This window comes from Sabethes cyaneus, chromosome 1 (assembly GCF_943734655.1).
Source record: "Sabethes cyaneus chromosome 1, idSabCyanKW18_F2, whole genome shotgun sequence".
In the NCBI taxonomy this organism is placed as follows: Eukaryota; Metazoa; Arthropoda; class Insecta; order Diptera; family Culicidae; genus Sabethes; species Sabethes cyaneus.
The window spans coordinates 21,549,423-21,671,318 of NC_071353.1; the positions used below are offsets into that span (position 1 = coordinate 21,549,423).

At 40.1% G+C, this 121,896-nt stretch overlaps 12 protein-coding genes and 9 non-coding genes across 22 annotated transcripts; 15 read left to right on the forward strand and 6 right to left on the reverse strand.

Moving 5' to 3' along the window:
- Positions 1–4,664: 4,664 nt before the first annotated feature.
- Positions 4,665–36,494, reverse strand: LOC128745470 (rootletin). The gene is given in 12 exon segments (XM_053842545.1): positions 4,665–4,933; positions 4,989–5,611; positions 5,678–7,473; positions 7,547–7,732; positions 7,787–8,657; positions 9,376–10,057; positions 11,396–11,547; positions 11,622–12,314; positions 12,382–12,591; positions 16,639–16,804; positions 16,879–17,516; positions 35,910–36,494. Coding segments are annotated over 12 exon segments (6,684 nt in total). The 3' UTR covers positions 4,665–4,851.
- Positions 9,243–9,314, forward strand: Trnag-ucc (transfer RNA glycine (anticodon UCC)). Its single transcript has one exon. It is a non-coding gene; the product is annotated as a tRNA-Gly (tRNA).
- Trnah-gug (transfer RNA histidin (anticodon GUG)) lies at positions 10,138–10,209 on the forward strand. The gene has a single exon. It is a non-coding gene; the product is annotated as a tRNA-His (tRNA).
- Positions 11,086–11,158, forward strand: Trnar-ucg (transfer RNA arginine (anticodon UCG)). Its single transcript has one exon. It is a non-coding gene; the product is annotated as a tRNA-Arg (tRNA).
- Positions 18,157–18,263, reverse strand: LOC128733230 (U6 spliceosomal RNA). The gene has a single exon (XR_008411905.1). It is a non-coding gene; the product is annotated as a U6 spliceosomal RNA (small nuclear RNA).
- Positions 36,495–44,981: 8,487 nt separating the features above from the next.
- LOC128733553 (uncharacterized) lies at positions 44,982–47,332 on the forward strand. Its single transcript, XM_053827212.1, has one exon. It carries the CDS (start codon positions 45,135–45,137, stop codon positions 46,911–46,913), a length of 1,779 nt encoding a protein of 592 aa, XP_053683187.1. The 5' UTR covers positions 44,982–45,134; the 3' UTR covers positions 46,914–47,332.
- A 6,976-nt stretch (positions 47,333–54,308) lies between these two features.
- Positions 54,309–54,380, forward strand: Trnaq-cug (transfer RNA glutamine (anticodon CUG)). The gene has a single exon. It is a non-coding gene; the product is annotated as a tRNA-Gln (tRNA).
- Positions 54,381–54,649: 269 nt separating this feature from the next.
- Positions 54,650–56,219, forward strand: LOC128733568 (zinc finger protein with KRAB and SCAN domains 5-like). The gene is made up of 2 exons (XM_053827237.1): positions 54,650–54,869; positions 54,957–56,219. The coding sequence occupies exons 1-2, from the start codon at positions 54,844–54,846 to the stop codon at positions 56,005–56,007; spliced, it is 1,077 nt and encodes a 358-aa protein (XP_053683212.1). The 5' UTR covers positions 54,650–54,843; the 3' UTR covers positions 56,008–56,219.
- Positions 56,220–57,423: 1,204 nt separating this feature from the next.
- LOC128733561 (glutamyl-tRNA(Gln) amidotransferase subunit B, mitochondrial) lies at positions 57,424–63,110 on the forward strand. The gene is made up of 5 exons (XM_053827224.1): positions 57,424–57,538; positions 57,593–58,030; positions 58,095–58,243; positions 62,149–62,567; positions 62,625–63,110. Exons 1-5 carry the CDS (start codon positions 57,453–57,455, stop codon positions 63,108–63,110), a joined length of 1,578 nt encoding a protein of 525 aa, XP_053683199.1. The 5' UTR covers positions 57,424–57,452.
- Trnag-ucc (transfer RNA glycine (anticodon UCC)) lies at positions 58,378–58,449 on the forward strand. Its single transcript has one exon. It is a non-coding gene; the product is annotated as a tRNA-Gly (tRNA).
- On the forward strand, positions 61,742–61,813 carry Trnag-ucc (transfer RNA glycine (anticodon UCC)). The gene has a single exon. It is a non-coding gene; the product is annotated as a tRNA-Gly (tRNA).
- On the forward strand, positions 62,003–62,074 carry Trnah-gug (transfer RNA histidin (anticodon GUG)). The gene has a single exon. It is a non-coding gene; the product is annotated as a tRNA-His (tRNA).
- A 176-nt stretch (positions 63,111–63,286) lies between the features above and the next one.
- Positions 63,287–63,358, forward strand: Trnah-gug (transfer RNA histidin (anticodon GUG)). The gene has a single exon. It is a non-coding gene; the product is annotated as a tRNA-His (tRNA).
- Positions 63,359–63,550: 192 nt separating this feature from the next.
- Positions 63,551–64,612, forward strand: LOC128732589 (uncharacterized). Its single transcript, XM_053825871.1, has 2 exons — positions 63,551–63,653; positions 63,720–64,612. Exons 1-2 carry the CDS (start codon positions 63,646–63,648, stop codon positions 64,603–64,605), a joined length of 894 nt encoding a protein of 297 aa, XP_053681846.1. The 5' UTR covers positions 63,551–63,645; the 3' UTR covers positions 64,606–64,612.
- A 193-nt stretch (positions 64,613–64,805) lies between these two features.
- On the reverse strand, positions 64,806–65,938 carry LOC128745471 (zinc finger protein 32-like). Its single transcript, XM_053842547.1, has 2 exons — positions 65,916–65,938; positions 64,806–65,847 (listed from the first exon to the last, which is right to left on the reverse strand). Exons 1-2 carry the CDS (start codon positions 65,936–65,938, stop codon positions 64,881–64,883), a joined length of 990 nt encoding a protein of 329 aa, XP_053698522.1. The 3' UTR covers positions 64,806–64,880.
- A 5,210-nt stretch (positions 65,939–71,148) lies between these two features.
- LOC128740163 (dipeptidyl peptidase 3-like) lies at positions 71,149–74,076 on the forward strand. The gene is made up of 4 exons (XM_053835692.1): positions 71,149–71,354; positions 71,434–71,586; positions 72,025–72,919; positions 72,977–74,076. Exons 1-4 carry the CDS (start codon positions 71,235–71,237, stop codon positions 73,978–73,980), a joined length of 2,172 nt encoding a protein of 723 aa, XP_053691667.1. The 5' UTR covers positions 71,149–71,234; the 3' UTR covers positions 73,981–74,076.
- Positions 74,077–77,234: 3,158 nt separating this feature from the next.
- On the forward strand, positions 77,235–79,918 carry LOC128732610 (dipeptidyl peptidase 3-like). 2 transcript variants are annotated; one of them, XM_053825906.1, is made up of 5 exons: positions 77,235–77,363; positions 77,451–77,594; positions 77,672–77,824; positions 77,915–78,809; positions 78,871–79,918. In XM_053825906.1, exons 2-5 carry the CDS (start codon positions 77,475–77,477, stop codon positions 79,866–79,868), a joined length of 2,166 nt encoding a protein of 721 aa, XP_053681881.1. In that variant the 5' UTR covers positions 77,235–77,363; positions 77,451–77,474; the 3' UTR covers positions 79,869–79,918. The 2 variants fall into 2 exon arrangements, with proteins under 2 accessions (XP_053681881.1, XP_053681871.1); XM_053825896.1 differs by having other exon boundaries at positions 77,235–77,594.
- Positions 79,919–80,467: 549 nt separating this feature from the next.
- Positions 80,468–81,307, forward strand: LOC128745472 (uncharacterized). Its single transcript, XM_053842548.1, has 3 exons — positions 80,468–80,666; positions 80,729–80,869; positions 80,929–81,307. The coding sequence occupies exons 1-3, from the start codon at positions 80,512–80,514 to the stop codon at positions 81,305–81,307; spliced, it is 675 nt and encodes a 224-aa protein (XP_053698523.1). The 5' UTR covers positions 80,468–80,511.
- LOC128733210 (beta-galactosidase-like) lies at positions 81,304–100,044 on the reverse strand. The gene is made up of 9 exons (XM_053826908.1): positions 99,938–100,044; positions 90,262–90,348; positions 90,036–90,193; positions 89,755–89,969; positions 89,528–89,692; positions 88,939–89,043; positions 82,301–82,647; positions 81,970–82,248; positions 81,304–81,912 (listed from the first exon to the last, which is right to left on the reverse strand). The coding sequence occupies exons 2-9, from the start codon at positions 90,337–90,339 to the stop codon at positions 81,361–81,363; spliced, it is 1,899 nt and encodes a 632-aa protein (XP_053682883.1). The 5' UTR covers positions 90,340–90,348; positions 99,938–100,044; the 3' UTR covers positions 81,304–81,360.
- A 4,997-nt stretch (positions 100,045–105,041) lies between these two features.
- Positions 105,042–107,784, reverse strand: LOC128743583 (beta-galactosidase-like). Its single transcript, XM_053840186.1, has 9 exons — positions 107,548–107,784; positions 107,320–107,477; positions 107,034–107,248; positions 106,742–106,906; positions 106,576–106,686; positions 106,371–106,521; positions 106,074–106,309; positions 105,773–106,014; positions 105,042–105,720 (listed from the first exon to the last, which is right to left on the reverse strand). The coding sequence occupies exons 1-9, from the start codon at positions 107,638–107,640 to the stop codon at positions 105,145–105,147; spliced, it is 1,947 nt and encodes a 648-aa protein (XP_053696161.1). The 5' UTR covers positions 107,641–107,784; the 3' UTR covers positions 105,042–105,144.
- A 4,265-nt stretch (positions 107,785–112,049) lies between these two features.
- LOC128745473 (beta-galactosidase-like) lies at positions 112,050–120,789 on the reverse strand. Its single transcript, XM_053842549.1, has 7 exons — positions 120,682–120,789; positions 113,888–114,202; positions 113,136–113,828; positions 112,794–113,069; positions 112,604–112,735; positions 112,298–112,549; positions 112,050–112,238 (listed from the first exon to the last, which is right to left on the reverse strand). Exons 1-7 carry the CDS (start codon positions 120,787–120,789, stop codon positions 112,050–112,052), a joined length of 1,965 nt encoding a protein of 654 aa, XP_053698524.1.
- Positions 120,790–121,896: the final 1,107 nt, after the last annotated feature.

A 121,896-nucleotide genomic window follows, 5' to 3' on the forward strand; every position in this document is an offset into this window, starting at 1 on the left:
AGTCCATTGCATGGACGCATCTTTATTTCTTAAAAAAAGAGTATCTCAAAAAGTGAAAATGTCACAGATCTGTTTTTTGATATCGTATGTAAACAACTAGCTTGCCATTGAAAGTATAATGAAAAAATAAAAAACGAACATATTGAATGTTTTAAGTAACTGTGAGAGCCTCCTACAAAAAATGTTTTTTCAATCATACAAAACTTCGAATGGAATTTTATTGTTTTTTTTCTGAAAAGCTCATTAAAATAGCTTTTATTTGGTAATAAAATTATTAAAATCGGTTCAATGGTTCAAGAGGTTAGAATTTTTAAGGAAACAAAGGTGACAATCATAGTTCCTAGCGGAGACGGGTTGTGCCCGTTAGCGTTACGCTATAGAAAAATCTCACAAAGGATCATTATGAAATGTTGAATGAAGTTACTTTTCGTATTTGACTTCAGTATTATTATACCTATTCTGTATATAATAACATACCGCAGATGCCATATAGTAAACTATAAAATACAAAGAAATATTCTCTGTTATGCATAAATGCATGAAATCTTCCAAAATTTCATGCCGCATGGTTGAAATGACAATTTAAAAAAAAGGTAGATAAAACCGGGTCAAAATGGTAGACAAAATCGGGGGTACCTAAAATCGGGTGTAGATTAAACCAGGTGTAGATATAATCGGAATACCACTGTACTTCTTTTCAAAAAATCATATCTTGAAAACTATTTGTTCAAAATGACGTCAAAGGGAAAGTTGTAGTAAATTAAATGAATTTTCAGAAAAAAATTACATTAAAAGCAAAAACTGTGCAAAATCTTCATAAAAATCATAAAATATCAATTATCTCAAAGCCATCCGTCATCCCCTTCGATTCGACTAAATTTTTTTAAAGATAGCTAAAATCTGCTGAGGAGCTGTTTCGGATTTATTTTAAATTTTGAAGTTATACACATTTTTCGAAAAAAAAATTTTTCCGGATGACATTTTTTCTAATTTTCGAAAAACTGACAGCGTTAAAAATATGTACAGTGTGTAAACAATACACTTTAAACTACTTCAAGAGAAAATACCCAATGGGTAATTTTCTACAGTCTTTCTTCCGTGATGCTATTTGATGTGGGAAGCCTTTTGTATCGACCTTTTCACGTGCCTAATGGCGGCCAGTTAAAGCCCTATCGACCTTTTCGCGTGCGTAATGGCGGCTAGTGGGTACAACTTTCGGAGAACTAACGTTCTCCGCCTTTGGCAACTTTATTCACGTCGAGTTGATATTTCCAGCCTTAATTGTTGTTGTAGAACTTTCAAGCATACGTGAGTGGAGTTCCCAAAAGCAAATAAACATTGTCGAAAACTGTACCCACTAGCCGCCATTAAGCGTGCGAAAAGGTGGATAAAGATATACTTTTATCGACCTTTTCGCGTGCCTAATGGCGGCTGGTTAAATCCCTATAAAGATATACATTTATAGGGCTTCACGGCTAGTGGGCACAACTTTCGGAAAAAATAACATGCTTTTGGCAACTCTGCTCACGTCAAGTTGACTTTTTCCCCCTTGTAAAACTGTCAAGCGTACGTTAGCAAAGTTGCCAAAAGCATTTAAATGTTTTCCAAAAGTTGTGCCCACCGGCCGCCATTAAGCACGCGAAAAGGTGGATAGGGCTTTACGGCTAGTGGGTACAACTATCGGAAAAAGTAGCATGCTTTTGGCAAATCCGCTCACGTCAAGTTGACATTTTCTCTCTTGATTGTTATTGTAAAACTGTCAAGCGTACGTTTGCAAAGTTGCCAAAAGCATTTAAATATTTTCCAAAAGTTGTGCCCACTAGCCGCCATTAACCCTCTAACGGGTAAGGCCGTCTGTAGACGGCCTTCGCTTTTGGAGCTCCAGAGCCGCATACGAAATTTGTTTTGAATTGACAATATGCAAAATGTGTTCAGAACAGATTTCTTGACATTTTGATATTAATATCACAACATTCTGACTATGCATTCGAAAGTTATCATTTTTCAAAATCTAAAATTCCGAAAAATTTCGAAATTAATTAATGCGCAAATATTTCCTTTTTTACTTTTGATGAAAAAGAACATCTACAACAAAATGACTGTCCTAAAAACTTTTCTATGAGTAAATTTCATGCATTATATCAATTTTGTAATGTATTTGAATTGAAAAAATATCTGGGTAGAGCGTTGGACATGAAAAACGAAATAGAGAAATTGGACTTTTTCTAACCTGGCGCTCCTCAAGATAATTATTTTTGCATGAAATTCAGAATGTAAGGTTCTTTTGAGTATACTTTCATGGTAAAACAGTCATTAACTTGATCGCATCGTTTTTACGATGTTGCCCGTTAGAGGGTTAAGCACACGAAAAGGTGAATAGTATAGAAAGGGAAAAAGATGAAAAACCGAACGGAGAAAAATTGGGACTCAGGAAAAGGGCGACAAAACGGGACAGAAAAAAAGAAATAAAACGGAGAAAGAGGAGCGGACAGATAAAAGGGAAAACGAGAGTGAAAATTAAAGAAAACGAGACAATAACGGGCATTCGAAACAGAAAACAAGAGATAGAAAAAGAGCTAATAGAGTAAACGAGATATATGGAACACAAAATTGGACAGAAAAAGAAGAAAGACGGACCAAAGAAAAAAGGTAAAACGGAAGGTAAAAAAGAAAGCCAAAGTTTCCTCTTCGAAAAAGTGAACTTAAAACAATAAACGTGACAGAAAAGACGGCATCACATAGGCGAAAAATGGAACAATTGAATACGAAAAACCAGAAAAAATGGAAATAAGAGTCTAACTCGTAACTAATTTCACGAAAACTGGAAACGTAAAAGAAAGAAAGAGTAGAGAAAAGACGGTAAATGGAAAAGAAAACAAAAGAACAAATAAAAACATAAGAAAAATGAGACAGGAAACGAAGAAAACGGTGCAATGAAACAGGAAACGTGGTTAAGAAAAAAAGAAAAATGAGAGCAAAAACGGGAGAAAAGTGAGCGCAAAACCTAAGAAAACGGGCTAGAAGTGGAGAAAAATCTAAAAAAAAAGTGAAAAATCTGGAAGAGGAAAAAAGGAACAGAAAAGAGGTGAAACCTGGGAGAGAATAAGACGAGAAATGTCAATTCTAATTTCAAGTGAATCTTCGTATCTAATTTCGTGTTCATATCAGGTTTGAAGCAAAACTTGAAGTTCAAATTAGTTTAAAGGCAAATTTAAACTCTTATTTAAAGTCCAATATCAAGAAAATATTAAATTCTAATTTTAATCAAATTCAAATTTAATACCAATTTCTAGTTCAATATGAAGTAAAGCTTCAAACCCAAATTAGTCCACATTCATGTCTAATTTGATGTCCTATACGTCAAGTCCGATTTCAAGACCAATTCAAGTCTTATTTCTAGTCCACTTTCCATGTTGATTTTAAATCCCACTGCACCCGAAAGTCCGGAGTTTTCAACCTAACCGGCCGGTATTGTTGAGATAAGTAATTAAGATAACAAGTAGATTTGCTATTCTACGATTACTCCGGTTTTGTTTAGGTATGGGCACGCTAGTAGTGGCAAACATTGACGACGACGAACTAGAAATGGTAGATGAGTTCGCGTATTTGGTATCGCTGGAGACCGCGCACAAAAACACTAGTACCTAGTATAACCCAACAAATTACCCATTAATGGTTTGATTAATGCGTGTATTGAATCATTTCTTTTCATGTATGATAATAATATATGGTAATATATGATTATTTACTACACGTTACTGATGTTCACTATGATTACAGTTCTATAGAAAGATTGTACTCGTGCTGATGATTGATTCAAATAATTTTCAACAGTAAAGTTTTATTACAGAGAACAAACATCCAAGCTACGCAACCCGTCCTGTAGAAATTTCTTTAAAAGTGTAGATTCAAATGATTTTATCCACTTTAGTTTGGCGGTACCCCCAAACTAGACGATATAATCCGGAACAAACCGGATAAACTAGCTCCATAACTTGGATGCCTGTTTTCTGAGGCTTTGTGCAAACATTCTAGGAACATGTTTTTGCATTTCTGGTATCGACCCTTGAATTGTCTTGCTCACCTCCATCTGAAATTGTGACTTACTAAACTTTAGTTATTACCAATTCAGCTGATACGGCTGCTCTGTATTGATTTTTTCTCCTCAGGTTTATATACGAAATTAAACAAATCACTCAGCAATTGATTGTTACTGTTGAGTTCTCGATGCTTTGGGATGACTTGTTCTGATGCAATAACGGCAATAAACCCATACCAGGCAGGCTCAGTACCCTAAGTTATTCGGTATAAGTAGAGCTTGTGCGCGCAATCAGACGTCTACACGTGTTTGATTATAGCAATAAAAATATAATTTCAAATATTGTTCCGATCAATCCTTAGTTATATTCTTTGTAGTATAAAGAATAGGATGACCATTGAAATGAGCTCGATACTTTACGTTATAGATTATTATAATGTAATTGTGGTTAAACTGTATGAATAGATTCCACAGTGGAATTCAAGAATACTACCGTTAATACGCTACAAATCTTCTTTTCAAAACAAGAAAAGAAGACTAGTGAGTTGATTTGTATAACTGATTGGTTGAATGGTCGATCTGACGCCATATTTCAGGTCCAGCAAAATTCCGTTACTTTGCTTTTACTAATTTCGTTTTAACACTGACTGGCAATTTTAAACCTACGAATACACTTGATACAATTATCGAACGATAGTTCATCTGGAACTGCTTAATAATACACTGGTTAAAATGGCTGTTTTCTTTGGTATAAGGCAGTGATCTGACTCAAAATACTATTATGGTCTGCAACAGTTACTTGGCATAATAGTTCAACGATAAGTAGGGCTTAAAGCACAATCGTAGTCACGAGAAGTGGTCGGCGGCAAGCTTAACGATACGGCACTGTCCAATCTACCAAGAATTAAAGAGTGAAAGACAAGTTCCATAATTCACGACTGTAACTTACCTTCTTGCCTCGCTCTCCAACAGACTAGAATCGATCGGATCCTGAGCAACATTTCTCAAGGAATCGCCTAATGTTTGACGCAGCTGTTGCATCTCTCTGCCGGCCCGAGAGCTTCTTAGAATGTACATCTGCCTTCGCTTGGCCTCCTGTGCCAGCTGCTCGCGCAACATTGAGATTTGATTTTCCAAACGCAACACCTGCTGCCGGTGAGACTGCTCCCTAGCGTCCAACAACCGTTCCGCTTGAATTTGTGCACTCCGATAACGTTCGACATCGCCGCCGGCTCCTCCACATCCGCTTGATTTTATCGGTGATTCAAGCATCTTTGTCTTAGCCCTAGCCAGTTCGGCTTCTTTCTCCGCTAGTAACGTTTCCAATCGTCGAACTTTGATGCGTAATTCACGGCTTTCCTGTTCGATCTGATTGTGATCAAGACCGCAGCTATATTTTAAAGCCGTCGTTGAACCGGCAAAGCTACCCGACTCCAGTCTATTGGAATCAAATTCCCCACGGTCACTCTTTTCAGACCGATCGTACTGTACGTGACCGGAAAATTTACTGCCCTTTTCCAAACCACGCTTCTCGTTTTCCAGATGGCGAACTTTCTCGTGCAAAGCCTCGACCTAAAAAATAAAAATAAATCATTGTGACTAGCGGCAGACAAACAACGAATAATTGACCAAACTTGCCTTATTCCTCAGCTCTGTACGATCCCGCTGGGAATTGACCAGCTGTCGAGCAAGATCCTGATCGCCACCAGCTGTCGCACCGAACTGCTCCGAATTTTCCTGGTTCCATTTCGCTAATCTCAATTGCGATTCTAGGGCTGACTTCTGAACCTCGCACTCAGCCATCTGCTCTTGCAAACGCTGGGTCTGATCTTGAATGGCTTGCTGGTTGCGTCTCAGTTCATTGATCGTATGCTGCGAAGCGTCCAAACGTTCCGACAGAACTCTGCGCTCATTTTCGCTGTTTGTGAGTGACTTTTGCAATTGTTTGAGCTTATCCTGTCCGAGTGCAAATGTGTGCCCTTGATCGGCTGTGTGACGATGCAAACCAGAGATTTCACCTCTTAGCTCCGTTTCCGTTATAGCTGCAGCCTGTAAACGTTCTTTCAGTTGATCAACGGTGCTTTTAAGTGCTGCACAACGATCTTCCAGTTGCGTTGATGTTCGCTGATAGTTCTCTAGACGCTCCTGTTGGTTTCTTATGGTGCAATCCTTCTCTTGTAGTGCCATTTGTAGGCGTTGAATATCTCCTTCCAGAGCCACTCGTTGCAAATCGAGCTTGGATGCACGACCATCAGTTCGCGTAAGTTCATCCTGCAAGTGTCGCTTATCGGACTCTATGCGACACGCATGCTGTTTGCATTTTTCCAAACGCTCCTCCAGCTGTCCTTTCTCTTCGGTCGTACTTGCTAGTGATTGTTCTAAATGAACAACCTTCTCGCGGGTGACATTTAATTCGTCACTTTTTTGACGCAATGTTTCCTCGGTAGAATGAAGCATACTGATTTTCTGTGCCAATTTTGCTTCTAGATTCGTCTTGTCCTCGTTAATGGCTCGGTTGTGCTGCTGAAGTTTGCAAATTTTTCCCTCTAAACGCATCTGATTGTCGCATCCTTCCTGTAACTGTTTCTTAGACGAACACAGTTGCACTTTAAAATCATCTCGTTCACGTTCAATTTGGGCTACCTGCTGCATCAAAGTGCGTACCCCTTTACGGACCATTTCGGGATCAACATCTATGATTGCATTATCTCCCGATAAACTACGAGTTTCGTGGTGGTGATGATGGTGGAATTCGTCCCGTTCACTTCGGCCACGTGCTGGACTATACCTTCTGGATGGACTCAACAGTCGATAGGGCAAACTTACCGATCCATCCATCTGTATACCGGCGATGCGGCGCAAAGTATGACCGATGGAACTTAACTTATTATCCGTTTCCTTTTTGATAGCTTCCAACTGAACCAACTGCTCGTCTAATGCCCGTACTCTACCCTCAGACCCGCCAAGTCTTGCCTTTAGCTCCTGAATCTGTTGTGTAGCATCCGCTAGGCAAACCTCCAAGTTGTGTTTCTGATCTTCCAGTCGTTTTTCACGTCCTCTGCCATCTTCGATTCTAGCGCAAAGCTCCTGCTCACGCTGATGGAATCGATGCTCGTCCTGGTTAGCTTTGCATCTAACTCGGCCCAACTCTTGACGAGTGGCACACAGTGAACCTTCCAAATCGGACAACTGTTTTTTGATCTGATGCAATTCCTGTAGAATGCGTTCCTTTTCTTCCGTTTCATTCGCTAATCTCGCTTGAAGCTCTTTTTCGGCTGCATCGTTTTGGTTCGTTTGTGACTGGAATTTCTGAATGCTGCTCTGGGCTGTCGATAGTTCCTGATTCATCTTGGACATGTTATTTTCCGTTTCCTTTAGGATGGTCTGCAGTCGAACCTTTTCCTGTTCCAGCATGTTCCGGGTTTCCTCAAGAGCTATAGTTGACAAAACAAAACACAAATTATTTTTATTCTTTTTGGTAGAAACTGTAAATTCTTGAAATGTTACCGGCAATCTTCTGTAGGGCGTCATCCATCGAACGAGCTTGCTCACGACGCTGTCCTTCGACACGTTTTACATGGTCCCTCAGCTCCTTATTACTGTTGGCATATTTGTCACGTTCGATGTTGCTGTCAGCCAGTGTTCTGCGTGTATCTGTTAGTTCTTTTCTTGTGGCGTCAATACAATTTTCCGCTGAAATAAAACACGTTAGATATCCGTTGAAAAGCGAATTCAAATGCTACAAACCTTCCTTCAACTTTCGCTGAGTGTCTTGCAACTGTAAATGGACGGCATCGCAGCGGTCTTCCGCCAATCTTACTTGAACCTTGAGTTCTTCGATCTCCTTCATTGCAGCATCTTTCTCTTCTCTCAGCGAGCCCTGCATTACTTCTAGACGATTTAGTTCTTCTTCGGATCTGATGCGAGCTTCCTCCATTTTGGCACGCATTTTCGAAACTTCGTCCCGCAAGCAGCCAATAGTGGTTCGATCCTTTTCCTGGCGAGCCATCATCTCTCTCTTTAATCGATCACTGTTATCTAACTCCAGTTTGAGTTCTCGCGTTACTCCGTCCAATTTTTCCATAACGGCCTGTTTATCACGATGTGCAATTAATAGGGCCTGCTGTTTTTCGTTCTCCGCCCGAAGAATTGTTTCTTCATGCTGCTGATTCAACGCTTCCAGATGCATTTGGAGTGTTTCGAACTGCTCTTTAAGCGCTTGAATTTCCGTGTCCTTTGAGCCTTGCAATGCCTGCAACGCTTGATTCATTCGTTTTTCCAAAGAACTGCGAATGATTTCCTTTTCCTCGTTTAGTTTTTTAATATTTTCTTCCCCAAAAGTACGCAAATTGGACAATTTTTGTAAGAATTCTGCTTCCTGATTGGCAGCTGCATTGGTTAGCTGAATTTTGATGTCCTGAGCACGTCGTTCCGTATTTTCTAGATCCTTGTTCAGGCGAGCTATGAGCGACTTGTGGGATTCTTGTTTGATCAACAGGTCCTGATTTTCGCGCTCAAGAGCATCCTTGCGGGCTTCGGCTTCCTCTAGCGAAGTGTTAGTATCAAACAGAACTGCTTCCAAAGAGTCTTTCTCGCTACGTAGGGATGCTAGTTGCTCCTATTGAAACGATAATAGAAGTTCCATAATTATAATCAAGTTAGGCGTATGTTACCCATGAATTAACAAGAATATTCATTTAGTTTCAATTCAATTCAATTCATTTATTGTCCGATAGCGTAAGGCAAGCCTTTTTTAAATCTACTATCTCCGATCTTACTATATCAGTATTGTACAGTTTTCTATTATTATATCTACTACTAATAAACTAATTTGTATTTGTATGTAATAAACTAATGTCGGTTCCAATAATCTAGAGAGCCCCTCTTAAGCCCCTCATTTAGTTTGCATATGCAAAAAGTAAAATTTCTTCATTTTCAGCACTGGTGCAGCACATTGATTTTTCAAGAACATCTTTATTTTTAATTTCCAGGCACCTGACATCTTTGCAACCGCATAGTGAAATTTTAATGAATATCTGACCAGTAATTTTCAGTTCTAAATGTGAATTTATGTTAATAAGTGCCAAATGCTAAGTTTATTTAAGAAATTTCTAATTTTTAGTTTCATGATTTGGTTCAGTGTATTGCTTAGCATTAGCGCAACACTGGAAAATAAATTACTTTTGGCAACAAAATGATCACAGCGTCGGTGGTGTAATGGTCAGCATAGTTGCCTTCCAAGCAGTTGATCCGGGTTCGATTCCCGGCCGACGCAGGATTTTTTTTAAATCTTCGATCGAATTTTCAATCGATCAAGAACATATATTTTAATTTACCTGCAATCTCTGAAGTTCCTTCTCGTGGCTTTCAATTGTAACCGACTTTTCTTCACTCTCTTTTACCAGGTCCTCTAAGCCTCGATTTAATCTTGCATTCATCTCGTTGGCTTGCTCCAACCGCTGCCTTAGTCGCATCACTTCCTCGCCAATGGTCTCCTTTTTCCGAGAAATGGTGGCTAGCTGATTGCTTATATCATTTCTTTCTCTACCAATGCAACTTAGCTCCTGTTCTATCTTGTCCTTTTCCATTTCCAAACATTTCAAACGCTCACTGATTGTCAATTTTTCTGAATCAAGATCCAATCGGGCCTGTTCGGCTGATATCAATTCCTTTTTCAAAGTTGCTAAATCCACTGTTTGATCAGATACCTGGGTTTTCAGTTTGCCTCGTTCGTCTTCCAACTGAACAATATTTTCTCTAAGCTGTTTAATTTCCATTTCTAAATGCTCGTTAGATGAGCCTTTTTTCTCCAAGCTAATTTGAAGCCCATCACGCTCGTTAACAGTTCGGTCAAATTCAAATTCTAACTCCAGCTTTTGTTTCTCAATTAGGTTAAGCAATCCCTCCGATTCAATTCGTTGCTGTTCAAGCAAATCACGCGCCAGGTAGAGTTTGTTCAATTCCTCCCTTAGAGTAATGGTTTCCTCACGAAGACGGCTGGAACGCTCTTCCTCAGCCCTAAAGAATAGAAAACAAAATAGAGAACGTAAGTTACTTTATAAATAGCTTTAGCAAAAAGGCAACACCGTGTTCCGATAGCCGTGATCGTCTAGTGGTTAGGACCCTACGTTGTGGCCGTAGTAACCCAGGTTCGAATCCTGGTCACGGCAGTGATTGAAAAGTCGCTGTCACGGATGGGACTGATTTTTTTCTGTTTTTGATTCGAATATTATGCAAATTAAATAGCATGATATATTTTCCTTCTGCATTTTCCATCTTATACGAACTATTGGATTAGAGTTGGAAATGTAGATTAGAAAATGAATAAAACCTTTTTTGATAGTACGAATTACTGTAAAATTATCTTTTCTTATTAATTTTTAGTTTAGGTAAGTTTAATTTTCGTTTTCGAGCCGCTCAACACAACAATAAATATTGTACCAGAAATAAGACAACAAAATTATGAAATGAAAATAAAAAAGAATCTAATAATATTTTGATGCATCAAATACAAGAGATATGAAAAGAATATTTGCAACTGTTCAAAAGCCAATGAAAAACTTATCTGCAGGCAATACTTTGCAAAATTTTGCACATTCCTTGAGACTCTACGCATATCTTGCCAGATTTGTTAATAAATACGAATAAAATCTATAAATCTGAGCATATATGAGGCTAAGACGCTCAATAACAAAAGAAAATATTTCATTTTTATCAAACTCTGCTTGCAGCTTCCAAAATCCTGCATTAGTAAGGAAATCAGTACATTTTTGACGTAGGACTGCGTCTTACGGCAAGTTTTGAAATTGGATGTCATTCCAAAAAATCGAAAAATGCGAGCGTCACGAAAAATGAAAGATTTCGAGCGCTAATAGCTCAGCGGTTTCCCGATCGATTCTTATTTGTGCGGCACTATGCTATGCAAAGCATTACAAATGTTCACGCCATGACCGTTTACCTCAATTCTATACTTCCTCAAGTTTCCGTCTCGTCCATCGCTTACATGCTGTAGCTAAAAAATAGCTCTAAACAACAAATTTCCGTCTGACCGTGTGGCCTAATGGAGAAGGCGTCGGACTTCGGATCCGAAGATTGCAGGTTCGAGTCCTGTCACGGTCGATTGCGATACTTTTTTTACCATTTTTGTTTACATACTACTTCTATAACAATACGGAAATAAAATCAAACAAAAGCATATTGCAGCCGATGTTTCACACAATCTGTTTCACAGTGAACAAACGTCAACGAAATAAAAAAATAAACTGTGAATAATTATATTGAAATTAAAAAATTATAGTTATTAACTAATCAGTTTTTTTTACAGATAAATTAATATATCAATTATCAATGACTTACCGAAGGTTCATTTCCTGAATGTCTTTATCCTTTTGAACACGTGCAAGTTCACTTTCTACCATCTTTTTCTCATCCTCCAGGGAGTCGTACATTTTTTGCAATTTGCTATTGACATGTTGTAATTTTTCGTAATCCGTATTGAGACTGTCAACCTAAAACCAACATGGGTAAACATGGATAAATCAGTGCCTATTGTTCCTAACTTAGTCAACGCAAAATTCTTTACAATTGAATTCAGTTCAGCTTTGCCTCTCTCGACGGAGTGCTTATCAGTGCGTAGTCCATCTAGCGTCTTTTGTAAACTATCCCGCTCCTTGTATAATTCCGCCAGCTGGTGGTTGGCAGAGTCCAGCTTCTCGGTTAACTCCGATACCTTGCCGGTCAGTACTTCGCGAGTGTGTTCACAATTTTCTAGCTGTTTTTTGCTGGCCGTCAGTGCATCGTTGTTGGATTGCAGCTTAACTTGCAAATCATGAATGGACAATTGGTACTTGTGCAGTGCCGCTTGTACAGCCGAAATGGTTCCCTCAGTAAACGCTTGGGACGTTCGAATGGCACCACGTTTCGGTGACCTGGGTGGAGCCGGAAGTCCACCTGGCTGCGACAGATGAAGATGGTGCACCGAAGTGTCCGTTTCGGCGGTCGCTGTTGATTCGGCATCCTGTACCACTGCATGGGCAATTTCACGTAAAGCACTCTGCAAGCGTTCCAATTCATCATTTAAACGCTGTGTCAATCCAACCTGACCCTCTGCTTGGGCGTTGCGTTCTTCGAGTAGTTTGAGATCCTGCAACATCTGTTGCAGTCGTTGATCTCGTTGGGCAATTTCCTGTCTAGCGTTTTCGTGCTGCAGTTTCAGCTCACCCAACTGAGATTTCAGGTCGATGTTTTCCCGTTCAATGTGCATCTGCTGAGCTTCCTGGAAAGCAGGAGAAAATGGTTTAATTTCTTTGAAGGATGGCTACAGGAAATTGCTGATTTCGAACCTCGATTTTCGACGTCTGCTTTATATTCACCGAGACTCCACTGCAGGAACCGACCACTTCGCGTCCGGTTCCGGTTAGCTCCAGCTGCATTCGTCCCAGTTCCATCTTAGTGGTCGCAGACATTTCCTTGAACATACGCTTCACGTTGACTACTTCGCGCCACATTTTAAGCAGTCTGGTGTGTTCGTTGTTGTAATAGTCGTTAAAGGCCTAATCACATAGAAAAAGAAAATACATGTTTTTCCAAGAAAATAAAAATGAAAAGAGGGCTTTAAACTTCTATCAGGTCTGAAAAAACCCAAGCCCCAAGGTAAGCACTAGAAAAATCCTAATCCTACGCATTATTTTACTTCCATTTAGCTAGCGATTGACGCGTAGCGCGAGAGGCTCTTTTGTAAATCAGGATCAGACCAATTATGCCGGCTGTTATTTCGTAACAAGGTATAATTGGAGGTAACCGACTTCAGCTATTGAGGCGGCTGAAGAAACCCACTCATCACGCCCTGATATTGAACCTAAAGTGGAAAGATATCGAACCGTTCGTCGTTACTAGCAACCGTTCTGTTCATAGAGCGATTGCCAGTTGCTTGTTTATGCTTTCGTTACACAGTGCAGTGCAGGCAGACACATAAATACTATCGAGCTTTCCGATGGTAATACAGTCTATTTCGCCTTTGGGCTATTTATAGAGTTGAGTCTTGAGTTGAGTTTAGAGACCTTCACGGGGATGTATTATATATATTTATATTTGATATAAAACCGCATTTTGACGTAGGACTACGTCTTACGGCAAGTTTTGAGATAGGGTGTCATTCCAAAAAATCGAAAAATGCGAGCGTCACGAAAAATGAAAGGTTTTGAGCGCTAATAGCTCAGCGGTTTTCCTATCGATTTTCAATATTCTTACATCGGAAAATCTTATAAGAATTGACCCAAATGAAGAAAAGTATGGATTCTTGATGTTGAACTATTGAAAAATTGGAAATAATGAACCTATGTTTTACCAGAATTCTCGCTTCGTGATTGGTTGGAAGATTCTTTGCGATGATCTAAACCTATACTAATTTGATATCTGTGCTTGGGAAGTAAGCCAAAACAAGTGACCAAATTCGCCCATTTCAACAAAATTTCTTAACACCGCGGTTAAACCTAGACCATTTTGATGTCCTTGCTTGGGAAGTACGCCAGGAAGAGTGACAAAGCCCCCTCGTGTCAATGAATTTCTTACGAACGCGATTACACCTAGTCCAATTTGATGTCTGTGTTAAGAAAGTGTGCCAGAAAAAATGACACAAGTTCGTCGTCCCAACAAATCGCAAATTCTTTACTGCGAGATGATTAAACCTCGGCGAATTTGATATCTGTGTTGGAAAACTGTGCTACAGCTGTAGTGTTCGGTTATAATACGACTCTGTATGAAGGTGAAATTAGTCATCATCGATTCTGCCAATTTCAAAAGCAGTTTTTTTGTTTGAAAAATCAGAGGGGTTGTGTACAAGACACGACCGCATATATAGGTGACGCAGGACTACGTAAGTCTCTTTGTAGTGATAGTAGCATGTATTCATGCTTGTAATCATTCGATTCTTCATGTATACATGCTATATGCAACATATATACAAGCTACATGCGTTGTATGCAACATTTATCAAAGTAGTAACATTGCATACGTTCAATTCTCAAAAGATTGTGTATTTGAAAACAATTTAACAAAATCAAGAACCGCATGCTTACCGACCGTTTCATTAGAAGTGTATTGAAAAGATGTGCTGTTGATAAAATAGGATTGAATTGGTAAAATCCCTTCAACGTGGGGAACCATGGGTAATAAAAACAATCTTTAATTTCAGTAAGATAGCAGGAAAGCAATAGTTTGTGTTCTTGATTTTGTTAAATTGTTTTCAAATGCACACTCTTTTGAGAATTGAACGTATGCAATATTACTAATTTGGTAAATGTTACATACAACGCATATAGCATGTATACATGAAGAATCGAATGATTACAAGCATGAATACATGCTACTATCACTACAAAGAGACTTACGTAGTCCTGCGTCACCTATATATGCGGTCGTGTCTTGTACACAACCCCTCTGATTTTTTAAAATTAAGTATGTACTCATTATAGAATAAATTGAAATAGTTGATTGCTTCGAGGCAAATTAAGGCCGTATGCGGGTGAATTGCGTCCAAATTATAGAGCACTGCACCAGACCTTGTAACCTCACTTTTCTGACAGCACTTGGTGCTTTGTTTACAAGTTGTTAGTAATTAAAATCAACCTGCGTTTTTGTTTGTAAAGTATTAGTTCTTTTTATCAGTAATAACACGACTCCAAAAGTGATCGGTCAGCTTTCCGCCTGCGCTAATTTCTTGCAGTCGGACAGCAAGAATCAAGAAGCGGTACGAAGAAAAAATTAGCGCTATCAGTTACGTTGTCCCGTACAACGCGCAATTGACCACGGAAGATTTCCCGTGTACAGTGACTGCAGAACACTGTCTCTGTATCGTTGTCTATTTAGTTAGCCACGTGTTCCCTGCATCAGGAGAAAGCTTCCGGAAAGTCAAGAGCTTCCAAGCCTACCAAAAATTTGCGACAGGGTTTGTTTTTGCGGTCGAAGGAGCTACTCTAAACGGCTCGCATGTAGTCAAAGGAAAGGTAAAATTATGGAACATATTTTGGATCTCATTAAAATAATATGTATTTGAATGTGCGGAGAGATTGAATCTTCCGCGAGTACCGACTTGGGAATCCAAACGGAGCTATACAGTCTGCGTACTGCGGTTGTGTTGCTGGTTTAACAGAATCGTATTCACACGTCCTCACGTTGCTGTTTAATCTCGCAAATCTGCATATTATGGTGTCCACATACAAGGTAAAGAGTAGATTTTTTGTCAAATGTAAATTGGAATAATTTTTCCTTATTATGTTGTACTGATATAAACACAAAGTTACCAGAATGGAGGATCTTATTGTAAATAGTAACAGAGAATTTTTTTGACATTTTTGGACAATTCAGATGGATCAGATGCAGCAGTGTTTTAAGAGTTTTGCTGTGGAAGCTGCTCGGATAACATACAGAATAATTTTTCTCGACAGAATAATATACTATTGCAAAACTTATTCGACCCGAGTCTAGAAGAAGGAAGTCTTGGCAATATTTATGACACCATTTTGAACTTGTCCTCAACAATAACAATAAACGCTTCGGAAATTGAAGAAGTGAATGCCAGCAAACAACTTCCGATTTATGGATATGGGCTCGTACAAGCCGCATAATAGCTTCCATCGTGTAGGAGTGCATGTAAGCATCTGTAAAAGAATTGCCTTCGAAAATTATCCTTTTGAGTAAAATTTGCTATCCCCGTTCTATGGCTTTTAATAGTGAAGCAACATATGGACGGATGACACGAAGAAACAGTTAAGCTGGCTTATACAGTGAAGTTAAATGATTCTGCTAAATCATTTCTTCTGTTAAATGATTGATATGTGCTTGGAAAGCATGCCAGAAATAGTGATAAAGCCCTCTTGTCTTAACAAAATTTGTTAGGATCGTTATAAACCGAGACCAATTTGATGTCTGTGTTAGGGAAGTGCGCCAGAAGAAGTGACAAGTCTTCTCATCCTATAACCAGATTTCTTGGTACCGCGATAAACCTATAAACCTCCAATTTCATGTCTTAAAAGTGAGCAGTTATAAAACACACAGTATCCACATACTGTAAAAATTGATTCTTGAAATACGACCAAGCAAAAGAAAGGAACGGTCGCTTAAAAATTTTCACTTTGAGGACATGGACATGTATTTACACTTTAACAAAATTGTTTGCTTTCAGTTAAGGACATCACGTTGGTCTAGCTTTAACCGAAAAATATAATCTCTGATCACTTTTACCTAAAATCTGTCGTCAAGGTCCTGGGAAGCAAAAGCTGTTTGTATGTGATTGGTTGATTGATTCGTTTTGGACAGTGATTGATATTTATGCTTATTGCTTATTCCAATAGTGACTTGCAAAATAGGATCTTTTTTTCGGTTCAATGCGAAAAAGATTTTTGATCAATCGGTGTGAAAAGATTGAAAATCTACCAGAAAATCGATAAGATACTAACGTATTTTTTAGAATGACACCGAACCTTGTCGTGAGACAAACAACAACAACAAACTTTCTTCAGCAATAGCTTCACTGCACTGTTCCACGAATATTTTAATGAGTATTTAAATTTAGGCAGCTCGGGTGTAAAGAATCAACGCACCTGCTCTTCCTCCTTCCATTCGTCCTCCTTGGCCAGTAGCTCATCCCTTAAGCTTTCCCAGTCCGTGGTAAGCTTCTGGAGATCATTGGTTAACGCTTCGTTGGATCGTTGGGACTCCTCCAGCTGCTGACGCAGGCAGGAGTTCTCGACCAGTAGTTTTTCGCAGCTGCAAAGCGTATCAAAACAATTTAAAAATGCCACCCACGTGCTGATAACATTTTTTCTTTATTGCAAACTCACCGCCGTCGTTCCTCATCGAGCTGATGTCGGATCTCATCGTGGCCACCTTCAGCGTATTTGCGACACGGTGATTGCGATCGGGATCTCGAGCGCGACCGTTCCCTAGCCACTGGACATGGTGGTAGACTCAGTGGAGCGTTTGAACCTGTGCCAGGGCAAGGGCCAACCGTTGCAGCAGTACACACTGACGATGATGGTGCACGGTGATGTCGGCCGGGAGATGCCTCCCGAGCAGTGTAAACTGGACAAACGCTTTGAGCTGGCGTTTGTTCTAGCTCTGTGCAGCGTTGTTTGTACTGCAGCACTTTGGCTTGCAGACGGCTAACAAGTGCAGCCTGATTGTTTTGAGCTTGTTTGTACGTCTCGATCCGGCGTCGGTAGTTACTCGCCTCTTCCTGCAAGCGGTGACGCAATTCATTGTTTTGCCTTATCAAGGAGCTGGTGTCCGGTGATGGCGGACTCAACATCCTAGATGATTGTGCAGCCCCTGCACTAGATGAATCCAGTCGTGACTTATTGAACGGGCGAGTAAACGGTTTTTTACGATCTCCGGAACCAGTTCCGATGCCGCCTCCACCGCCGCCACCTTCGCCAAGATGCCGAGATGCTATACTAGGTGCACAATCTTTGCCACCCAACTAGAAAAAAAGAGAGATTTCGAAAAGGTTATTTTGACTATTTTAAAGTATACTGTAATTAAATGAACCTTAAACGACACAACTTTCTTCATTACTATCAACATCAACCACAGAATAAACCAAAAAACATCCTCGTTATTCAATTCCATTCACAGAACTGACCAGCAGTCTGTCCGGTTACTCGGCAAGTCGTAGGAAACCACAACAAATCGTATCCGGTTTTTTGCCTATCCAAGGAGTTGAATGAATTCCAAAATCAATATTTTCCACTCTTTCTCTTGTTCAACTGACCACCACCGACGACGACGCGGTAGACGTATAGAAGCCACATTAATTGCCACCTGACCGACCGACCAGGTTACCCCTATAACGTTACACACGTGCTTTTTATCGAGTGTTCCAGGCACTCTTATTATATATGCCAGCCGTGACGTCATCGCCGTAATTAGCGGTCCCCTCTTAAATAAACAATTAGCATGCATGCACAATGCACAGCAAACGAAAGGGAAAGCCTGACCACAAAATGATAAAAATCTAGGTCTGAACACTTCCATCCACGCAGTTCCAACAGTTCCACACAATAATTTGGTCTAGATATTTTTTTTTACTTTTCCGGTAAGTCAGAAAAGTAAAATGACAAAAAAATGTGGAACGCTTCACGATTTTGCGTGTCATCCTTGCGCAGGGGCCATGCTAATCTTCTCTGTATCGTTCCAATTTTAGTATATGTCCAGCCGAAGCTAGGACGAGCGAAGAGTGCAGAACTTTCCTTATATAGAAGGTATGATAAATAATAGTTCTAGCGATGCATAAGGAGAAACCGAAACACATATTTTTACAGTGATGCCAATATTTTAGATTTTTTTTTGTTTTTCCCATTTTATTAGTAGAAATGCCTTTCATTAATGTTCATGGAAATTAATGAAGGTACTGATCTTTTTACAAAAAATTTACCTGATTGATTGCCCCTAAATTAAACAGAAGAAAAAGGAGTTTGATCCGCTCTTATGTTGTCGTACTTTTTCTAACCTTCTTTATTTTACTGCCAACAAACGGACTATTAAAATTATTCGTTGTTGCTCACAAGCTTTATGAAACCAAAGAAGCTTAATATCAGACTAGTGAAAAGAAACTATGATTGGCTTTAGAAACACTAAAGAACTTTATTTGTTTTAGCTTTTTTGTTTTGATTGAACTTGTTTGGTAACAAACAAATCCGTTTATTCTCAATTTTCATTCTACCTGAATTTAGAAAAATAAAGAACTAACAAGGCTAACCGGGCAGGTAAATTTCCCACATAACAAAAACGGTTAGACATTTATGTTGATACAGATTAAATAGGTTTTTCTGGATTGCAAAAGGTATACTTAGCTATGAGAATAAAAACCGTATAAAATTGTTATACCTAGTTTGTTCATTGGTTATAGTTTCTAGCGTAAAAATGCAAGCTCATGAGCTTCTAACCGATTTTTTCCTAGATGAGCTGAATTGAGTTGTTTATTTGCATGAAAACATAATATTTAGTCAGGGCTCAGTGATAACCAAACCAAATTGATTAGACACAGCCAATCAAAGAACAAAAAAAAAGGTTAATGCATGGATTCGGTACTAGCAGCCGCACTGTCGTCGTTGGGGTTGAGAAGCGTTAACCCTCTAACGGGCAACATCGTAAAAACGATGCTATCAATCCATTAACTATTTTTCCATGAAAGTACACTCAAAAGAAGCTTGTGTTCTAGAAGTCCTACTTCCCTTTTTCATTTTCCATGTCTAGTCTAACACATTACCTAAAAAAATTTCAATTCAGATTTATTTCAGAATTGAAATTAAGCATGTAAATTAATGACAGAAAAAATTTGTGGTCAATCATTTTTTTCTAGATGTTCTTTTTCTTCAAAAGTAAAAAAGCGAATATTCGCGCTTTAATTTTTTCAGAATTTTCCTGAATTCTTGATTTTGGAAAATGATAACTTTTGAACGCACATTTGTAATGATTTGTACGCATGTTACATGCACATTTGTAATGTTTAAACTGTGATTTCAAAGTCGATGAACAAGATTTTTCAAACCGGCTGAGCCGTCCCACTTCAAATTTTAACAGAAGTGTTTTCTTAGAATATATTCTGGAAATTAATCGAACACTTTTTCTCACAGATTAGTATCTTTAATGTAGTTATGGACAATTTAAGACCTGCCAAAAATCGATTGCCTTTCTTTGAGAAGCCGCAATTTTGTCAAAAAAGTGGAAGGCTGTTTTCAAGACTCAAACGCCTGTTTAGTGTATGACTCCGTAAAGTTGATGCAATAAAATGCTGGTGCAGATCACATAAAGCCTTTAGGTCATTCAGCAGTTTTTTGGTAATTGCCAAGCTTGTAATAAGTACTAGCGCCTTACAAAAATTAATTTCATTGTGCTTTGGACTCCTAAGAAACTGCAGCTGGTAGATAGCATCACCTTTTGCTTTATATGCGGGAAAGGGTTTCTGGTAGATTTAATAAGGAAGGATCCTGGGTTAAAAACTATTTTGCTAAGCGAAGTAATGAAATAATTTCAAGTCCCGTATTGTCCTTAAAAGGGCTGACTGATGATTCATAGAGCTTATTCTAAAACATTAATTTAGAGTAAGTGTACTTGGTAACAACCTTGGTAGCTTCAGAGACAACCAGCTTACCCAATTCATTAGATGACAGCAAACTAGTAGAGATCTAAAGCCCGTGAGAGGTAATCATGAAGCAGTTCTGGTAGTGAACCATACCGAAAAACCTAGCGCCAGTGAATTTGAGGATATCATTGATTAAACAGTCTATACTTACATTGATTAAACAGAATGTCTATTGAAAAACACTGCTCTAGCTCTCCTTATGGCGTGACTTATTCATTTGCCTTGCCCTTCTTGGTCAATCTGTCACTAACTGTTGGCGTCATTCTAACGATGCGATGGTGCAATTTACGTACAACATACTGCATAGAAACAGATGCAGGGGTCAAGTAGTCTTGGCTTCATTCAAACAAATTTTCAATGTCCCTCCTTTTTTCTAATTTCTTCCGTTTTATCAACGACGTGGCTAGAGAGTGTTGCATGTAGCAACTTAGCAACAAAATGATATGCTGGAAACTTTAGTGAATTTATAAAAATTGTTCAAATGTACGTGGAAATTCCAGGAGTTACTAGCAAAATGCAATTTTTTAATGAAGACTATACGAAAGGCACATCTTTTGTGGTTCGAAGGGTATACGAACCATAAAAATATATTCAGAATTGGCAGAGATATAAGCGTTCAAAATCTATCACTTTTTCGTGTCACGATTATCTTTGCTTTCGTAGTATGCCATCATATTAAAGTAAGACGTAGTCCTACGTCAAAAATATTTCACTGATTCCTTCAATCACAAGACAATATAGGGATTATATTACCGATTCCTTTTTGTTTTTTGATTTCCGAGGATTCAGTACATATACATAGATATCGTGCTCGCTCTAATACGCCTTATTTTCAAAGTATTCCAAGCAAAAGCGTACCCAGACGTACTACACAAAAGGTGGGGCACCGTCCGACTTTTCAGAAGAATGTTTTGGCCTGGAAAAACGGAGCAAACGTAGAATGGCGAGTCTATTATTACTTATCATAAAATTATCAGTCGATTAGGTTGAAAGCTCCGGACTTTCAGTTGCAATTGAGGTTTAAAATCAGAGTTGAAATTGAACTAGAAGTCAGACTTGGAACTGGACTAAAAATTAGAGGAGTTAAGTATTCAGACTTGACATTGAGCATTCAATTAGACTTGAATTTGGACTAGCTGTGGCTTGAAGATATACTTCAAATTAAACGGAAAATTGGACTTAAAATTGGATTTGAAATTGGACCTAAATTTGGAGTAATCTGGACAGGAAGTACCTGGCATTAGACATGAAATCGGACCAAAAACAAAATTTGAAGTATGTATTTGTTTTAATTTGCATTTTAAATTGGAATTGAATTAGACTTGGAATTGCATTTGAAATTAAAATTGGAAGTAAATTTGTACTTGAAATCGGACGTGAATTGGACTTAAGATTAGATTTAGAATTACATGTTAATTTAGATTTTAAATTGGAATTCAAATTGTACTTTAAATTGGGCCTCAAATCGGATATGCAATTGAACTTGACATGGTGGATTAAATCAGACTTGAATTTGGATTAATTTGATCTTGAAATTTTACTTCAAACTTAAAATTAAAATTGACATTTTTTGTTCTATTCGCTCACACGTCTTACATCTTTACTGTTTTGCCTGTTCTGTTTTCAGTATCCCAGTTATTTTATAGCTCTGTTTTTTCTTCATTTCTGTACCGTTTTCTTGGTTTGTGCTCTCACTTTCCATTAGTTTTTCCTCTTTTTCTCTCATTTTCGTTCCTCTTTTTTCTCATGCTTTTCATTTGTTCTTTTGATATTTTCTTCCCCATTTTCAATCTTTTCCCTTTTACTCTTTTTCGTTTCTAGTTTTCGTATTTTTCTAACTCTATTAATCTTTTTTCGTTCTCGTTTTTCATTCCCGGCTGTACCGTTTCCTTGGCTTTTTGATACCCTCTTTTCCCGTCTTTTCTATCTATTTATTCTGTTTTGGCTCCGATTTTTTCTCTTTCTTCGCCGGTTTTCCTTCTTTATCTTCCGTTTTAGTCTTTCCCTCTGTCGTTTTTGTTTTTTTCTGGTTTATTTTTTCTGTTTTCTTTTCTTCTTTTTCTATCCCATTTGCCTGTTTAGTGTTCTATCTTTCTTTTGTTAGTTTTTAGCTTTTTTAGACCCTTGCTATGCTTCTTTTTCCTTTTGGTTTCTCTTGATATCTGTTCCATCTTCTCGTTCGTATATCGTTTTCCCTCTTATTGTCGACCGTATTTCTCTATTTTTCTCTCTCGATTTTGGCTTTTTTGCACACTGTTTTCTCGTTCACTATTTCGTTCTTTCCGTCCCGTTTTTTCGCCCTTTTCAAAAGTATTGCGAAGTACGCGCTCGTTTAGTCTAATTTTCTCACACACGTGTGTTCGTTCTACACTGGTAGGAGCATCTCCTTTGGACTCTCGTTCTTGTTTTTTCATGCACTTTCACGAGTGTTTCGGTCATGGTCGTCGCTCTCATCCCACCAACCCAGCAGTTGATACCTCATCACACGCGAAGGCTCGCACACTCACCCGCGTATGTAAACGAGTGTATAAGATGAAGAAGAAACGAAGAAGTAAAGCAAAATCTGTATCCATACATCCTGGTATACCGCACGCACTGTTGGTAGCTCACGATGTACTGGCTTCGTGAGCGGGCTGTGCAGAAAGACGCTGCGAGGCTGTACGCTCGCGAGTGTGCAGCTGGTAGAATGTTAGCACACAGCGCCGGCGGTTGTTTTTCGTACGCTTGCGTCAGTGGCGTTCCCTCTCTTCTGTCGGGTACTCTTACCACTGCGTCCATTATTTTGAACTATTGTGGTATGCCCCGTTTATTTCTTTTACTGTACGCTTCAAGCTTACCTATTTATCAGTTATTGAGGAAGTGATAGGCTGGTACTGGTTTCTGCACCGTTTTTCGTATTTTTACCTTTTTTCTTTCGGTTTTCCTCGTTTTCAGGCCAGTTTTTCCTCTTTTCCTGTCTCAATACTGCAACCCCGTTGATAGACAATTGGACGTTCATTTGATTATCAACGAAGTAAGACAAAAGATACTGCACAGCTATTCAGGAAAATTGTCGATAACTAGTTCGACAAATACCACATATGCATTTTTTTTAAATTTTGCTTGGCTGTGACGGTACTGTCTAATAGAGAGGCCGATTAGATTAGGACTGATTTGCGAATACTGAGACGCAGGGCTGTCCTGCACAAAGTGCACCTATTTTGCTTTAACATTTTCGAAATTTGCTTGGTTAAGGTGTTACAGTTAAATAAGCAAAATAGGTGCACTGAGTGCAGGACAGCCTTGCCGAGACGGAATTGGTAACGCGTAGCCAAGAGCGATGGAAGTGAGGACGAATTCTTGACATGGCACGATTCACCATGGCTCAAAGGCTCTTTGTATTCTACTGCATTTGGTGAATTTATTATTATATTTATTATTAATGGGTTAAATACATCTCAAATTTACTATCAATAAGGATGCTTTTCAGCAACGGTTTCGATTCAACGGCACAAACCAGTAAAAAACAACTGATAGCTCCGGTGAGTTTTTTTTCCTTCTTTAAATTGCATATTCCTCTGTTGCCGTGAACGGATTACATTTGCAATTACGACCAACGATAATAAACTCGGTCAGGACCTCTCGAGCTTTGCACTTCGCTACTTGAGTGAGAGGCGTTTGAACCATGGCTGTTACTGAGAGGACGTGCACGTAGTCACCTTACTGCAGGTTTTTCCTTTGCATCAGAATACGCATGTAGCCCCGGTTCATAATCGGTTGAAAGCGAATTTTATACATATAGTGTAAATATTGCCGATTCGGTCGTAAACTCGTCCGTCAGCTCCTCTGGCGTGACACCAACCACGTACCGCAATCCTCTCGCACGTATAGGTACGTGGTCGTTTGCACGCAGCAGCGAGAAATTTTTCTAACCACCTTCCGACAGGAGCGGTGAATGTGGAAAATGCAAGATTTCAATCAGAACCGGAAGAAAACAGAGTGTTTGTCTGAAAAGTTTCTTTTCTAATGACTTTCCGGGTAAGGTAGACATCTCGGTTTGACACGTATAAATTGCACGATAATACGGAATTCATCTAGCAAGTTTTGCCTGACTCATAACGCATACGCAATACGTTATCCAAGCGGGTTCGAAAAGTTTCGAAAAATATCGTCGTGTATCGATAGATATCGTTAATTTTGATCTCTGAAAATAACATGCATAAATGTTATATTTCAAGTGACGCAATGATTTTATTCTTAAACTGAATTATTATTTGTGCAGTTTTTTACGAGTTTAGTGCAGTGACACAAACATAACTTATAAACAATCGCTTGATATCGATATTAGCTGCAAAGTAGCGTTGGATAATTCGGTTGAATGAGTATATTTAACATATTAATTTTGTTTTTTAATTACCTGAACCCTGCAGTACTTTGAATTAGCTTCAAAAAGCCAAAGTACGGAACAGACCCTATTAGCCTGATTTGAATGCCTTCTAGGAGTTTGTGGGTGTCGTTATCGAACCTGGGAAACATGCAACCCCCCGGCAGGCGGGTCGCTGTTGAACGAAGAACGAATAAAGCCAATCGATCCAGCGCTCGAATGCCGGATTGCATGCTGAAAATTGCTTCACTTTACTGGAAAAGTGTAAACACTGGTCAATCAACACGACGCATCCCTCCACAAATTCTCGGTCCGTGGAAATGGAATTGACTTTTATTAGTTGCCGATCTGCGGCTTTGAAAAGATTCGCGTGTTTGCGGCTGGTTGTATCGTTATAGTACATGGTGTATATACAGTTTTAAACATTCTGTCAGAACCTGCAAATTAAATTAGGTTTTAGCTGTCAAAAATGTTTTGCTACGGCATTTCAGTTTTTGACTCTACAACAGCAACAAGTTCTCGGCAATCGGTGCGCACTGAGGGTATGTCTGGGTGGAAATTATAGTTTTATTCTTTGAAATATAGCCGACTCGAAAGTTGATGAAATCACAGTCGGCAGCTAGGAGGAAGCGCCTACCAATCTTTAGTCACGTAATCAGAGCAGGCGGACCGCAGCGTCTGATGCCTGATTGCTGCATGGACGAGTGAATAATAATCAAGGTTGCAGTGACTGCGCTTCGGGCCAATCCTTATCAGTCCAAAAGTTCGCTGTGGAAGGTGTAAGGAGCCACTGGATGACGATGGGGGAGACACAACCGGATTCTATCGAAGGAGACGTCATAAATTAGCTACCATTTGATGAATTTATGAATCTGCTCAAGCCGACATTTTTAAACACATATTAAGGAAAATGTCTTCGTTTAACCTTTTTTCTGTTTTTAGCCCTTTTTTTGTTTTTAGTACTAGTGAACTAGTCTATTCAAAAAAATATTAAAAAAAAATAAAGAACGAAACGATTTTGTTTGCAGAAGCCTCCTTCCAATATCATAAATTGTATCGTTTTCGGAACCGGGAGCAAGAAACAACTCCTAGAAGGTTGCTTATCAACTAGGCGAATCCTTACCAGGAAATTGGCTAAAGAATAATTTGACAAGTTCGTTTCAAGAAACATTCATAAAAAACATTCGACGATAATCATACCCAACCTGGATTACGCTAATAGGCAACTCGCTTTGGATTTGGAAATGATATGACATGTCCTCTAATGGGGAACAGATATGATTTTCCCCTTTGGGAATTTGGGAATCTTTTTTGATTTGTTACGCAAATTATACAAGCCCACGGGGGCGGTGGAAAGAGGTCAGCTGAGAGTTTGCGTTTACTATCCTGCGCTGACAATGTGGTTACTGCAGGTCATGACGAACTGGCGGGTTTTCATTTACCCATTTTGAGCTTCACGAATGCCGTCGAAATGTGTCGCCGAAACACGTAGGTTTTGCGACTCAACAACAGGATCGCATGTCTTGTGTTAATAATCGATTATCGAAGAAGAATTCCATACTACGATTATGGGGGGTTCATCGTAAACCACAAGCTTTGCAGGCACGGAAGGTAAGTAAAGTACAGTAAGGTTTAGTTCAGAGTCGAGGCCTACAGTCGTTTCGCTAAAATTTATGGTTGCATTCATTTTCCCGGATATCAACCACATGCTTATGCGAGGAACGAAACGTGTAGTAAGTTTTATTATTTTTTAGCAACGCCGCTCGGTAACCAAGGTAGTGATTTATTTAGTTACGTCCCCCTTATCCAAACTCGCAAACTGACAACCAGCATGAGTGATGAACATCAATCAGGAAGAGTATCCGAATTTGTTGATCGAAGACAATTTCCTGTAATTTTCTGTAGACAACTCTAACATGGAATTAAAAAAAAATATTTTCAGTGGTTTTGGTTTTAAAGACGTAATATTTGGATGGACACCGGTCAATTAACCGCATTTTAGATCACTCCTCCACCGCATGCTTTGATAACGGATTCACACGGATTGGTTACGGTTTGCTGAAAATCATCGAGACGTAACAAAAATCATTATAGTTCCTTCATCAGTCAATGTTGTTCTGGTGCTATGTTGTTCTATTTAGATGTACATAACAAAAAAAAAAACAAGCAAAAATGCAGTGATTTTTTGAAAAGTTAGAAGTTTGCTTTGCATCTGAGAATATAAACAAACCCGCTGACCTGTTACAAGGCTATATATAGCCAGTGTTGATGATTTCTGGTGTCAGAATAATTCTAAACTTGAAAAAAACGGCAAGGTTGAAGTAAGATTTTGCTTTGCACTCATAATGCACATGAACAGGACGTGCACTAATCTCAGACGAGCCGAAAGGTAGAGGGCATTAGAGATTTCATAACTTTTGATTATAACTGGTTTTAAACGATGTTTTTTAGTTCATACAAGTGCAAGTGAAGAATGTACAAGGAAAATACTCAATAGGTTTATAAATCACTAAAAAACAGACCCGCAACAGACGTGATTGATATTTATCATAAAATTAGGTTTAAATGCTAGTAGCACAGAATGATAATATTTATGCAGTGTTTTGTATGTTAAATTATATCACAGACAAACAGACATAACATGCACTCTCCCATTAGTCGCACGTTGGCTGTAACAGTCATTTAAAGTTTTTGTTGATTGGGAATGTCTCCGTATTCGTCAAAGTGGCGTTTTTTAACGAAAGGAGGGGGATGCTCTATTGCTCCATAAAAATACTGCTGTAAGTTAATATTTGAAAATGTCGATCATAGATGGTGCTAGTGTTTAGGCAACACGATGGGGGTGATGACGGACGATGGATAAATAATGACCTTCATTATAATTTATAATACGTTCAAAGGTGAGTGGCTGTAGCTATTTCTGTCATTCGAGAATAAGGTATGGATTTCTAGCAAAAACCACTCAAAATTTGTGAAACTTTCACAAGAGTTGCTTGGTCTTGGAGAATTCATGTCTATTCATGGAACATCAGTTTTTTAATTGCTTGTAGGAATTACAGTTGCAAATTCTCTGAAAGTTAGCCAAAATTGAGAAATCGATTTTACCAATTCTAAAAATCTGGCACATTACTAGTTGTGAATATAATTTAGAATATTTACACAGTATTTTTACTACTAGAATCAAACAAGGAAGGGGCTATGATGATATTTACCCTCTGTACCCTGTATGAAAAATGGAAAATAACTTGTTGATCAGGATAAGTACAAATCTTTATTGGTCCGGGTCAATGGATGACAACTCTTTAAAGATAATATATTGCTGAAGTTCGTAAAATAATAGCACATCATATAGAAAACACATCGTCACGGGAAAAACAAACAAACAATCCGGTCCTCGAGGTTATTATGGCGGCAGAAGCACGTGCCGATCACGAGTTTGAGAAAATTTTCCTAGATTATAGTCAGCAAAGGCTACGAGTCCAACAAAATGATGTTTGAACTTTGAACGGCTAGAGCATTTCCGCCTAGAAATCGAGCACGGTAGACAGCGCAGCACAGCAACAAGGCGTTAGGTTGATAGTGAGCTCTGGGTGTGGCGTAAGTCTCCGTCCTTACTCAACTATCATATATAATTTGACATTAAATTTAATCTAGCATAATCTAGCAATTAAAATTTCCTTTGTATAAACAGGGTCAATAACGCCAGTATAATTTTAAAAGAATAACGGTACTCGATCGGTTCTTGTACCTTGAGTAGTATGCAAACATGTTCCTAATATGAAGCTAATGAGAAGATTAGCTAAATGAAACCAAGCGAAACGGTCGAAACGAAACACTGGTGAATCGTTGCATCATCTTCTGACTGATAATTTTTGTGCAATAGATAAGGTAATTCCGCGGGCGGTTTGACATGATTTTGCATAAAGGCTGTAAAAAAATGTTGACCTAGTTGACCGATCCTTTTCAAACTCTCAGACAATAAAATATTACCCATTAGTAAGCTTTTGGCTTACTTATTTCATTCAACTTCAATACAATAACGGTATGCTCGCACCTTACGCTTAACTCCACTAATAAGGTTCTGTACAACATCTGGAAGCAGCTTTTTACCTTTGTTATACTATAACAAAAGTTTAAAAATTGGTCGAAAAACACGAAATTGATCCGAGGCCCGGAGGGTCAAGTCACATATACCAATCGATAGGGTTCGATGATTTGAGCAATGTCTGTGTGTGTGTGTGTGTGTGTGTGTATGTATGTAATGATTTTTTCTATCGCCTGTTTCTCAGAGATGGCTGAACCGAATCGTTCGCTATTACTCTTGTTTGAAAGGTATTATTGCCTAGTAGATCACTATTGAGTTGTTTCGTGATACGACGTTTCGTTTAAAAGTTATAAGCAAAAATGTGAAAACTACGTGACACGGGTTTCTCCGGAACTACATGACCGATTTCAACGATCTTAGTATCAAATGAAAGCTCTTGTTAAAACTAAATTGTTCGGATTTTTTTTATTGAAAATAAACAATTAATTTAAAAGTTATGCTTAAAAAACTTGTTTTGACAAGGTAATAATTATCGCCTGTTTCTCAGAGATGGCCAAACCGATTTACGCGCTATTAGTTTCATTTGGCAGGTAATATAGCCGGATAGATCACTATTGAATGGTTTTCTGATTGGACGTTTAATTTAAAAGTTATGAGCAATCGAATACACCACACCAAAATTAACAATAATTTATAATGATTTTAACCAAGATAATTTACCTAATTTCAATTTTTTTAATATCAAACGAGAGGTTTTCACACTACGAATATATATGCAAAATTACATAAGAATTGGTTTTACCGGTCAAAAGATATTAACCCTCGAACACTCGCGCCAACTTTTATAACACGGTTACTTGCGCGCACAATAGCCCAAAACCAAAGAAAACGTGCGCACTAGAGTTTTGACTAGGAAAACTTGGTTTTAAGTTTATCGAACCTTTGGAAGAGTTTCTTAAAATTGAAAGCTCTATCGTTTGGTAGAATTTGAATTTTGATTAATCCCCCCAAAAGAGAAATAAAAAAATTATTTTCCTTCAGTTTCAATACAACACATTGATGTGTTCTGCAAAGTTATAGAGCATATTATTACAAGAAATTTTGCCGAATACAATAACTTTCTATCTCTGCAGCGTAGATAGAAAAATCTTATTTATTGTATATGAATTTGTAAAATCAATTTTGTAATTGTTGTATGACTTTTTCATGTAGTACAAAATTGTACAAATAGTAAAAATACACAACTGTGCTGAAAATACTTTGCTGGAACTTTGATTATAAAAAATACCCTAATTTTGACTCCGAATTACTCGACTACCAGCAGACGGATACATTGTAAACATTTTACATTTGCTAATAGTTTCGCTGCATACAGACACCATTTTTCCATATGAACAAAAGAGAACATTCCAGTTACGGCCAAATTCTGGTACACCTCACATACTGATTGCTTCGTTTCTGTGATGGCGGTTTATGCTGATCTATTTTCCCAACAATTTAAATTATTAATGCATTGAATAATTATGACATTTTGCTCATAATAAGTTTATTGAAAAATATACGTTAGGTAAACAACGATTTGTAACCTTATAACAATATGGGATTGGAAAACCTACACGTCTTGTACAAAATACAACAGCGTGAGTATTGACCAAACTCGTGACTTTTAGTCATGACCTTGAAATGCGGTCAGGCATATATAAATATTTATTTTGAAACGATGATTCTACAATTGATGAAGGGACGGTAAGGGAAAGTAATGAAGAAGGATTTTTTTTTCGGGAATGAAGGGGAAGGGTGGAAAGGAAGGGGGGGGGGGGGTAATAGGTAGCTATGGTTAACAAGTTGTCGCTGTGACTCCTATCTTTTGTCCAATGCTGGAAGGTGCATGGGTCGAACCAAGCTGTAATCAGAGATTATAACCGGATTTGAACCCACAACACCTGCCAGGGCGTGTCGCTCACTGGTACCCGTGTACCTTTGAACCACAGAGGCGCTGGACGGGAGCGTGAGTAACCGCAGGTTAATAAAAATTGATGAAAATTATTCAAGAAAACTCTATTGATTTCTATGGCATTACATTCTCTCTATAGAATGGCATTAGAGGAAATTATGTATAGTTCAAAAACCAATAAACTAGACCTTTACTAGGCAATGTTAAACAATAGGATTTCCTCTTACAACTTTCTTTTATTTGCACTTACTCAGATTAATAACAACTTACTTATCCTTACTTAGCAATTTCATGAAAAAACGATCTATCAAAATTTAAAAGTGTTACTGTTTTGTTCAAATTTTGTAAAGTTATTCAATTTTCAAAAATTTTATGTAAACCAACGCACTAGGCAACGTTAAACAATAGATGAATTATAACAAAGGTTCCTTTCACCACTAGGTGGATTAAATCGGGTTTTTTGTACGGAAAACCACTTTTTCTTCATGTATTCCTCCGATTTGACTTCCTTGAGATGCTTCGGTAGTGCCTGCTTCATATTAGTTCAATATTTTTCGATGGGCTTTAATTCCGGTGCGTCATGACCTTGGGTGCAAAAGTGACCCCGTTGGCCTCGTACTACTCCAGGACATCCTTTGAATAGTGGCACGAAGCTGGATCCGGCCAGAAGATTTTAAGGCTTAAGTGTTACATCAAAAGAGGAAGCAGACACTTCTGTAGACACTCCAAGTAGTCACGAACGGCGGACTTCGTTTGCCAAATCATGTATTTTTTGATAAACTTGGAAAGTTTCTGCTTCCTCCGGAACATCAAACTTGTGCTTGGTGGTGAAGAACAGTAGCCCCGGAAGCTACCGGAAGTCCGTCTTGACGTAAGTCTCATCATCCATGATGAAACAATGAGGCTTCGTGAGCAGCTGGGTGTACAGTCCTTGGCTCTCTAAACGAAAGACTTGGACAGATTCAACTTTTTGGACCGAAGCATTGGAATTCTGCTTAAACGCTTTCACGACACGCATTTCTCCTTCCGTTCGATGCACACAGTTTCGTAGTAACGTTTAGTCACACGACTCACCGTTGACTGCACGATTCCAAGTTGTTTTCCGATGTTCCGATGTGAGAGCTGAGCATTTTCCAGGTGCTTGCGCAAAATCAATTCGCGACGTTGCTTTTCGAGTGACCATTTTTTCCAATTTTCGAAAAACTGACAGCGATAAAAATACAGTGTGAACAATACACTCTAACCTACTTCTACTCAAATGTTCAAGACAAACTCCCCGAACTCCTTTCGATGAGAAAGAGGTAACTAATTTAATTATTTCTTCAACCGACCCAGACCCACTTCCATTCATTTCTTCACTAAGACAGGATGCAACTGAAATTTTAATTTATTGTCAAAATTTCAATCGCATGAAAAGTCCAGCAAAAATGAAAGAAATCTATAAAAATTTACAAAGTTCATTCTTTTGTATTATTCTGGCAACTGAAACAAGCTGAGACGCAAGCGTAAAAAGTGAAGAAATTTTCGGAAGTGCCTTTAACGTATTCAGAGACGACAGAAATTTTCTTGAGTCTCAAAAGAAGTCGGGTGGCGGGGTCCTCATAGCTTTGTCGTCTAATTTCAATTCTGAAATTATAATGACAACAAAATTTAAAGAATTTGAGCATGTCTGGGTGAAACACATGTATTTGCCTCAGTGTATTTTCCTCCAGACCATGCTCATAAATCGTCTTACGAAGCATTTTTACAAATTGCCGAACAAATCTTATCACAACTGCCTCCTGAGGTTAAAGTTCACATCTATGGAGACTTCAATCAACGCCATGCAGACTTCATTCCGGACTCTGAAAATGAATGTATCTTACTTCCAATCGCTGGGGAAAATGAAACCTTGCAGTTCATTTTTGACAAAACTGCTAATTTGGGTCTGAACCAAATTAATAAAATTAAAAACCAACAGAATTGCTATCTAGACTTTTTGTTCACAAACATTTACAAAGACTTCTGTGTGACTGAATCATTAAACCCACTTTGGAAAAATGAGGCATTTCACACAGCAATTGAATATTCTTTATTTATACACCAATACCAAAGACCCAACGATTGCGAATATGAAGAAGTTTTTGAATACGATAAAGCTAACTATGAAAGTATTAGAGGTAGATTAAACTGTGTTAATTGGCAACATATTCTCAAGAATGAAGAAAATGTCGACACTGCTGTAGACATATTTCATAAAATTTTAAATTTTGTTAGAAATAATGATACAGAACATACCGTCAAAGAAAAGAAGACGTCACAAAAATTCAAAAAGCCCAGTCTGGTATAACAGCCAAATTAAGAATCTAAAAAATCGCAAACAAAAAGCCCATAAAACTTATAAAAAACACGCCAATAGTGAAAATTTAGCAATATACTTGGACATATGCAATCAGCTTAATTTAGCAATCAGCAATGCATTTGAAGAGTACAACTCAAAAATTGAACTTCAAATAAAGTCCAGTCCTAAAAACTTCTTTAATTACGTGAAAACCAAACTAAAATCTGACAACTTTCCATCCATAATGCATCTTGATGAAAGTGTTGGGGATAACTCGGAAAAGATTTGTAATCTGTTTGCAAAATTTTTCCAAGAAATCTATACAACATTTTCTGAAGAAGATCGCGATCGCGACTATTTTGCATTCTATCCGGAATTTTCAGTGGACATATGTGTCAACCAACTTCATGCCCAGGACATTTTGCAGGCCTTAAAAAATTTAGATGCCTCAAAAGGCCCTGGACCCGACGGAATCCCTCCAGTTTTCATAAAAAATCTTGCAATGGAGTTTACAGCTCCTTTGTTTTGGCTTTTTAACTTATCACTGGAATCCGGAATCTTTCCAAAAATATGGAAAAGCTCTTTTCTAGTACCTGTCTTTAAATCAGGTAGGAAATCTGACGTACGTAATTATCGTGGTATTGCCATAATCTCTTGCATTCCAAAACTTTTCGAAGCAATTATTAATGAAAAATTATTCCTGCAAATTAAAAACAGAATTACAGAAATGCAACACGGTTTCTTCAAAGGATGCTCGACTACGACAAATTTACTGGAATTTATTGACTATTCATTGAATGCAATGGATAATGGAAACCATGTAGAAGCACTTTATACGGACTTTAGCAAAGCATTTGATCGCATTGACATACCAATGCTGCTTTTCAAATTGCAAAAAATTGGAATTCAACCAGGGCTCCTGAAATGGCTTGAATCGTATTTATCTAATCGCCAACAAATAATTAAATTTAACGGAAAGAACTCGAATCCAATTCAAGTCACTTCTGGGGTCCCTCAAGGCTCTCATTTGGGACCTCTTTTTTTCATTTTGTATGTAAACGACATTTCCTTCATTCTCAAGAAACTGAAAGTGCTAATATATGCCGATGACATGAAGCTCTTTTTGGAAGTAAAAAATGAAGAAGACATCAATGTATTCCAGAATGAAATACACATATTCTACACATGGTGTAAAAGAGCCTATTAGAACTCAATGTACAAAAATGCAATCTAATAACATTTACCAGAAAAAGAACTACACCAGAACTCTCAATCAGATTAGGAAATCAAACAGTAGAAAAATGTGAAAAAGTTAGGGATTTAGAAATTATCTTAGACTCCAAGCTAAATTTTATCGACCATTATAACGCAATAATACACAAGGCAAATAACATGCTAGGTTTCATTAAACGTTTTAGCTACAATTTTTTGGATCCATACACAATCAAAACATTATACATTACCTATGTAAGGTCAATACTGGAATACTGCAGCATTGTATGGTCACCGTTTTCCATCACGCACGAAGAGAGAATAGAATCAGTACAAAAACAATTTCTCTTATATGCCCTTCGTAAATTAGGTTGGACAACATTTCCTCTTCCATCATACGAAGCACGCTGCATGCTTATAAATATACAATCATTAAAAGAGCGTCGTAAACATGCAATGGTCTTATTTGTAAACGATATCGTTTCGCAGCATATTGACTCAGCAAAATTTTTATCAAAACTGTACTTTTATACACCTACTCGGCAACTTCGTAATCGAAATTTATTTGCCATAAGCCATTATCGCACAAATTATGCAAAATTCGGTCCATTAAATCGTATGATGGCCTCGTACAATCAATACTGCGAAACCATTGACTTTACAATGTCTCGGCATAGACTTAAACATCACTTTCAGTCAACACGTAATCGTAACGCGTAGCGAACGATACAAAAGAATAAGTACACTTTTTAATCTTCATTTAATTATAAGACTTTTATATGAGAAAATTGTATAAATTGTATATATTATACTAGTCTACATCGGTTGACGAAATAAATAAATAAAAAAAATATCCAATGGGTAAATTTCTATAGCGTTTTCTCTGTGATGCAATTTGATTGAGAGGGACACATTTTAAGCAATGTAAATGTTTTCAAGCAGGCAATTTTTCTAAATTACAATTTATTAAACTTGGGTCGCAGGATCCCCGAATTTCACAAGCTTTTGTATGCGGTTTGTATGAGTTTTGTATGAGTTACTAATATGATACGTGTCCGACGGCTATTCTAATAATCAAATATCAATTTAAATAATAATCACATTATCAAGAAGAATGAAATTGCTTTGAGTTCCGATTTGATCAAGTTGCTGTATTACAAGGAACAAGAGATTTCAGAATAAAACTGTAGACTGAATCGTTTCGGTATCTTTCAGCAGTTTTTCTTTATATTTCAAACAATAAGTGCATCGAAGACACCGACAAAACTTAATCCAAAATAGCACTTTTATGAGCGATTTTGCACTTTTGGTGGTAGATTTTTTTCTGCAATCAGCATTATAAAATTGTATGTGCACAAGTTTTAACACACATATTTTCAGGCATGAAATTAACATATTGATATTATCTTCTTTCTTTCATTACAAGTTCGTAAAACGTGAAAAATTAATAGAATTTTACCACCATAAGACCATAAGATATAAAAATAAAAATTTTGTTTTTTTAGTCCCTCAGTTGTACCGTTCTGGAGTAATCGAAAAAAAACAAACCGTGTAAAAAAAGACTTGAGTGTATACACATTGTCTAGAATAATCAAACTAAAATTGTATTTATCCTAAAAATTTGAGTCCCAAATTGAAAAAGTGTTTCATCAAATATTATACCTAGAAACCACGAGTTTTGCAATTGAAATTTCAGTGGCACTCATAAATCGCCTACGGTATCGCCCTCGGCTCTAATCCCAGAGAAAGTTCCACGAAGTCGACTGCCACAGACAGAACGATGAACAATAAAACACACTCTATTGAAACTATGCCCCTTCAGTGCTCATACTTACACGTGACATAATGGAAAAGTTGTTTTTAAACTTTTGAAAGTTTTCCAACAGATAAATCCGACACTTGACACAGAACTGCTCGTAGTAGTCACTACCACTCACTGGGGTTCGCCAATAGGTTCCTCTCGGTATCTTCGTAGGGGAAGGTTTTCGTCTGCTGTCACCAGTCAGGTAAAGTTTAACACTTCCGGGATCGTCACCACAACCACTCCAGGCGGCCGCACCGCTTACCGGATGTTCCGTCGTTCCCAAACGACCAATTTCGCTACAAAACCTGCACTACCGTTTCAGCTCTAAATCCTTGCTCATCCACACCAGTAGGTATTCCAACAAATGGCTACTATCGACCGCAACCGCTGCCACTATCCGCAAACAACCGTACGAACCAGTTGACGAACGACGAGGAACTGACCGACCCTTCGGGGGCTCGTCCCAATGGAAGTTGTTGCCGAAGATAATTTGTTTATCGTTCACCTTGGTAGCGCAGCACATTTCGCTAATTTCGATGTACACCGCCTGCACGTCACCAGTAGTAGTCGACATGCGCCGTTCCTGGGCGACAATGTGTTTCGCAGCAGGTTCCATGATCGCTGGGTACGGTTTTTACACCGTGCAAGGGATCAACGCTATGCTGGCAGCACGGATTGAATGAATGAGTTTCCGTGATATAGCACCGACGATATCTACCAATAATTTGTGATCGTTGTCATCGTCACGCTCATCAAAATTGATATCGTTTGGTTCACCTAGACTGGAGAATGTGGCCTCCTTGTTGCTGTCCAACAATGTTTTTCTTGAAAAACAGTTTTTCGCTCTGGCGCCTTTGAAAGATATTGTAGAGTTTTAAGTTTTATACAGAGTAAGTAGTGTTCTTTGTATAGTTGATCCACACATTTACTTATTTTTTAAGGAAACTTTTGGAAAACAACAAATAATGTGTATGAAATGTTAATATGTACAACAAACCATCAAATGCAATGCTCATTCGCCTTCTTGGAATCAATAGAACTTCTTAAAATCCTTCTTGCTGATGTTCTTTTCCTGTATCGTATAGTGTAGCCCATTGGTAAATTGAAAATAATTCAAGATGAACGGTAATTATTTTTAACAGGTCTGATGTTTATTGTATGAATAGTTTATGTAAGTACGGTTTTGATAAATGACACCAACTTAAATTTAGAAATGAGCATGGAGCAAGCTGGGACACCTGCGTCTATTTATCTATATGACATATGGGTTTCAACTTTCAAGTCAATCATAGATTGGATGTAGACGCGGACTTAAACCCAGAAATTGGATCTAAATACGGACTTAAACACTGAAAAGATTTGTTCCATCGGTAATAATCTTTTAAAAAGTTTGTTTGCAAACCTAGAAATAAACCCTCATTGAGTTTGTTGCGTACAGGATCATTTGAGAATCAGACCGTAGAAATGTCTCCACGCAAAGCAATCGTTGCTACATGAATTGCAGGCTGTTTCATATTGCTACGCAAACCAATTGCTGACGGGTTCGAAGTAGGCCATCATAGTGGATATAGATTCACTAATACCGCCATTCATAATCTGCCCATCCGAAGTGAATCGTGGTTGCAATAAGACAAATTAGATTCGCATATTACGATGAAATCTACATAACTTGGATACTCAGTGCGTAACCTATTTTTTTCAAGCATAGAAAGGTGAAGGCTATAGACTCTAGTCGGGTTAGAAACGTGCAGCGTGTTCATTATGGTTGTTTATTTAATATCTTCGATTTGTTTGCTTATTTTTTATGGTTTTATTCCGCACCACGCAGCTTACGCATAAAAAATCATAAACATACGAGCATTGTAGTGCACGTGCACTGTGCAAATAAACTTCTAAACAATGATTGCTACCCCTAGTCTACCCCTACCACTAGGGACTACTTACCATTGAAATAACGTGAGCTCCGGAGTGGACAAAAAGTGATTGGTTCGATGGGGAATGCCAACAAGTGATGGAGAAAAAAATGCTTGGAAAAATTATCTGAGTATTGCCACTAGGAGAGCTTGGCCAAATATCGACGAGCAAGGAAATAGTTGACCACCAGGAGGAGTAAAAAGCGCTAGAACTAGGACAGAAATCGTGAAAAATTAAAACTCGTAAGGGCTATAGGTACACCGAAACCAGGCTGACCCTATAAAGGCGAGGGAGGGAATCTAATCACAAACGAGCGCGAGGTGATGGACAGCAGAAAGCAGCTCTTCAATCAACACCTTAATGGCGAAGTTGTACATGGAGGCAGGACGGAAGTCAACCTAGGAATGTGCCCATGAAAGATAATAATGCCCCAGCATCTGCTCTCCAAAAAGTCAAATGAGAAATCGGGTTACAGAAGACCAACAACAAAGCCGCTGGTAAGGACCGCATATCCACAGTGCTTTATAAACATGGCCGGATTATTTCCATGATTTGGGAAAATGAGAAACCACCGGAGAAATGGATGAAGGGACGGAGTGGTTTGTCCCATCTATAACACGGGTGCAACTATCGCGGAATAACGCTGATAAACGCTACCAACAAGGTACCGTCGACCCCCGTTCGTTTGACCGTTTTTAATCTGAACATTTTTTAATTTGTACCCCGCTGGTTTGCACGACGTGCAAATTAAAAATGGTTCAAATGTCATTCCCAACATGGCATCATTTTCTTCCGCAGACAATGCACGTGAACACGATTTGTTTGTACTGATCTAGCGTGTTTAATCAGTTTCACATTTCGTTTCCCAATGATTATACGATAGAAATCCGATCGGAGAATAAAATATTCGCTGCTTGCAACTACTAACTAAATCAAACCACCAAAACAATAACAAAGAGCAGGACGGCCAGTTCATACAAGTTTCAGCATATTTAGGGCTGCTAGTTGTTCAAATTAAAAACTAACCTCGTTAGTTTGCATGAGGAATTGTTCAAACGAACTGTACTCTCTCAGTTCCTGTTACGCCGGCTGTCACCGATAGCACAGGGGTTCGTAGGGAATTACCAGGCGGGCTTTATGAGATAACCCCCCGGTTGGCTTCGAGGTGCGATGCTGGTCCAACAAGCCAGTCGTCGTATGTTCGAATCTCAGCTAGGCGGTGCTTGCTAGTCGGAGTCAGTAGGATTGTTGCGCTGTCCCCGTAATTTTCCTGTACTCTAACAGCCTGCTGCGAAGTCTGTCGATAAAGAAGGGTAATGTCTAAAGACGGTATAAGCCCATGGCTTTGCTTTTGCTTTATGAGGGCTTGCCCAAGGGCAGATCTTGCAAAAATGTCGGGAGTACAACGTGCCCTCGCATTACATCTTCATTGATTTCAAAGCAGCATACGATACAGTCGATCGAGACCAGCTATGGCAAATAATGCACGAACACGACTTTCCGGACAAACTGACGCGACTGATCAGAGCTTCATTGGATCGAGTGATGTGTTTCATGCGCAGCTCGGGAACATTCTTGAGTCCCTTTGAGACGCGGCAAGGAGTGAAGCAAGATGATGGGTTATCCTGCATGCTGTTCAACATCGCTTTTGAGAGGGTGATCCGACGAGCGGGGATCAAAACGAGAGGCACGGTTGACACCAAGGGCAGCCAACCCTAGGCTTTGCAGATGACTTGGATATCATTAGACCAGTAACTCTTATAGTGAGACCAGTAGTTCTTTATGAAATTGACACCATTATGCTGTTCACGGAGGACTTACGCGCCCTTGCCGTGTTCGAGTGGAAGGTATTGCGAATGTTTGGCGGAGTAAAAACTGAAAGCGGCGGAGGCGTATGAATCGCGAGTTCCAGGCACTGCTTGGAGAGATTCCCATTGTATATCTGGCGAAAATCGGTAAGCTGCGGTGGGCCGGAGAACAAGTGTTAACAAGTGTTGCCAATCATACAAAAAACTAAATGAAAAACATATATATGTTACTCTTGTTGACTTTTTCGGTGAGAAATAAGAACTAAAATGTTTTCAGCGGACGTTTCGACTAACTATGCTTCAGTAATTTACTACGCGTTGAACATCTATTCTCACCTTTATAACTGTTCCTAAAAATTTATAAAATTGAGAATAACCTCTTCTGGGTATAAAATGGAGAGAGTTACCTGGAAGGAGCGTCAAACATAGCTCTGGCTCTCTCAAGCTCCTAACTGGCGCCTCCACGCAGATTTAACTCAAATGATGACGGTCGATGGCCTTTCCCGGAAATGCTTCATGTACTTACTGAAGCAGCTAAGCTAGGAGGTGCGAACTAGAGCGCCTGTTCTCCAGATGAGGGGCGGCTCACACATCGTCTGTCTCGAAACGGGTGGCTGAACATGAAATGCTGTATCCCGCCAACTATACCTAAGATGGCAGACCGATCAGCGGGATGTAGGTTTCGCGACCCCGGTGAGGTAGTATACCGAAAACTCAATTATCACGAATAACGAAGAAAGAAATTCAGGACGGAACAATCGGTATAGGACACCTACTTTCCACGTTTGAATATTTGGAAACACACCTGGAGGCATCTAAATGGTGGACTCTAGCTCTGAGATCGATCATGTCTTGATTCACGGCAGACACTTTTCGGATGTCATCGATGTACGGTCTTTTCGGGGACCAAATATCGACTTTGACCACTATATCGTAGTAAGACTCGCGCAAGGCTGTCGAACATGGCGAAAGCTCGCACTGAGAGTACCCCAGGAAGCTTAACCAACGAATCGCAGAACAGCAGGTAGAAGGAGAAGATATAAATGGGCTGTGGAGAAACTTCCATAGTGCCATCGAAACAGATGCGAGAGAGGTGGTAGGCACGACGCGTGGAAGACAGCGTAACAGCTGGTTTGATGCCGAATGCCAGAGAGTGACAGATGAAAAGAAGCAGACCAGGAGTCGCATGCTCACTGCGGCAACGCGTCAAAACAGAGAGAGGTACCGAGAGACTAGAGCTGCGGAAAAAAGAATCCATCGTCTAAAGAAACGCGAGTACAAAGAGCACGTGCACGCCGGCGAAGAGCAGCGATACGCCAGCAACGACACACGGGGTTTCTATGCAACGGTGAGATGCAGGAATTTTTCCATGCCTGCGATGTGCAATGATAGTGCTGGCAGCCTGCTTACCGACAAAACGGCGGTAGAAGCCAGGTGGAAGGAGTACTTCCAAACACTGTTGAATAGAGAGGTAAACGCGGAGTAATCTGCTCAGGGGCAGGATAGGAATTGTAAGCGATGGCCAAGCTGTGGAGGCAACAACACAGGAGGAGGTTAAAAAGGCAATCAGTGAGCCATCAGAAAAACGGTAAGGCTGCTGAGAACGACGGTATACCGGCTGAACTTCTAAAAGCAGGGAGCGAGCGGCTGTACGAAGCAATCCACCGGATCATTGTCAGGATCTGGGAGGAAGAACAAATGCCGGAGGAGTGGTTGGATGGGCTCATTTGGCCAATTTTCAAAAAGGGACTGGAGTGTAAAAACTATCGAGGAATTACATTACTTAATTCTGCCTACAAGGTGCTTTCCCGTATCCTGTTCTGCAGACTGAGACCGTTAGCGGAGTCCTTCGTCGGCGAGTACCAAGCTGGTTTTCGTGAAAGTCGCTCCACGACGGATCAGATGTTTACCCTGCGTCAGTTGCTAGACAAGTTCCGCGAGTAGAACCTGCAGACACATCATTTGTTTGTGGACTTTAAAGCGGCGTACGATTCTGTTAAACGAACTGAGCTGTGGCAGATAATGCGAGAACATGGTTTTCCGACGAAACTAGATACGCTTATTCATGCGACGCTGGATGGATCCAAATCATACGTCAAAATAGCGGGTGAGACCTCAGCTGCTTTCGTGACGATTTTTTTCCATGTGTGGACTCATTACTGCGACCAGTATAGTTGATCTATTGTAATATCGCCCGGGTGTTTACTGTATGACCAGCACTGCATTAGCTAAAGGAAGCTGATCGGCGAGTGCTTGGGGTTTTTGAGCGTAAAATTCTGCGATCTATACTTGGTGGCAAAATGGAAAATGGAGTGTGGCGTAGACGCATGAATCACGAGCTGTACCAAGTATACAAATATGCTGATATAATGAAGGTAGTGCAAAGTGGCAGGCTGCGGTGGGTTGGGCACGTGGCCAGAATGCCCGATGAAAGAGTAGCCAAAACTATTTTCAGCAGAGAACCAGGAAGAGGCCGTAGACTCCGAGGCAGACCCCGCACTCGGTGGGTGTGTGCTGTCGAAGACGATGCACGTTCAGCTGATGTTCGTGGGGATTGGAGAACGGCAGCCTAGGATCGACGGTACTGGAGGACCATAATTCGTTCGGCGCAGGATCGGTAACGGACCGTTGCCACTAAAGTAAAGTAAAGTAAGTAATAAGCTCTTCATGATAACTGCCATAAAACCATGTTAATGCCCAGTGCCCTCACTTAACAAGGTTTTTAAAGCAATTTTTAGAATAATAATAATGCTTCTGTAGACCAGCAGCTGCCAGAAACTGGTGCAGCTCTTCGACAAAGCATTCAACAAAGCTATGGAGCTCATTGTACCAACTAGCCTAAATCAGCCAGCCTGCTTTGTTGACAAGAAAGTATGTGGCCATAGAAAGAAAAGTTCCAGACTTACTGTCAAATAAAAAATATCTGTATGAATAAATTGCCCAGCAAAAACACAGGGTTTCCTTAATAAACTCTATTTACTCTTCAGGACAGCAGGGAAAAATCTATTTGGACAGGGAATTACCGTTTCAAAAACATTACAAAACTAACAGATTTAATGCGGTTTGACAACAACCACAATAAGATTAGAGTGGTTTAATGAAAGATGTTGTATAGCCAGCAGGTTGGTTGTAGAAAGTGGTTTTATAGTGGTTGTTTTTTTTTGATTCTTTATTTCAGATTCTTTCAGCCTGCGGTTGCTATCTCACCAAAATAGTATAAAAACTTGAGATCACGAACCACCAAACAATGATCTAATAGGACGGATTCAATTATGGTTATTTCATGTTGGTTCCAGAGATAACATTTTAAATCTTCTAATTAAATTCTAAACAATAATATGCAGAACAAAAATAAACAACGAGTCTGCTAATTGGGAACGACGCTGCGATGCCAAACTAATCAGTGTTCGATCACGCAGCGAATTGTGTGAATGTTCGCAACGTTTTCGTTTGCAATCGGCGGCAAAGGATTAAATTGATTACGGCAAGCAATGTTTACTCGTCGCATAATATGCTCTCGGTGAAGGAACAGTGTCTGTATGACGCGCATTGGCTTCGGTACAGTTAAACTGATACCAAGCTGCGCGCGGTTAATGACCCGTTGGCAATATGGAACATGTTATGCTGGATGCTGTGCTTGAGTGACTAATTTGCGTTCATTCATGTAATCGCTCGCGCCAAAAGGATTAACCTGAACGGATGCATCCGAGCGATTTTTGCTCGGAAACTACAGCAAGATGTTTTACTCGGATGAGTGAAATACAATTCGATATTTTTCCGAATTCGTTGACTGAATCTTTATTAGCTAAATTAAGGTGTTTTTTTTATCAAGGAAATTGTTGAATATGTGAAATAATCAAAGCATACTGCTCTTGTTTTAGGTATAAAACAGGCATTTTTTATTATGAAATTCGTACTTACTCTAATTGGTCGGTGTTAAGTCAGACCGAACCAAGTAACAAAACTCTGATTTCGAGAAAAACGCGTTTAAAGTTTTCTGCTGATATGTAGTTTAAAGCTGTCAATCATTTCATATCTTGGTCCGGCCTGATTTAACACCGACCAATTGTCAACCTAAATATTACCAAAGAGTTTTCGCCTAATTTTATACTTTTATATACATGATTAAGATTAATTCCATATTTTTGAGTCGAAATGGTAATTCTGTAACTTTTGAATAAAACTTTGATGTTTCATTCGGATATTATTTTTTTTTAAAGAGCATAGCATTGCTAAAATATATAAATGCCTTCATTTGCCGCACCAATAGATGTAAGTATTAATGTGCACAACTCACAGTTTTTAGGCGAAATCTATAAATCAATGCCAATATGTCAAAATAAGCGATAAATATTGAATTTTTCGGTCATTATGCGGCATCATTACCAGAAAAATTTGTTTTCAAATGCATAAATACCACGCTCATAACGACTTGTTTGTGCACATTTGGTAATCAATGAACGGCAGTTTTTTTTCCTATTGTTTTTTTGTACACTACAAACGAATTCCTTTTTTTTATAGGCCTGGAAGTTTCGCCCCTGGTCGATAAGCAATGATGCCTGAAGAACTGTCTAAAAATATATTGACCTTTACGTCATTACGTAATCTATCCTTAGTTTTATGTTTACTTCGTACTTGAGCAAACAGCGCTGGTCCTGAATAAACAAAAGATTTCCTTCGTAATTATCAACGCCCCGCCTAGGTGAAACCAGTAAGAAACGTGGAAAATGCTGTTATTGTTGATAACAAATTCTATCCCGCTTGCTCCCTGTCAAACAAACGCCGGGTACAGTTTTCAAGTTCATGGCCATCCGAAAAATCACGAACAATGGTCGTGATCCGCTGCATTAGCAGCCCCACAAAATCGATAGCACTTAGTAATGGACAAATAAAAGCAAAATCTGATTCATCCAACAGGTTGGTTGCAAACAGAGACGCCCCAGCTATCCGCTGACATAGTTTGCTGCTCGAATTGGTACCTGGTCTGCATAATGATGCATGCTCTGCTACACTCCTGCAGGGTCAAGCTACTTCATCCTCCATCCGCAGGCGATAAGGAAAGGTCCAAAGTACGTGATAACGACGCCCTGCCTGCTCGCTACTTCTTACTCCTTCGCCTTACAGATAACCGCATCCTGCTAATATTGTTTTATTGTTCAATATTTTTACTGTTTGCCTCTTCCTCTAGCTCTAGCACTAGCCGGCGGTATCAACAGTGTGCAGCGGCGATTCATCCCTTCCAATGAAATCTTCTCGCCAATACGCCCTTATCACCGTCGACTTAATTTGGTTCCGAGATTTTAAATAGGCAGTAACGATCCGCAGCTCATTTAGTCTCCTTGAATCGATCACCGGACTACAAACTGTGGCGGGATTACAAAGGATTCCATCCAATTATTTCGGAATAGTTCATAATTCTGGAAAGAAAACTTGTGTTTCAACGGTGCGCAATAGGACTTCATTTTGTGATGTGTTGAAAAACATTTCGTTGAAAGTGAAAGTGCTAAAGACTCGAAATAATTCGAATTCGAAGAATGCCTTCCGCTAATAAGGACAAACTTTTCGGCCCTTGGAGCCGTAGTGACAGCAGTGGCAGTATGTTCCTGTCGAACAATAATAATGCGGATAATTTGATTAAAGCCTACGCAAGAACGGCTCCGACCAGTCCACGTTGGACTCCGGTTGGTTCACGGCATAATTCACCGCCCATGCCGAGTTCGCCGCTGTCGTCTTCACCACCCTCAACTTTACGAAGAAACTATTCCAGTACATTTATGCTGATTCCGGAGGATCGTGCAGTAGATCCAGTTTCAATTGATCCGATTCCACTGATCAACAACGGTCGTGATCGTCGAGAGGATTTCAGCAGCAAGTATCGCATTTCCAACGGGCGCGTTATCTTACGATTGATCCTCTGGTGGCCGCTACTACTGATTGCCATTGCTCAGCGAATTTTGGGATTTTTGATGCAACTTTCATGGCGACCGTTCTTGATCGCGGCCCCAGCCTTTTGGTTGTCCGCCTGCCTATGGATGTTCTGGAAGATTGTAGCCCTTCCTTTAGCTTTTCTCAAATGGGCCTTGGTTGCTTTGCACACGCCAGCTCACGAGCGAAATCGCAAAAAGCGCACCATTCTGATCAGCTGTGGAAGCACCATTCAAACATTACATTTGGCTAGAAATTTCTACAAGTCTGGAGCAAGAATCGTGGTTTTTGAATTCGAGGGTTTATTTGGATTGGCTAGGTTCTCGACGGCCGTCAGCAAATTCTATACGATCCAAAAACCCACTCCGGACACAGCAAATGAATATATCGCAGCACTCTGCGAAATCGTCGAAAAAGAACAACCCACCCATTACATTCCTGTTTGCGCAACAAGCGCCGCCCACTATGATGCTTTGGCAAAGCCCCATCTGGAGCTACGCGGCTGTTCCAGTTTCATTCCTGGTGCACAGGAGACATCCGTTCTGGATGACATACTGCAAGTAATGCAAAAGTGTGAATTCAATCAAATTACCATGCCACCCCATCAAGTCGTTGCTTCAAAGGAAGATCTACATCGTTTATACGACAATGGTTGGCTGTCCGGTTATCGAAATGTGATGATTGCCTCCGGATTCTTGGGAGTGTTGGAACGAGCAAAGTACGTTCTTCCAATGAATCGAAGAGATCTGAAACTCAATTACGAAATCAGCGATCTGCAAAAATGGGTTGTAGTTCGAGATGTGATCGGAGCACATTACGTAACTTGCACAACAGTCAAAGATTCTCAGGTTGTGGCAAATGTAACTTGTGCCATTCAGAGCGATACCAGAAGTCTTGTTCCAGAAAACAACGAACATATTGAAAACTGGCTGAAGGAATTCTTCCGAAAGATTCGACTGCAGCGTCCCCTGAATGGTCACATTAGCTTTCGATTGGCGAAGTGTGCTTCGAGCGGAGAAATTCTACCATTGGGAATTCGAGTCGGTGTGTCGCTGCCATACATTTGCTACACCGGAGTTCATTCGCGAGTAATTTGCAAACCATGCCCTCATTTCAACCGACAAAATTCCGGCCCTCTCGTGCAGGATGGTGGCCGCTATTGGATCCACGAAACGGTAATGAATGCCATCCGTCGTCCCAGCGTTGATGCCGTGCAACAATTGATCGGAACTGTGATCGACAAACGGGAAGCGTTGTTCGTCTACTGGGATCCTTTGCCGTACTGCGCCTACTATCACTTCCAGCTGCCATTCAACTCGGTGAAGAGCTTTCTGCACAAACGACAGAGGGCGCGAACGTTGCCACGTGCCGCTGCACCAGTGCAGTAAGTGGCACATCACGGCACGGTGCAGTGATTGCCAGAGTCGGTCAGAGTGCAACGCCAGCCGCTGATAATCGACTGCGGGCCGATTTTGTTGAGTTGTTTTAAGTTTTTTTTTCAATAGACATGGAGAGAGAAGTATCAGACTCGCGAAGATCAACATGTGTGCAAAGAATGACCGAGTGCGAACGAGCGTGAGAGTATCATAGGGTAGCCGTAGGATCCGGATTCTAATTAATAAATAATATTTTGATAGCATTTGCATACACATTTTAGCCATTATCAATTTGACTACTTAGAGTAGGGGAGATTTACATACATGTCGTTGTTGCTGGGCAACCGAATGGAAGTGTTTCTGAATGTTTGGTATATGTCGAAAGTAAACATATATAAAAAAGAGTACAAATTGTCGTTACCAAAACTGTACATACATGAATAATAAAAATCTATTTTAAATAAGCATTCGTCTTGTTTTTATAGCTGAAAGCCATGGTGTTAAGTCTTATCTGAGCAATCATTTTGTTACTTAAGAAGTCAGTGACTTTCACGCTGTTAGCCTGCTTGAGGGTTTCTGCTTCCTATAGGTCTTAAGTATTTAACCTTCCTTTGACACGATCGACATTTTACTTTGAGATCCACACGTTTTTGTCAGCATCAAGAACTAAGATCCACTTTTGCTAAGCACGATGTTTTTGACATGAAATAAATGTTTCGATGTAACGTAATAAATCAAACTACGCATTTAATTAGATATTTTAGACTATAATGGGCATATATGACTATATGTTTACATGAAAAAAAGAAATATCTAGGTTTTATAGAGATTTCTTCTTATTTCGTCAAAAGACGGCGCTAAGCGTTAAAGGGTTAAATTATAATACATTATCTGTGCGAACGTCTTGCTCTCCGAACACGGATAACAGTCAGACACACCTCTTGTTTACTGCAATTTCAATTGTACTTTTATTTAAGGAAAAAAGTGACAGGGTTTCCCCTGTCGTATTTCGTCTACGACTTGCAGGCTTCATCAGTGTCTAATTTACATTTACATTTATTATAGTCAAAGGGATTAGAAAACTATCATTAACTACTGATAGCTATCAATATAGATAGATCAAGATAGATAGATAGCAATAATATCACTAAATATCAGTAAGTGTTCGCAGTTATTGATGTTTACTGATACAGTCGTCCCGTTAGAAAAATTAGTTAGATTAAACTTATTGCTCTGTAGTTGCGTACGATAGAGGAGGATGACACAATATGTCGTCGTTGTCGTCATCAGCCTAGAGCCGAGGTGGCTCAGGCTGTTTCAAGCAGTCATCTTCATTCCACTCGATCTTGGGCCACTCGTCGCCAATTTCCCAGTCGTCTCAGTAGTCGCAAATCGCTTTCGCCTTGGTCGAACCATCTTGCACGTTGAGCCCCCGCGTTTCCGGTGCCGGTGGGGTTGTTGAAGAGCACTGTTTTCGTCGCTCTGTCCTCTGGCATCCTTACGGTGTTGTCCGACCTACCGTAGCCTACCGATTTTCATCAGATGTACGATGGAAATCTCTCCAAGCAGTGCAAATACCTCGTGATTCACACGCCTCCGCCCTCTCCGCTTTCAGTTTGTACTCTACCAAATATCGTCCGCAGTACCTTCCGTTCGAACACGGCTTCAAGTCTATAAAGAACTACTGACCTAATAAGGGTTAGTTATGTACATTGTCAGCTTCGTACGGCAGTGTATGATGCGTTGAATGGTAAAGTATGCCCGTTTGCTCGCTTGAATGCGTCGCTGGATCTCCTTACTAGTGTTGTTGGCCGCGGTAACCAGCGATCCCAAATACACGAACTCATCTACCACTTCTAGTTCGTCGCCGTCTAACGCGCCGAGGCACGCGTTTGTTTCCTAATCCTTTTCCTTTTATGTATTTGACATTCGATGGGTTTATATTTAACTCGTTTAGATGTCCGCTCGTTGGGTCATCGCTTTAAGAGCGATGTTGAACAGTATAGGGCTTTTGCTACACACACATGCAAGACATCTGTTGGGCACACATTGCAACTTTTCCTATTCGATGCAGCAAAAACGTGCTGGATAAAATTATCATTTTTTCTAAAATTATTCATCATTTTAAAGCAACTAATAGCTTAAGTATCCGACAAATGTTCCCTGAAATATATGCTGACTTTTGGTAACTAGGGTTTCGGTGAATTCGCGTTAAATCGGTGTCCCAAATATACTGTTTTTGCAGCAGTATACGGCATAGGCGGCATAGGCCAAGTTGAAAGTCACGGAATATAAAATTGGTTTTAGCATAATAAATTGCTCTCTTAGCCGAAAGCAACTGCTGGCTATTGATATTTGTTTAATTTTATCCCGCTAACTTAGGTTATAGTTACATTTTTGATCATTGCTACCGCGTCTTAGCTTATTTGTTGAAAATAATTTTTTTATTTAGTAAACAGATATATTACCTTGCCATATGTATGAAGCAATTTGTAATTTCTGTTTTAAATGAAGAAAATAAATCATTTAAAAAATTTTGCTCTTCCCAGCCCGTGTGTTTTATATGGAGCTGTCACTTTTGCCTGCCCAACAGATCTCCAATACATATGCACTCTGCAAACACCCTATGCTAAGATAAGTCGACACGTTGTCTCAATTTTCGCAGCTCCTCGAAGGGACTCACAATTGTGTCCCCCCGAGACGTAAAAGTCGTGGGCTTAAAACCGTCATTAGACATTACCCTTCTTTATCGACAGACTTCGCAGCCGGCTGTTTAGAGTACAGGAAAATTACGGGGCCAGTGTAACGATCCTACTGACTCTATCAAGCAAGCACCGTCTAGCCGAGATTCGAACATGCGACGACTGGCTTGTTAACCAGCATCGTACCTCGAAGCTAAGTAGGCGTCCCCGAGACGTGCGAAACACATCACTTGTTCCAATATAGTTCTGATAAGTCGCGTCAGTCCGAAAACTGCTGCTGATCTCGATCGACTGTATCATATGCTGCTTTGAAATCAATAAAGATGTGTTGCGTGGACACGTTGTACTGAAGCCAGCCTGATAAATTACAATGTAAACTTACAATGAATAACGCAGTTATATAGTAATATTACAAATTCCTATGTTTTGCAATCCCGTGATGGGTAAAATTACTGGTATTTACTGATAGTTATCAGTAACGTACTGGAAACTACTGATAGTTATCAGTAACGATTTTTAATGAGAGTTCCCATCCCTAGTCAACAGATAGAGTATAATCCTACTATCAACTATCTAATTAGAACATATATAAACTAGCCTAGCACAAACATCTTTTAAAACAACGCTTATTGTTTTCACAAGACACATTAAAATCAAACACTTCCTTGCATCTATTAAAAACCCGGCACCTACTAAGCACTGGTTCGTGTAACCTATAGTTAGTTCTTGAGTGCCGATTGACGAGAAAGGCATGCAAACGAAGATTACGTCTTCTAGTGTATATATCTTGGCGACTAAGCAATGCAGGACAATTGATATTTCCTTGAAGGAGATCGCCAACGAAACACGCCTTAGCCACATTGCGCCTTCCTTTCAGCGGTTCTAAATTAATCAGCTTGCAACGGCTTTCGTAACTCGGTAGGTTACGTGGGTCACGCCAGCGTAAGTGTTGCAAGGCAAACCTAATAAATTTCCGCTGAACTGCTTCAATTAAAAGCGAAACAGAAATCCTAGTTGCGAGGAAGCCCTGGATACTACGAAGGAAATGTGGTTCTTGAACGTTAGTTTCGAGTCTAGCAAGACTCCCAAGTCTTTAACAGTTTTTTCGTGCTTTAGGTGCGTCTCACGAAGGGCGTAATCGTGCAAATACATGTTACGTTTGCGACCGAAAGAGATGACTGAGCACTTGGACACATTTAGTGACATCCTGTTAATTCGGCACCATTCGTCAAAGTCTCCAGATCCTGTTGCAGGAGATGGGCGTTATTAGGGCTTTTTACTGTATAGAACATTTTCAAATCGTCAGCATGAGATAATCTCAAACATTTGAGGATCATATTCACGTCATGTTCATGTACAGCAGAAACAGGAACGATTCTTGCATTGCACGGATGATGGACGATGTATGGGCGATTAAATTGGTTGTCGTTGAGCGCTTTGGCATAAATCCATGCTGGTCAGGAGACATGCAGTGTGAGGAATCTGGAATAAAGTTTTCCAAAATTGAAATAATTTAGAGACAGCATTTAAGGCAGCAATACCACGGTAGTTAGCAAAGGTTTTTTTGCACCCCGTTTTGTGCACAGGGAAAATAAAGGAATCCTTCCACCACTCGGGGAAAATTCCCGTCGTCAATATCGAAAGCTTTAGCTAAGGGTAATGCAAGAGTATTTAGACAGCGCTTCAAGATTATGGAAGGAATGCCATTTGGGCCGCATCCAGTTATTTCGGAAGGCTTCAATTGCCAGGATTTGATGCAGGAGCGCACGGCCAAAAGGACTCCGCCGCCAGAGCTCTTGTTACTATTTAAGGTTGTCCGATCGTGCCGATAAACCGAGTACGTGTCGTCGAACAGTTGCTTTGATAGTGTGCCGATCTTCAGCCAAGTTTCCGTGAAAGCGGAGATATCGTAGCATGTGCATGAGCATGAGTTTTCTGGTAGTATAGAAGAATCAGGACGATGACAGGTCGAGCAACTTCGCGAGAAGATGCAGACTTATCGTGTATTTGTTTTCAAACGCATTCCACGGCGCCTCCTTCTGCAGCATCATCATTCAGGTGTTCTTCGAACAACTTTTTTCACGTGTCAACCGCTTCGCTTTGTGATCAGATTTTCTTCCTCGACCTGAATTTGTCAAGTTTTGCTTTTTACTCCTCACAATCGTGATCAACTGGTTTTTTGCTCATTCGAAAACAGACACTGATGATGCCTGCAAGTCGTAGGCAATTAGGTTTTCCCCTTTTTGTCAACCTCCCAGTGCTGATTCCCTTATGTTAGGGAACATGTGTGCCATGTTTGATATAGAACCGGCCAAGCATCGAAACTGGATACAAAAATAAAACGGTCATTCTACGGTTGGACAATAATGGCTGACATGTTTTAGTCCACACATTCCGAATAGCAATCGAAATAATAATTCGATTCGGGCAAACCCTCGGAAACTGAGGCTTGATATCAATATTAATCGCAATTTGCAGTCGGGTAGCCCGAGCGAAGGTTATCGACAAAGTGCACATTCTTAATCGAATGCGCCGGCAAAACGGTGGAAATTCGAAGAGAAGAAATTTGCTAGTAATGCAACCGAACCGCTGTAATTCCGAACAGACTGCCTCAAAATAATTAAGTACAAATATTGATTTTTTCAACCAATCGTTATATCCTATTCGATTGAATTTGCGAATAAAGTTATTCATCTTGAGGTTAGATTAAATTCTTCACACTTAAAAAAAAGTGCCGAAGAGATTTGGACAGCCGAGCGTTTGGTAAAATTTTTTATGATGCCAAACGTTAGTAAAGATCCGTAAACGTCGATTTGCAAAACTGAAATTTTTACCGAACGCTCGGCTGTCCAAATCTCGGCAAATTTTGCTGAGTTTTTTAAGTGTGTTCATTTCAAAGGCTTTCAGCCTGCGGCTGGTTCTCCTTCTTTAATCTTGCGCATAACAAACTGAATGCGTACGGTTTACTGGATTTTGAATGCATGTCCCAGTTAGCATGATGCGACGACTCTTGTTCGGTGTTGTTTTACAACTGACCCTGTCATTTGCAGTGAAAAACAAAAATGCTGAAAAATTTGCCTATGCTGCCCAGCCCAGCCATGGTACTTTTCTTGGTTACAATCGACCAAAATTTACTGCTGATATTTAGAGATTTAGTAAAACAATGAAACTTTTCTATCATTTTTTTCCTCTCAGATTCCTTGAAACGTCGGCTGCATTTTAAGCTAGTATAACATAGATTTAGAAACACAGCTGACGGTGTACAACAAAACGCTAATCAAACCAGTAGTCCTCTACGGATTTAAAACAGTAACAGTAACTTACGGAAGACATACGTGCACTTACCGCATTTGAATAAAAGCTATTGCGGACTATTTTTGGCGGAGTACAAACGGATACCGTAGAGTAGCGTAGACGTATCAACCACGAGTTGCAAGCACTACTTGGAGCGATTCCCATCGTACGCCTGGCGAAAGTTGGGAGACTACGGTGGGCCGGTCACCTCGCAAGGACGCCGGGCGAATGTGCAGTGAAATTTGTTCTCTTCACCGGCATCAGGAATTTAGGAGGGCCAACGTGCTAGGTGGCTCTTCCCAGCTTAAGCCGAATTGCGTGTGTCGAGACGTGCAACGAATTGACGACAAGTGGGCCAGGACCAAGTACAGGGACTCTCGGCCGGTAGAAATACATATAAAAAATTGGTTTAATTACCAAACAACAGTATGTTACATTTTCTTAGCCAGCAGTTCGTAGGTGTTATTATTATTCATATTTACATTTGTAATGTAAGGCAATGCCTTCGCCTTATTTGATAAAGTTCTAATGATATTTTTAACATGTAAAAACATCAATTTCATGTGACGGCGTTACTTCTTTGGTTTCACACCTCCAGCGGAGTGAAACTACTCATCAAATTTTCGTGTTTTTTCCTTGAATTGATTTGGTAAATTGGTTTGTTTAAGGTAAATTTGAAAAATTAACTTGAAGTTATTGAAAAAAATTAGTGATCCAGGTACCTTCTTAGGTACTAGAATTGAATGATGGATAGTAACAATTTCAGTCACGTTATGTTTAGTTACGAAAACAATTAGAGATGAAATGCGTAATGGCTGATTTTGTAAACAAATACGAACCAAGGGCGAGAATAAAATAAAAACAAATTTGTGTTTCTCAAGTTGTTTACAAAGATTACGTATTAAAATGGTTCCCTAAGTGGTAACCAATGTTCCAAACAAGGGATGGTCGGTAGTTAGCAAATAACGTGCCGATAGTCAGCAAATTACAAGTTACCGAACAGGTCTGTGACATGCAGAAAGGCAATGCATACAAAAATTGTATCTTTAACGTTTTGGATTTTCAAAAACAGTTTTTAAAAGATGATCACAAAAATTTGTGATTATATTCTAACAAAGAAACAAGTAAGAACAGTTTACTTTTTTGCCCCTTCACATTTCGAAAATTTTTGCTGAGGATGGGGGAGGATGGGAAGGGATGACAAACTTTTAGAGATATTTGTATAAGCATTATTTCACACATAACTATTTATTAGACAGGTACCTACACATAACTAGGTAGCCTTTTCGTTTCAGAACTCTCAATCTAAAAAATGTTTTGCATCTTATTCATCTCTGATAAAATTTCAGCATATCCATGCCACTAAAAAGTAGAAACAACGCACCAATTGTTTTCATCCCGTATCTCAACTGGTTCCATGGTGTAATGGTTAGCACTTTGGACTCTGAATCCAACGATCCGAGTTCAAATCTCGGTGGAACCTAAGTAACGATATTTTTTGCTTCTTTACTCCTTTTTTATATTTTAAACTGCTTGTCATTACTGTCATTACTGAAATGCCAAAGCTTCGTCTGAAAGAAGTCGATAAAGTAGATTGTACAAAGCTTTCTGGGCGAACGTTCAGCACCCAGCACGCACCGCTTCGCTTGCACACATATCTGTCATTTATTCGAGTTTTATGTTTTATGAAACAAACAATTTTGACAGTTCCGTTCGAAACCGACTGTGGTGGAGCTTTGTTTCGGTGTTTTGCGTAGACAAAAAGGAAAAAAAAGTCACACACGAAGACGATCGCTCAATTTGAGCTTCCCCGACCCCATTTTGGTTGTCAGTCCAATGTAAACAAACGGTAACCAGAAATAATTTTAAACTGCTCGGAAAATCGGAATTTCTCCCGCGGAAGTGGCTTTAGGTCCACTCTACTTGTCGGAAAACAGTACATCCTAATGGACCTCACAATTTACAGTGATGTGTAGGTGTTTTTTGCCCGCAAATAAGCAAGTAATTACAATGTAAAATATGCGTTTTTTTTGCTTTTTACTTTCCATATCGAGAACAGACCAAATGAAACGCCCGGGTCGTACTGTCGGTTTTGTTTTCGAGAAACGGAACTAGTTCCGATTTTCCATCCGGCAACACTAGAGCCGGTAAACCGGCAGCTTCTGGAGATAATCAGCGAATGTACGGATATTGAACTCACGGCGGAAAATGATTTCCCTTCTTCAGCCTGTCAGAATTGCCTACAAGTGTTACAGGAATTCTACCACTTTCGGCGACGCACGAAAGAATATGACCGGATTATCCGGGAGAAAGCATTACCGCGTATGGAACCGGAAGTGTTGATAGTCAAACAGGAACCGTTGGAAGATGATACATTGGAAAGTGTTCGGAGACAATTTCTTGCCGACCAGCAACTCCAACAACAACAACAACAGGAAGAGGAAGATACCATTCAAGAAGAACCGGAACCAGACGAAGCAGATGAAGAAGAACAGGAAATTGGTAGTAGCAGCAGCACATTAACTGCAGAGGAATCGCGTGAAGAGGAATTCCAGCATCCTAGCCTTAGTGCCATTTTCAAAGTACGCACCACATCCGGTTCAAGTGGCTCGAAGGCTACGTTGGGCAATAGCTTGGAGGATAATCGATGCATGGTATGCGGTGAAAAGTTTTCCTCTCGGGAAGCATGGATCAACCATCTTCCGATCCACGCAGTGGAGCGACCGTTCCAGTGTCATATCTGTCTGGCACAATTTAAGACCAAGTACGTACAACAGAATCACATTAAAACAGTTCACCAAAACATCCGCAGCTACCAGTGCAAAATCTGTACCGATCCGATCCGGCAGTTCAAGAGCAAGCGCACTTTGGAGGACCACATGCGCTATCACACCGGCGAAAGGCCCTTTATGTGCACATTGTGTAATGTGAGTTTCTCGTCGGGCAGCGTTCATCGGAACCACATGTACCGAGTGCACCGGGAGATGCGCAAGAAGGACCGAAAGTGCAGTTACTGCGGGAAAGAGTTCGACCGAATACTGGACCTGAAAAGGCACCAGACGAGCTACTGCGAGAAGATCGTCGGCCGGGCGATGGCAGAAAGGCTCTAGATTGGGCCGCAATTGGTTGATGCTACCGCACACATATACACTTCAATAACAAGGAATAGTGCTCGCGACAGACGACACAAAAATACAACACACACACATAAACATTAAATTACTATAATATATAGTACATAGATTTATATATCGTAGAGCTAACCCCACGTGAATAGAGCTGATTATAATTTTACTGGAATAAAGCATTACATTAGCGCGTATTCGGTGTACCAGAAATAAGCTATTTCTAATTCGCATGGGAAAAGATAAACCATTTTTCGTCATGTATCGTGTAACGCAAGCTTTGATCATGAGGATTCTCACTAACATTAGTTTTTGATTCAATCTTCTAAAAATCTGCTACTTTAGTTGAGTGCTCGGAATTACCTATGTGACGGTAATGATGAACAAACAGCCTTACTTTTGATTCAGACGGGTCACTTTTTCGATCAAAAGTGAATGGTATTTCTTGATTACGCCAACGAAATGAAACATAAAAAAGCTCAATTGAAATGAACATCCGTGGGAATGGTGGGAATCAAGAGTACAGGTATTCTAATGGACATGAATATCGCAGTTTGTTTCGTTCAAAAGCAGCGTTGGATGTCTAGATTGTTTTCTTATAGTTTAGATTATTTAAGGAACTAAATATGTTTAATAATCTAAGGTCAAATAAATTGGTATTCTGGAAAATAATCCAGATTCAGTTGCTATGCCAGGCACAATACTTTATGCTGTAGTCATAACTCATAACAAAAACAAAGATAGCAAACCAACCGTTCGACTACTTCGAACTAACCGTGCATTAGGTAATACAATTTTCGTGCTGTGGCGTTGGCAACAATTGTATCCAAACAAAAATGTTTATATCTCGTTCAACTTTGAAAAATTTTAAATACTCAATTTATAGTAAAAATATTTATAATTAATATTTTTAATCTGTTTTTCCTTACAATTAATATTTTGACCATATTTCCCTATTTCCAGTTGCTATTCCTATTCGTAGTAAAACAAGCACCTATACAAGCTATAATTTATTTTTAATTCTACTTACCGCTTTCAATTTTCTTTATCATCATTATATTTTTGCACAACTGGTTTTGATTACGTTCGCTTAATAAACGTTTTGTGATAGGATTTGCTGCACATAAGACCATAAAACCAAATATTTGTCATTTTTACCTCCAAGTATTATTATTTACAACGAACAAAACAAATCGGCGCAAAACGAATGAACAACATTGAACATCGAACGATAAGTCGGGATTCAGAACTATTCGAGCAAAAGTGAACTGCTCGATTATGGTACCGTGTTTTTGTGTCGGCCTGTTGGTTTGTTTCACACATTGACACATGTGCACATGTGTAGGTTCGACGAATGTTTTGCAATAAAAACAAAAGCCGAAAACATAACGCATTGTTTGCGGCTAATTTACTTCTAGTAGGTCGCAAAAATGTTTAAAAGAACATTGGGTTATAAATGCTCAAAACATTTTGAAGGAATCAAAACAAGAAGTTATGCGACAAATTGCATTGCAAGGTAAGTATCTCACGTTTAGTATGCGTTCGGGAAATAATCTAGTATTTGTTACAGACCGAATCGCTGGAAGAGTGTGATCGGACTTGAGATTCATGCTCAAATTCAGTCAAAATCAAAGCTATTTTCAGGGGCGGAGGCATCGTTTGGAGCCGCCAGCAATTCGTGTGTGTCTTTGTTCGATGCTGCCATTCCGGGAACGCTGCCCGTTCTGAATCGGGCTTGCGTAGAGCAAGGTGTGCGGACTGCCCTAGCATTGGGTTGCACTGTAAGCCCGGTATCAATGTTTGATAGAAAGCACTATTTCTATGCTGATTTACCGGCCGGTTACCAGATTACGCAACAACGAGCACCACTAGCTAAAACTGGAAGTCTTACGTTTCCGGTTGTAGTACCTGGCCTCAATCAAAAACCGTACTATAAATCATCTCGAATACTTCAGCTGCAGTTGGAGCAAGACAGTGGCAAGTCGCTGCACGATCCTTACGAGAAAAAGTGTTCTAAATACTGCATTGTGAGGGAATAATTTAAATAACTGTTATTTTATTTTATCTTACAGGAGTCTGGTTGATCTTAACCGAGCCGGTATACCGTTGATGGAGCTGGTTTTTGAACCGGACCTTGAAACTGGTGAAGAAGCTGCCGCTCTTGTTAAGGAACTAATACTAATTTTATCTCGCTTGGGTAGTTGCAGTTGTCGAATGGAAGGTATGTAAGATAGATATTTGTATTTACCAGACAACATAATTATGTTTAGTGTAAAAACTGAAATTTTCGGAATGCGATTTCACATAAAAAGCTCTAAAAGAATGAATAAAGCTTTTGGCTATAGACTTTTAGATGCGTCGGTGGTGTAATGGTCAGCATAGTTGCCTTCCAAGCAGTTGATCCGGGTTCGATTCCCGGCCGACGCAAGATCTTTTTGCTATCATTCGCACCTGTTTTGAAAGCAATTAAATTTTTAAGACAAAATTTTGGTTGAAAGAAAAATAAAATGTAAATTGTAACTTAAATGTTTAATACAATATCTTAACAATTTCTCCCTCCCATGGGTAGGTGGTTTGACGCGTACTTCGGCCAAACGACCTAAAAATTCTTAGTTCCGCATGTAGAATGTTTATAGTTTAAGTTGGATATATGTGTAGTATGTAGTATTGCATAATTTAGCTTTATGTGTAGCATGTGTCTCGTAAAGCGGAATGGAGCGAAATCGAACGGATTTGATTTTAAATTCAATCCGTTTGGGCCGAAGCACCGGGAGGGCTTACTCGGTTCCCTAGATGAATTGCTGGTATGCACAGAAATTTCTCTAGAAAACTGAAACCAAATCCTACCCACCATTCATGAGATTTTGACTTACTCATGAAAATTAAAATGTATCGCTAGTTAGAACGAACGAGTGTTCAAAAATGATGTGATGTCTTTATTTGCGTAATCGAGACATTTTCTATGAGATTGCCATAGAATTTGTGGCTGTTATGCGATTATGGACAGCACAGCACTGAAAAATATACACACACGTACATGTATACATGTGTATGCATGTATGAGTGTGCATGGGTGTATAGGTACGAATGAATATATGTTTGAGTGTTCTATGATGAGTCGGAAATTCTTCTTATACCTATGCTGCCAAATTACAATTATTAATGGGCAGGAAGTTATAGTCAGTAGCTGTGTTTCCTGTATCAGTTTCCTATGCTATTACTATTATTACTAATATTGCTATCGTTGCTGTTACTGTCACCTCTATTGTATTGTTTTGGATGTAATTATAATTTTTTTTTTTTTTTTTTTTTTTTTTCTTATTTCCCTCCTTTATTAGAATGATTTGCATGTCTTGTGACTAACCGCGTTAACGGTATTCAACTAACAACATAAAATGATCATGTATGACGCTGTTTGTCTCCCAAGGGCCTTCCTAATGCTGATGAGCCTCTGTCGGAGAGTCCATCAAGTCGAACGGTGGCAACTCACCGGCGGCCTGCTCCTCTCCATTCTTGCGGCTGTCGTCGCGGTCGGACTTAGTGGATCTCTCGAAAAGCTTTATAGCCTCGATATATATCTTGTTCTGTCCATTGCCCAAGGCTGGCAGACTTCAACTGAAATTCCATTTCTAACTAAATCTTTTTAGAGTTAAAACTTCTTCAAGTAAAAACAGGTATTCGATTCTCTGGCTGATTCAAGCGATAGCGAAGGGCTGTCCTCAATATACCATCATTCCCACTTCCTAAAATGGGGTCATAGTACATAATATATGGCCGTGGTATGAGGATTTATTTTTCGATTCAATACCATCCTCACAGAATTATCAACGTCGTTAACATCTTATTAAGTCTTGCTTTAGTGACAGCTTGCACTTAAGACCTAACACGGCATATATACATATCTCCAAGTGAAGTTCTTTTTGATCCACCTCATCCCTTCTTAGTTACAGAATCATTTCAATTGACCACGGTCTGAAGAGCATACCGACAAATCGGTTGACTACCGCTACAAATATGCAATTAATGCCACCGGGAATAATACGAGCGAGTACCAGTCCCCATTACATCGCATCTGCTCTATTTTTCGGAAGTTCAAGTAGTTTTTCGATAGTTCTGAGCGATAATATTGCTCTTGAATAATATTCCGCACAAAATATTCTAAAATTTACGCCATCAGCTACAATACTGCAAAGATGGGAGATAAAGAGGCGGCTGTGGCTTTTAATGAGCATAGGTTGTGGAACAGCGCTGGGTCAATCGTGATGACATGGGTATTTGGGAGATGAGTAGCGTCCAGCCTAGCGAGTAGTTAGTCGGTAGTAGCATAGGTGATGGACAGACATAGAATTCTCGTGATATTACTAACTTGAAAATTGCAATCAACATGTTGACTAAAAAATTCCTCTTTTCTTTTCTTTTCTTTTCTGCCTGATCTCTATCGCTTCTTCTCACGGTAACAATAATGTTGCTGTGAGGGGAGGCAAGAGACCAGTCACAGATGACCACACTGGTGACAACGATGGCGAGGACGGCCGGCGTGGAGCCTGCTTCAGGTTTAATCAAGATTGACTACGAACAAGATGAGGAAACAAACAAAGGAAGGAGAAAACAAGATAAGTACAAGCCATCTTATGCTATATTGACCAAGCACACAATTATATCAAGCCAAGTTCTGTCACTCTTCTTCCGCCCATTAATCCATAATCACCAATACATTATGGAGCTAGCGTAATCCGCACGGATTCTTTTAACATTATCACAACCACCTTATCTCAGCCCTGGACAGACTTGGCTCTAACTGCCCCACCTTGTGCTGCAAACAGAAACAGAAACAGAATACAATATCTTAACAATTTCTGTTTTCTGTTCTACAGACAAATAGAAATTCTATTAAAATTTAATTTTACGTAAAATTGTGCAAAAAATAACGCCTCTTATGCCTTTGACGATATTTCCCGCCGGAAATTGAATCTTGAAAATTCGACACCTGTATATAACTCTATCTGTAAATAAAAACAAGGGAATTATATTCGGATATTCTGATAAGATATTTTGTATTTTTGTAATTTACAATCTAAATTTGTCTTGTATGAACGCCACCATCAGTTCAAGGTCTTGTCAATGTATGTTGGTGTAGAAAAATAGTAGATTCAATTTGTTTTTTTAAATGAAATTCACACTTATACTGTTGTTGAAGGGCCAAAAAGGGTCAGACTCACAAGCAGAAACACTTGTGCGCATTTCGGGGATATGAGAATCACCTACCAGCATTAGGACGATCAATTTCACTGCACTAGCTTTAAAACTCACCTGTTTGTTAGAAGGGTGCAATATTGTTTCAGACCTTCAGAAATTTCCTCCTAGTGAATCCGGTTGACTACTCTGTCCTTCATATGATGCGCCTGTATTTCGACCCCTCTTGTCATCATCACCCCCCTTGTTTATCACATAACGCATATTATGAATTTATCACATGATGTATAATGAAATGAATGAAATAAATATGCGTAACAATAGAACTATCTCACCAGCAGTCCTTTGAAACAAATATATTTGCCTCATTCAAGTTTCCATAAGTACATCTTATATCTCTTATATTAAAAGTAATTACGGCCAATATTTCCACTGGACAAAGTAACATGCTTTTTATTTTTCTTATTAAATATGCTTCTGAAACAATCGCAGAAACAAATTTGCTCTCGGTAAAAATCTGCTTAAGGCGTCGGTGGTGTAATGGTCAGCATAGTTGCCTTCCAAGCAGTTGATCCGGGTTCGATTCCCGGCCGACGCAGGATTTTTTTTGCTTCCTTTTTTATATCATAATAGCGTACAACTAGGTTTGTTATTTTGATATTCGACTAATCTATTATTTAATTTCTCAAAAGCGTGTTCATTTGTTTATCCAAATTATTTAGAGATGATTAATAGTCGTATTTTCTTTTATTGTTGCGCGGGGTCAACAATTGAGCAGGTCTCAACAGCCGTGATCGTCTAGTGGTTAGGACCCTACGTTGTGGCCGTAGTAACCCAGGTTCGAATCCTGGTCACGGCAGTGTGAATAGGCACTGTCACGGTGAGATCCGCCTATATTTTTTACCAATCTATTTTTTCTTGTTCTCTTTCAAGAGGGAGCTCTCCGCGTGGATGCTAACATTTCCGTGCACCGGGAAAACACTCCGCTAGGAACCCGTACGGAAGTAAAAAATATCGGATCCGTCCGCGCAGTTGCACAGGCAGTCGAGTTCGAAATTGAGCGGCAAATTAAAATCTTAGACAAAGGGGAAAGGATCTTCAATGAAACGCGTGCCTGGGATGCAATGGGAAAGCGAACAATCGCCATGCGAGATAAAGAGGTAGTGCAGGACTATCGGTTTATGCCGGAGCCAAATTTACCTCCGTTACACGTGAGTGTTACGAGTTCGACAGACGGCAACAGTGTCGACGCCACGCGACTGATGGCTCAACTTCCAGAACTTCCGGAGGCAACACGAAAAAGACTTGTAGGAATACATAAGCTTACAACGGAGACGGCCATTATCCTAGTGGTAAAATCTTGAGTTTATTCTGTTTTCGAATGGGACTTAATATTATTTCACTTTTAGAATGATGTAACGTTATACACGCATTTCGAATTTATTACAGCAGAGGCTGGTAAGCAGCGTTCTCCGAAAATGGTAGCCAAATTTCTGCTTAACGAATTTTTGGCTGTCTTGAACAAGAATAAAGTGGATTTGCATGAGTGTCGTATCCCCTCCGGCCATCTGGCCGAACTAGTTGATATGCTGGATGCCAACCTCATAAACTTGCATCTGGCAAGTCTAATTTTACAGGAATCGTTGGATACTAGTCATCGAGAAACGCCAACGCAAATTGCACGCCGCAAAGACTGGTTAATGATTACCGATCTCGATCAAATTGAGTCGCTTTGCCGAAGGGTTATCGTACAGAATCCCAAGATAGTGGACAAATACCGTAAGGGCAAAGAAAAAATGCTCTACGCACTAGCCGGTGAAGTGGCCCGAGCGATGGAGCAAAAGGTTGATATGGCGAAAGCAGTTACGGTGTTGAAAAAAATGTTAAAGGAATAAGAAATATAGTTGTTTTTATCAATGAAAACGAAAATCAAAGGCTGAGAGACTGTTTAATTCAATAAAATAAGAATGGTATGAAGTTGTGCTGTAATATAAAAATGTTAACATATTTATTCACATTTTTGGAGAAAGTGGTAGCATTTTGGAAATGAAGAGTCACCACCTCCTCATTAGCCGTGATCGTCTAGTGGTTAGGACCCTACGTTGTGGCCGTAGTAACCCAGGTTCGAATCCTGGTCACGGCAGTGTAGTTAATATGCACTGTCACGGAGAGGAGTGAAGTTTTTTTTTCTTACCTGGCGTTTTATTTTTAGAACATTCATGCGATATAAAGTTCATTTTGCATTACCGACATTGAACAAACTGCTCGAAAAATCACGAGTGACGCTACAAAAGCTATTTAGAGTGTGTTGAGCTGTCAAATTAAACCCATAAAGCAAGATTAATTTGTTTGTAAGCAGAAGTATCATTTTTATTATTTTGCTAGAAATAAAATACAGCAGATTGTTCCGAAATATCAGAAAATTGAACAATGCAAGTGTAAGTATAGCTCGATTGGATTTGGCTCCACCTAATCGCATTTTGATGTACAATTTCTATTTAAAGTCCAAGCACGGATCCCTCCAAGTACTGCCGACTTTGTTTTTCCCAGCAGCACATCAAGTGTGAACTTCAGTTTTACCAGAACCCGTTAGTTAATCAGATTACCGAATGCCTAGGACTATGGCTCTCTGAGGAAGATGATTTCCCTTGCTCTATATGCCGAGTTTGTGTTGCTTCGCTTGAGATTTTTCAAGCATTCCGTGAGCGCAGCAATGATTGCGATTTGGCTCTGCGTAAAAGCCGTATGAATTTGGTGGATAAAGTAACCATTCCAGTGGATGCTATTAAGCAGGAAAGTCCCTGCTCTATAGATGACGAAGGACAACTGCTGGTTGACGAAGAGCTAATTTTAGGTTCAACATCGCCACCTCCTTTGGTTGAAGGAAATGATGGCATTGATAGCAACGTCAGTATTAAATTGGAACCCTCCGCTGCGAGTTCTACGGTTCAAATGCCTTCAAAGAGACATTTGAAAATACGAGTAGTTCCGGCGGACGACAGAAGGCTTAAAAAGCGAACAGTTTCAAAACGAATGTTTGAAGCACCTACGTATACGTGTGAAAAGTGCAATAACACGTTCGCTTTTAAAGGAATGCTAGCGAAACATACATGTAAATCTGAAGTAAGCTCTTCGGAGAAACATAAAGTAGGCAAAGTGCCACCCGTACGCCTTAGGCCATCGAACGTTGTTGTTATCTCGCCGAAAGAGCTTCGTAAACAATGGAATCTGTACAGTGGACCATCGATGTCAACAACGGTTTCGCATCATAGCAAATTCTATTGTAGCATATGTCATACTACGTCTCCCAGCGCAGCAGCGTATTTCAAGCACCAACAGAGCCATGGCAATGCTGGAACAGCTGCTCCAATTGAACGAAGTTCGAGCTAGAACATAATAGGCTAATTGTAATATTATCATTTTTCCTTAAAATATAGGTTTGTAAACGAAAGATTCGTTCAGGGTTTATTTTTCCTGTCCCAATTACCTATTCCATTATTACAAAACTGACGTCTTTTCAAATATAGTGGCCTGTCACCAGCAATTAGTAACGAATAGATTCTAAAAAAATAGTGTCTTTATTGATTTCAAATCAGTCAAAGTCAAGAATTATAATCGAAGTATACAAAGAAAAACGATTTGCTTCTAATAACCTAACGCAGATCCTAATGATCTACCACTTTGTGATAATAGAGGCTCTCTTCAGTGGGAAATGGCCGCCGACAAATTTCGCACTCTACCATTGTGCAACCGTGTCCTGTTTTGTAGTGATACTTGAGGCCAATTCGATTTTTAAAGTTCTTTTTGCAGGACTCGCATCGATAGACAACCGACTGCAAGCTGTCGTGTGCGTAGTACAAATGTACCGACAAGCTGATGGCCGTTGAAAAAACTTTACCGCTTGGACATTGATTACACATAAATCGAGACGGACGGCCGTTGCATGTTGTTAAGTGCGCTTCCAGCTTCGAGGGACTGTTATAGGACATACCGCAAGCTTGGCAACCATGAGCGAGACGGTGCTCCCGAACTACGTGTTGGGATAACATTCTTGAGCTGTGTAGTTGTTTACCACATTCAGGACAATCGAATTTCTTAAGTGGAATACTGGGCGGTGCTTGAATTATTTCTTGTGCGGGTGGTGCACCGTTAGTTTCCTGTACCTGCGGAGCAGGTTGATAATACTGAGTCGGCATTTGATTAATTTCCTGTTCATTGTACTCGTTTACGTTCACAATTACTTGCTCTGTTTTAATGGTCTGTCCTTCCATAATCAGTGCATTAGGTGTTACTTCCGAGTAAGAATGAACAACCTGTTGTACCGCTTTTTGCTCACCAGACGCATCCACTTCTATTGCAGCGGGTCTTGTTTCTGACGCAGAACGTTGATTTTTCAAATACAAATCACACTGCTGACAGTTGTAGCGAAACTGACGAATCGCCTCCAGTGACATGCAACACTCGTGGCAAATACCGAGTGGAAAATCCTCCGTAATCGTAAGCCATATTCCCAAGCATTCGCTAATGATGCTCAAGAGCGGCTCATTTGCTTCTTCCGGTGTTTGGACGAGAATTTCGATGGAATTTGTTTTGAGGCACAATCGGCAAAAGGAGGGTGTCTCGGTGTAGGGGCTGAAATTTGGGAGGGAAAGATATCTGCTATCTATGATATTTCTCCAGTAGATCCAGTAGATACTTACAGTTCATGTTTAATAGCGTCCATTTCACACAAAAACACTTTTCTATACGCTATGCTTTAATGTCATTTTTGTTTACCTGGCCTGCAGGGATGCCAGGTGGTTTTTTGAAAAGTCTTCACGAAACAAGGAAAAATGAAGATAGAATTAACAAAAGGGCGAATGTCGCAAGCGTAAAAAAATCGAGTGAGGGTTGATTTTCCTATGCTGGTCCAGCAAAAAATAACTCTCACCCGCTTTGTTTACGTTTGCGACATTCGCCCTTTTGTTAATTCTATCTAGAAATGTCTTCATTTGTCTTTCCTTCAGCCACAGACAAACAGACGAGACAGTCGCGATAATTCCATCGTCCAATCAAAAACCACTCATTTTTCAAAAAAGCTTGTTTCGCAACACGGCCACACAGCGGCGCGCGAGTGTTGCTTTGAGTTTTCAGTATAAATCCATTCAAATGTACAAAACCGTACAGCATAAAACCAAAAACATCCCATCAAGAAGACTGGCATCTCTTCCTCGCGCCCATACAAATGACAAGCAACAGAAGCAACAGCGCACCCCTCCCGACAAAAGTTGAAGCTGTGTGTACATTTATAGGTGGGAAAGGATGTGTGCGAGCGTGTCAATGCATTGCATACGTGTTCGTGTACATCCATATTTTGATTTACACACACTAGTATGTGCTAGTTCAACTTTAACTCGGCAGATAGCATTGCTGTTACTGTCGCTCGACTCCGCAACATGCATAACAGAGGGTGCTAGTGTGCAAGCAAAATGTGCAGGACGATGGTTTTTAAAGGATTTTCTTCTAAGTGTCATGTCATTTCGTCAGTGCTTCAGCTTTCCGCCCATTAAATTGCATGGTGAAGACATGTCTTCACCAATGGGGTGGCACGCTAGAATTTCAGCATAACGAACATCTATTCTCATTCCGCTTTCACTAAAACTGCATTAACTGAGGTCGCACTCTCATTTATTCTACAGAAAAATAATGTCTGTTCTCTGTGGTACAGCCCACATCATGAGATGACAACCTTTCCATCCCGTTGGTCTTCACTTGTCTTCACGCAAAGACATTTCACCTTGCATTTCACTTTTTTGTAACATAAATGTCTTCAAAATGAAGACATGTTTTCACTTTTGGCATTTCTGCAGTCCTGTAATAGTCTACGGGGTGAAGTGACTGTCAAATTCATACATTGTCGATGTCCCACGCATAGGTACCAAAATGTTAATTTTGACAAGAACCAAAAAATTTGCTGGGAATTCCCCTTTACTGAGGACCATTTGAAAGTTGCTCTCTTCACTCAGTCTTCACTTCAGTTGCTACATGGGAAAGAGATAGCAACACACCATGCCCTTGGTAATAGTATAATCACGGTCCTGCTAGGCAGCCATGTTTTTGGAGTCAACATCTAACCATTTGCGTAAATGAAACAGCATGACACCGTCATACGTTCTGTTCGTTTCACTCTGCAAAGCCGGTATGCTGGCAGACGGGAAGTATTTTCAAATCTTAAGTAGCCAGATTTTTGCAAAATAACACCCACGCTGGCAGTAGATGTTGGCTACTGTCAAACACATTGAGTAGGGATAGGGTTGCTACTGTGTTACCTGACTCACTGCGAAATGCGTTGTATTCGCGGGATCGTGTTGGTTCGAAAAGCTTCGAAAAATATCGCCCTTGTATCGAAAATATCGTTAATTTTGATCACTAAAAATAACGTACTTAAATATAATGTTCATGTGCCAGTAGTACGCAATAATTGTATTGTGAAACTGAATTGTTATTTATGCAACTTTTTACAAATTAAATGCAATAACAAAAGCACAACTTATAAAAAATCGTTTGTTATCGATATTAACTGCATATGCGTTATGAACGAATAAAACGCATGGTTGCGTTTTATTTCAATAATACGCATATTCGCAGTGAGTCAGGTAAAACAGTAGTCCCTTGAGTATAATATACAAGAGCCATCAGGGTCACGAAACAATGACAGTGATGCCAAACAGAAGTATTTCTAACTATTCAACTATTCAGCAACCGATAAAATATTAATATTGTCAATTGCAAGGAAATTGTACCATCCAAAGTGCGATATCGCTCATAAAAGTGCTATTTTAGTTTAAATCGTTTCGGTATCTTCGGCGCACTTTTTCGTTATCTTCCAAGCAATAAGTGCGCCGAAAAGACCGAAACGATTTAAGCTAAAATAGCACTTTTATGAGCGATATCGCACTTTGGATGGTACAATTTTCCTTGCAATTGACAATATATCGATAATAAATATTGCACGTAGCAGCAATTTTACGAGTCGTACGCAAATTCGTTTTTCAATAATAATTATCCTGTACTTACTAAATACATTGAAAATAAGCTTGTCAAGCAAGGAGGGGTGCAGTGGGGAGGTAATAACGAAAAACTGATGGTTCAAATTGCTAAATTGCAAACATGTGTGGTAAACGCAAAAAATAACCACGCTAATAATTTTTGTGTGGGACTCTAAATAGGTGGAAATTCCGCAAAAAATAAAACGTTTTCATTTTTGGTTTCACGTCTTTCACGAACATAATGGAGAGAATTGTGATAATACAAATTATTTAAAATACTTGTATTTAAAGTGCACTAGGATTTATGTTAAAACTTTCACTATTCCTCTGTCAGCACCTCAGCACTGGGCTGCTGCTGTGGGAAATTCTCTAATGGTGATGATGATCTAGTAGCCGAGAGCCGGAGTGGCTCTTGCCGTATCAAGACATCCTCTCCATTGTACTCGGTGCTGGGCTACACGTCGTCAATTTGTTTCGCGTCTCGACACACGCAAGTCGGGTTCAACCTGGTCTATACTGCCTATAATCACATATGAGTCCCATCTGCAATATCATCGAGTTGAGAAAACAGCGTTTGAAGGTATTTTTCTTGTTTTAGTTATTTCACCTATTGAGAGCAGTTTATTCTTATTTTTTCGACATAATATAATGAAATAGACCTTTAATATAACTTCTTTATCAAAACATTGCATTTTTTGTGAAAATTGCAAATAAAAATAAGGTAGAGACTGATATGCGATTACTTAGGCCACCGAGTAGCTAAATAATCGCATATCAGCAGAGATGCCATATTTTCTAAAAAAATGTCTGCAACTGCTCGAAAACCGAAAAAATCGAGCAGTTTTCCGGCTACTCGAATTTTCTGGTTTAAAAATAATCTGCGAAAATCTGCACATTTTTTTAGGAAGTCTGTGAAAGTTTAAAGAGCTTCGAATAAAAATCTGCACCAAAACAATAAAAGTCAGAAAAACTGCAAATATCTGCAAATTTATAATGATCTGCAAGACCGTTCCAAAAATCTGGAATTTGCAGACAAATCTGCAAGTCTGGTATCCCTGCATATCAGTTTCAGCTCTTGTCAGTCGCAACCGATCTGTGATGGAAGTAGTTATGCTACGAATAGAATTTTTCCTCAGCTTTCCAATGGTGATCTTAAAATGAAAATCGGTTGAGGTGCTCATGGTGAAAACGGCGATTTTTGTCATAAAATCCAATAAAGTGACCAAATCCAAGATGACCACCAAAAAATTAATTTTTACTTCAGGAATTTCAACCTGTTCTTCTTTACAGAAGTATTCCATTTGTTAGTTGTTTCATTGCAAATTTAGGAAACATTTCATGATATATGTTTCAATTTTTTGCTAAAAATTTATCTTCTTTTTAAACCATCGAGCCCCTTCGCGAGGAGTCCACCGTTTCGAGGTATTAAGAATTCTCATATTTTAACCATTTCCAACCAATCAAGTGTCAATCAAGTATAAGAATTCCAATATTTGAAGACCTCACGTGTCATTAGTGGCCCCGTTTCAACGAAAATTACTCAATTAACTTTCGTATGGAATTTCTTTGAAACAACCCTGTATTAATTAATTAACTGATGATTTTTAATAATTGAAAAGCGTAAAAACAACAGCAAATATTGTTTACATGGATTGGAGCAAAATATATGGCCATACCCAGAAAAAACATTTGGTGGGACTGATATGCGATTATTTTTAAAATGGGACAATTTGTCTTCATATTTTTTCAGACTTTTTGAAATAAAAACAGCTTTTTTGTATTCTTAATGGGTAGTAAAACAAGAAAAAGAGAGAATCTGATATTTAACTCAAAAACGATGAAAATGCATATGGGACTCATATGCGATTATAGGCAGTATAGCCATCTAGCACGTTGGGCCCCTCTATTCCTGGTGCCGTAGGGGTTCTTGAAGAGAACAGATTTCACTGCACAGTAGTCCGGCATCCTTGCGACGTGGCCGGCCCACCGTAGTCGCCTAACTTTTACCAGGTGTACGATAGGAATTTCTCTAAGTAGTGCTTGTAGCTCCGCCACTCTCCGCTTTCCGTTTGTACTCCGCCAAAAATAGTCCGCAACCACGTCCGCAACACCTTTCGTTCAAATAGTATAATCAATATATATAGAATGCCAGTGTCGCTGGTGTTTCATGGATATTTTGGTGGCAAACATGTTGCTGGTTCGTGTCTTGGATACGGGAACTACATTGTCAAATTGCCCAATAGAAAATTTTCCTGCCGACAAAATACCTTAAAATGACCAAATCGGGTGATTTATCCTACGTGATTTACGAAAAAGCAGAAAGATTTTTTGTTGGGTTGCCTTTTTAGTTTGACAATCAGATTCCCGTTTCGAATCGATCACTCACACATATGCGCATACAATGTAAATACATAATTTTCAAATGTGTGATGTTTACCACGAGCACTGCAGCGGCACTGGCATTCTATATATATTGATTCTACTGTTCAAATACGGCAAGTGCACGTTTGTCTTCCGTAAGCAAAGTTACTGTCTCAAGTCCGTAGAGGACTCCCCCTTCCTTTCCACTCTTTCCCCTCCATTCCCAAAAAATCCTTCATTACTTTCCCTTACCGTCCGTTCATCAATTGTAGAACCATCGTTTCAAAAAATATCTTTTAAAAATGTTCAAGAGAATTTACACTTCTGGCATCCCTTGCTCGTCTGATGGGAAAGCTGGGAAAGTTTGCGTTTTAGTACACATACGACAGTGATATACCTACTTACATCGACATACCTTGCTTTCACTTTGTTAAAGTTGTAAAAACGCCGGTGTTTAGTAAGTTATCAGCGTTATCACTTTATCAGTAGAAGTTTTTCATTGTATTTTAATAAGGTTCATTTAGTCGTCATTTATTGTTAGATTGTTGTAGAGAAAAGCATTATTTAAAAATTTGTGTAAGACATCTTTAAAACCTGCCTTGATAAATCGTGTACTTAGTACTTAGCGAAATGATTAAAAGGGATCATCATGTTCTTCCAAACACGCAACCGATCGCAATTCTGGAATGCTTCTCAGCATTCCACAGTCTTAGTGATAAAGAACGGCTCTATGCACATCACTTTAGTCAGGTAAAACGAATGTATTTGACCAAATAGCATAGAATAGGTTTTAGATTATTTTTTCCCGCTTTTGATCATTATTTTGCAGGCATCATGGACGGGTGGATTAATATCGTTAGTTCAAACAAGCCCGGAAGCGCCACTTATATTTTCGCTGCTGCATCGCTTGTTTCTGGCAGAGCCCATCGATGAGCTCAGAAAAGCCGCACTGGCGGTTAACGTAAGCGAGGATGATTTTACGGTATGTACCTGTGCATGTTTGCTGTTATTTTATCTTATCGGTGACATGATGATCTTATTTGTAGTACCTATAAAACTTTGTGTAAATGTTACTGGAGACAAACCACATATCGTATCTACAACAGAAATGAAGTTAAATCTGAGATTTCTTTTAAAAATTTTCAATTATTTCACGTCAAAAGAAACATACGAATAATCGATCGCAAATCGCTTTCCAGGCGCAAAATTTTAAAATACGGTTTTTCAAAATTTTTGTTCAAATTTAGCAACCGGTTTGAAATTTAAATTGTCCCAACTTGTACACAAAACTAATAGGGTAATAATGATAAGCGACTAGTATCTAGTATGCACTTAGATTAAGGCGCCATCTCCCAGCATAGTAGCAGTTGTTCAGTCTTCTATCAAGAAAAAATCCTAACCCATAAATTTGTTCTGATAGGCATTCCTGGTATATGCTTGCGGATTTTGGGCCAACGCAGGAAACTACAAGGGTATGGGTGCCAGTAAAATCGTACCCAATTTGGAAAGGGATACATTTGATCGGATAATTAAAGCATCGAAAGCTTTTAAGGATGATCCAAATACTATCGAAAAACTCTGGCAAAAAACGAGAGGTCCAATATTTCTTCTAACGGATCGCACAAAAACGCTGGGTCTATGGGATCAGGGTATCACTACATATTTCTCGTCGAATGTAACTCGTCAGGATACGGATTTGGTTACCGAATGGATGAAGGAGAACAAATTAGAAGCCTACAACTGCCGTTTGTTCAAAACCGTGGAGAATGGTGTGATCGTGTACAACATCAAGCTTGCCTCTTCAGAGGAAGGCGAAAAAGAAGGCGTTACTAGGGCACCTGTCGTATACAAAGATTGTACTTTTAAAGTCACACGCGGTGATTATAACGAAATTTTGCAGAAGGTGATTTTTCATCTGAACGAAGCCAATAAGTATTCTGCAAATGAACACCAAAAACAAATGATAAACCATTACGTTAGCAGTTTCACAGAGGGTAGCTTAGAATCCCACAAAAACGGATCCCGATATTGGATCCAAGACAAAGGGCCATCGGTCGAGACCTACATTGGATTTATGTTTACCTATAGGGACCCAGTTGGGCAAAGAGGAGAATTTTATGGGTTCGTCGCCATGGTGCATAAAGAGATGTCGGCCAAATTTGAGCTGTTGGTGAAAAATGCGGAAACAACCATTAAATTGCTGCCTTGGGGTGAGAACTACGAGAAGGATATTTATTTAAAACCAGATTTTACCTCGTTAGATATACTCACAATGGCCGGGTCGAGTTTACCATATGGAATGAATATCCCTACGTGTAAGTAACTATTAATCGGATGAAAAAATAATGCTATATTGTTTTTGTCACTTTTAGACGAAGAGATCCGTCAGGACGAAGGTTTTAAAAACGTGTCACTTGGAAATGTTTTGGCTAACATGGATAAAACGGAACCTATACCTTTCCTTACGGAGAACGATCAAGAACTGATGAAGCGCTATAAAGCTGCTTCATTCGCAGTTCAAGTTGGACTTCATGAATTACTTGGTCACGGTAGTGGAAAACTATTACGACTAGATGAAGAGGGAAATTTTAACTTTGATACAAATGAGGTCAAAAGTTTGCTTGATGGTGAACCTGTTAGTAGCTGGTATGTACCAGGCGAAACATACGATTCCAAGTTTAAGTCGTTGGGATCAAGCTATGAAGAATGTCGTGCTGAGGCGGTAGGCCTATTCTTGTGCCTTAATAAGGACATTCTAGAGATATTTGGGCATACGGATGAACAGGAAGCGGCAGACATTATTTACGTCAACTGGTTGTTAATTGTATGGGCTGGAGCTGGTAGTGCGTTGGAGATGTACAACCCAAAATACAAAACATGGTTGCAGGCTCATAACCAAGCACGATTTGTAATAATGAGGGTCTTGCTCGAAGCCGGCGACGGACTAGTTACCGTGAAAGAAACTGAAGGCGGCAAGAACCTACTGCTCACTTTAGACAGAAATAAAATTAGAACTGTAGGAAGGGAAGCGATTCGAAAGCTTCTTGTTAAATTACAGTATTTCAAATCCACGGCAGATTTGGAGAATGCTACCAAACTGTACAACCATTATTCTGAGGTCAGCGACGAGGGATCACATCCGTGGGCTAGATGGCGCGATATTGTCTTAACGCATAAACGGCCTCGACTGATCAACGGCCAAGCCAATACTGTATTGGATGAGAGCGGAACGGTCAAACTCAGAACATATGACGCCAATTTCGAAGGATACATCCAATCTTGGTTGGATAGGTTCCCAAATACCGAGGTCGATGAGGTGCTGGAGAGGATCCACGATCGTACTAAGCATTACTTCGAGGGTGCTTATGCAGAATAGCAAACAGATATTATTATTATTGTTGTTGTTGGACATTTTTAAGTAAATTTACAGCTTCTTGTTAAAATTATTGGTTGATCTGAAGAAAAGAAAATTGTATACCTGCATATTATATTGCTATATTTTTGTTATTATTTATTCGTTTAAGTGATTAAATATGGTTAAAATTTTAAGTTTTCTTCTTGTTTTGTTTTTGTAATATACGTATATTTCACTACACAGAGAGATAGTGTAATACATTCCGACAAACATTTAGTTACACGCACATGTCTAAAGATATGCCATAATAGTGATTGAAAAAAGAGTTGTTAAACTTACAACTTACTGATCCTGGTGCGATGTCCATATGGCTTTCACCTGCCATAACAGTGTTCCGTCAACAAACTCGGTCCATGGCTGTCCGTTTCCAATTTTTCGAATGTCCCACACTTTCCAGGTCTTGCTCCGTTTGGTATACCATTGATCACGCTGCTTTGCGACATGTTCCGTCCATTGTACCCTTTCAGCTATAGCAACTATGGATACTGGGTTCACCGATGAGCTGCGCCGTGGTTCTTCCTTTTCCTCCATACACCGTTCTCACATACACCGCCAAAGATGGTCTTAAGCACACGACATTCAAAAACGGCCAGTGCTTTCAAGTCCCCGTCGAGCATTGTCCACGTTTTGTTCCCATAGAAGACTATCGGTCTTATTAGCGTTTTGTACATGGTACATTTGGTACGGAGGTGAAGATTACCAGACGCCGGCGTATTTCTCTGCTACAGTTGTTATCCAACGTCGTCAACGATTCGAGGTATGCAAATTCGTCCACCACTTCAAACTCGTTCCCGTCGACTACTACACTATTGCTTACGCGAGCTCGTTCGCACTCGGTTCCTCCTGCTAACTGCTAACAAGTACTTGGTTTTGGACGTATTCGCTACTTAGCCAACCTTCACTATGCCACGTTTCAGTTTGGTAGACTACTCAGTATTTAGCAACCGCTTGGAACGTCCTTTCGACAATATCCACGTCGTCAGCGAAACCGATAAATTGGCTAAATCTATTGAAGATTGTGCCCCGCATGTTAACACCCGCACGTTTCATAACAGCTTCTAGCGCGATGCTGAACAGCAGACAGAAAATATCATCGCCTTGTCGAAGTCTACTGCGTGTTTCAAACGGGCTGCGTCCTGCGTTATCACATCCGATATCCTCACACTGCACTGTACACCATCAATCGTGGCCATAGCCCATAATTAGGCTTCCCGGGAAAGCCTTTTTCGTCCATGATTTTAATAGCTCTTCACGGTCGATCTAAATCTATGAATAGGTGGTGCGTAGGGACTTGGTATTCGCGACACTTTTGCCAGATCTGTTGCAGCACAGATTTTGGTCTGTTGTCCATCGCCCGTCCACAAAACCGGCTTGATAACGTTCCACGAATCTACTTGCTAGCGGCGATAGACGGCGGAAGGAGATCTGAGAAAACATTGTATAAGCGGAGTTGAGAATGGTGATCGCTCGATAGTTGTCATATTCCAACTAGTCGTCCTTATTGTTTATTGGGCAAATTACCTCCTCCTCCTACTCCGGTTGTTGTTATGTTTTTTAGGTCCTGCCTAGCGATTGTTGTTCTTAAGCTGCTTGATAGCTTCGATCACTTCACCTATTTTGGGAGTAGGCCCATCCCAAGTACCATTGAAGGTTTTATTACACTCTTATTAGGGTTTTTGCGACCAAAATTGGTCATAAATACCGCTATAAAAGTGCTATAAAACTCAAATTGGTACTTGAGATCACCATCATCCGTCGTACTGATGTAGTCATTACCCCTGCTGTCTTGGTATTCTGTTTCCGCTCCATTCAGGTGCTCATTGTATCACTGCTTCCATCTTTCGGTCACCCCGGTCACCTCACGTTCATCCGACAAGATGCCTCCGTCTGTATGCCAACACATTTCGGCTCCCTGCACAAAGTCTTTGTCGTTGGATACGTTCAGTTTCTTGTAGAATAAACACGTTTCCTGAGAACGATACAGCTGTTCCAGGCGGAGCGTCTCATCCCGGAAAACGGGAGAAATTAAGTTTGCTATATTCGTTTTTGTTTAACGGGTCCCTTGCTACAGCATCGACGCCCGCGCTGCATTTTTCTCGTCTAACATTCACTGATGGCATTCCTCGTCGAAGCAGTCGTTACGTCGACTCCTTTCAGCGAACCCAATGGCTCCTTCCTCTGCGCTGTTCATGGCTGCTTTGACGCTATCCCAGCACCCCTCGATCGGGGCTTCGTTTAGTTCTCCATCACGCGGCAGCTCAACCTCAAGGCATTGCGCGTACTCAGCCTCAGCGACTTCAGATAACATGAGGTGTTCCAGATTGTACCGTAGCGGACGACGATATACCGAATGTTGATAACAACGGAAAGTCTTTGGCATTTTAAGCTGGAATCGCTGGAATCATACTGACCGTCAGCGAACATTTTTGCAATTCAGCTACCGTGTTGTTATATTGCTAGCTCTTAAATTTTATCACCGAGTACGGCAAAACTATAATTACCTAGATCCCAATAGCTAAGATCTCGGCAAGCTCGGTAATAATCTCAGATTAAAAAAGTTGAGATTAAAGAAAGTCATACCTACCAGTGGGGGTTCACATTGTTTGCACTTATAACGTTATAAGACCAGGAATTATTCATAACTGTTTATGATTCGCACAGCGTATTCCAAAAGAAAAATTTTTGAAAAACGTATGGTGCTATAAAATCCGTTAATGTTTAAAGATATTACTGTGTTACCTGACTCACTGCGAAATGCGTTGTATTCGCGGGATCGTGTTGGTTCGAAAAGATTCGAAAAATATCGCCCTTGTATCGAAAATATCGTTAATTTTGATCACTAAAAATAACGTACTTAAATATAATGTTCATGTGCCAGTAGTACGCAATAATTGTATTGTGAAACTGAATTGTTATTTATGCAACTTTTTACAAATTAAATGCAATAACAAAAGCACAACTTATAAAAAATCGTTTGTTATCGATATTAACTGCATATGCGTTATGAACGAATAAAACGCATGGTTGCGTTTTATTTCAATAATACGCATATTCGCAGTGAGTCAGGTAAAACAGTAGCACAAAATTTTCAAAATCAGAAAACAATTTGATTAATATGCAGAAAAAACTAGCAACACGGCATTGCAATTTCAACGTCATCAACGTCAAGAAAGGGGCAAGCAAAGCAAACCGTCAAGTCCGTGGCGTCAAGCACTCAAGCTAGCAAGTCGGTCAAGTCAGATTCAACACTGCGGTCCCGCGGCTTTCCTCATAGCCTCTGTCCAACTCAACAGTTAAATTATTGTTTAAATTACTCATCGTCATCTTTTCCCCGTTTATCGTTGGTTAGTTGCGGTGTTCGGTTGTGATAATTCAGCAAAAAGTTGCAAAATCATTTTGAGTGGTACAGCTTTTTTTCATTTGTGCAACAGTATCGTAAGACATTGGGCTACGCAATGACCGATAAAAGTCAATACGTTCTGCCGAATTCGCAACCCATTGTGGAGCTGGACTGTGCCACGGCATTCAAAGCGTTGACCGAGAAGGAAAAATTGTATGCGCATTATTTCAATCAGGTATTTATGTCACACTATTCTTGCCACATAGCTTCTTCGCCGATGGTAATTCATATTCAATCGTTTGCCTTTTCCAGGCATCATGGTCCGGAGGGCTGATAGCGTTAGTGCAATCAAGCCCGGAGTCGCCGTTGATCTTTTCGTTGCTACATCGGCTATTCCTTGCGGAGTCGACCGCGGAACTCAAGAAGGCAGCGGTAGAGGCGGGAGTAAGTGAGGATGAATTTACGGTTCGTATACTAATATTGCACTGTTTACTCAATATCTTATCAGTTCGTTTTTTACGACTTGTGAATTTTTGCGATATCTTCAATGGCTAGGCATTCTTAGTGTATGCTTGCGGTTTCTTAGCCAATGCCGGTAACTATAAGGGTATGGGCGATAGCAAGATCGTACCCAATCTAGACGAGGATAAGTTTGAGCTGATTGTAAAGAACTCCAAAGCTTTTAAAACGGACGAAGCTTTGTTACAGCAGCTATGGGACCAAACGAAGAAACCGATTTTTCTGCTGACGGATCGTACTAAAACACTTGGTCTGTGCGATCAGGGAATTACAACATACTTTTCGTCGAATGTTACTCGCGAAGATACGGAATTAATAAGCGAGTGGATGAAAGAAAATAAGTTCGAAGCCTATATATGCCGTACTTTTAAAACACTAGAGGATGGTAAAACTGTTTACAACATTAAGCTTGCCTCTGCTGAAAAGGGGGATAAAGACGGCTTGACTAAGCCATCCGTTGAATATAAAGGATGTATTTTTAAAATTACTCGAGGGGATTACAATGAACTAATGCAAAAAGTAGTGGACCATTTGAGGGAAGCTAACAAATATTCTGCGAATGATAACCAAAAGGAAATGATTAATAATTACGTTGAAAGTTTTGCGGAAGGCAGTTTGGATGCCCATAAGACCGGTTCGCGCTACTGGATCAAGGACAAAGGTCCGGTCATCGAAACTTATATTGGATTCATCGAGACCTATCGTGATCCCGTTGGACAACGCGGTGAATTTGAGGGATTTGTTGCAATGGTCAACAAAGAGATGTCTGCTAAATTTGGGACGTTGGTAAAGAATGCCGAAAACTTTATAAAACTTCTTCCATGGGGAGAAGATTATGAGAAGGACAACTATTTGAAGCCGGACTTCACTTCGCTGGATATTTTAACTTTCGCCGGGTCGGGTGTGCCTTGCGGGATAAACATTCCTAATTGTGAGTAAGCAAGCTGTTAGGTTGCATACGGCATTCTGACAATATTTACTTATGCTTTCAGATGACGAAATCCGTCAGGACGAAGGATTTAAAAACGTTTCCCTGGGAAATGTGTTGGCTAACACCAACAAAACGGATACGATTCCTTTCCTGTCGGAAGAAGATCAAGCCTTGATGAAGCGTTACAAGGCGACCGCATTCGAGGTGCAAGTTGGCCTGCATGAATTGTTAGGTCACGGCAGTGGAAAGTTGTTACGTATTAACGACAAGGGTGAGTTTAACTTTGACCGTGAGAAGGTAAAAAGCCCACTGGATAGGGAAGCGATTGGTAATTGGTACGAGCCAGGCGAAACGTACGACTCAAAATTCAAATCATTGGGATCGAGCTATGAAGAGTGTCGTGCCGAAGCAGTTGGTCTATATCTCAGCCTGAACAGGGATATTATGAAAATATTCGGTCACACCGACGAACAGGAAGTTTCGGACATAATTTACGTTAACTGGTTGTTGCTAGTTTGGGGAGGAGTCGGTGTAGCCATGGAATTGTACAATCCAGCGCAAAAAACTTGGCTTCAGGCGCATTATCAAGCACGTTTCGTAATTATGAAGGTTCTGTTGGAAGCTGGAGAAGGTTTGGTCAATATAGAAGAAACCGAACCAGGTAAAAATCTTCTATTGAAATTTGATCGCAGCAAGATTGAAACAGTTGGTAAGAAAGCCATAAAGGAGTTTTTGCTTAAGCTGCAGTTTTATAAATCAACCGGAGACGTAGTCGGTGCCACTAAGATGTACAATCATTATTCGGAGGTGCACGAGGATGGACCGTATCCGTGGGCTAAATGGCGTGACATTGTTCTGTTGCATAAGAAGCCTCGGATGATATTTGTGCAGGCCAATACGGAGCTTTCCGAGGCCGGCACTGTGCAGCTTAAAACGTACGAATCCAGCTTCGATGGCTACATCCAATCCTGGTTAGATCGGTTCCCCAGCGTTGAAATCGACGAAGTCTTGGAGCGGATCCACGAGCATGATAAGAAATACTTTCAAGACCTCTACTGATCTGTGACTGCCGCTTTAAAATATATTTTTATTGAAATAAAGCATTTATTCTTACTGACACTGTGTCCTGTTTTATGAAGTAATAATGGTTCCTCTGAGGTTGACTTTTTTTAAAACAAATGCTTGCAACCACTTAAAAACCCGGAATAATTTCTCAAAAGAGTACTATATAGCCACTGTATATAGTCTGGCGGAAATACATTCGTCGAAAGCGGATCCTTATCGTTTTTACGATCAGAAATAAAGAAGAAGACAGCTTAAGAAATACATTTTATTTCCATAGAACTATTAATTTTCAACATCCGTTGGTGCATATTTTCTGTAAAAACCTGCCGCATTTTTCCACGGTGCTAATTTAAATTCCAAAATCAAGAATGCCACATTGTCTGGTTTTCTATCCGCCGAACTATAGTTTTTATTGTCTGTAAACTGTACTAATTCTTGTACTAACTGACTCGAGTTGTCGCCCGGTCTATTGCAAATCTAATGTTACTTGTTATTAAATAATAACAAGTTTTGTTTTTTTGTCTTGTCGTTGCCGGTACCGGTATCTGTGCCGTTATACTTCTCTGATAGAAATAGCAAACATTAACGAGTTTAAAGTCTCCAACATCCGTTCTGTGATCGTCAGTTAACGCCGAAAATGAATGAAATCTCTCGCTCGGCTGATCCCACGTCTGCTGGTGCCAACGATGACGATGACGAGGCCCTGGTGGAGATGACGGATTTCTACGATCCCATAGCTGCTCTGCTATCCAGTATTGGCGGCGAGGCTGAAAACCTTACCGAGGAGCTGAGGTAAAATACAATCAATGGTAAAAAAACAACTGCACGATTCATGTTGCTATTTGTGTTAACAGGAAATATGGTATCAAATATGAACATCTATCTGGGCTGTGTGACGAGGATCTGGCTTTGATGGGCATGAAGAACAAAAAGATTAGAAATGAAGTACTGTCTGAAATTTCATCGCTTCCGAATCAAATGGACCATTATGATATGTAACAAAGATTGCGCTTCGTAGTAAATTCAGCAACCCAATCAAATTTTCTTTCCACAGTGCAATGAAATCATTGAATGTCAAAACGTACGTTCGGAATGTCCTGCAAAATGTGGCAGCTCAAGTGGACAATCTAAATGCAATGCTATTGCTTACCAAGCTAAGGATTTCTGCTCAACATGTGGAGAACGTACAAGTAGCCGAAAACAAATATGCTTCGCAGGTTGCGGTGAGTGTTTGCCAAAAACTTTACACTAAAACAGCTGAGCTAGAAGACTTGGTAGATCAATTAAAACAGGGAGAACCGACTAAGGATAATGCTCTAGAATTAAGCAAACGTAGTAGTCGGAGGAGTTTTTTAAAAAAAACGATCATAGCAACCCTTGTTCTCGGAGCCACCATTCAGGGAATGAAATATTTTCGAGTTTTTTCTAGATAAGATTGAATATAAATTTTATTTTCGTTAAAATGACCTTGGTAGATTGTTAAATTTTACAGAAGACCATCTAGCTTGGGTTCGTCGCTAAATGTGATGACAGCATCTCCTTGAACGTCCTTCTGATACTCGATTATTAGTATCGTGTTGCTTCCTTCCCGCAGAATGTGTCTTGGCACGTATAGGGTGACCTGTGGACCAGCCCGTGGCCAATATCGGCCCAGGTTGAATCCATTGATGAATATTATTCCCTTGCCCCAGTCACTTGGATATATATACGTATCGTATATTGGCCGGGATTGAATGGTAAATTTTGCTTGAAATATTCGTGCTGCGGCGTTTCTGCTTGTTTCGCCATCATACCCACTGTATCGATCAATGTAACTTTGCAGCAAGGAATAATTATCTAGCGGAAACCCCGTCATAGTCCAGTTTAATATTTCGTTACCATCGATCGTAACTGAGCCTAGAATGCCCTTAAAGTCGTTCGCAACATTATAGTTGATCCGGCCCTGATTTTCTACCAGAAGTTGAAGTCGTTTACCTAATTCTAAAGTGATAGGCAGCGAATCGATTGCGTTTTCTCGTGAGAGCACTCCGACGAATTTCTGAAACAAAATTAATCTTTTAAAGCAAAATAAGATACGTTTAATGGTAAGACTCACATTGTCAACATGTACGTAGGCACGATCACGAAGATTTTTAATTTGGAGAAGCAGTGGGTCACGATTTGTACCACTGGGAATGGTTGATTCATACAACACAAGTCCAGAATGCTGATTCAAAGCTTCAAAACTTAACGTTTTTTCACTGGACCTCGTATATTGTCCCAGAGCCTGTCGTGCTTCACTGGACATTAACGAACCGTACCGGTTCAATTTGACTGGCGGAAGTGTCATTTTTGGAAGCTTTGCCGGCACAGGGACGTCTGGATCGGGTAGGAACTGAAAAAGGAAATATATGAATATTTGACTACAGTATCCTTTAGGATTATACCTCTTGAATAACACTCTTCAGTGCGTAATATTTAGTTGTTGGATCGCCAGCTTCATCAAGCGGGGCATCATAATCGTAGGACGTGATATCAGCCTGAAACTTTCCCGGGCCACCATCGTTGGCCCCAGCGGTAAAGGCGAAATTCGTTCCACCGAAAAACATGTAGAAGTTCACGTTGGCCCCGCTGGACAGCATAGCACGCAGAGTGTTAGCTACCGGGCCCACCGGAACACGGGCCATCGGTTCCATCCAATGAGTTAACCAGCCGGGATAGAATTCTGCATTCACGAGTGGTCCTTTGGGCTGATATTTGCGCAACATTTGCCAGTAGTGCTCGGGATTCTCAGCTGTTTTCGGTAGAATTTCATGTGAAATGGATGTTTAGATTAGATTAGCCATTTCGCTCAACCATTTTTATTGGAAAATATGTCCAAAACATTGTGCAATTCTGCCAACTGAGAGGATCTCATCCACAAGAAAGCCTACAAACTGGAGTTTCACATTATGTTAATTAACGCCGATTACAAATTACTTTCCAAAATCATTAAAATGGCTGGGGTTGGTTCTCAACGCTAACCGGAAAGTTTGTGGGCTAGTAACAGACGGATTTCATGAGAATTCGTGCTATCACGAATCAAATCTCACACCGATGGATTTTATAATTTTTCACTGATTTGAAGGCACCGTACGATATAATCGATTGAGGGCAGCTTTGGCAGATCATGCAAGAGATCGAAGAAATATCCTCAGTTCGTGCATTTGGGATTACTGGTGGGATCGCTACCAATAACACCAACATTCAGGTATAGATATTCAATCTGAAAATCTTGCCCATTACTTATTTCAGAAGAAGCTGATATCAAAAACGGGGGTGGGAATGGACGTACGCGTTTATATCCCAGGTTAGGGACGGCGTACAACAGCGACTGATCCGAAGTGGGGAATTGACTTATGAAATGCTGTGTCTCGCCAGATATACCCGTCTTGGGACCTATCTGCGAGACTTCCCAGGTAACCAATAAGCATTAGTATAAGCAGTAAATCAATCGTCTATCCCTGGCGTTTTGTACTGCAGGTTGCTGTTTATCAGCCTTTTGACTGCAGAACTGTTGTAAATTGGCTTCCACAATTCTATCTAAATTCTTCTTGTCGATAACTAGCTGCAAATAAGCATTGTCAGCACTATAAGAGGGTTAGCAGTAAAGTAGCGGCATATTTTGCCAAAATAGCATTTAAGTTGCATTTAAGGCAACTTAAATGCTTATTGGATTGCATTTAAATTGCATTGAAAATATTAGTTACCTGGGTAGGCATGCGCAGGCTGCGATTCGCAGCCCTAGTAACTAAGGCAGCATGCTTAAAAATTCATACTACAAACAATTTAGAATAATCGGTATGACCAAGGCCCGAATGAAAAAGGATGATTATTGGAAACTTGTTACTTGGAATGTCAGGAGTCTATTTGAACCGGCACGTGCGGGTATCCTAGCAAGAGAGATGCAGAAGATAAAGGTTGAGATTGCAGCCATCTCGGAAGTGCGATGGGAAGACGGGAGAACGCGAATTCCGATCCTATTGCAGGCACGACATTCAAGTATCGTATTAGAATGAAAAATGAAGAGTGTTATTAGGTGGATGCCCATTAACGATCGTTTATGCGTTTATTGAGGATTAAGGGCAAATTTTTTAACTGCCGCTAGATAAATGTGTACGCGCACCGACGAACGACAAAGCCGATGACGTAAAAGAGGAGTTCTATGATCTTCAACTACGCTCTGGTTCTGGTAGGCAATCTACGCCAGACTAAAACCGGAGGTTAGGAGGATAGGGTTACAAATTAATGCGTCGAAAACCAAATATATGGTAGGAAGAGGTTCTAGAGAAAGCAACGTTGGCCTCCCACGGACAGTGACTATTGATGGTGATGAACTGGAATTGGCTGATGAGTTCGTAAATTTGGGAACTCTGGTCACCGCCGACAATAATACGAGTAAGGAGATCCAACGGCGCATTCAAGCTGGAAATCGAGCCTACTTTTCCCTCCGCAAGATACTTCGATCTGGGAGCATGTTCCGCCGCACAAAGCTGACGAAGCACAAAACGCTAATCAGACCGGTAGTCCTCTACGGACTTGAGACAGTAACTTTGCTTACAGAGGATATACGTGCACTAGCCGTATTTGAACGAAAGGTGTTGCGGGCTTCAAATGGTGAGTTGACAACCTGGAAGGAGTGTCAAACACAGCTCTGGTCCTCACAAGCTCCCGCCTCACGCCTCCACGAGTCATATGATACCAAATGTGGCGTAGCCTGGGCAATGTTGTCAATCAGATAATAGCGAAGTGAGGAGATGTGACACGAATACTGGCGCGGTAACCATAGCATGGCGGTAGAGGAAATGCTTCGTCAAACACGAGCGTCTGTTCACCAAGGAGGGGCGGCTCAAACAGCGTCTGTTCTCCATGTTAGGGGCGGCTGATTATTATACTCGTCCTTATGCCAGCAGGGACTCTAAACAGTGCTGTGCACGATGGTCCTCCGGCGAGACAGGGATTTAGGGGCAGGCCCAACAAGCCGCCCTGGAAAACAAAAAGTTTCCAACAACGAAGAAGAAAATAGGGATCGGAACAATCGACGTCGACCCACGCGACGAAATAAGGACTACGATTGGAAACTCGGGACATGGAATTGCAAATCGCTCGGCTTTCCGGGTTGCGATAGGATAATATATGATGAACTATATCCCCGAAACATCGATGTCGTAGCACTACAGGAACTTTGCTGGAGAGGACAGAAGGTATGGAATAGCGGGCATCGAGCTGCTACTTTCTACCAGAGCTGTGGCACCACCAACGAGCTGGGAACCGGCTTTATAGTACTGGGAAAGATGCGCCAGCGTGTGATTGGTTCGCAACCGATCAACGCAAGGATGTGCAAGTTGAGGATTAGGGGCCGTTTCTTCAATTACAGTATCATCAATGTGCACTGCCCTCACGAAGGGAGACCCGATGACGAGAAGGAGGCGTTTTACGCGCAGCTGGAGCAGGTGTAGGATGGCTGTCCGCAACGGGACGTGAAAATCGTCATCCGTGACATGAACGCGCAGGACGGGAAGCTATATATAGACCGGTAATCGGGCCAAACAGCCCGGAGACGAATGAATCTTAAGATTTAAAGTCTCCGGTAACAAATAAAAACGAAACGAAACGAACCAAACAGCCTGCATGCCGCAACGAACGACAACGGCCAACGACGCGTAAATTTTGCAGCTTTCCGCGGTATGGTGGTCCGAAATACCTTCTTCCCCCGCAAAGATATCCACAAGGCCACCTGGAGATCACCAGACCAACGAATAGAAAAACCAAATTGAACATATTCTAATCGACGGTAAATTCTTCTCTGATTTTATAAACATTCGCATCTACCGCAGTGCGAATATAGATTCGGACCATTTCCTAGTTGCAGTCTGCATGCGCTTAAAACTCTCGACTGTGTATAACACGCGTCGAAGCCGCACGCCGCGACCCAACATCGAGCAGCTACGAGACACCGGAGTTGCCCAGGAATACGCGGGGCAGCTGGAAGCAGCGCTATCAACGGAAGAGCAACTTGGCGCTGCAACTCTTGAAGATGGTTGGAAAGGCATTAAGACCGCCATCGGTAGTACTGCTCTAGCGGCACTAGGTACCATGAATCCGAACCGAAAAAACGATTGGTTCGACGGCGAATGCAAGCAATTAGTGCAGGAGAAGAATGCAGCACGTGCGAGAATGCTGCAACACCGTACGAGGACGAATGTGGAGCGATATAAACAAGCACGGAACAGGTAAAACTCGGTCTTCCGCAGGAAAAAAAACGTCAACAGGAAGATCGAGATCGCGAGGCGATGGAAGAACTGTACCGTGCTAACGATAAACGGAAGTTCTACGAGAAGTTGAACCGTTCGCGCAACGGCTATGTGCCGCAGGCCGATATGTGTCGAGACTCAGGCGGTAATCTTCGAGAGGTGGAGGCAGTATTACGACGAGCACCTTAACACCGATGAAATACGGTGGTGACGCACTGGCTAGAGCGCTGCACTGGGTCATTGTCAAGATTTGGGAGGATGAGCTACTCCCAGTGGACGGAAGGCATCGTCTGTCCGATCTACAAAAAGGGCGACGAGTTGGATTGTTGCAATTACCGCCCAATCACACTGTTGAACGCCGCCTACAAGGTACTCTCCCAACTTGTATGTCGTCGATTATCACCATTTGCAAAGGAGTTCGTGGGGCAATATCAAGCGGGATTCATGGGTGCCCGTGCCCCCACGGACCAGATTTTCGCGCTTCGGCAAGTGTTGCAGAAATGTCGCGTATACAACGTGCCCACGCATCATTTATTCATCGACTTCAAATCGGCGTACGACACAATCGATCGAGATCAGCTATGGCAGATTATGCACTACTACGGATTTCCGGATAAACTAACGCGATTGGTCAAGGCGACGATGGATCGAGTAATGTGTGTTGTTCGAGTATCAGGGGCAGTCTCGAGTCCCTTTGGATCTCGAAGAGGGTTACGGCAAGGTTTCATGTTTGCTGTTTAACATCGCTTTGCAGGGTGTGATAAGAAGAGCGGGTATAGACACGAATGGCAAGTCCGTCCAGCTTCTTGGTTTCGCAGACGACGTTGACATCATTACACGTAGGTACCTTTGAGAGGATGGCGGAAACGTACATCGGACTGAAAGCTAATGCCAAACGGATTGGACTTGTCATTAATGCAAACAAAACGAAAACAAAATACATGAAAGGAAGAGGTTCTAGAGAAGTGAATACTGACCTCCCTCCCCGGATTCATTTAGACGGTGATGAAATCGAGGGGGTAGAAGAGTTCGTGTATCTGGGCTCACTGGTTACCGCAGACAACGACACCAGCAGAGAAATACAAAGACGCATTATGATAGGAAATTGTGCCTACTTTGGACTCCGTAGGACGCTGCGATTGAACAAAATTCGCCACCGCACGAAGTTAACAATCTACAAGACGCTGATTAGACCGGTAGTCCTTTACGGCCATGAGACATGGACTATATTCGTGGAGTACCAACACGCCCTTAGTGTTTTCGAACGGAAGGTGTTGCGCACCATCTACGGCGGAGTGCTGATGGAAGACGGAACATGGAGGAGGCGAATGAACCATGAATTGCATCAGCTGCTTAGGGAACCACCCATCGCTCACACCGCAAAAATCGGTCGCCTGCGATGGGCTGGGTATTTCGTGAGGATGTCGGACGACTGCCCGGTTAAAAAAGTTCTCAATAACGATTCGACTGGAACGAGACGGCGGGGCGCGCAGCGAGCAAGATGGATTGATCAAGTGGAAGACGACCTGCGGACCCTACGTAGACTACGTGGCTGGCGAAATGCGACCATGGACCGAGTGGAATGGAGACGACTTCTTTGTACAGCAGAGGAAACCACGGCCTGGAGCTGATTAAGTAAGTAAGTAAGTATATCTTCAAATATACCTTAACCAATAACCAAAATACCCCAACACTTAACTATAATTCTAGCATCTGAATTTTTTTACGGAAATCTATTATTTTTCGGTGTTCCAGAGTAGGGTCCCCCCTTAAGCGACTATTGGCATGGTTGATCGGTTAGCACAAGTGTGTTGTTAACTTGGCTTGTCGATGATGAAGTCGAACGGACGAAGCTTCAAGCACAATAGCACATCCTTTGTACATAGAACTAGCGTGAGAGTGAATTTTAATGTTTGCTTTGTTCGTTGTAAGTGAACGGAGTAAAAGACAGTTCCTTCTTGTCAAACGGTTCTGGCGCAGTCTGAATCGTTCCCGCACGTTCGCAAAGGTAATCCTAAAATATCCACTCGTGAATTGACTGAGCTGTGAAATTCTTGCGTAATTATTTGAAATGACCTAAGTAACATTGATAGAAGGTCTCATCGTTACTCAGGTCCTTTTGAAAAGTTACGATAGAATTATTCCAATCGACGGTGCGTGATATCCTACAACGATTTTGGGAACGTCTGACCTTTACCAAGAATCCAGAACCTGGAGAAAAGCAAAGGCAGGTATTTCCAGAATTCGTTCGAAAGTGATGGCTCTCTTCAACTCTTGGATCTCGAAGTTATCATCGAGAGACACGACGGAAATGGCAGCAGGTTTGCCGAGATGTGTCCAAAAAGCAAATAAAAAGGAAACAATGCTTGACCGCATTTCAAGGTCAAAACTAAAAACACGAGGTTTGGTCTAAACAAAAAGGCTTTCTACTGACTGTGTAGTCAGCTGAAGTCCCGTAGTCTGCAACTCCGTTCGAAACTCGCGCCATAAAATGCTAATTCTCCCGGCGGTACTCTATGGCCACGAAGCGTGGACGTTGAAATCAAGCGACCGATAAGCTCTAAGTGTTTTTGAACGTAAGATCCTGCGATCAATTCTTGACGGCATATTAGAAGATTTAGTTTGGCGCAGGCATGTGAAGCTAATAAAATATGGTAGGTGCAATGGGCTGGTTACGTCTCCAAAATTCGGCCCAGATGCGATAGGCAGATTGCCACCGAAAAAGTAAGAAAATATAAATGGCATCGTGGTATAACAGGCAATCAGCTTCTAACAGTATAGTTAATACTTACTTGAACCGAAATCTAAAGTTGCTAGAACACCAGGAATCCTTCCACAATGTAACTGTGCTGGTCCATCATTTGTGAAAAGTACCGCATCATTTTGTACATATCTCTCTGTTTAAAAACAATATTCAGCTTGAGCTTAGCAGATTGCACACCCCATGCCAGGCTTGATTTGCTCCTTTTTGGTGCGCGCCTTAGGCGTACAGATTTTGAAAAACTGGTGTATAGGTTATTGTAGAGTTAATGAATCTCTTTTTTCTTTCATTTATTTTACGTGTTTTTTTACATCAGAAATTTGAATTAACGTCCTCTTTTTTTTACGACGAATTTTGTTTACGTCCTCCCAATAGTGGACGTAAAACGTGACTTTAGTGTACAATATTGTTTAGAGAAGTACATATGGTTTTATCTTATTTATTTTTATGGTGCTATAGAGTTGCAAAACGAGTATTAAAAGAGTGATAAAACTATACTCTATTCAACAACATTGTAGGTAGATAATAATTAAGTCTACAATTGATCTATACATCACTTTTTCGAATTTTGTAAAAAGAGCAAAAAGAGTGAATCAAGTCTGCGACCTGCGATAAGTTACCGGTTAGATTCTTAAGATAAGCCAAATATCGACGGTCACAGGCCGAAAACGATCCATATTCGTTCTCGATTGAAACCATTATCACTGGGCCGCCCTGCCCACGAAGGTGTTTCTGTATTCGGGGCATCAATACGCCATACCATTTTTCAACCTCCCGCAGGTAGTCTGGAAGTAAAAGTGACATTAAACATTTTACAAAATAGGTATTTGGATTTCAGTAAAGTAACCGGCATCGGCTGTGCGCAGCTTTATATTCGGATACTTCGTCAGTAGCCAGTATGGAAATCCACCCATGTCCCGTTCGGCGCAAATGTAAGGACCCGGTCGCAGTATGACAAACAGGTTTTCTTCCTCCGCTATACGAATAAACTGCTCCAGATTGGCAATCCCATCCCAGTTGTATTCACCTTCCCTGGGTTCATGCGTTGACCACTCGATATAACTGTACGACAATAACTGTTTGAATTTCTGGTTCTAAAAAAAGAAATCAAGGCACAAAACATCTTACGTCATAACCGCATTTAATCCGGCTGCTCGCATCGAGCGCAAAATATGTCGCCAGGAACCGGGCAGGGCGCGAAAATAGTGGAACGAACCGGACACAAAGCGAAACGGTTTTCCATCCAGTAGGAACCTATCATTCTCGTAGTCAACTGTAAATGAACACTTGGGGCAATTGTTTTATACTACTGTTACAATTAAAAACAAAATCAATACGTGATAAGTAAACTAACCGTTTCATTGCATGCCATGGTCTTTCCGAACGTAACGACTGTCAGTAACAGTAAAAAGCTGTAGGTTAGTTGTAGCATGATGGCGCACTAAAAAAATAGGAACAAAGTTACGAGTCATATCAGTTTCATCAAAAACAGAACAAACTTAAGTTATTCCTATTTCGGCAAACACTTCACTTTAATACTACTACCACTCAGGTTACGTAAAAGCATTCCAGAAGACCTTCAATAATTGATTTGTTTGAGATTATAATAATGCCTCATTGGGAGTGAGCTGGCAATTTCTCAAATCCAAGGATTCAGTATTTACCTAATTAATCCACCATAACAAGCTCAATGATGACTTGAAGTCTGTTGGTACTGTTATGAAGTGGGGGTCTGATTCGGTATCATCAATCCGTGTGCTTGAAATTGAATTGGTTATCAGTTATCAGAAGAAAAAAAACAATCAGTCGCTGAAGTCCCCTGATTTAACCACCTCAAAGTTCATTGTTCTTGGACTGAACTGTCCGTTATGTTATGAGACTCCGATGGAATGCAAAAAGTGACTCTCTACTGTCGTGATATTGAAGTGATTGATGGATGATAGAAAAGGATTAAGAAGTGGAATTGTGATTCTCTGCGAAGCTATACAAAATTTTCTATTTTTCGATGGCGTAGTTTGAACAATAAGTTTTGCTGAAGGCTTTAGAACCAACCTTGATACGAATTGCATTCAAATTATTACTGAGGATCAATATTTATGGATAATATTGACAAAGATAATGTAAGAGAACGTCCATTTTTCACGCCAATTCCGGTTCATTGTGGTCCAAATTGGGACTCCTCTGTTCCTGGTACCGAGACCTAGAAATTCTTGAAGAGAACGGGTTTGGGTTTGAGCACTACCGTCTAACGTCCTAATGACGTGCCTGACTCATTGTACCGTCCCGACTTTTGCCAGGTATATGATGAAATCCTCACTATTTTTTAGAAGAATTCCAGTGATGCTCACGGCACACTAATAGAAACATTAGTTCTGTGCAAATAATAGGTTCTACTTTTCTCAGTTAAAGATGTGTAGATCAATACCCTTAAAATACGCCAGGAGAAAATCGATCTTTTTCATGTTTTCGTATGGAATGGCCAACGTGTCCAAAGCGAAAAGAAACGAAACAGGCATCGACATAAAGTTCCGGTGGTACGAGCTGTTTCAAACCTCTTTCCCAGAGACCATTTTCACAGGCGTCGCAGGTCGCTTTCGATTGCGTCAAGCTATCTCGTACGTTGAGCCCCTCTAGCTCTAGGGTTGCTGACCCATGCCGAAAACTGCAAAATCAACTCTGGTTTTTAAAGCTTTATTTTAACGTATATTTAAAAAACCGAGACTGAATTCAGCCATTTTTCTGCGATTATTGCACCTATGCATGTTCCATCGCAGCAACCCTGTTTTGTGCAGAAAAAATTGACAGCGTTATCAATTGACTTGCAGCAGCGACGGCGAATACAGTCAAGTCATTACGCTCGATGCTTTGCTCCTAGCACAAGTTTCATCTGATACAGTCGCTCCACCATATACAACATCCCCTCCCTTCTGGATAAAAGCGAGAACGTCGTACGAAAGCCTGGTTCCGGCCGGCTGACGGTGCTGCACGATTGTGAAGTAGGTACATCAGATGGGTTGATGCGTTTCGTGCCTTAGGCCGTAAGATCGGCGCAACTGGCCAAACGGTGAAGAAGTACCTGGCCAAAATGGATATTTTATGCGGAAGCATCAGTCGAGGCCGATCTTGTCTCGGCAGAAGAAGCGACTGAAGGAACTGGTGAAAAACTGGTGGTCATACTAGATGACGAGACCTACTGGACGAGGGACGACTGGCAGGTGACCCGGTACTATACGGTCCGCGCTGAGGAGGTAAGCGATGACTTCAGATATATCTTCCACACAAAGTTCCCAAAGACGGTCTTGTGGCCGATCAGCGAGAAGGGAATGCCCCAGGCGCTGCTTTCTTTTTTGACTTGCGCCCAATAGGCCGAAGTGCGAAGTATCCAGTACGAAGTTCCTACTAGAAGTTGCCAACTTCATCAAGGAGTATCACGCAAAGGAGGATGTGGCCTTTTGGCCGGACCTGATCACAGCTCACTTTGCCTAGGAGAGGTCCCAAGTAACATTTTGGGTTTTATTGCACTAAAAAAATTACATGAAAAAGATCGACCAGCTGAAGATAAACGTTTTACCGAAGGCCGCCAACCCTCCCAACGTTCTCCAGTTACGACCGAAAGATTTTCCAATATTTTAGTGACCAAAATGGAAAAGTAGTTGATCTACATAGCGACGAAAGAGTTGAAGAACATGCCGATATCCATCTTGTCATTAGTCATAGCTAAGTTTACGGTCAATGGTCGGGCGTGGAAGCATTTTTGTAGAAACCGTAGTCACTATTTCGGAGCATTTTTTAGTTACTAAAATCTCTTGTTTTGAATGCCTCTCTGACTATCAGCCCTAAAATACTGCGCTGAATCTCCTTACTTATGTTGCAATCACTAGTGATCCCAAATACATGAACTAATTATAATTCGTCACCGTCAACGATTACCGTCCGTGGGAGTCACACGTGCGTCTACTGTTAGCCGCTAGAAGTTTAATAACATGCAGGATAAGTCGTAACCTTGTCTCAACCCTCGCCACTTCACTTCCATTACCTCGTGATGGGGTTGTTATCTTGGCTTAGCTTGAAAACAATAGTATTAATTTGCATAGTTAACTTAACATTTGCGAAGAACTCAACTCGGCCACCAAAAACGCGTCTGAAGAATATATTAATAAAGTCGAAAATAAAGTCAAATCATGCCCAAAAAATGTATGGCGGTCTGTGCCTAGGGGAACGAACGAGAGGTTCACATAGGACTGCGAATGCCGGTACAATACGACAACGCTTGACAATTTGCAAACGTTCAGCAGTTTGTTACGCAAATTGGTAACTTACTGTAGTGTAATAAATAACCTAAAACATTTATATACATTTGTTAACAATTTGAAATTAAGTTTTCCTATCCTAAATGTCTGTACTCTGTATATTATTTTTGTCAGTTTCTTAGAGTTTGTAGTTCCACTGAGAGTTAAATAATCAGGCCACGATTGTACATCTGCTAATGATTGGCGATAATTTCGCATTTTGACAGTTTTTGCATTACTTGTAGTACTAGTCAATTTTATGTAACTGGTATGCAGTTCAGTTATTGGCTTACTCAAGAAGCTTACAACTGCTTACAACTACGGTTAAACCGAAAAACTACAGGGTATACAGGCCTAAAGGTTGTACGAAAGGGTGACGCAGGTCTATGTTAGCATTATCAATACAACGTATTGATAACATGTTTTACTCGATGAAGTATTCCTTTATGTCAGATCATTAGAGCAAAGACTACCGCAGTCTGCATTTCTGGCATGTGTATGTTTATGAGTATCTATTGCCTCCCGCTTGGCTCACTAAAGCAGTGAGCACGTGCGCAACGGAAAACCACTCGTGAGGCTCAGACCTGCGTTTGTTTCTTGTTTCTGATTGAAGTAGCCAAAATGCCATCCCAGAAGGCACATAATTATTATGACATTCGAGCTCCTGGTAAATTTTTCAGGCTAAATGTGAATATCATTCATCAATCGGCCTTGGTGACCTTCACAATCAACTCAAGTACTAATTAAAGATAAAATTGAATTTTCTTTCAATTGAAAATATCACTTCGATGTGTCAGCAACAGCAGAAATTATTTTAGGGAATTTTACAGTTTTGTTGCTTAGTAGTTTGAGGGGAACACCACAAAAATGGCATGTATTGTGATGATCATCATGGCATGATAGTCATTATTTATTGAATACTAGCTGACCCGACAAACTTTTTCCTCTTCTGTTGGGTACTCTCACCACTGCGTCCACGTTTCTTTTGCTGTACGCTTCAGGCTTACCTATCACTTATTGAGGAAGTGGTAGGCTGGTAGCTGGAGCGAGACAGGTGCCAATCAGGGATGACTTGGTTTATAAACCTTATGGTCCTGATCGGCGACGCAAACCAGATCTCCCTAGGCTCTAGTAAAGCTTTTTTGAGATACTGCAGTCTGCGTCCTATTAGTGCTCCACAATTGCAGAGTAAGTGTTCCGAGGTTTCGCTCTCGGTATTACACAGGCGACAAATATCATCTTGTACGAAACCGAGATTCCGAAGATGATATTTACTCGGGCAATGTCCTGTCACCAGACCGGTAAACGTGCTGAGATCTCTCTTATTGAGACTCAGCAGCTTCTGAGTAACCTTAATACTAGGCATTATAAATTTCTTTGATTGTTCGAGCGACTGTACGGCCATCCAATTGGCCATAATCATTCGGCTCTCCCATTGTTTCAGCCCACTCTTCATCACACAGTCCGAGATACTGCAGAATGGATCCGGACCTGTGAATGGAGAGTTAGAACCACATCTGGCTAGTTCGTCTGCGAGTTCATTTCCATCTATTCCGCAATGACCAGGGACCCAGTACAGGTTTACCGAGTTTACCTGGCTCAGTTGCCGTAAGAGACAAATGCAATCCCAGACAAGTTTTGAGAAACACTTAAAAGCTTTAAGCGCTTTTAGTGCCGCTTGGCTGTCAGAGAAAATGCAGATATTAGCATGTCTGTATTTCCTTTTGAGACAGACGTTTGCACATTCTATTATAGCAGCTATCTCAGCCTGGAAAACTGTTGGCCAATCTCCCATTGCTACAGATATTCTAGTTCTGGGGCCGTACACTCCGGCACCCGTTTTGACTCCCACCTTTGACCCGTCGGTATAGAACTTGATTGAACCCGACAAACTTCGTATTGCCACAAATTAAACTGTGTTGTATATAAATCGTGGATCTCGGATGACCTTTGTCACAATCTCGAGTTTTGCAAGTTTATGAGGAGTTCATGGGTGGTTTAATATACAAATTTTCCTCACAGTAAAGTAGAAAACAACTCCCCCATTGCTTAGCCTGATAAAATAAAGCGAATAACATTAAAATATTCGCCATGATTATATAACATTTCGCCGAATACCATTTTGCGGAACATCACTTCTCGGTTGACCATAACGCGGAATACCATTTCGCGAAAAACCTTTCGCGGGATGTACCATTTCACGGAAAATATTTTCGTGGAAAGTATCATTTCGCACGGGTTATCCTCTCCTTACTCGCTGTCGCTCGTTCGAACCCAACTGAAAGAAAGTATAATCAGCCTTCCCCCACCCCTCTTAGTGGGGGAGAGGTCTCTAACCATCATAAGAACCTTCTTCTGCCCCAAAAACCCCTAGATGCTAATTTTCTTGTCGATCGGTTCAGTAGTTTTCGATTCTATAAGGAACATACGTACAGACAGACAGAAATCCATTTTTATAGGTATAGCTAGTACCAAATGGACTGAATTAAATGAACCACAAATGGGATTGAATTCAAATTTCTCGTTATCTGTTGTACCGTGAATGTACCATATTCTGCGCAGTTAAGACATTTTTATGGTTCTTCCGCTATTCTAAGTATTCTAGATTTAAATTAACAACGTAGATAGCAGCAACGTGTAGTGCGACGATCTATAATATCTGGTAAAAAATATAGGAATTATAAGTCGACTAACAATTGAGTATATTTTTCGTTTTGTAAACTTATCCACGGTGCCTAATTCTGCGCACTTTCTTGTCCATGTTCCTAATTCTGCGCATGTTTGCTCCTAATTCTGCGCACCCAAAAAGTGAAAATAAATACTCCTGCCATACTGCTTATGTCTTTATACGCTGAAATCACCAAAAAATCCGGCATTAGCCATTACCATAATTAAATCCATGATACCATGATCCAGCCTTTTTGTGCTGTCCGCGTGGCAAAGAAATATTGTTATCATTTTGATTGCCTCATTTTAAATATTTTATTCTTGATAACGTGAAGGGCGAATTGATTCGGGTTTTCTGAATACTGAACTTTAGACTAATACTATAAATTGTGTTTTCATATAGAAACCACTTCCCCACTCTCTGACAGCCCCATGAGGATGGACATTAAAAAAAATAGAAGACTTGGTTTCGTGAATTGGCACTCGTAGGTTCGGACCCCGAGACACAGCACAGGATTCCAATCAATGCAAGTTAAAGATTCTACTCGAATTTTCATGCCTCCATAGCTCAGCCATTTGGATAAGGCTGCGTATTCTTTCGCGATTTCTTCGTTGGATACATTACTGCGCAGAATTTGGAACATGAATGAAAAATCTGTGCCTAAATATGCGCATTATTCCATCGCATTTTTCTAAGGAAAGCAATGCATGTAATCATTTTTTTTTGTCTAAAACATGATAAGAACTAATTATTCTTTCTAATTATGCTGGGTAATTTGATCATTGCAAAGAATTTCGATCATAAATTTGTTAACTTTCTAGAAGGACAATCTTAGCGTTGGTGCTAACGACGATGTTTTTTGTCATAAAAAATACTTTCAGTTTCACGTTAAATTATTTCGCTCTCAAATATCATGGCCCGTTTGTGAATAATTGCGTAATATTCAACAGACATTTATAAAAAAATAACGCAATGATCATAGTTATGGACAATGTTAAACAAATACTTATATAACGAAAAATGCGCAGAATTAGGAGCGGTCACGGTACTTTTTTAAGAATTGAAAAAAAAACGAAAATTATAACTTCCGGATAATGGAGCCATTTTTTTCGGATAATCGAACCCCCGGATAATCGAACCTCCGGAGAATCGAGTCCGACCTGTATTAGCTGATATTTTCGGTATATAGGCTACTTCAGAATTGTCACCGTCCGTGGATGTTTAGTACGCCTAATTTGCAGATGCAGGCATGCAGATTATCGGCATCGATTCACTGTATCCGGCATTGAAAAGCTTTTACTAGCAGCTATCACTGCAGTTTGTCCCTGCTTGCTATCCGTGCCGCCCGCTTGCATCTCGTGTTAACGAAATTTGACCTTAAAACTTTACATACATTTTCACTACTAAGCGTATAAAAGATTATTATAAGTATGTTACTATTAATAGCTATGTTTCGTTCAGTAGTTTAGAAGTTATAAGCATTTGAAATCTTTGATTCAAACGTTATACTTCTGGTTTCATTTTCACAAAGTGCTACCCAGTATAGGAAATAAAGACGTAGTCCTACGTCAAAAATAAATAACTGTTCTGGATTATCACTTACAACACTGATTTGCATGCGTTAATTTCCACGAAGTTGTTGATAGCACCATTCATTGTGATAGATTGATTTAAAGTATAATTGTCGTACAGCTAACATGTGGACAACCAGTTAAAATACCAATTAGCTAACGTCCTCTGCATCTTATTTAGTTGCGTTCGACACTTTACTTTACAGCTATGCTTTAAGGGGAAACCAAAAGTGGCTCAAAGATGGCTGGATAAATGGCTACCATTCGAAGTATGTATTGTTTTGCGCCTTAAAAATGCATCTGTATTGGCAGAGCACGCTTTCGCCACGTAATCAGTGCTGCCAGCGCTGTTATAATTTCCTAAAACTTGTAAGTCAATTTATCGATCTGCTATGTATCAATAAATGCTCAGCAAAACATAATTGCTAATGGAAAATAAATTTAACTGAACATATCGATCATTACGTGTTCATAAAAGCGACCAATGTATAATTTAGAATTAGTTAATAGATATTTGGTTACGCACATATTTCGTTGAACTAGCGATTTCCGAAAAAGCAGCACCACAGTATCAAACTTTCGTCACATCAATGAGCTTTTAAAGAGCTTTCAACTTTCGCCGCATCGATGAGCTTAGAGTGAAATAAACAAACAAAACGCAAACGCAGGAATCAAAACTGCAATCCGATGCAAGCGGATTAATTAAACATCCTAGTGATCCTACGCATTATTCAGTTGCTGCTGTTAATTTTGATTGAATCGGAATGCCTTGATAAAGAAAACAAACCCTTTTTCGGGATATTTGTAGTCAGTGCGGTTGGCTGCGAATCAGCTGTTTATGTTTGCAAGCTCCGCTATTTGACATATATTACCAATACTAATGCAATATTCAAATAAACGTTTAGAATTTTAACGAACACATGAGATGTACAGTACAGTGTTTGTCGCACTAACACAATAACGTGAGCCACTTTCGGTTCCGCCTTAAGTATGCAATTAACAGAAAGAATGGCAAAGAATTGCAAGCAACTAATTAACACAAAGTAGCAAATGAAACGTTCAAAAACTATTTTCGGAAAAGACAGTTGCTGATTTTCCTCGTTTTGAGAATTGCTGTGTCACGTCACATGCACAAATTATCTCTTAAGCCCTGATTTCCTGCAAGACAACGAGAAGGGGATGTCAAAGCCACTCTTCTTTTGCTCCGGACTGGCCGTGAACGGGGAATAGTAAGGGCGAAGACGTGGTGTTCTGGCCGGATCTGGCGTCGGCCCACTACTCGAAGCGATCGTTGGAGGATATGAAGCGGCTGGTTCCCAAGTCAGCGGGCCCGCCCAGTGTCCCCCAGCTGCGTCCCATCAAGAATTTCTGGACAAACCTGAAGCGTTGTCGCGACAAACCTTCAACAATCCAACACCATGGCGAATGTTCCGGTTAACTGCCGGAAGGCTGCTCGCAAGGGCGTAGAATTTTTTTGCAAGTAAACTAATATCCTTGCATGGGAAATTTATCACACTCAAATAGCTGTTTTAGTTTTTTTATCACCATCCGGAAAAAATCCATTTTTTAATGCAAACGTTATTATAAAAGACATAGCTGCCTGGTGTGGAACAGGTTTGGGGATGCCCTCACCAAACGTTTGCACCAAGCGATCAAAGCTAAAGGTGAAAAGTTGCAATTAAACTAATTTGCTGTAAACTTAGAGTAAAAGAATAATTGATTTCCATGAACACGTCCCACAGCTGCTGTGTAAACTTAATCACTAAGCAGCTTGCGAACTCACGTTATAACTGCCATATTGTTGATATCCAATAAACAAGGCATTTATTGCATTTAAAGAAAAGGGGTACTTATGAATTTGTTCGAAAACAAACAGTTTCCTACTAAAACAAAGTGTCCACTTCGTAAAATGAACAGTCCTTATTCCTTATATTACAATTCTCGTATATAACACACATAAAAGATGTTGCACGTGGCAAAACACAATTTCTTTGCTTGAAAAAGGCATTACTTTCACTTTGGCACATTCCCTGGCCCTATTAGCTCAAATTTCGCAACCGTTTACTACCGATTCAGCACCCAGATCTGGAATGTTGGGATCGAAAACATGGCGACATTCGGCGTGCCGACTTTTCATTCATATTATGATCGAAGCACACATTGACCGTCGAAAACCAAAACAATACCAAAAACACTAAGAACAGATTCACTCTCGATCACAAACTAGAGTTAATCCGAACAGCACAATCCTGCAGAGTGAATGTTTCTAAATCTAGAACTTTACACAACAGTATAGTACTCCGGGTGTGCACTGTACCAGCAGCGGGAGCAAATCCGTTTTATGTAATTCATCGTTGGCCAACATGAAATGTTTCACGTGTTAGTTTTTAATTTCTAAGTATTCTTAGTGGAAATTGACGAATTTTCGACACCAAATACACCAGTCATTTTCACTTTAAGCTTAGCTGTTAAATCTACTGAAACCTCTAGGGACGATTTTACCTTGGCAGTTAAGCCCGTTCAACTTCACCGGTTCACTGTTCAAGTAGTACTGCGCTGGCTGGCGAGATGGGCTGAGCTCATTAGAAGTAGGGAAGAAACAGGGTGGCGTCCGTACGAAGGAAGTATAAATAGGCACTGGTATAGAATTGCACCTTCTCATGTGATAAACAAACGGCGGGAAACCACTGACTGCTGTGCCGTGCCGACTCCTCTACTGATCGGTACCGTTCTTATCGTGGCGGGTCTGAGCACGCTGTCGGATGCGCCCGCTGGCTGAGGGCATTGGCTTGGAACCAGTTTGCGAAAGTGGTTTCGTTTTTCGACCGGAGTTCTGTTTGATGCAAGTGCCTTTCGAAATGAACGCTTGCCTCAAACCTGATCGGGAAGAGAAGAATAAGGTATTCAAATTTATGATTGATCATCAATCATCAACACGTCTGAAGCCTCCGTCTCCGGCTTGCTGAGACGGGTTGGCTCGGAGGAGGTTTCTTGATCGAGCGCAATTCATAGAGCTATCGCGGTTTGAGGATCAGGGTTATCGAGAATTTTTTGTACCATTAAGCAAAAAGAAATTAAAACTTAGTTTGGTGTGATGCATATTAAATTTATCAAATGAAGTGTGTTCGTTGTTAGTAATTTGATCAATGTGTATAAACTCCACCGAATCGCATGTTTAGAATTCTATTCATATTACAAGACCAATAATTCGGCCAACGTCGACCAAATATTCTGGCTACGAATGTTCAGTCACGTCGCGGGGCGGGGTTGTCTGAAAAGACTAAGTTTAACCGTAATACTACTTGCGCTCTAGGAAAAGTTGTACTTAACGATCGGCAATATTTGGAATGATTCATTTGAAATCATTTTTTCACAATAAAGTTAAATTTTAATAACAACGCAGAGTAATTACTAGTAACATCCCATTTAACAAATTCAGGTTTAAACATTTTTGAAGCTCATTTTAGTAATACTCTGTCCAGAAAAAGGTTACTTACTTGCTTGGCTTGCCGTCCTAACACATAGCCTGATGAACAAAATTTCTCCTATTCACTCGATTGTGGGCTACCGGTCTCCAATTCTTTGGATACTGTGTACTCTCTGCCAGATCTCGCTCCACCAAGTCTAACCATCTTACTCGCTGCGCCCCTGGTCGTCTTGTTCTTGTTCGGATTTGAAGCAAACACCATTTTTGCAGGGTAGTTGGCCAGCATTCTAGTAACACGACCAGCCCATCGTATCCGTCCAGCTTTAGTTGCTGGGTTCGGGATAGAGCTGTATTGGTTCATAGTTCATACTCCGCCTCCATACTCCGTTCTGCTGTACGCCGCCGAAACACTCGTAGGACCTCTTCGTGCATTGTCCCCGTTTTATGCCCGTAGACCGTAGAAAACAACCGGTCTGATGAGCGTCTTGTACATAGTACACTTTGTACGGGGGCTTAATATTTTCGGCCACAATTGTGGAGCCCATAGTAAGCGCAACTTCCGCTGATAATACGCCTCCGAATTTCACGGCTGGTGTTATTGTCCGCCGTTACCAGTGAGCCAAGATAAACAATTTCGTCGAATACCTCAAACTCCTCGCCATCGATTGTTACATTACTGCGCAAGCTGCGTCGGTCGGCCTCGGTTCCACCAGCCAGCATGTACTTTGGTGTAGACATATTTACCTTTAACCCAATTTGTTCTGCTTCGCGCTTTAGTCTGGTGAACTGTTCGGTCATCGCCACAGATGTTCTACCGATAATATCCATGCCATCGGCAAAGCAGACGAATTGACTAGATTTGTTAAGAATCATGCCCTGCGTGTTGATATCTGCTCGGTTCGTAACACTTTGGTGCGCTGTGTTGAACAATGGGCATGAGAGACCATCACCTTGACGATGCACTGACTCTGTGTGATTCGAATGAACTCGACAATCCACCCGAAATTCGAACACGAATATTGCATTGAATCTGTTTGATGAGCCTGCTGGGAAAGCTCTTCTCGTCCATGATTTTCCATAGCTCTTTTCGGTCGATGGTATCATATGCGGCTTTGAAGTCAATTAACAAGCGATACGTGAGAACTGAAAACTCTCTATTCACGGTCCTTTTGGAGAATCTGCCGCAGTGTGAATACTTGATCCGTTGTAGACCGACCTTCAATGAAGCCGGCTTGATAAATTTCCACAAATCTGTTCGCAATTGGTGATAATTGGCGGAAAATGATTTGGAATAACATTTTGTAGGCGATATTGAGAATGGTGATAGTTCTCACAGTCGAACTTATCGCCCTTCGCGTAGATCGGGTAGGCCCATCTTTCCACTCCTCCGGTAGCTGTTCTGTACCCTAATCTAACAATCAGCAGGTGAATCAGACAAGTGACCAACTTTTCTTTGTTTGTTCTTTAGCCGCATGACGGCCTCCTTAGCTTCACCTATCATTTGAGCTGGCAACTCTTTTCCGTTTGTCGCCTGGGCGCCATTGAGGTGTTCCTCAGAGTGCGGCTTCCACCTTTCGGTCACCTCACGCTCGTCCGTTAAAATACTGCTATTCTTATTCCGACACATTTCTACTCGCGGCATAAAACCTTTGCGGGATCCGTTCAGTTTCCGGTAGAACTTTCGCGTTTCATGAGATCGATGCAGCCGCTCCAACTCCGCATACTCGTGCTCTTCCAGGCAGCTCTTTTTCTCTCGGAAGATTTGGGTTTGCTGCATCTGCTTCTGTCTGTGTCTTTCCACGTTTTGATGTGTGGCACTCGTCGCTTGTCGGAGAAGGTATCATCCGACAGAGAGAGCAAATTGATTCGTTTTCTGCGCTTTGCCAGTAAAACGCTAAGAATTGAGATTTTTTCAGAGCACGACGGAAGCCTGGTTATTCTTCCTCCTGGCCAAATCGAGCTTTTGAAGTCCCCGATGACGACCTTGATTCTCACCCTCACAACCTCTCGTTTCTGGATCTCGCCTATCACTATGAAAGCTTTACCCAGCTCGTACGTATCGTTGAGCCCTTCCACCACATCTACTGCAGCGCTACGACGTGAACTTACGGCTCTTCAATATGTTGAAGAGCCCTCGTATGCTCCTGTGGAAGTTGAGAGATTGTCAATTCACGTCCCGAGTTTCGAATCTAGAACCCATTTTCGTAAACATCTAAGTCTAGTAATTTTAGTAAGCTTCAGGTTAAAATTAAAGAAAAGAAAAAAAAACTATTTTCAAATTTAGTTCTACTATTATACTATATTTATTCGTGACAGATACGTATTTCGCCTACGACTTGCACGCTTCATCAGTGTTTGAAAACAGACACTGATAAGGCCTGCAAGTCGTAGGCGAAATATGTATCTTTCGCGAAAAAATATTAATAGGTAGTAGAATTTAATTTGGACAAAGTTTTCTTGTTTTCTTAAATTTTAGGTTTCGTGTTCTACTAAGACGCTCCAAAAACTTCAGTCTGTTAACTGCTGTTTTCGAAGCTACAAAGTGCGTAATGAAGTCAATCTCCTAGGTGATTCAGGCAGATCACACACGTGCATCCTCCAGCCCTCCATTTGTTTAACATCTCTTGAACATCATATGAATAGATAAATTAATATTTAGTCATGTAAAATAAATAGTAGGTAATGAAGTGAATGAAATTTAATATAAAAGTAATATAACTATATGTAAAATAATGAATGAAATTTCATATATAGCACAGCATACACTGGAGAAATATACAAACATACTGATATTTAATTAAATTGGCAACACAATACACAATAGTATATATGGAGTACGGGCAAAAATAGAACAATCTCACCAGCAATCCTTCGAGTGAACAATATAATTGCGTCATTTGAGCTTCCATCAGTGCATGTAATATCCAATAATTAATTTAATTTTTCCTTTAATATCCATGTGCATTATTTAAACTTATTACGGGACAAGTCTTAATTGTACAATAAGAGGTGCTTGATGAGCTAAAACGAAACAAACAATTAAAATAACATATTATACTTACCTGCTACCAAGGCCGTGTGACTCAGCCGTCTCCATCTGGGAACCACGCGGCATCGCAGAGTATTTCCGGGCAGGGTCGCGTGGAGGCGCTAGGTAGGAGCTTGGGCTGGCAATAGCTATGCTGTTTCGTTTACCTTCCCCATTCCATTCCCTGTTTGTGGTCATTAAAGTATTGAATAATCGATTTTCTGAATTTTTCATAACCGGAGAACTTAACTGTTTTATAAGGTTTTCTAAAAAATCAATCCCGAAATATCCTCAAACTTTTTCGGGCATTTTTTTAAACAGATTTCCTACAAAACATTCTATAAGCTGTATTTTGATTGTTGTTTGCTCAAAAGCTAGAATACAATGAGACAAGACGTCGGTAGTAATTTGCTAGTGCTAGTTTAATAAACACGTGAAAAATGATGGGTGCTTCACAGCCGGAGCCGTTTCACAACCGGGGACAATCCCCTAATCTTTTTAAAAATCGAAAAATAGAACATGTTTTTCAGCTGTCTAGTTGTTCATCTCGTCCAAAGTTAGTGACTCTACAGCTTATTCATTATTCACAATAATAATCCTGTTATTGGCTTCATGCATCGAAATGTCATTTTCTTAGCATGGCATTCTCCGATCTTTTGGTTTTCAAGTTTCCCTTCGTATCATTGTACACAACAGAAGTTGGCACAGTACAGTTCCGGATTCTACTGAACGTTTTAAAGAACGGTCCTCTTATCAGGTCTCGGTAATTGGCGCTGTCCCGTTTTGGGCTTTGGGGCATCGCACTTCCTGACTGGCTACTACTTTAACCTGCATTTCAAGCATCTTTCTTACCAGTAAAATCTCTGCATTAATGCAGTAACGAACCAACTGATTGAAAGGTTTTGTACGTGGCCCCTGGCCTAGAGTAAGGAAAGGAGGAAAGGAAATGTGTTAAGGAAATGATTTTCTGAACTTGATGGAATGAAATCCTGCATCCAGTTTTAAATATAGAAAATGTAGAAATAACAGGTATTTGGTTTGCATACACTTCTAATTAGGTCATTCTTAAAAGCTAATTAACGGTTCGATTTGGCATTTTGGCAACATTACTAATAAGTTTTATTCGATTGATATAAAAACTTCTTACCATTATATTTCTCAGTTTCACCGTTGATTCCCCTACAAGTATCATAATCTGATTATGGTTCAAATGGAGCACGTCTTACCGGGGTAAATTAAGACGAAAAAGTTCACCTAATGAAACGTTGGAAAACTGTCGAACTGTACGGTAGCGAACGGTTTTTTGACCATTTGAAATTCCACTAGAATAATCTCGTTCGTGTTTTCCTTCAGTACGTGCCGCGGTACGTACAGTGTAATTTGGGGTCCCACCAGAGGCCAGTATCGTCCTAGGTTAAATCCATTGACGAAGGCGACACCCTTGCCCCAGCCGGTCGGGTTCAGGTACGTATCGCAAAGTTCTGTGCGGCTGAGGTTGAACGTTCCGTGGAATAGCGTAGGTCCTCGTTGTATCGGTAGACCCCGCAGTAGTTTCAACTGTTTCATTGGATGACGTCCGTTTTCCTGTAGTTTGTTGTGGATAAAACTGCTAATTTTTCCTATGTTATCCAGCGGGATTCCAGTCATGGTCCAGTTACGGATCACATGCGTGTTAATAAACACATTACCCAGTATGCCTTTGAAATCGTTGGGGGTGCCGAAATTGATCCGACCTTCATTTTCTACGATAATTTGCAGCATTTCTCCTATCCCCAGTGGTACCGGGAGAGAATTAATACTGTTTTGCCTAGACAGCGTTCCAATAAATAGCTACAAAGGAATGTTAGTTAGTTTAGGATTAAAGAAAACTGGATGAACTCACCGAATCCACGAAGACGTATCCCTTGTCATGAAGCTTCTCTACGGTTAGCTTCATTGGATCAGTGTTCAAGTTTTTGGGGAGGGGTGCTTCATACAGCACTAATCCAGAGTATTGATTCAGGGCTTCGAACGACAAAGGAGTGGCGTTGGTTATTTTTGGAGTAGCGATCGCACGCAGCACGTGTCTATTCAATACACTATCGATCGGATCCAACGTAACCCATGGTATCGAAATTTTGCATTCTGGAGACAATACTTATAAAACTTCTGCGATTTATATTAGTGTTATTCACCATACTTACCGGGTGTTGGAACAGGAACGTCCGGAATGGGAAAAAACTCCGATATAACTTGCTTGATAGCTGCATATTTGGGCGTTGGATCCCCAGCCTCGTCTAAAGGAGCATCATAGTCGTACGATGTTATGTCCGGGGTGTACAAACCAGGGCCCATTTCATTCGCTCCCGCTGTGAAACCGAAATTTGTGCCTCCGTAAAACATATATATGTTAACGTTTACTTTATCTGCCAACATTTCTCTAAAAGTTTATTGGAAGTTGAAAATTATTTAGATGAGGATGAAAGGTGAGGGCCAGTGACCTCAATGATGTTGTGATAGGATCTATTGGAACTCGTGCCATTTCTTGCTCTTGCCAATGTGTTAACCATCCAGGGTAGTATTCGGCATTCACTAGTGGTCCTTTTGGTTGATGCTTGCGAAGATCATCCCAATAACCGTTAATTTCTTCGGCTAACAAACAAAATATAAAAATTGTTTCTTTCCAACGAAGCCTACTCTACTTACTAGTTCCGGGGCCGAAATCTAGCGTACTCAAAGTTCCTTCTACTCCTCCACAAACGGTGAGTCCTGGACCATTGTTCGTGAAAAGTACGGCATGGCCTCTAACGTATCTTTCTAAAATGGTAGACTGGTGGAAAATCCAGTACTTACGAGTTTCTCTGGTACTAACCTGTTTCATCCCGCAGCCATTCCATGTATTTGTGGTCACAGGCAAAAAACGAACCGTACTCATTTTCCACCTGTACCATAATTATTGGGCCTCCGTTTCCGTAGAGGTATGGCTCAAGCCGTGAAAACAATTCAGCATACCAAGTGCGTACCTCGTGTAAATATGCTAGAAGAAAATTATTTTTGTTTTAAATGAAGCTAGAATCATTAGTAATAGTACTCAAAACAATCCCTTTCAAGAAAAGTTTTGTTCATTTACGTTATTAGAAACTATTGATAAGAAAGACACTCACCTACGTCACCGGTTCTGAGTTGAATACCGGGATTCTTGTGCAGCAGCCAGTAGGGGAATCCCCCCATATCTCTTTCCGCGCAGATGTACGGTCCAGGTCGAAGTATTACCAGTAAATCCTCTTCCTGTGCTAATTGGATGAATTGTTCGATATCGGCAATCCCTTGCCAGTTATAGACACCCTCCTTCGGATTGTGCAGCGACCATTCTACATACCTGAAACGACGTAAAAAAGAACTGGTTGAACACTGGCTTCCGGTAGCACTAATTGTTGCTCGCTTAAGCACGTTGTAATAGCATTCAAACCGGCGGCTCGCATCAATCGCAATATTCGGCTCCAGGACTGCGGAAGGGCACGAAAATAGTGAAAAGAACCAGCCACATACTGGAAGGGTTCTCCGTCCTTCAGGAAAGTGTTGTTATCGAAGTCGATTTCAAACGTTCGCTGTGGTGTGAAGGAACAATTGGTCAATCATTTGAGTGAATACAATAATTATAGTAAAGATTTCAGTTACCTGCTTATTCTCGATAACCCTCTGACCAAAACTGAGCTGGCAGACGATCACCATCAAGCCGACCAATAACACAGTCCATTGCGACGGAGACATTTCAATTACTCAGTGAGTAGTGACACTTGAATTCGTCTTGAAAATGTTTATTACGCTTAACCGCAACGCCGGATAACGAAAGCTAAATATAAATTCAAACCTGCGTATTAGCGTAACGTAAATGCGACTGCATATTCCGTTGAATGATTATTACGCGTCGTGTTCTGACTTGACACTGGCTCGACGACGACGACGAGCTTTGGCGCTTATCCTGTTTACTTCACTCCCTACTAAAAGCAGATGTTTTATGAGGATGAAGATAGTAGATAGCGAAGCAGCGCATCCATCCATCTGTATGCCACTCATTCTTGTTTACACTGTAACTTCATCAATCTGATATTCTATTTGCTTAGAACTGAAGCGTTGCAGATTTCGTTTCGAAATGAAACGTTATTCGTTCCATTCGAATAGTGATGCACTTATTTTAACCAGATTAGCAGGGATGTCCTGTATGTTTATCAGTATGGTGTGAATGGTGTGCATCTGGTAACAGCAAGAATAGTGAATGAATTCATTTCTCAACCAGCCTCTTTCTGTGAGTTTTTCTTTTAACTGTAGGAAAACAGACGATGCGACAAGATCAGATTTAAGATGCTAATCGTATTTGTCTTACACTCAAACGATTCTCAACTGTATAAATGGTTCGGTGGATTTATGTACCATCAATTAGTGTAATTCATTATTTAGAATCTAAGGATTACTGTTGGTAAAGGCCTCGCATTCATTAGTATGTTGAATTAGATTATAAATCGTCTTTAAATTATTGTTTTGTACATTCAATAGACTTTCGAATTTAGCAACAAATTCGTGTCGCTTATTTTGCCAAAATGGAAACCGTGCCAAAATAGAGAAAATAATTAGACTCGGCTGGCCCTTTCTGAGTTACGGCGGTCCCAAAAAACGCGACTTTGACCTATCTTCCAACATCAATGTTTTTTTTAGAAAGCCCTTAAAAATACCTTTCATTTGCTGCGTCAACGCTTTAAATCGGTCCAGTGGTTCAAAAGTTATGAAGGAAGGTAGGCAATAATTGCAGTGTTTGGAACCACGCTAATTCAGAAAGGGCCACCCTAGGAGCCAGATAAAAAATTACGGGTTTAATTATTTTCAAAGGAGAAAAAATAGAGCGAGCTTTTAAAAAACGGGGCAAATTTTTCGAGTCTAAAATTGTATATAATCGAATCATACAAAATCGAGTCTGTTTCTAATCGAGTCTCTCAGGGATGGTTCGATCACTTTGACTCAATTTTGATTCATTTGACAGTAGCGTCCTAACCGAGCAAAATTTGACAAATTGATGTATAGGACATTTGTAGATAATAACTAGATCTACAATTTTGCTGAATAAAGTGTTGCTGTATCTTTTGTAGTTACGGTGCTACAATGCTAGTACCTCATTAATAACTAAATGAACGTTCATTTAGTTACTAAAAAGGTACTAGCATTGTAGCGCCGTAACTACAAAAGTTACAGCAACACTTTATTCTGCAAAATTGTAAATAATAACGAGTTCTACAAATGTCTCATACATAACTTTGTCAAATTTTGCTCGGCTGAGACGGTAGTGTCAAATGAATCAAAATTGAGTCAAAGTGATCGAACCATCCTTACTCATATAATCGAGTCCTACCTGTAACTTGAGAACAACTGGGCTTAAAAAAAATAATATTTGGATATTTCTGAAAAATTTATCAAATTTCTAAGATTTTTAAAAACAAATCCTAAAGAGTGATAGCTCTTCGCTAGCTTCGAGAGCATAATTTAAGTTATCTTTAAAAACTATGAGAAAAATCTGTGGGTACTTGTTTTGATATATTTGACATTTCATGATTTTTATCATGTTTTTGCAAAGTTTATTCTTTCAGTCTTTTTTTTTTTGAAAATACACTGAATTTCCTACAATATTTTTTCCACTTCAATAATTTATTATATTTTTCCATCTGGCCGGTTAGGCCTTTGAATTCAATTGGATGGGGGAAAACCTCTTTGAGATAATCTTACATACGCCATTCTCAGAGGGGCGAGAATCCACATCATCTTTTGCTAGTGATGGCCAAACTGCGGGCCGCATGCGGCTCTTGAATGTAATACTCGCGGGCCCGCGGACTGGTTTGATAGATGGTGGACGGAAACTATAGGTTGAATTTATTAGCAAATAAAGCGTTTCTCACCGGGTTTTCGTCTGAGATAATGTTGTAGAATGTAGATTACTACAATGAATGTTATAGATTGAAAGACGTATTATCAGCGGAAGTTGGGTCTACCACGGACTCCACGAACACTTGCGGTCGAACAATCTGAGCCCCCGTACAAAGTGCACACTGTACAAAACGCTAATTAGACCGGTTGTCCTCTACGGGCACGAAACGTGGACACTGCTAGAAGAGCCTATGAGCACTCGGAGTTTTCGAGCGGCGGGTGCTGAGAATCATCTTTGGCGGAGTGCAAGAGAACGGTGTATGGAGGCGAAGGCGATCTCAGCGCATAGCCCAAGAACTTTTAATAAAATTGCTTTGATTCTGTTTGACCACTCTTTTGGGCTCCATATAACAGCTGATGTTTCCAGTTTCGAACGGAAATCCTAGAGCACTTAGGCACACTCAACACAGGAAGGTTTTGGGAGCTCCATTCATGAAAGTCATTCAATTGCTCCAGCAGCTCCATCTAGTCTGCTATCGAACGTATGATAAGGCAGAGATTGAGATTGTCATAACAAGGCAGACGTCGTTAAAAGAAATGAAAAACGTAGTGGGTCAGGTTACTCCTTTGCGGTACGCCCGACGACTTTGTAAAACATTGGGATTCTTGACTTCCTAGTTTTACGGATAGAGCTCTGCCCACAAGGTATGAGTTAAACCATTCTACCATATTGGGCGAGTCCCGAAGGCGTTCAATTTTTGCCAATAAAATAGAGTGATCAACGCAACTATTAACGTCAGTTGCACCGTTTGGCAAATTATTCCAATCAATAGTTGAGAGGGATCCTTGAAGCCCAGCAGTTTTGGAAAAATTGAACTCTTTTACATCATGTAAGTCCTCAAAATTTACCTGGCGAGGACATGTTAGGGTTACTAAAAGCGACGGATGTTGCGTATTGATATCAACGAGTGGTTCGTGTCCTTCAAAGGGATCCCGATCTTTGCGGTATGCACTATTAATTGGTCCAAACAATTGAAGTGATTTGATTTTGTCATTTAGCCAGGTATCGATTAGAATATAACATCATGCTCAGTATCGGACACAGCGACGAATAGCTCATCGATCTTCGTACGTAAACCGCTTACATTTTGATAGTATATACTGAGCTATCTGCCTGCTGCCGGTGTTACTACTAGCTAGGGAAACGCGAACGGTGCAGTCATCGGTACTGGGTAAATTAACCTCGCTGGCGGAACGGTGCTGATTATATAGATCAGTCGGCTGCGAATGAGCATCACAATGAGGGTGCGCAGTACCTGGCGTAGCTTCAGGAGGACATATATCATCCATGGCTTTATCTGAACGAGAAAACCTGAGCGATCCACTTGTACTGTTTGCTACCGCAATGGGCGTTGCTTGCTAAGACTAATAATCGATCCTGCTGACTTCTGCAGTCGTTTCTGATACATCGGACACTTCGAACTCCAAGAGGAGTGATCCGTTTTCAGTTGTTCAGCAACCGGCAGATTCTGCTTGCTGTTGAAGTCCACACAATTCACTAGATTGGTATTCGTTGATTGAATGTCTTTGAGCATACTTTAGACAACATGCATCCTTATTGCGCTTTGCAACTTTGTGACCGTATTTGGAACATTTGTAGCCGTCCCAGCCTATGTTTGTGCGTTGATCTTTCGACAAACAGCTGAATGATCTTTGGGTAGATTGTTTTGCTTTTTCAGTTTTTCGATTATTCGATAGTCACTGGATCGGGAAGAATGTCCAAATTGGCCGGTTGTGTAATGGAAACGCACTCGACGAGAGATTGAGAGTTGTGGGTTCAAGTCCCACCTGGACGGTCAATTTTTTTTCAAAGTTTGCATATCATTTTTCCCAGTTCTTGCAATGTTCGTTCCTCACAAAAACACATTTACTCCCTCATGTAAAGTAAATATTATCCAAACGATTCTTCACTTTCCCTTTTGTTGTTCCGCGACGAGACTGAAGGTTCAACGTACAGCGATGTCGAACGAAGTGTTAACCGGTAAGGTCAAAAGTTTAACGAAAACATTCGATAAAATAAAGAACCCACCTAAGAATAATTAGCTAAAAACGGCAATATATTTTAATCTAAAAGAAAAAAAAACGAAGTTTTGTTAATTGTACTTCAAAATGCAACGAGGCGCTTTGTTTAAAATCATACGCTTGTTTATACTTGAATTATATTTTCTAAATAAACCCTAAAATGGCTTACGGATTCTGCTAGTGACTCTTTAGGCTTCATCGAGTATGGCACGTTCGGAAAAGTGAATCAATCTATCGCTCGGAGCTCGCTGCAATTCCACCAATATCAATTCGTTCGAGCCTTCCCGCAGCAGTTCTTTCGGTAGATAGAGTGTAATCTGTGGTCCAGCCACCGGCCAGTATCGTCCCAGATTGAATCCATTAACAAACAGAAAACCCTGCAAGATTGTAAGTGTCAATTTCACAGCACTTCAATCCATTAGTTTGGCTACCATACCTTCCCCCATCCGCTCATATCGATGTAGGTGTCGTAAATTTCACTCGTGTTGATATTCAGCTCTCCCTTAAACACTACCGGACCTTGAATACAAATTCCCCTGTTATTGACTCCAAGACCGTCGGTCGTAGTGTCGATCAGTTGCTTTAGCGCTGCGACATCCTCGAAAGAGTAGCTGCTAGTTGTCCATTCAGACAATTCTTTTTCATATGGCTCCTCGTAGGTTTGAATAGTCACATTTCCAAGAATTCCCTAAAGTTTTTAAGGCGTTAAATAGGTTTACGGTGTGCGAAAATCCGGCTTTACCTTGTAGTCATCCAAGACGTCGAAGTTGATTCGACCTTGATTTTCGACGAATATCGACAATTTGTTACCCCACCCGGCTGATATTGGTAGTGTGTTGATGGCATTTTCTCTAGAGAGGGTTCCAACGAAGAACTATAATTTAACCAAATTGGAACCAAAAGGACTTACGACGTAGTAAAGAAAATCCCACCTCATCCACATAAATCTGCGCCCTATCTCTCAACCCTTGTATTGTCAATTGACTTGGATCACGAGTAAGTTTCGGTAGAGAAGTTTCGTATAGAACGAAACCTGAATTCTGGTTTAATTCTTCAAACGTTAGCAAGCGGTTGGACAGTTTGGGTTCGGATCCTAACATAGCTCTTCCGTTGGTGGTGAATATTCGATCCACGTGGGTCATACTAACGGGCTCGTGAGTCATTTTTGGGGCTCTATCAGGAACGGTTGCCACCGGTAGATCAATGAACTACGACACAAAGATCCGACTCACAATAGAATGTACAAATTAATTTTAACAAACAAAATCTCATACCTCGCCAATAATATCCCTAAACACGGTATATTTCATTGTGGGATCACCAGCTTCATCCATGGGAGCATCGTAATCGTAGGACGTTATGTCGGCCATGTACTTACCTAGACCCCAATCGTTTGCTCCGGCCCAGAATCCGAAATTAGTTCCTCCAAAATACATGTAAAAATCGACATTCCAACCATCGCGAAGCATTTTACGCAGAGTATTTGCCAATGGGCCCGCTGGACGCCGCTGGTTTGGCTCTTGCCAATGCGTTAGCCATCCAGTGTAGAATTCGGTGTTCACTAGTGGTCCCTTCGGTTGAATTGACCGCAGTTTAGCTTTATGGGTGTCAACTTCATCGTCTGTCATCAGCCCGAAGTCGGTGGTGATGAAAACACCCGGAATCTGTCCGCACTCGAACTCGTCACCGTATGGTCTGTCGACTGTAAACAGAACGGCTTTACCTTCCGTGTATTTCTCCGTCTCTTCCTTCAGAAAATTTAAATAAATTTTATCACATTTTCCGAATGCGCCGTACTCATTTTCTATCTGAACCATTATAATGGGCCCACCATTGCCGTACATGTACTTTGTTAGTTGAGACATAAGCTTTTCATACCATATCTGAACTTCTTTTAAATAATTGGCGTCACTGGTTCGCAGTTGAATACCAGGATATTTCGTAAAGAGCCAGTACGGTAATCCACCCTATTTCAAAATTGAATCACGTCAAAAATCATATCTTATCATATACCTCATTTACTTACATTATCAATTTCGGCACAAATGTACGGACCAGGTCTCAGTATAACGTAGAGATCTTCTTCCACCGCAGCCTCTATCACGTCGGCAATGTTAGCGATTCCGTCCCACCGGTAAACGTTCTCCTTCGGATTGTGCAACGACCACTGCACGTACAGATCCACCGCATTTAGCCCCCCAGCTCGCAACGTTCTCAGCTTGGTGCGCCAGGTCTCGGGCAGAGCCCGAAAATAATGAAACGATCCGGCCACATACCGAAAATCTTTACCGTCCATCACGAACGTGTCCCGCTCATAGTCGATGGAGAAGGAGCGTTCTTGCTGCGGAACAAATAAGAACACAAAAAATTGATGTTTTATTTTCACGCTCTGTTTGCACTGATCTCGAGGATCGTCCGGGAACACGAACAGTCTGAAGAACGCTGCAATTTACTGCCAGGGCAAACCCAACAACGGTCACCAGCAGGACAAGGAATCGATACGAGTCAATCATCTGGGGTTTTGTTTTCTCGGCTGTTAGCTACTACAGACTGATTGGCCAACGATTGCCACTGATGGAGAGCGACGAAAAATAGTCTTCTATTTAATATAATGTCAAACCGTGGAACATGCATATAAATGGACTGATTTGATGACACGTCTGTGTTTGATTGATTGAATGGCCTGCATTGAAAATATCTCCGCAAGATTTGTCGCGGCGGGTTTTCGAACAGAATAGAGGGTACACAACTGACTGGTTGGAATGATGAAAATTTGAAATACAAAAAATCCATCTTTAGAAACAGAAATCAGTCGTTTGAACCAACATTTTTAAGTTTATTAAATAAACTTAACGCATATAAGCCGGAAAAAACGTCAGTTGAAAAAATTGTTTCAGCAAATTAAAAAAACCCAATTAAATTTTTCAAATAATGGTTTTTAAGTGTTCATTTGATACAAAATTCAGATACGCTTGAATTCACTGTGCAAATACTCTCCGATGTTAATGCCCAAATTAAATGTAATTGATTTGAACTGCTAGATAGTGTCAGAAGGATCCTTGGACTAGCCCCGTAATTGTCCTGTACTTTAAAAGCCGGGTGCGAAATCTGTCGATAAAGAAGGGTCAAGTGTTAGAAAGACGTTTAAGTTTAAACCCAAGGCTTTGCTTTTTTTGATTTGAACTGCTGACTTTCCACGGTAGAAGTTAATCTCAACGGAAATTTTTCGATGATGTGCGACCGGAAATTTTTTACATATTAAGTTTTCAAGTTACACATGATCTAAAAATTCGATTGTCTCAAGTATTAAGAACATGGTAAAATTGCCGGTACCGGTATTTCCACACTGTGTATGATTATAATCGTATCATGCGCTGTTCAATAAAGGCAATCACAAGTTTAAATGAGATTTTGGTTTGAGCACGTATCAAAGTTACGCAATTCCTTAACAACGTCAGTGTCTAGGTCATTTTGATAATCAATATGCATCATATGAAAAACAGGTGAATTCATATAATTGGGAAACAAATAATAATTGCACCAATGGTTTAGGAATCGATACAAAGTTTCGAGAAAGGTACACACTTAAAAAACTCAGCAAAATTTGCCGAGATTTGGACAGCCGAGCGTTCGGTGAAAATTTCAGTTTTGCAAATCGACGTTTACGGATCTTTACTAACGTTTGGCATCATAAAAAATGTTACCGAACGCTCGGCTGTCCAAATTTCGGCAAAATTTTGCTGGCTTCGGCACTTTTTTTTAAGTGTGTAGTTGCTACGATAACCATGGTGAAGGGTATCTCGAGATTAACGCTGGATCCTAGATTTAATAGACAGGGATTTCTTAAAGAAAATTTTTCATCGGTTGTGTTTGTCATATTTACCAAGAATATTGAGAATGAATGTTGTCTAATCGCAAGGCATGAAATTGCATGTTCTTTAGTTGCCCCGTTTGGTTGCCTAGGTGGTTGCTATAAACAACAATGCAGCGCTACCGGATACAAATTTTCTTTCTGCATTACGTAGATAACGGGTGGCAACTAAATTTTTGGAATTTTTTCGCGGTCCCTATTAGGGGATTGTCCCCTGTTGTGAAACGGCTCCGGTTGTGAAACATCCATCGTTTTTGACGTGTTTATTAAACTAGCACTACCAAATTACTACCAACGGCTCGTCTCATTGTACTCTAACTTTTGAGCAAACGACAATCAAAATACAGCTTTTAGAATGTTTGGTAGGAAATGTGTTCGAAAAATATGCCCGAAAAAGTTTTTTAGAATATTTTGGGATTGATTTTTTTGTCTATCAAATAAAATACAAAAAGGCAGTAAAATGAATATAATCTTAGTTTTGGACCTCTATTTCATTACACAGACAAATTTTAAGTGAAATAATTTACTCAAAAAATATTACATAAATTTTTACAAACTCGTCGTTTGCCCCTGTTGTGAACCAGTAAAGTTATCCGGTTATGAAAAATTCAGAAAAACGATTATTCAATACTTTAATGATCACAAACATTTTCAACACACTTTCCAGGTACATGGTTTGAGATCTCGAACTTCCTGTTTTTACATACATTGATTACAATTTAGATTTAGATGATTAAATTAATAAACTGATAAATTACTTTGCATTTAAGGTATTTTTCGTTAATAAATGAATGTAATATTTTATTTTCATTTCATATTTTTTTTATTTTCTTCTTTATTCTTATTTTTTTATGGATTTTTCGAAGTGTTTCAAGACCGGCAACACGTTGTTTTTGGTCAAAAATTTCTATGTCTCCCAATTTCGCTTTACCGTTGTTGTTTCAAGCAAAAAATATATGCTGTCTGTACCAAAAACATACGTAAGTCTTCAATCTTTCAAACGCTTTGAAAAGATTGGGAATTAAATAATCCGTTCGAAAGCTATAACCAAAAAACAAAACCTGTTTCATAACCGGGGACATTCCCCTACTCAACAACACACGAGCTCAGAGAAAAATGAGAGTATGTATGTGTATGTGTTAGCGCTCTCTCTCCTCTTTTTTCAATATTTTTTGTTTTGTTTATGGTTACTCAGTTTCACTTAAAATAGCGTCGAAACAAGAAGCATGTCGGGAGTGCGTTGTACACTTCTACGAACTTCCACAGAAATCTCGGCAAAAAGTATACGGTACAACATTTGAAAAGCGAATATGTTGCGGCTTCGACTGATTATCATATCCTAAGATGCCCAACAACTACAGCCCGAATTCGATTATCCGGGTGACAATTTTTATTTTCAGCCCGGATAATCGAATCATCAATTTTGGTACAAAATTTTTTTAGGCAAGTCAAGTTTTTTGACTTTTAGGTATCAGAAATGTTTGATTTATTATTGATCTATCTTCCCAAAAGTCAGAAAATTCCTTTCTTACGATTTTGTCCACTGATAATTTTTTTTGGTACCATATTATTTTTTGTATGTTATGTTTTTCAATATTTAGGTATTATAAACGTTTTTTTATTATTGATCAATCTCCCCTAAAGTCATAAAATTCCTTTTTTGCAATTTTTTTATTGATGATTACGATGATGATGATGATGATGATGATGGTAATGGTGACGATGATGATGATTTTTAAGTAAAAGAATTGATTCCATCATCGCAGGATTTATTTTTGTTTTGTTCGCCGATAAAAGGAATATAAGAAAGGACTTTTGTAGCTTTAGGGAGGTGTATCAGTACTTGTCAAGTTGGAATCATCATGGAGCATGAAAACTATAACATTAAGGTTTAAAATAAATCATTGAAAACAAAATAATTTTTTCTCACCCGGATAATCGAGTCCGGCCTGTATTCGCAGCAAGGTAGTGGAAGATCAGCCGAAATTATGGACACAGAAGAACATCGTTCTCTTTCTCGTTCCTTTAACAACAAGCCCTCTGGTTTGGCTATCAATTAAGATGTGTATCAGACGAATGTTTTTTTGAAGAAAATGTTGATCCTGTTTCTACAAAAACATCATGCAGATGGTGCAGAGGTGCACTTTAGAAAAACGAAAAGGGAACATGTAACGAAAAGTGGTTATAGTTTGCATGGTTATAACTCAGTCATCCGTCAATAGTTTCTAGAGATATTGTTTCCTTAACAGACGTTTAATAATTAAGAAAATATTAGACGACTATTCATTATTTCATTATTTTCATTTTTTTGCCTTCCCACGTCAATGCTTCCCCAGATAACACAAAATCGTAATAGAAAGTTCACAATAAATCGTTTTTATGTCAATTTCACATTGGAATTGTATAATGATTAGAGTATGTCAAATCGAAGTGAACAATAAGTTGTTTTGCAGTCGTGCGTGTCTTCATATACAATTCATGACTGTGAATTATAAAGCAGTATAGACGATTGCAATATTTGATTATATCTTAATCGTATATTCAGGAGTATTTAGTTGCGTGTTATAAAAACTGCACAAAATAGAATTACAAATAGTTCGCAAAATTTCGCACGTATATGGCCTTCACTTTGGTACATATATGTTCTTATATGGCGTGAAATATAACTTTTTCGTTCAGATATGATTTCGTATACCTAAGTTGCAATCGAGATATACAAACCAAATGGTTTACTTGGTCAGAAATATATACAGGATGAGCTATGGGTTAAGCTCCCTTATGATTGTGTTTAATTTACGCCCTAGCTGTTGCTGCTTCCCCGGATAAGGCAACGAATACATCCAAATTCACCAAGCGAAACGCCAACAAATCGAAGAATCTTTAAAAGAAACTTTAAAAACATCGAAATAAAAAAATACGTGTCGATTTTTTTTGAACAAAGAACGTAAAAAAATATTAGAGAAAAAAATTTTTACTGTAAACTTCCCGTGGAATTACCCATATAAAATAAATATTTGATTTTTTGTATACCGTCATCCGGGGCGAGATTGTGCCAAAAAAGCATATGTTTTTGTTCTTTAGCTCAGTATACACATAATTTAGGAACTAAGTTGATTTCAAACCTGTCAATATATACTAAATTGTTCAATTAACAACTACCATAGAGATGGTTTAGTTACAATGAAACCTAATTTTACTGGAAGTGCATGAACTTCGGCACAATCTCCCCCCTTCTAGGGGGTGACATTGTGCCAAAAACATAAAGTTAAGGTAAATACCTAAACAGGGAACATTAGCATGTTTAGAAACAATACACATAAATATCAGTATAAAGTAGTTCATATGGGGCCGTCCATGAACTAAGTGGACTATGAGGGGCAGGGGGTCGGCCAAAAACAACACATCATACAAAAAGTATGAACGAAAATAACCCGGGGAGGTCTGAAATAACTAAAAATGAGTTCGTAGTCAATGGACAGCTTTTATAGAGCCAGTAGCGTTTATAGGGTTAACAAGGGGGAGATATATGGAGGGCGTGTATCCTAAGGGGGCATACCCATTTGTTCATTTAACAAAAGTAACTATTACTTCGTTCGAGAACCCGCGGCCGCAGAACGGCCCAACTCACCCCGCTCCCCCTCCTTAAAACTGGCAGTTTATACTCGGTTTAATATATTCATCTTATATTAGAGTGTTTATTCAAAGCATCTGAAATTTCCAGAGAAAACTAAAAATTAGTATAAATTATTTAGCAGATTTATGGTGCTGTTTGCTTCAAAATGGATGATGCAATCTAATCTGTCAAAATATTGTGCTCAATAGTAAAGAATGTGAGTGTACTGGTGTATACTGGCGTATTTTAGTTGTGTATGTGAAATTCACAAATTGGATCAATCATTATGGCTTGGCACAATCTCACCCCCGTGAAGCTCGAAATGTACAAAATTTCGAAAAATATTATTTTCATAATCAAAACTTATCCAACGCATAATAACCTTTCAATACATTATAAATGCTTAGTTTATATACCTTCAAAATAGCAAGTTGATGCGATTTCTTGCTTGGGCTGGTTTATGCGGGACATTTTTTACAAGCGTTATTTCCGAGTATTATTGATCGCGAACTTTGAAACCCTGTTAAGGCTAAATAATTTGCTAATATTACCTGTGTTCCATTCTAAGTTCTGAATAAATATGTTATGTTCGTGATCATTTTGAATTTAGGTCCCCAGTTTCTATAGATATAATAAATTTTCACAAATAAACATTTTTGGTTTTTGGCTCAATCACGGATGGCGGTACTTAGAATATTTGTTTTTTGCCATGCTACACACAACCAGATCAGTGGTAAAATATACTTTCACTCTCCGAGCTATTTTCTCTTCGTCCTTTCACACACGCGTGGTGTCTCTTCCACTCCCTATTTTTCGTATTGTAGTTTTGTCTATTTATTTATCACACTTTTTGTCTTGTTTAGCAAAAAGCGTATTTGCTGCAAGTCTGTATTCTTAGATGCAAAGGTTACATTACAGATTTAGTGTTAGCTTGACGGGACACACAATGATTATACTCTTCAATAGATAACGATAGATTGAATTTCACACCACGTCTTGTACCATAATTGGACGTTACCTTTTCAACGCTGTTCTTCAAGTTATTATTATCCGTCATTGAATCGGTTTCGTTTGTATTCAGTATTCACCACAACCGGGAATGAACTGGGCTACTCACGTGATACTTATCGACTGGAAGCGAAAGTGTAAAGTGAAACGCATTTCGTGTAGATTTAAAATCGCCAACAGTAACGGCGAGTTTCGCTCTCGCATGATTGAAAAAAATAATAATAACAAAAAAATCACTCAATTGCTTAAATTACAAAGTTTACACAGGGAACTGATGTTTCAAAAGTTCCGACGACACTTATCTCGCTAAATATGAGATTCGTCCTACCTGTGCGCTGGTACCATCCAGTCCCAAAACGAGACCCAGCGTAAGTCCTACCAGAGCCACAACGAGCATCGCTCCCAGTCCAACCTTATGCTTCGTATTTAGTCTCATTAATGCCGATGCGCGGTGTATGCGTTTGGCACACTGCACTCGAGGTAAAGGTTACGATAAGACTGAATCTTCACTAAGCAGCGAATTATAGAACGTGAGCAATTAGGTATTCACCTTATCACCCGCGCTAATCCAATACTGTTGAACGATTGTTTCGAGCAATCAATTTTATTGAACGATCAGCGAACATTATTGTAGAAGTTTTTTATGATAGAAGCAGTAGCTCAAATGTTATGAGCTATGGTAGGGTAAACAGTTGTTTTTAAATATTATCGACAGAGTTTGAAGGAGCATTGAACGTCGTTTGTCATATTACAGACAAATTTGGGTGTTTTCTAGCATCACCCAGAGAGCGAATACAGTCAGCACACAATCATGGGTCACACAAAATTGTGGGTCATTTTAACTTTAACTGCCGATTAATGCAAGAATGTTATACTAATTGATTGACAATATTATTACACATTATATTCAAACGGATATTAGCAGCTTAGGCTAAAATGATCCACATTGTGCGTGACCCATAACCGTGTACTGTACGGTGCCTCTTACATGCAACGACTGGCTTGTTCGACCATTGTCGTACCTCGAGGCCATCTCGAGGAGGCGTTTCACTATTATGTATAAAAAATACTTTCTTGAGTATTATTTAGAGTTACGTGCCTATGAATAAAAGTTTTTTTTATCTGTCTAAAGTCCCTTTTTGGGCCATAGCAAAAAAAAGTTGTGAATCATTACAGCAACCGGATAATGAACAAGATACTTAGTTGAAGGTATTGACAGTTGACCACATCGAGTATTGCCCTGGAATCATGTAACAAACGTCCTTGAGCTAGCTGCCGACATTTTGTTACTCGTCCAACGTCGCATCGCTATATCTAACAGGCTAGATGACTTCTCCGAGAGTTCCTAGATAGCAGATCCTCTAACCAACGTAACAAAGGCTAAGTCTATGGTAGTGAACACTGGCAATCCTACCAACTACACAGAAGCTAGAGAACAGGTTGAACAAGAAGAAACTTTTCAAAATCTTGAAAGCTAGACAACGCCTGATGGTGGAGCAAGGAATAATACAGCCACAGGCATGGATCAGGAAGGTCAGAGGAG

Excerpts from the sequence above, each read along its gene's own strand:
- LOC128740163 (XM_053835692.1), top strand. The coding sequence starts at position 71,235 with ATGATTAAAAGGGATCATCATGTTCTTCCAAACACGCAACCGATCGCA. Across the intron at positions 71,355-71,433 it reads ATGCACATCACTTTAGTCAG|GCATCATGGACGGGTGGATT; the intron begins GTAAAACGAATG and ends ATTATTTTGCAG. Across the intron at positions 71,587-72,024 it reads TAAGCGAGGATGATTTTACG|GCATTCCTGGTATATGCTTG; the intron begins GTATGTACCTGT and ends TTGTTCTGATAG.
- LOC128745472 (XM_053842548.1), top strand. The coding sequence starts at position 80,512 with ATGAATGAAATCTCTCGCTCGGCTGATCCCACGTCTGCTGGTGCCAAC. Across the intron at positions 80,667-80,728 it reads AACCTTACCGAGGAGCTGAG|GAAATATGGTATCAAATATG; the intron begins GTAAAATACAAT and ends TTGTGTTAACAG. Across the intron at positions 80,870-80,928 it reads CAAATGGACCATTATGATAT|TGCAATGAAATCATTGAATG; the intron begins GTAACAAAGATT and ends TTCTTTCCACAG.
- LOC128733553 (XM_053827212.1), top strand. The coding sequence starts at position 45,135 with ATGCCTTCCGCTAATAAGGACAAACTTTTCGGCCCTTGGAGCCGTAGT.
- LOC128743583 (XM_053840186.1), bottom strand. The coding sequence starts at position 107,640 with ATGTCTCCGTCGCAATGGACTGTGTTATTGGTCGGCTTGATGGTGATC. Across the intron at positions 106,907-107,033 it reads ACTCAGAACCGGTGACGTAG|CATATTTACACGAGGTACGC; the intron begins GTGAGTGTCTTT and ends ATTTTCTTCTAG. Across the intron at positions 105,721-105,772 it reads GATACGTCTTCGTGGATTCG|CTATTTATTGGAACGCTGTC; the intron begins GTGAGTTCATCC and ends ATTCCTTTGTAG.
- LOC128733561 (XM_053827224.1), top strand. The coding sequence starts at position 57,453 with ATGTTTAAAAGAACATTGGGTTATAAATGCTCAAAACATTTTGAAGGA. Across the intron at positions 57,539-57,592 it reads GCGACAAATTGCATTGCAAG|ACCGAATCGCTGGAAGAGTG; the intron begins GTAAGTATCTCA and ends TATTTGTTACAG. Across the intron at positions 58,244-62,148 it reads TTGCAGTTGTCGAATGGAAG|AGGGAGCTCTCCGCGTGGAT; the intron begins GTATGTAAGATA and ends TTCTCTTTCAAG.
- LOC128733210 (XM_053826908.1), bottom strand. The coding sequence starts at position 90,339 with ATGCTACAACTAACCTACAGCTTTTTACTGTTACTGACAGTCGTTACG. Across the intron at positions 90,194-90,261 it reads CCATGGCATGCAATGAAACG|TGTTCATTTACAGTTGACTA; the intron begins GTTAGTTTACTT and ends AATTGCCCCAAG. Across the intron at positions 89,970-90,035 it reads GGATTAAATGCGGTTATGAC|TTATATCGAGTGGTCAACGC; the intron begins GTAAGATGTTTT and ends ATTGTCGTACAG.
- LOC128745471 (XM_053842547.1), bottom strand. The coding sequence starts at position 65,938 with ATGGACGCTATTAAACATGAACT. Across the intron at positions 65,848-65,915 it reads GACGCTATTAAACATGAACT|CCCCTACACCGAGACACCCT; the intron begins GTAAGTATCTAC and ends CCCAAATTTCAG.
- LOC128732610 (XM_053825896.1), top strand. The coding sequence starts at position 77,475 with ATGACCGATAAAAGTCAATACGTTCTGCCGAATTCGCAACCCATTGTG. Across the intron at positions 77,595-77,671 it reads ATGCGCATTATTTCAATCAG|GCATCATGGTCCGGAGGGCT; the intron begins GTATTTATGTCA and ends TGCCTTTTCCAG. Across the intron at positions 77,825-77,914 it reads TAAGTGAGGATGAATTTACG|GCATTCTTAGTGTATGCTTG; the intron begins GTTCGTATACTA and ends TTCAATGGCTAG.
- LOC128745473 (XM_053842549.1), bottom strand. The coding sequence starts at position 120,789 with ATGAGACTAAATACGAAGCATAAGGTTGGACTGGGAGCGATGCTCGTT. Across the intron at positions 114,203-120,681 it reads TGGATGGTACCAGCGCACAG|CAAGAACGCTCCTTCTCCAT; the intron begins GTAGGACGAATC and ends TTTGTTCCGCAG. Across the intron at positions 112,239-112,297 it reads ATATGAGCGGATGGGGGAAG|GGTTTTCTGTTTGTTAATGG; the intron begins GTATGGTAGCCA and ends ACAATCTTGCAG.
- LOC128733568 (XM_053827237.1), top strand. The coding sequence starts at position 54,844 with ATGGACCTCACAATTTACAGTGATGT. Across the intron at positions 54,870-54,956 it reads CTCACAATTTACAGTGATGT|ACCAAATGAAACGCCCGGGT; the intron begins GTAGGTGTTTTT and ends TATCGAGAACAG.